The 119,214-nt window shown below is 32.5% G+C and overlaps 5 protein-coding genes across 5 annotated transcripts; all 5 read right to left on the reverse strand.

Annotated features, from left to right (window-relative positions):
- Positions 1-6,865: 6,865 nt before the first annotated feature.
- On the reverse strand, positions 6,866-22,296 carry LOC134681586 (peroxidase-like protein). Its single transcript, XM_063541234.1, has 11 exons — positions 22,152-22,296; positions 20,207-20,394; positions 19,691-19,879; positions 17,836-17,881; positions 16,789-16,889; positions 15,395-15,496; positions 14,084-14,173; positions 11,853-12,570; positions 11,228-11,397; positions 10,541-10,643; positions 6,866-6,978 (listed from the first exon to the last, which is right to left on the reverse strand). Exons 1-11 carry the CDS (start codon positions 22,271-22,273, stop codon positions 6,891-6,893), a joined length of 1,917 nt encoding a protein of 638 aa, XP_063397304.1. The 5' UTR covers positions 22,274-22,296; the 3' UTR covers positions 6,866-6,890.
- A 24,434-nt stretch (positions 22,297-46,730) lies between these two features.
- Positions 46,731-49,423, reverse strand: LOC134681587 (endoglucanase). Its single transcript, XM_063541235.1, has 3 exons — positions 49,280-49,423; positions 48,188-48,439; positions 46,731-47,111 (listed from the first exon to the last, which is right to left on the reverse strand). The coding sequence occupies exons 1-3, from the start codon at positions 49,311-49,313 to the stop codon at positions 46,762-46,764; spliced, it is 636 nt and encodes a 211-aa protein (XP_063397305.1). The 5' UTR covers positions 49,314-49,423; the 3' UTR covers positions 46,731-46,761.
- A 15,742-nt stretch (positions 49,424-65,165) lies between these two features.
- On the reverse strand, positions 65,166-75,337 carry LOC134728132 (uncharacterized protein C1orf50 homolog). The gene is made up of 5 exons (XM_063592573.1): positions 75,196-75,337; positions 73,106-73,221; positions 66,928-67,014; positions 65,953-66,084; positions 65,166-65,514 (listed from the first exon to the last, which is right to left on the reverse strand). Exons 1-5 carry the CDS (start codon positions 75,227-75,229, stop codon positions 65,287-65,289), a joined length of 597 nt encoding a protein of 198 aa, XP_063448643.1. The 5' UTR covers positions 75,230-75,337; the 3' UTR covers positions 65,166-65,286.
- Positions 75,338-84,413: 9,076 nt separating this feature from the next.
- LOC134728131 (twinkle mtDNA helicase-like) lies at positions 84,414-103,524 on the reverse strand. The gene is made up of 13 exons (XM_063592571.1): positions 102,701-103,524; positions 102,010-102,100; positions 100,960-101,116; positions 100,116-100,288; positions 97,984-98,140; positions 95,400-95,521; positions 94,392-94,563; positions 93,390-93,524; positions 91,884-91,957; positions 90,795-90,912; positions 89,580-89,765; positions 87,266-87,391; positions 84,414-86,848 (listed from the first exon to the last, which is right to left on the reverse strand). The coding sequence occupies exons 1-13, from the start codon at positions 103,353-103,355 to the stop codon at positions 86,648-86,650; spliced, it is 2,367 nt and encodes a 788-aa protein (XP_063448641.1). The 5' UTR covers positions 103,356-103,524; the 3' UTR covers positions 84,414-86,647.
- A 6,234-nt stretch (positions 103,525-109,758) lies between these two features.
- Positions 109,759-110,727, reverse strand: LOC134681524 (uncharacterized). The gene has a single exon (XM_063541164.1). The coding sequence runs from the start codon at positions 110,725-110,727 to the stop codon at positions 109,759-109,761; it is 969 nt and encodes a 322-aa protein (XP_063397234.1).
- Positions 110,728-119,214: the final 8,487 nt, after the last annotated feature.

A 119,214-nucleotide genomic window follows, 5' to 3' on the forward strand; every position in this document is an offset into this window, starting at 1 on the left:
TGTTATTGCATATGTTTTTATAAAGCTCATCAAGGCCTTTATTTTAAATGAGTATCAAAATAAAATTTCACTGACGTATTTAGATTTTACAGGCAACTAAACATGAATTTGTGCGACAATAATTTCTTTACCTGTTAATTATATGTACATTGGCGTCATTGCATTGCAAACAGCCCTCAGAACGTAGGAGTAGCATCTGAGTCATTTAAACATTTACAGCTCTTCTATAAAAGCATGCAAAGCAAACCTGCTTTCTATTTTTGTTTGGATGTTTGTAAACAACATGTAGATAGTTGGTTTATCATATACTGGAATCGGATTTATTAATAATCAATAATCAATAATCATTATCTTCAATTCAAGTTCAATTAAATCCCAGTATATATTGAAACTCCGCCTATCGATTGTTTGAAAACATCCAAGCAAACATAGCAAGCAAGTTGATAAAAGTTTTGTTTTGTATGCTTTTATAGAAGAGATGTAACCGAGTCTGGAATACTGACAAACAAGCACGTACTTTACTACCCCATGTTATATCAATGTTTATATGGCACACACAGCAAACTCACTTTACTATATTGAGTTTGAGTTGAGACTGTCAAAAAGAGAACAAAGATATGGAAAGAAAAAAAAACAGAAATCGAAGAGAAATCGACATAGCCTCGGTTAAAAGTAAAATACGCCATAGGAACAATCAAGTCTACAAAACTAAAGCATGAACAACACGAAGCGCATCAACAAACTGGAGCACTTGATCGTGTGCTCAGGATGATTGAGCAGGTGTCGGTGACATAAGTATTTCAGAAGGATCAACCAACGCATGATTGGGTCCGTATCTTTCGAATAGAAGACCCAACCTTTACCACAGTATAATCTAGTCTACGTCATATTTCAACAGAAATGTCGATTAAACAAATCAATTGTGAAATGGAAACAGCATTATACCTATAACTTACTAGACAGTCTTAAAAGATATATGATCGTCCTGAATATGCATGAAATATTTGCCACTGGACGTTAAGCAACCAACAATCAATCAATAAAAGATATATGATGAATTAGTTCTAAGATCCATGAAACACGTTTCTGATTTCAAACATTACCAAGAAGCAGCCCAAAGTCAGATTTTGTTATTCGGAATTTTGTCACGATATAGTTCAATACATCGTATCATTCGTAAGGTTTAAAAGGCAAGACCGGTCTTCGAACAAAAACTTGACCACGTATCAACCGGTCGATAAAAAAAACCAGTTAGGTAGGTTAAATGGTCAGGATGACATCACTACAACGAACCCTCGGCACAACAGCTTCCTTGTTAGCACCTCTATTCTTTTCAGGAAGACGGAGAACATGTGCTATAGAATATCATATCAGTTACGATAATAGGTGAACAATATATCACACAGAGTGCTAACTAGTTTTTTTCTCAATAAAGTGCTATACAAATAGGTGTCGAATTTCCCTACAAGTAGCTAAACTATGAAAACGAATGCTGTTAAATACCTACGCAACGTATCTTTGCAAAACACAGAGAAGAATTGTTATTTCCAAATATGATGATTGTCAGATTGATTGAAATCTTATACAAAGAATATTTGACAGTCAGTTTCTCGATTAGAAAAGCAAATACAGCAGACGAGTTTTATGATGCTTTTTGAAAACAGGAAACAAAAAAATGGGATAGATGTTAATCAGACATTAAGTAACACAAAAAAACTAGTACGTGAAATGTGCACAACATGTCTGGTTTGTTGAACTTGAAATATCAAACATAACGCTTTTGACAAATTTCAAGCTGAAACAAATTTCATCCCCATCCCCACCCCCTGACTTGGGATAGTGGTATGACAGTACAACAAAAGAACGAACTATACAAATCAGTTGAACAAGGCTTAACTCATAAGTTGGACAAAAATACAAGTGGGCGTGGTCGGATACTTGTACATCCCAACAACAAAAAGACACTAGTTACAGATCTGAGAGTATGGATAGTAAGCTGACAGCTAGTTCCAAGCCACTAACAACTTATGAAAAAATATGCATGTAAGACTAAATTGTCAATCCGTACACATCCAACATCCAATGGAGTTAGCGTAAAGACGCCATAAACAGCCAGAGAAAAACACGACCTTGTGCAATTCCAAGATACAGGTATCGTCAGATTGTAGATCCATGAATGTGTATATGAATATAACATACTGGTATATTTAGTTTGCTTTTAATTTAGTGATAATAAAATCAATATTTATACCAATAAACACAATATTCAATGATCTCATTAAAGTGTTGAATTGGTAACCTTTTAGAATACATGGTACATAGTACACGTGTTGTCAAGGAGCCTGCTGAAGCCCGCCATCGGGTGCAGGATTTTTTCGCGAGGTATCATGAGTATCGGAAGTTAAAAATAACTTATGCATATTTGACTATCAAATCTTACATAATATAAAGTACTTTAAAGTTGTTTTTATAATCAAATCATATTAATTATAAATTCATATATTGATTCAATATCCGACAAATGTAAATGCTATAGTCCATCAGCTGGTAGGGCAAAATTTCAATTCTGTGTTACACCCCAGGGTACCGCAATTTTTTGGTATAAATTTAAAGAGTAATGTATGAAGAATATTTTAAGAGGTGTTAGACTTTGAAAAAGTGTCCAAAAGGGGTTAAAAGTGAACGTATTTAAGGGTATATCAAAAATTTTGTTTTGCACATATTTACAGAAAAATGTAAAAATAACCAATAATCAATTACTATTCTTTTTATTAAATGGAACAAATCGTATCTTATTAAAACACAGGCTAATTTACAATTAATTTTTAAATCGTAGAGGACCAAGAAAAAAGGGGGAGGGTAATTTCCAAAATTCATGATTTTGAATGAAAAGAAGCAAAAGTACTAATTTTCTTGACAAAAATGGTATATTTTTTTATATTGAAACATAGAGCATAATGTAACTACAATTTAAAGGCTGTTGACAAAAACGTTTAAAGGTAAGAAACAAAAACATAGACTCAACGACAGACACAAACATAGGCAACTAGAAATGCACGATTCTGTCATAAATTTTTACATCATATTCATGAACTAACTTACATATTAAAACACACAAAACTGTAAGGATTTCTAGATCTCTATCTTTTTATTTTTTTTTAACAACCGAATCACTACATTTTAAGGTCACGCAGAAGGTCAATCCATAGAATCATCATCTACCGAATTATCATTATAATCATTTCCATCATATTCGTCGTCATCGTTAGCAATATCAACGTTTTGATAGTCCTAATATCTACAAGCTTTCGAGCATTTACATACAGGTATCTGTTCAGGATAAACCTTGTTGAACACATTAACATCTGTTGTTGGCACAACCAGCTTCAAATGAACAGCACTTCAGAATTATTAATGCATCTAACGCTGGTGGTTGGTCTAGCCAATTGATACTGATCAAATCGTTCTAAACAATCCAACTGTAGTTGTTTAGCAACAGACCAGTGTTGTGTTTAAGAGCAGATTTCCAAATCTTCGTCTAAAAGTTGGATGGTTTAATGTGCTTTAACATTGCATCTTTTGTTGGGGGCAGTAGATGACAATAATTTTTTTTTTAGTTGCATTTCAAAACGTTCTGATCTTTATTCATCGGTATTTTTAATTTAGTAGCCATATATAGAACACGAAAACCTCTCGAGTGTTTTGCCAACTCTTCGTCAACCTCTTCAAAGGTTTAACAACGATGGAATAGACCTTCCGAAAACACATAACGTGTCAAAAAGTCGAATACTTTGCTTTTTTTCCTTTACCAGACAAAACACTTACTGAATCACAACCTGTACTGCTGTGAAATCCTGGCAGTTTTCTACAAATATTCTCACCAATCTAACGATGTTAGAATTGATATGCAACTGGGAAAATAGTAAGCCAATACTTCCACATCAATGTCAGAAGGTTTTGTAACAATGGAGTCGTAACTTTTGTCAGCTGCATATTTTTGCATTAAGAAACATTTTGTAATCGGCTTCTTCATGTTTGATTATAAGATAAAACCATTCTACGCTGTTTCATTTCCAACATTTATTTTGTGGCACATACTTCCATGTGATACAAATGAATCAATACATTTAAGTGTAAATCTATAGGATTATTTACTCTTTTCGAAACAAAGAATTCAACAAGAGCAACTTTGTTTTCCTCAACTAACAAACATTTCTTCCATTCCCAAGAACACAATTGTGATGGTCTAAAACTTATCGTAATGCTTTGCCCTCCCAAGGACCTGCTGTTTTAATTTTTTTATGGATATTGTGGGATACTAATCAGTGACAAAATAATGCGGGACCTCTTTTCGAAACTAAAAGGATGGTTTTTAAAATAACAATTGCCAAATAAAAAAGTGCTTGGTATCCTAGTAATGGGTTGAATAACTGCCATGTCATCAAATATCCACATGCTCTCCTTAGGAATGACCATTTTTATAAAATACCATCCAGGACAGATTTTAATTTTCATTACATGTGTACCATCAAAGTTTGCAAGATACATTGGAAGAGGACCTAATTCAAACTGGAGAGCCTTTTGCGCAACCAACTATCTTGTCTGGGCTATGACAAGCAGGCGACATTTTTTTTATCTGCTCTCAATGTTTTGTTGTTCTTATCAGCCATTAACTGCTTGTCTTTTATTTCCTTTTTTTTAAATGTAAGCAATGATAATCTTTTAATTGTTTTGAAGATATCGGTTGACTTTTGTATAAGCCGTTCATTAATGAAAATTTTTGAAGCAAACTTTCCCTTTTCATACGAGTTTAGAAGGTTGCACATTAATTCCGAAGAAGCAACAGAACCGAGAACAAGCCATATAACTGCTCAGATGTTTCAAATGGATTTGGCCAGCTTTGCAGTGTCTGAAACAATTTCATAACATCAGTTTTGTCTCGCTTCATTCGATTTTTTTTATAGTTCTTTTTGTGCGGATGTTTCAGGGTTACCCATTCCTAACAAATCTCGAATATTAAGGATATTGAAGCTCTTTCCACTGCTGGTGGACGTTTCGTCCCCGAGGGTATCACCAGCCCAGTAGTCAACAATCTGTGTTGACATGAATATCGATAATGTGGTCATTTATATAAATTTCCTGTTTATAAAACTTTGATTTATTCGAAAAACTAAGGATGTTCTTATCTCAGACAAAGACTACCTTAGCCGTATTTGGCACAACTTTTTTGGAATTTTGGATTCTCAAAGCTCTTCAACTTTGGACTTGTTTGGCTTTACAAATATTTTCATATGAGCGTCACTGATGAGTCTAATGTAGACGAAACGCGCGTCTGGCACACTAAATTATAATGTTGGTACCTTTGATAACAATTTCATGTACATTTAACAACCAAAAAACGCTTAACAGAATCTTTATTTAAACTGAAAACAACAAAGCCAATTTTTTTGTTTCTCTTAGAAACCTAAGAACGTAAAAAGTATGGCCAATTCTCATAACTCACTATTTGACGTTCATTCAAAGCGATGTTTGTCGATTGAATGACTTAATAATCTTAAGTCAATCACTACATAGCCAAAACACAAAATGTAATCAAGCACACTTTTATTGAGTTCAATAGAGTGCACCTTTTCTGAACGCAAAAAAAACAACCCTTATTTGTACTTTTTCAGTAATATTTTGTTACACATTCACTTTATAAAATAATTTGTCTCACCAAAACATCATAAATCGACATTTACATGTGTGTTTTTAGTTGCAAATTGATAATGCTTATGTGTGAATGCATTGTACATGTTGTATACTGAATCAAAGACGGTACTATGATGATTTCCGTAATTTAACTAGTATTTGCACGTACATATATTTTATCAAATATTTCATATTTTAGACGATATATAAATACTGCAAATGGTTGAAACATTGTATAATGATTAATTCTAAAGCTTAATTAACTAAAGTGGGTAAATTTATAACGAATTTCTTTATGAAAGGAAAAAATATGCCTTAGTTTTAACCCAAAAAATCGGATTGTTTGTAATGTAAAAAAACTTTTTTTTAAAACAAAAAATCTTCAGGCTAACATTAAATATGATAGTTTTGTATCTGTTTTAGTTGTTTACACCTTTACTTTATTTTTTTTTGTCGCTTTATATCAAAAAATTTAATTAAAAATTACTTAGTCGTGATTGCTAAATGAGGGGACCATTGAAAGGGACGTTTTTAAACCTCTTTTGGACACTTTTTTGTTAGTCTAACACCTTGAATTTTATCAATAAGATAATGAAGTTGAATTCTATCAAAAAAAATCGCGGTACCCTGGGGTGTAACACAAACTCCTTAACTAGAGCGCTTTTGAGAACTAGCTGATGGACTACTAAGGAGTCAGACAACATGGGATGGGGAAGTAGTTGAAATACAAGGATTTTAAATTTAAAAGATCCAATATTGGCGAGTTAAAATCAGAACGGACAGGAAAATTACTGCACATTTCAGAATCCTTCGGAGTGCAGTATTTTTGTTATTTTCTTTTTACTGTTTTGTTTGTTGTTTAACCGAACGAATCGGTAATGAACTCAAGTATTCATGAAAGATAACCTGTTTCTATTTCTCTTATAACACCCGCTATGTTATTCTTGTAAATCCGATAAAAAGTCTCATCCGGCGATGTCATAATCGAGGAATAGTGGAAGAGATTGAGTAACACGACAACAGGAATATATATGGTGTCATTAAATTATGTAAATGGCAGATACCAACTAAATTATTTCCGATTAAACCGTAAATCAAATCATGGCAATAACAAAAATGGAAAAATTCTGTAATTTTTACCCATTTTATTTTATTAAGACTAAATAAACTGTAGCCCCACTATATAACAATGCCAGTCGTTAATGCTTGAAAGGAATCTCCTTCCAAGCTGACAGCTCAAGTGGACCCAGCTGGGGTAGTTTTTCACATGGAACTGCTGGTTGACGTCTGAAATAAAAACAAATGTGAACAAGTACTTATTGTAGTCATAGTTTATTTAAAGACCAAGTGATTATTACAGTCATAGTTTATAAAAAAAGAAGCATGCTGTTTCATGTTTGTCCATGCGCAAGGTCATGTTATGGCTTTACAATGGTTTATATAAATTTATGAACTCCATATTCTTCTGTCACCTCAGTATAATATACACCCAATAAATAATGGCTTATTTTCATAGGAATATTTTGCGCGTTTCAACTAAATTGATTGAATGTTAATTAATGATTTTTTATACGTGTAGTAACACTGTAACACTCAGCAATCAAATCGGTTAATAAGATCAGCAACAACGTCTTTGAACATCTAGACAGTCTTGTATACTCGCAAATAGGGGTTTAAGATACCAAACTTATGAGAGCTATTTACTCATAAAAAGGTATATATTGAACGTAAAAGGTAAAAGTTCTCTATTTTTAGTGATTTGTATACTGTTGTCATTGTCATTTTATTTTCGACTTTGAGTATTAATATCCATTTGATATTTATTTTTCAAAAATGTGTTGACTTCCATTAAAATATTACGAATACTAGTAACTTAAAATATTGTGGTAACAAAATATGTACAAAAATGAAATAAAAACTAACGCCACGGAAAGAGAATATTCTGTACCATTTCACCTTTGATTTAATTTACTACTATATCCCATATTTGTCTTTATTTTCAGTTTATTCACATTCAATTTGCCTTGGTGTTAATATAACTTTTTTAGCCAATCGTATTTGTCTGAGTTGTTTTAAACAATAATATGTATGCTCAAAATATACTTTGCACCTTTATTTATATTGGAATTTATGATATTGTTTTGGTCTGACTTGTTATAAACAATAATATTTATGCTGAAAATAACTTTTCACTTCTATTTATATTGGAATATGATTATAATGGTGTTAGTCTGGTTCAGGGACGTATATAGAGGGATAGGTAACTTCTTTACAATCCTTGTTGCAATAAAAAAAAAAATATGTAGAGAATTATTGGAGAAACCACACTGTACACCTTAAAACTTTAAAAGTTGTTGATGGATTTTAATGAAATTAAGATTTTCTTAAACTTAAATGATTCCTACATTGATAGAGTTAATTTGGTTAATATTGTTCATGTCCTTCGTGTAATTTTAATTATTTAAGAAAGGAGGGTAATTATTTTTGAGACATTATTCTACATTTTGGGTAAAAAACACAATAAAACGTAGTTCAACTGTTCAGCTAAAAAAGTTCTTAATTGATTTTGATGAAATTTATTTTGTCTGAAGTCTTAATGTTTTTACATGTACAGAAGAATTTTCATGGTTATCAATAAGGTATAAGATTAAATATAAGCAATTTAAAAATGTATAGAAGCTATGTTCAAATCCAACGATTCTCTACATATTTTCCAAAAATTATGAGATTCATATATATAAGTCCTTGGTCTGGTTATAAATCAATAATATTTACGACCAAAATAAACTTTCTTATACGTATTGGATTTTATTATCATATTGGCCTAACTTTTATAAACAGTATTCAGAATGTGTCTGTAAATAAACTTTGTACTTTATGTGCGATAACGTGTACATAGTATGGTAATGTGTACATAGTATGATCATAATGTGTACATAGTATGATAATGTGTACAGAGTATGGTAATGTGTACATAGTATGATAATGTGTACATAGTAAGATAATGTTACAATATTATACGTTGAACCATTTGCGACAATGTGTACATAGTAAGATAATGTTACAATATTATACGTTGAACCATTTGCGACAATGTGTAAAAAGTATAACACAATAACAGTATTCATTGAACTTCAATGGGGTCCAGAATTCTACTTGCATATCTCAGAATTCCAAATATACCAGAACAAATTTGACCGCGTCCCCTTTAGGATCCTATGCCTTTTTGTTGTTATAATATTGCATTGTCACTTCGTAAATTTGAAGGAAGAGCGATATGGAAAAAATGAAATAAAATAATCCCTGGAAAATGACTTAAAGGTTATGAAATATTTCAAGATATTAAAACTAATCTTCAGCTCACCATGATTTTACCTTTACATAGGCATTTGTACCTTCGTATTTAAATGGCGTTTAAATAAAGTCCGACGCTAAAATTAAGTGCAATAAATGTATTTTGAATCTTAGATTAAACTCAAAGCCTGTTGTTTTGTTTGAACATGTTTGTAAAAAATCGAACTCACTAAATGTCATTTTTAATCGAGCAGACTATTGTATCTTCTATATAAGACGTATGAGTGGCCAAATTACAGTCAATGTTGTCTACATAAGACTCACCAGTGGCCAAATTACAGTCAATGTTGTCTACATAAGACTCTTCAGTGGCCAAATTACAGTCAATGTTGTCTACATAAGACTCATCAGTGGTCAAATTACAGTCAATGTTGTCTACATAAGACTCATCAGTGGTCAAATTACAGTCAATGTTGTCTACATAAGACTCATCAGTGGTCAAATTACAGTCAATGTTGTCTACATAAGACGTATGAGTGGTCAAATTACAGTCAATGTTGTCTACATAAGACTCATCAGTGGCCAAATTACAGTCAATGTTGTCTACATAAGACTCTTCAGTGGCCAAATTACAGTCAATGTTGTCTACATAAGACTCATCAGTGGCCAAATTACAGTCAATGTTGTTTACATAAGACTCTTCAGTGGTCAAATTACAGTCAATGTTGTCTACATAAGACTCATCAGTGGTCAAATTACAGTCAATGTTGTCTACATAAGACTCATCAGTGGTCAAATTACAGTCAATGTTGTCTACATAAGACTCTTCAGTGGCCAAATTACAGTCAATGTTGTCTACATAAGACTCTTCAGTGGTCAAATTACAGTCAATGTTGTTTACATAAGACTCTTCAGTGGTCAAATTACAGTCAATGTTGTTTACATAAGACTCTTCAGTGGTCAAATTACAGTCAATGTTGTCTACATAAGACTCTTCAGTGGTCAAATTACAGTCAATGTTGTCTACATAAGACTCTTCAGTGGTCAAATTACAGTCAATGTTGTCTACATAAGACTCTTCAGTGGTCAAATTACAGTCAATGTTGTTTACATAAGACTCATCAGTGGTCAAATTACAGTCAATGTTGTCTACATAAGACGTATGAGTGGTCAAATTACAGTCAATGTTGTCTACATAAGACTCATCAGTGGTCAAATTACAGTCAATGTTGTCTACATAAGACTCTTCAGTGGCCAAATTACAGTCAATGTTGTCTACATAAGACTCATCAGTGGCCAAATTACAGTCAATGTTGTCTACATAAGACGTATGAGTGGTCAAATTACAGTCAATGTTGTCTACATAAGACTCTTCAGTGGTCAAATTACAGTCAATGTTGTCAACATAAGACTCATCAGTGGCCAAATTACAGTCAATGAACAGTTTCTCTCCGAATGGAATGCTTATTTATTATGAATACCCTGTTCGTAAATGCCAATGCCAATGCCATAAGAAATGAATGTTCTATCATGAAATATATGTTAAGCAACCTACCCTGCAAGTAATGATACAAAAGCATTTGGCTGCATCACACCCATCTTAAAGTTTCTACAAAACAACGATGACAATGTTTGCATCTTTATAACATCAAGCTGAGCTGAAAACAGAAAAAAACAAATTGTGTCTGTGGGTCGAAAATATGAAATATTACCTGCTTATATATTTACACATAATTTGACTTATACTATAAAAGATAAAACATGTACCCACTTGCTAAACATACAAATACAACATGGGTTAAATGAAAAATGAGGTTTTTAAGAAGCGTTTGGAGCTGTGATGAACAATAGAAGAAATTCTTCATTCTCTCCGTTTGCTAAGAAGCTACATTGACGACGAAACTAAGACAAAGATGAATTTATATGGATTTAGCTATTACTATTTTTCGATCTTTGTAGTCGTATAGCTTCTATATTGTTTCGATACTTAAACACACTTCACTTCAAATAGTCGGCTCTAAGCGTTCCTGATTAAGGTACTCCAGAAAAGCGCTAGTGGTTTATGAAGTGGTGTGTTCATTTTTGAACAGTAATGAATATTTTTGCTAATTTAAAGGCAAACGGTGTTCTTATTTAAATATTACACACACACATGTTATATACAAAAGCAAAATGATAAATAGCTTTGAAGCGCAACATTTTTTTACGATTTTTTTTAAAGTTGAATTATTTGGTGACTAACCTGGAGTAAATCCTGTAGGTGAGAACTCGTTTTCATAGAAAAATCTATCTCCTACTCTGGAGTTTACAAATTGTAGTCCCATCAAACAACCAAAAGTTGGTCCAACCAAAGCACCTTTCATATTCACCTCCGATATACCACCAGCCATTAAATCTATATCGTCTGGATGTCTGTAAGTAAAACAAACGTTATAAAAAGAGGAACCATAACAAGTACTTTGATTCAAAGTTAGAACACATAAATTGACATAAGAAAATGTCTGTACAAAGTCTGGAATATGACAGTTTTTATCCATTTGTTTGATATGTTTGAGCTTTTGATTTGGCATTTTGATTAGATACATTCCGTTTTGAATTTTCCTCGGAATGCGGTATTTTTGTGATTTTAGTTTTGACAATATAAAAATAAATTTCAGTCTTTTCACAACCAGTAATGCATGACTTTTATAACATTTTTTTTCACTTAGTTGTTAGCTGCAGATAAAAAAAAAATGCGAGCATCAATTGACAATTTAATTAATCTGTTTGAGATTGACAATCAGAGACAGTAAAGATATACATGTGTTTTGACATTATTTCCGTATACCTTCGATGTTCTCAATTTATTTATTTTTGAATATACATACTTGTAAATGGTAGAAAGTAATTTTGCTGCTTGTGGGTCGTGATCAGGCAGTCCAAAAGGTCCAGATTTAATTAAGCCGGCTGGTTTTAGACCACAGAATTTTCTAAAAGCATTATATGATGGAATTCCGTGATCTCTACCACGTTGAATGTCAATTGATGCCAAATCAAATCCATTTCCTGGTCTTGTTTCAAATAATTTGTTTCTAATTGCATCTCCCATAAACCTGTCTGCACGATTACCTAATTCGGTTGTCATCCATCTGCTAATCCCATCAACCCCAAATACCTTTTCGTCCCGAGTAGCTGTTGTTATGAAAAAAGTTTGTTCGAGTGGAATTTTGGCTCTTAAACTGCGGTCTTTGTTAGCAGATCCGACATGATTAATAATCTGCGCATGTCCAAAACGTAGAGGTGCTACAGCAAACGAATTACGAATGGTTGCATCAATATTTTTTTCATAACGTGTATTATAGCCTCTAACTGTTGGGAGTATGCCAAGCTTCTTCATTCTGTCTCTTCCTAATACAATTGGTAGATATTCACTGTAGACGATGTCTTGATATATTCCTATTAATATTTTCCTGGTTTCTTGGAATAGGCGATCGGGTGTCCAATGAGGATTTAGTTTACAAAGAATGTCTACTATTCTGTTATGTTCTCGATGAAAAAGGATATGATATGTGGTAAGCTCTGGAATTTCTGAATGTCTTGTATCCCCTGAAATAAAAATTACCTTCAACTTTTATAACTGCTTTTTTTCTTCTTCTTTAGTTTCATGAAAACATATTGGTAATCTGGTACAAAGTCTTTTCATGAAATAATTTATCGTTATGCATTTACAGACATTTCGATTCATGTCAATGTTATCAGTTGAAAACCATTGGACATACCGATGTGATTTAAATATAACCTGAGTAATGGAATACTCAATTGAAATTCAATTATTTGCAGTTAGAAAACATATAAAAAAGATTGCTTGATTATTAGTTTAGTTTAAACATATTTATTTATAGTGGATTGGGAAACAAGTTTTGCAACTTATATTAATCCCTTTCCACTTTGCAGGTGCGACTGCTGCCTTGTAGCGGCATTAACCTGCTCTTTTTTCGAAATCTACAAGGGTGTCTTTAACGTGCAAGAAATATGGCTCTCTCTTAACACGTGTCAGCCATTTATCGTCCCCTTCCGATGAACTACGATGAGCTAAGTTACCCGTGTTATAAGAGATTTGATAACAACATTTCAAAGACATCAAGTTGAGAAGGGAAGTGGGGAATGTGGCAAAGAGACAAAACCCGACCAAAGGACATACAACATAACATCTTGGAACGATTAACCGATTTTCGTCGCGAAACTTTATGCAAGGTTTTATCTGTTATTATCAAGTGTTAATGGAAGCACAATTTGTATGAAAGAAGTACGAACGATACCAGAGAGACAGTAAACTCCTATATCGAAAATAAACTGACAACGCCATGGCGAAAAAAGGAACAAACAGACAAACAGACAAACAAACAATAGTGTGTATTAATCTGTCTCATGATATTGCGTTATTTTTAATTGGGGACTATGAACAACCGACAATAAGAAATAATGTCCTCTATCCAATAAAATATAACATTGACCTCTGTGTTATGTTTATTTCGTAGTGCATTTCTTTTAGACAGTCCACCAGAATAAAAACAAAATCATACCTTTCTCAATAAATTTACAGTGTAATGTTGCACTCTTTGGACAAAATATGTCAAAACGGTAGAAACGTCATCCTGTCATATTGCTATAATTTAATGTTTTAGTTTATTAAAATAATTTTTATCTGTATATTATTTTATTGTATATGAATAACTCTCGACGCGATATAGTCTTTTTGAGCTATTGTGGTGTATTCACCAAACAAAAAATCAATCCCCCTCATAGTAGGAAAATTATACTTTTTTGTAATTGTACAAAGATAGACTTTTATCGGTACGTGTTTAATTTAACTCTTCATAGATAACAGGAATGCAATTTTACATTTGCGTCAGAGACGCTCGTTTTATCTACAAACGATTCATCAGTGACACTCGAGTAAAAAAAAGTTAGAAATGCCAAATTAAGAACAAGGTGAAGAGCACTGAGGTGCAAAACTGCCTAAACGTTTTGCCAAATACAGCTAAGGAAATCTATTCAACTACTTTTGTAATACTTGTAGTAATGAACTTACGTCCTTAGTTTGGAAATATTTACTCACCTGAAAAGAAACATCCGGAATTACCCATACAATTTTCGGAAGGTCCGTCAGGAAGGAGACAGCCCTTTGGACCACCACTGATAAGTTTTCCTAAAACGTAGAAAAGTATTGTTAAACAAGCAGCCACTAGATGTGTCCTAAAATGTTGATACAAAATAATTGTCTTTTCCATTACTTATTTTAATTAAAGTAAATAAAAACGTATCGTTTTGGCGAATGTTAACACCTTTTCTGACAAACGTGATGGTTTCAAATTTCCAATCGTCAACTTTCCATTTCTTGGCAATTACCCTTTGTTCCATTGTTTGACGTTTACATGTCTCAGTTAATAAATTTTCCCCGTGCATGTACACTATATAGACTTTTTTAACAGGGATGTGGTTCTTCAACTGCTCTAACAAAGAAATGAGAAAGAACGACATAAATACACCGTATATAAGTTTTACTATTGTTTGTCTGTTTGTCTTTTTCATTTTTAGCCATGGCGTTGTCAAGTTTTTTTTAGATTTATGAGTTTGAATGTCCCTTTGGTATCTTTCGTCCCTCTTTTACGGTCACCATCACGAATGGCTCGGGGTCTCAACTAACTAGTGACATATGTTCCCAGTCTATTTTCTGAAAATACCAGTAAAGTTGATTGTTTTGTTCCTATTGTGACCCTTTGATCAATTATGAATTCCCATGTCGGGTAATCAATTGAATTTCCACGTCGGGTAATCGATGATGAGCAGGAGAAGCGTATTATGGTTACGCATTTGTTCTCCCTACTGTTGGGGTTCATTCGATTTCTTTAATGTCTGTTTGTTACTTTGATCAGTTTCTTTCTCATGCATTAACAAACATTTTGAAAACATCGGTAAACTACAGTAGCTTTATTTCACCTTTTTTCAAACACCCAAGGGCTAAAGGGAGAAGTTAAAAAATTTCTAACTTGTAATCATGGTTGGTCGAATGAGTTCACAAATACAATTATTTCGTATTCAAATATATATGTGAAATGTTTTGGAAATGATGACAAAACATATTCGTTTATGAATGTTTTGAACACATAAATAAAAGAGGGGCGAAAGATACCAAAAAATAAACTTCTTTTGCTTATACACTGTTTTTGTCTGTTTATAACCGAATCAATAACCTGTGTTTTGTCTCTGAACCGAGACCCTTTGACGACTGTTTATAACCGGATTACTAACCTGTTCTTTTGTCTCTGAACCGAGAACCTTTGACGACTGTTTATAACCGGATTGCTAACTTGTTCTTTTGTCTCTGAACCGAGAACCTTTGACGACTTTTTATAACCGGATTACTAACCTGTTCTTTTGTCTACCACCCGGGACGTATCTTCTTCAGTACTTCCATATGCAACAGATAAATCTACATAGGATGTGGCCTGGTTCATCTGATTTCTTGTACCTACAAAGTATAAATGTCTTAACTGAATTAAAATAGGGACGAAAGATACCATAGGAACAGTCAAACTCATAGATCGAAAATAAACTGACTACGCCATTGCTGAAAATGAAAAAAAAAACAGACAAATATTAGTACACATAACACAACGTAGAAGACTAAAGACTAAGCAACACGAATTCCACAAAAGACTGGGAATTATCTCAGGTGCTCCGGAAGGGTAAGCAGATCTTTCTCCAACTAAGAGTTTCACGGAATCCATATCATTATCTGATTGACTTTTGTGAATTTGTTATTAAAGATCAGACAATATAATATCAAATGTTGGTTTTGGTTTGTCATCTATTGTTTCTATGCTTCATACAAATTCATCAATTGCAGCTTACGAAGTTAGTTTGTCACATGTTTTCAAGAAATTGCTAATTTATACTACATTTATATGCAATGAGGTTTTTTTAAAACTGTTAATGACATGTATGTTCGAAATATAAATGAGGAAAGACCTAATTAGAATAATACTTTTTGACTATGATAGAAATGCAAATTGATAACGTGATCAAAAACGATATCTGTAGTCTCATGCATATTTTTTTATAAAACTGTTTACATATTTATTTCTTGCAAACACTTATATTTACATGTCCAAATGATTAACATATTTTTTTTTCGATTTGACTATTCAAGCACTATTTAAGTTTCCATAAAAAAAATCGAATGCAGCGAATAGGGATTGAATAACATACTATTCAAGCATGTTTGTTGTCTGATCAAACTAAAGATGGCGTTTATATCGCTCTCAAAATATAGTGTATGCAATAAATCAACAAAATTTGATGCTTTGTTTTTGTTCTATAGAATAAAATTAACGGTACCAATTTTCTTGCACCAGATACGCATTTCGACAATACATGTCTCTTCAGTGATGCTCGTGGCAAAAATATTTGAAATCCAAAGCTTATATAAAAGATTAAGAGCTATAATCCAAAAGGTCCAACAAGTATAGTCAAATCAGTGAAAGGAATCAGAGCTTTGCATGAGGGAGGTACATTCCTTAATTTAAAATAATTTTATCACAAAAAATCCGTATTTTCATGCCAGTACCGAAGTACTGGCTACTGGGCTGGTGATACCCTCGGGGACTAATAGTCCACCAGCATCGTTTACCTTTTGAGGAGTAATTTAAGGCTTGATACATAAAACATAATCATTCAGCAATAAATAGACAATAAATTTTCTAAAATATAACTTAAACCTCAAGTGTTCTTATCTTTTTCTCATTATGCAAATAATAATACCTGGTCCACATTGTTTGTAAGGCGCTGATTCTGATCTAGTAAAACTCATACACGTTGTTTCGAATTCACCTTTTGGAACTTTGAATGAAAAACATTCAGGTCTAAAAATAAATATCAATCATGGTAATGAAATAATATTCTTTCTGAAATAGTAGGTAGTAATTTGACGAATAACATCGTTTTGACTGCAGTTATCTTCACAAGAATTGTTGATAAGAAATCATTTTATACATTTTAAGTTGTTGTATTAAAGATTGCAACAACCTAGCTGACAAAGGTGACTTTCGATCTATTTTTGTGTTCTAGTGAAGTCTTATTTTATTATTAAGGAATTAAAATTAATAAGGAGTTCGAGGCGCAAGTAAATTTGTCTCAACTCGGTCATTTTTTTTAGTGGGTATCAAGTCGGGCTTTATTGTCTATTGTTGATCGTTGTTATTTGTTGGTCTATTTTGTCGGAGAAGTGTAAATGTTTGTTGTGGAAAGTAAAAACACAAACATATGGAACTCCGGGAGGATTCAAAACGGAAAGTCCCTAATTAAATGAAAAATTCAAAAGCTGAAAACATTAAAAGAAAGGACAGCAACTGTCATATTCCTCACTAAGTACAGGCATTTTCTTCAAAGTAAATGAATAGTCGATTAAACGAGGGTTTTTTTGTTGACATTTTACCTTTCATGTCTGTTTGTTTTGCTCACTAAATGTTGTTAATATAATAGAAGTCCATCCGGCTGTCATTTATGTGAGAATTTTCGGTAGCCATAAAATCAGGTTAAGTTCCCCATTTTGAACATAAAGATATGTTTCTTTTTTAAGTCGGGAATATGACAATTGTTTCCATTAGTTTGATGTACTATTTCTTTTGATTTTGCCATTTGATAGGGGCTTTCCATTTTGAATTGTCATTTGGGTTCGGTATTTTTTAATTTTACTTTTTAGACACGTCACAAGATATAAAGTATCCACGAAACTAAGTCGGTTTACAGTATTGTTTTGCATTATGAATATCTTATTGTCCATATTTCAAGTGTAAGAGATTAACCTACCTGGAGATTGGATTATTTCCATCACAGCATTCTATATCCGGGTTACCTGAATAAAAAAGAACATTCATCTCTGTAACGAAAGAGAGGCGAAAGATTCCAAAGGGATATTGATGCTCATACGTCGGTGAAAACCGACAAAGCAAAAAAAAAATACAAACAAAACAAAAAAAAAACAGAATACAATTCAAAACATAGAAAAATAAAAACTGAGCAACATGAACCCAACCAAAAAACATTGATATATCAGGTGATCTGAAAATTAAAGGGGATCATGTTCCAATTGAGGCACCCGCCTTGCTACTCGGTTAGATGCAAGTCTAATATTGAAAATTGTCGGGACTGGGATTACGATAATTGAAACATTTTCGTTGTCATCTATTAAACAGATAGTTAATAAAGGTCAACGAAATAATGATAGCGTCGGTAAAATGACTTCATCTTTACCACTTTTAATTCTTGGTTTAATCGCTTATAAGTGAACAGCAGCCATCTGTTGCGAAAATCATTATTGCTACCACAAGCTATATAATATCGTAATAAATTGGCGAAATATACTTTAACACTGCTTGAGAACCCATAAATCAGGAACTTGATTATGTCAGTTTCAGGAGCCGGAAGCACGGCTCTGATTACCGATTACAATTTAGAAAGAGGCTTCGTTCAGCTCTAGGAAGATCAAGCAATTTAACGTGTCTTCTAAGAACACATATGTTATGTTGGTATCCAAAAGAACTATATGTGTCAGCGATTGAGGAAAGGTGATGAGCAATTTTTTTGTCTTTAAAGATGGATGTAGCATTTGTATTCATATTCATAAAAACCCATTCAGTATACACTTTGTCACTGCAGCCATATGATGTCACAGTTCTTTAACTCCGTATCAGGAAGTCTTTCTTATGTGTACAAATACGTGTTGCAAGACGAAGATTATTAGTCATGTGGTATATATTTTCGATTAAGCGAACTCACATATGATTGATTGATTGATTGTTGGTGTTTAAATGCCACTTTTAAGCACTACTTTTTTTTGTGGCTATCAGTTTGCATAGGTGGAAGAAGCCGGACTGCCCTTAGAAAACCACAGCCCTGTGATATGAAAACTGACAACCCTAGTCAATTAAGATTGGAGGCGAGTCAAACCGTACGAGCGTTGTTAGAACTCACAACCTCTATATAATATAAACTATGAAATTATGAAATTTTCCTCACTAGTTATTTTTGTATTCCGTAATAATATGTGTTTGTGTGTGTCATAATATTGTATAATACTACTGAATATTTTACTATCAATTACAAAAACGATTGTGTTTACGTCTTTGTTACATTTGTATGCGGTCCTCGACAGTTTTTTTTTATTATTTTATATAATTATGTTATATATCTATAATGCATGCTAACACATTTTTGGATGATGGATTCCAATTAGTGTCACCTTAATCAATAATGTCTATTTTTTTTGTCAATTTAACAGCGTTATAGTCATGTGCCATTGAAATTGGTGGTTAAGCTATGTTAATTTTCTTCCAAAACGTTAAAAGTTATTTTGGCTTTCATAGTTCCCCCTTTTGAATTAGCGTCGACGTATTTTTGTTATAACATTCCTTTCCTTTCTTCCATTGTTTACCAATGTGAAGATAATGCCAAATTAATATATGTTAAGAGACGAATAAAATTTAAAAAAAACATAAAATAAAATCTATAGACTGAACAACATAAACCTCATCAAAAGATTGGATTGAACTGGGGTGCTTCTCGTTCATACGGAGCTTTAAGATATTCTCAACAATACGCCGATAGAAGTTTTGGTTAAAATAAGATGCAGTATTTTTCTAATTAGAATGCCATCAGTTCTTACCTCTGCTCAATGGAACTGAAGAAACATCATGTGTCAAAAACTGTCCAAATGTGGTCAAGGCAACATTATACAATGGACTTTTTGGTAAACTGTATCCCTTAGTGTAAAGTACATTGGAAATAAACCTAGGATTTGGCAGTGGACAGCCAAGCTTACTGTGGACTCTTGGAACATATCCTAGATTAAATTCTGAAAGTAAATTGTGTAATGAATAGAATGAACTACAGATTGGTTAACAACAGTCAAACAATGAAAGTGTGTCCAATCATCTACGATTATTTTCATATAAGTGGGCTGAAAATGCCATTACTTTTATGATTTTGAAACGGCAAATTACCAATAATTCTACTGATTTTTTAAATGAAAAATTACCAATGATTTTTATGATTTGAAATGGCCACTTGCCTTAACAATAACATGCATAACTCTTTGGATTTTGAAACGGAAAAGATTCTTCAATTGAAAAGCAAAAATAACATCTTCACACAGGAGGACCCCCCATATAATTAAACTTACTGTCGCCATACTCTGGGGGCAGAAATCTCTCTTGTGCTGTATGAGATCTGCCTCGTAGTGGGAAATTAAGATTGTTGCAACCACCATCAATAGTACGGAATCTCATTGAAGGATTGCATCGTAATTTTGGCATAGAACAAAATGGTGCCATTTTTTGTTGAAACGCTCCATCATTGGGTACATCACCTCTGTGAACAGAAATTGACACATTTAAGGAGGTAGACCTAGGTTAAGGGAAATATTTCTTAAAATCATCAGTTCGTTTGTGTCAACCATTTTCATAAATATGTTCTAAGCTTCTATGTTACATAGATTATTTTCAATCTGTTTTAGGTAAATGCTTAAAATACATTGATGAAACGTGACTTTTACAAACACGTAACTGATTTAAAGAGTTATCTCCCTAAACCAAGGTCTAACACCTTAAATGTGGGAGTTTTGCTGACTTCGTTTCGCAGATACCAGACCTAAAGCGGTTACTTAACATCTGGTTTAATGTATCATCGTTTCATTATTGCATGTGTATTATAGCTACACGTCCCGCTATTGTTCATACAGTTGATGAAGGTAGGATATTTATAAAATATGAATAAATGTAAGTGTTTGAGTCAATTCATAAGGTACTTTTACCTATTGACTGCATTTCATATCATTTTAAAGCTTGCGGTTAATGCGTGAAGCATGCACCATTGCTCATTTGGGAAGACAATTTGTGCATGGATCTTATATATTATTTTTCTTCATGAAAGTAGTTTCAGCTACTTTTTCATAGTACATGATATATATATTCAATGTTTATTTCGGAACTTAAACTAAGTTTTTGCATTATCTAACCCAAATGTATGCAATTCCTACTTTTTTTAATTATCTTGTCAATGTTATGGCTCTTAATTTTTTCTATAATTGAAAAGTATCGCATTCTTCATTTGATCCTTTCAAAACAATTTGACAGCATGTTTTGCCAAAAGTTACCATACAAACGTAGTATAAAGGGATTGCACTAAAAAAAGGAGCACCTTGATAACACTGTGTGTTCACTGGAATAATGTATGTCATAAAATATACGGTCATTTCAAGATATCAGTTGGTAGTATATGTAATTATAAGGTCTTACATGTATATAGTTATTCCTTTGTGGATTATAGTAATTTTTTGTTTTTTTCTTTGCGGATTATAGTTATTACTTAGTGTTATCTAAGTTATTTATTTGTGGATTATAGCTATTTCTTAGTTATATATAAGTTTTTTTTGTCGATTATAGTTTTTTGTTTGTTTTTTCTTAGTTATTTCTTTGTTATGCCTTTGCAGATTATATTTATTTCTTTGCGGATTATAGTTACTTCTTTGCATATGATAACAAAAATAATTGATGCAAGCTATACTTTATTGTAGTTTTAACATGTGAAGGCATTATATTCGTTATTATTTTCCCCGAGCCAAAGTGAGGACTACAATAGCACGAACATAATACCTACCCATGTTAAAACTACAATAAAGTATAGATTGCATCAATTATTTCTATTCTGATTAGGACAATTAAGGCATTTTTTATGTCTGATGTGTATAAGTGCAGAGGGTTTGTGTATGCTTTTCCATGGACTTTTTTTTTGTAATCAAGAAAACGACTGGCACTGTGATTTTCAGAGGGAGGAGTTTGAACAGCCAGCATGAACGGATGTCGTAAGTAGACCAAATAAGTCAATTTCCAATTGCAACACATTACAGTCATAATAAATGAACATGTGCATCGTTTAGAAGTTTGGAAGTGTTTTAAGTTAATGAAATATATTAAATGCATGTCAATTTGACAAAATTCATTATTCTACTGTAGTCAAGATACGAATGTGCAAACAAATTTTGTTGGATTTAGAGCATGGGTTAAACACAAAGCGAAAGAAGCACGTCATATAAGAATTACAATTCCGACATGTTTGATTTACTTTACCTTGTCAACATTATTTGGGTTGCCATACAAGAAATTTTAGCAGATCTCGTCATGGTGTCTGTATATTCTGGACCGGACATGTGTCTACTAAACAGATATAGATTGGTCGTTGCTTCATTCATTCTTTTACCGTTGATAATAGTCCCAGCCCCTGAAATAAAAAAAACTCATCTCAATTGTATCCGATCCGTGTAATATTAAAGTCAGGAATGTGAAAATTGTTATCCATTAATCTGCGTTTTGAATATCATTGATTTTTTTTATTGGATTCGCGATAATCATTTGAGGTAATAATTGTATGTGCATGAATTGGTTTACAAGTGAGAGGTTTGTCTAGTTTCACTAGGTTGAATCCACTATTTTCTACATTAAGAAATGCCTGTAACAAGTCAAAAAAATGACAGTGGCTTCCATTCAATTGATATATGTTTTAATTTTGCCACTTGATAAAGGAATATCTGTTTTGATTTTTCCTTGGGTTTCGGAAATATTATTTCTTTACATTATACAATATGATGCGTATGTGTCTCACATTATGAAAATTTAGTTTTCATGGTCTTAAATCATCAAGCAACAGTAAACTCGATTGATCTGTACCTTCCAATAGTGTCTTATAGATAATTGTTGTCATGCTTTTAATCCACCATTTTCTACATTTGAAAATGCCTGTACCAAAACGGGAATATGACATTTCTTGTCCATTCGTTTTTGATGCGTTTTGTTATTTGATTTTGCCATGTGATTATGGACTTTCCGAATTGATTTTCCTCTAAGTTCAGTATTTTGGTGATTTTACTTTTTTCTTTTGAGTCAAGATTTAGATATAGGTTTCCTAGAAAGACACCCATTCTTCCTACGTTTGGAGTTCATAACTGTTAAAAACTGCTCGCATTATGCAATATCATTTACACTTTGAATATTAAGATTTTAAATGCGTTTTGAATTGTATACTTGTTCGTGGCTGTCCAAATACCATCATCTGATGATGTTGACCATCAACCATATTTACTGCCTCCATTATGGCTGATGTTTCATAATCTCCTATCAGATTACTGGGTCCATGCCCACAAACAGTCGACACCAGGCATAATAACCACCACAGCAATGCCATCGTAAACAAACTGTTCTATGACCTACAATTGGTAAAAAATACATACTAAAATATCTGTATCACTATTTGTAATTTTAAAGTCAAGAATGTGATAATTGTTATCCTTATAGATTATCGTTGATCATCTCAACGAGATTGATTTTCTCGCTTGAGCTGATACAGCGAAAGTGAGAAAAGCAATCGAGTTGAGATGACCAATGATAATCTATTTATCGCTATTTTACCTATGACGACGTTGTCAATTTCATCATGTTCATGTCAATTTCGTTAGCAACGCCACGTGGCCTCCTTAGTTTCTACTGATAATTATTTTATCTCAAGCGAGTTGCATGATATGAAAATTATCACAAAAAAAGATCAAACGAAAAATGCACAAAATAGTGATAAATTCGTTTAATCAAGGATTTGTATAGTTAGACTAACTATACAAATCCTTGGTTTAATATTTTAAGGATTTTGATTTTGCCATTTGATTAAGGACGTTCCGTTTTGAACATTCGCTGAGTTCGGTATTTTTATGATTTTACCTTTTCGGCAATATTAAGCATTCTATTACGAGACATTTTGTTTAATTACAAAAATAAATCCCTATGGGTTTATGTAAACTCATTACATTATCCTGGCTGGTGTAAAATAATTCAATAAACATATTTATTTATATTAATCCCTTTCCACTTTGCGGGTGCGAGTGCTGTCTTGTAGCGACATTAGCCTACTCTTTTTCGAAATCTACAAGGGTGTCTTTAACGTACAAGAGATATGGCTCTCTCTTAACACGGGTCAGCCATTTATCGTCCCCTTCCGACGGACTATCATCGTTTCCTCAAGACCATACTCGCAAATGGTGTCAAGGGAGAGCCGAAAATTGAGTTCCTGAAATGTTCATCCCAGACGGGAATCGAACCAGGAACCTTTGTGCTAGAAGTCCGATGCACTAACCACTACACCACGACTCTCTTCAATATACCTTAATGGTTGAACATAAGACTCGTGGGTCCCTAGAAAATGAGAAGTACACAAACAGGAAAAATTGATCGCAGAAACGGGCAAAATATGCATATATATGTACTACAACAACGATTTTTCAGTGGTAAAGGTCACTGTCAGGGTATGTTTGTCCATGGGGGTAGCACCAGCCTAATAGTCAGCACTTTTGTGTTGACCTGAAATATAATTGATATGTTCATTGAATTTTCTGTAAATTAGCTATTAATGTATTGTTTTATTATTCGACAATCTTATAATATCTAACTTCAGACATATTACTTTTGTCGTATTTGGCTCAACTTTTTACATTTTTGTTTTGTTTTGCTCATAAAATTCATATTTGATTTGGCCTTCAAAATGGTTAAAGATGAGCGATACACTCTTCTGGCTTACCAAATTCTAGTCTTTAAACTTTATAGTTTCTTTGTAAATGTCGTTAGTTTTTCAAATTCAAAACTTCAAAAATTATACGTGTTGACTTTGGTCCCTCGCGCATCTTCAATAACCAATGAAAACATGGCTATTATCTTTTACTGTATTTTCGTTTAAAATTTGCCTCTGACCATCAGAATTATAATTTCCAGTGCTTTTCTCCCCTTTTTTTTTAGTATGAATAATATTTCATTTGAATAACGGAAAGTTTTGTAAAAAAAACAAACAATGCAAACAAAATCGAGAAAAGAGGTCGCATATAAAAAAAGTTAGTGATGTTTTTTTTTAATACGTTAACGATATTTTAATTTCACATGCAACAACTTTTTTTGTTATTGCAATGTTAATGAAATAACTAAACAAATGCATTCATATATATACTAAACTTAAGTTCTGTATGCACGTTTCAATTGTTTATTATGGATCTATTAAGGCAATGACTGATAGTGTTTTGTTGAAACAATTTTGTGTAGCGGCTTATTTTTAAAGTGTGCACCACATGTTTGATGTTATTTCGAATAGACAGAAAAACAAATATCACAGTAATCAGTGGCGGATCCAGAACTTTTCCTAAAGGGGTCCGCTGACTGACCTAAAGGGGAGCTGCTCTAATCATGCTTCGATGATTCCCAATATAATCAACCAATTTTTTCCCACGAAAAGGGGGGGGGGGCGGGCTCCCCTGGATCCGCCTATGGTAATTCCTTCTAATTTAATTCTAAATTCCATTGAGAGCAAAGAGCAAATCATGAAAAATGTTGACTAATGACAAAGTAATGTCGACAAAATGCTGTCAGCCAATCAGAAGACGCGTTACACCCCAAATTACATTATTACGTATTATCGACAAATAATATGTCATTTGGCGATTGTTGATAGCATACTTTTTTTCATCGAAGTAACTGGGTTGTGACATTAATAACAAGAGAATGTATTCAATTCAATTCTTTAAGAATTATGTATTCCCTTATTGCATATTTTTTACAATTTTTCCTCACATATTTTCCCTCGCACCTGTGCTGTGCGATAACGGAAATTCTAACCAGAAGCCTCGTATTTAAAGTCACTGCATACAGAATTATATCGGCGAATTATGGTACGGGAAAACAATAATTCAATACAAGAAGATTAGATAAAGATTTATATACGATAAAGGATTTTCTATTACAAAAGTCCAAATACACTTACTTTACAGCAAATCTTAGGCATTCTAGTAAATATTCTACTTTTTTGTAAATTAAAGTTATCGTTAGAATTTCAATCAAACATGAAAAGATGTTACAATTAAAATCTGACTTTTTAACTACTATCTCCATAAAATTGTTTTGTACTATATTTTTAGACAATGTTTGTTTTCTACATTTGCATTTAAACTGTATACTGTCATAATGAAATGTTGATAATGATGCATATGCAAGGCGTTATAATTAAACGAACAAAAACTCGGTTTATTTTAAGGAGAAATGGTGTGATTAATGTTGACACTGAGTTCAAGGATTGTTTTAGTAAAATTATGTGGCCTAGAAATAACATCATAAAATATGAAAATCTAAGAACCAGGTTTTTTTTTATATCATACGAAAATTCTAAGAATTTGGAATTTTCAAAAATAATAAGAAAGAAGCGAAGTTTAGTGATCCAAGTGGGTTTTTTTTCAGATTTAAAAAGCAAGAGAAAACGTCTTAAAGAAAAAATGATAATTAGACAACATTTGATATTTTGGCGACGAAATGATTTTTGGAATGCACTATTCTGACCTAACCTGGTAAGAGTTTTTATTTTGCCAAGGACAAGATGACCATGAACATTCTGTCCCACATATGGCCGGAAATAATTGTGCATAATAGTATAATTAATAGTTTGGCCTAAGCAACAGGTTAAATTCGATACCTCCTCATCCAAACAGTCATATGGTAGTCATCCAGCAGACAACTACTGGATAAAAAAATGTATTGTTTAATCTAAGTAGGCTCGGTAAGACCCCTGTTTGACCCAAAAATATAGCATTTCCACAAATTTGTTAAAAAAGTTAAATGTTTGCTATTTTTTGGAAAGAAAAACACTTGTGTTATATAAATTTTGGGTGTTTTTATATTCAATGCACATGCACCAAGTGATGGCCAAGTACCTACCATCACTGATACATGCAAAATAACTGAAATATTCCCAATTTTATCATTTGAGCTCATTCGTTACCGGTTGCTGTTCGCACTCGTGTTAAGTCTTAGAGTTTAAATATATATTGTATTTGATGACAAAAAAAAGTAAAATCACAAAAATACTGAACTCAGAGGAAAATCAATTTCGAAAGTCCACAATCACATGGCAAAATCAAATAACAAAACGCATCAAAAACGAATGGACAAGAACTGTCATATTCCTGACTTGGTACAGGCATTTTCAAATGTAGAAAATGGTGGATTAAACCTGGTTATATAGCGCTAACCCTCTCACTTTAATAACATAAATTAACTATATCAAAGCTGACACTGTACACGAATGCGACAACTTACATTTAATATTTCAAAAAGTCACACTAATGGCATATATTATATTTTTTTCATTCCCAAGCTTGAACAGAAGCGTCGTTAATGACAAAATCAGTTTAAAACTTTTACATAAACTGATTGAATCGACTTAAGTAGACATTAAAACTTCAAATATCATTCACTAAATGCACTCCAAATTTTAGGTCAAAATTATACCTATTCGGAAATTCTCCTTTAACAGGTGCTTTTCATCAAATCATATATTTTCTTTCTTTTTCTGCAATTTCTTAACAACGACAAGTTATCTAGGTGTATTTTTATTGAAAATGATTGATATAGTCTGATTATGAATAACTTTAAAAATATATGATTATGGTTCATTGAACTTATTTGCTAATACAACTGATACATCAGTGACTATTTATAACTGGCAAAAAAATACAAGTAAGCAATCATCATTGTGGTTGGGTTTTTCTAGTGTTTCTTTCTTTAGATGACCCAAATTGAGGGTATGCTTTAACTTTAATGTGGAACACGTTGATACATAACATTTTGATATCTGGATCAGCGCTTGTTATTTATATGAATGAAGAGCTGTACAAAGTTTTCCATCTACCAACTTAATTACAAACATACTATATCATTATCTGTTTTTTCTATCTGTCTTGCTTCGAGAAACAATTTAACTCTCCCTCTGTTTGTTATCTATCACTAATTCTCGTTTCTGGTTTTAGACCTCGTCAGCTGCGTGGTCTAAATACTAATAGTTCAACGATAACATACCACTTGCCTGGCAAATCTCAAATTGGTTGTGAGTTCGTGACGTCACTCAAAAATGTGGGGGCACACTTTTAAATAACCCGCGTTCGACACTTATCTTACTTGACTACAATGATTTCCAGCGTTCCTGCAAAATGTCGGTGTCACTCTTGGCATATCAACTACCTCCGCCAATAAAAACTGGCTTCCACAAAAGAGTTAATCAATCAAGGAACTACTGTAAACATGTCCTGTCTATGAAAAATATCATAAAAATGCGATGCTCACTGAATAAACCGCGGGTTATTTAAAACTGTGTCCCACATTTTTGAAGTTGTTCCGAAAAGACAGACAAATAACCAGTCAGTCCCTTTAATCTAATTTTAAATTTAATTTTAAGGAGTAATTCATGAAAATCATGAGAAAACGTTAATGACATCACGGTCATATGTCAACATTATATCAATGAACTGATTTACAAAACAAATTCTGCCAATTAGAAGACTGGTTTCATCCAAAATAAAATCATACTAATATGAATATGCATATGAATATATATATATATGAATATGCATATGAATATATATATGATTATGCATATGAATATATATATGATTATGCATATGAATATATATATGATTATGCATATGAATATATATATGATTATGCATATGAATATATATATATATATATATGATTATGCATATGAATATATAAATGAATATTTATACGAATATTAATATATATGAATATGCATATGCATATTAATATATATGAATATGCATATTATATAAATGTATATACGAATATGCATATTAATCTATATATGAATATGCATATGATTATATATAAATATGCAGACTAGTTCATCGTGTTCATTTTGCTTTACTATCTATCATTTATTTTGAAAAAAAGGGAGTAATAATAATCGGGAGGGGGGCAAAAACAAGAAGTCAAAGAACAACACCCAACATCATAGATAAACGACCAATAACGAGTCTGACCCCCCTGCAAGCTCGTACAACATACCGATATCAATTTAAAAAAAAAACACTTTATAAATTTTATGCGTCTTAAGCGTCTTTATGAGTTTGACTGCCCCTCTGGTATCTTTCGTTCCTCTTTTGTAAGCGCTTTTCTATATCTAATTTGTGATAAACGTTCAAACTGCAGTCGAATAATTGAAAGCCAAGGTTGTATAAGAACAATTATAAAGCTAATTAACCACAAAGGACCTAAGGGAGCTACCATTTGATTTTTATTGGGGAGCTAGGATGAAAAATGTTGTCCTGCATTTTTTTTTATTTAGCTGTAATCTCTGTACTGCCTTTTTATTTTTACTCTGTTCGGTCCTGCCTTTTTATTTTAATTTATCCTGACTTTTTTTTACCTAAATTGTCGTCCTGACTTTTTTTTTGCAAGTGTCTCATCCTGCCTTTTTTTAAACTCAAAACTCCTGTCCTGCCTATTTTTTCAAATTTCATCCTAGCCCCCCTAGTTAGTGCAATGACTCTTCTTTTAATAACGTTTTTCTACATTTAAAAAGAAAAATCTGTCTTTAAAATGAGAACAAAATGTCAAAAAACATGTGGTTCCCATTTTTGAAATAAACTAAAAACTCATTAAGGAGACAATCTTATAATTAAACACGCAAGACATGCGTATAAAAAATCTTGGCATGTGTATCATATAAAAATACCTTGTAAATTACATCATAGCAGTAAAAATAATATTAATAAGTATTATGTATGCGCATACTCTCAACCTTTAACCAGTTTAGATAGATTGCTGTCATAATTAAGATAGAGAGTAATTGCCCAAAGAAGACTAGAAACCGGTGCATTTGTGGTTAAAAAAAAGTTGTGAAATGCACCAAATTCAAAAAGTATACAACTTTATACGAGTATACGATGTTAAGAAACAGGCTAAATTAAGAAAGATAAGTTACAAAAATAGTTTAATTCATCATTTCAGTCGTTATTATGTGTAATTTATTGATGAAAAAAAGCAGGACGATTTATCCTTGTGCCCTTCACCTGATTATAGAATGATATAACGTTAAAAAAATAATGAGATCCATTATTATATGTCACTGTAAATGTACATGTAGCTATAACTTTCTTTTAAGTTTCATTATGTTATTTTACATTACACCAAACATATTTTTAGTTAAGAAAAAATAGTTACAAAAACAGTTCAATTCATCATTTTATTCGTAATTATGATAATTTTATTGCTGAAAAAATGCAGGACAAATTATCCTTGTGTCCTTCACTTGCTTAAAGAATAATATAATGTTATGCATGAACAGAAAATAACTGTGAATTTCATTATGATATGTCACTATAAATTCAATATAAAAAAACCACAGGACAAATTATCCTTGAGCACTTCACATGCTTCTAGAATACTATAATATTAACCAAAAAATGAGATCCACTTTTATATGTCACTATAAATTCCTCGTCGTGCGTTATACAACAAAATGCTATTCTATTATAAAAAAAAAACGGAGATTGGGTATGCTTGTCTATGAAAAACACGTGACGTGACAGGGTATTTGTACATATCTTATTTCTAACAATAAAAACATACTCCGTACAGATCTAGAAGTGCTTGCAGTGTAGTCAGCTAGATAAAATCTAATAACCAATAAAAAGTCATGTATCTTAGACTAAATCTGTTTACTTTTTATTATATTTTATGACATTAAATCAAGGCAGATTTGGTAAGTTAAAAAAGTAAGTTTCAAACCAAGTTTGTTTGATTGTCCTAAAACTCATATATTGAATATTGCAATTTTCTCAGACAAAACGTTTTTCACATTTTCGCCTTTTCGTCTTGGTATTTTTTCCACTGGCAGTTGGAACTCTTAGATAAATCATACTAAATATGGTGTCTTTCGCCATCTTGGATTGTAAAAAAGAGAGAAACTAAGGTCCAGATTTTCTGTCAAGTTAGAAAATTTGTTGCAGGAATGATGATATTTAATGTGTTTTTTTTTTATTTTAAAGAACCAATTTATAAGAATGAAATTTATAAATATTATTCTAATATGACGTGTTTCTTTCAAACCACACCGTGTGAAAATTCTAGACATATCTATACTTAGCGCAGACTCAGAGATGTACATAATAATTGATGTTACGATATACCTCCCACGTAAATCCACATGTATTTGAACCTATTTGCCAACGCTAAAATGCCAATTTTATTTTATTAGAAATTGTAATAAAACAAAAATCAAAAGAACCTTTATTCGTATTCAGATGTATAATAAAAAGAAATTTTAATATGACGTCCTTATTACGCTTTGTTAACAAATCCGTGTTCTAATGAGTACAAAAAATATGTTTGACACATGCGCACAGTCTATCTGTTTATATTTACGTTATTTCCATCGTTATCCTTTACATATTTACATTTAAGCAGCTAACATAAACTTTTATTATATATTTTCATCAAACAACATATATTTGCCCTGCTCGTAGTTTTTAACTTATCAAATATGAAATGTAATATACAGACTGCTCGGGGAGGACACGGGAACAGCCAAACATTCTTCCGGTATTTTCGTACGCTTCGACCTATACATATATTGCATTTGTCATATTAGAATCGAAATGATTTCTTCAAGTTATGCTCTAGGCTCATTTTAACATGGGTAGGCATTATATTTGACCATATTTTACACCTCGCTATCACTCAGTGTAAAATATCGACAAATATAATGCCTACCCATGTTAAATGAGCATAGAGCATGACATGAAGGAATTATTTCTTAATTAATATACTACAACTAGTTGTGTTTATTTCCTAAATATAGTAGCACAGCTATATTTTGTGCAATGTCAATTTCATCATGGAACAATCAGGGATTCATTAAGGGATGAAAATAAGCTTGATATTTATGTTACGATTTTAAAAGCTAGCAATATACTAATTTAAGTTGCAGTATAAAAACAATATTAATTCAAAGTCACAAAAAAATAAACTTTTGTAATATTGTATTAAAACGGAATTCTGAGGTACTTTTTGTTTTGTTTTCTATTCTATTGCATTATTCCTGATTTCAGCGAGTCAAGATGGCAGCTCCTCCGTCCGTTACGAAATGTCAATTTTGAATTTGACGATAGCTTACGAAAAAACATGTAATTCAAAACTCGCAATTATTGGTTTTGAGAATTAAACATATTTTTTTCTGTATTATCCATACAAAATGAGTCATTTTGTCACAACCTGTAGCTTGAGAAAATGAGCGGTGACCTATCATTTTTATTATATTTTTGGACAAATATAAAAAGATACTACGTTTTGTCAAAGTATTAACGAATTCTAAAAAAAATTTATCTTAGACTCCCATACCACCTTAAATGATCGTACTTGTACTGTACCTACTGTACTAAGAATTGTGTTTAGGATGAATTTTTTTTTGTTAAGTTGCGATTTTGTGCAGTTTTTAGATACGATCTGGTGGTATTTTTTAAGATGTTCAACAATCTTGAATTACTTTCCTTTCCTTTCAAAATTATAAAAAAATCAAAAAATATCTGACAGGTTTTTTTTCTTTTAACTGATCTCATACAGTTATTCTAACTATAACTTTTGAATCTCGGTCTATTTCTGTAATTTATTCTGACATACTTAAGATTTTTTAAACCCTGTATGCTTACATAGCCTATGTAAATTGTAAAACTGTTTATATGCACATTGAAAGACAAATTTATGTGACGTATAAAAAATTTCTGACGTCAGACACTCAAATCAATTAATATGTTCGTAGATAGAAGATGTTTTTGTGTTCTGTTAAATTGTCCCCTTTTAAAATTGTTATACGATGATGACTGATGTACCAATATTTTGACTATTTTATTAATTGTGACTGTTTATTTAACGCATCATGTAAATATAACGGAATTTGATGAGACTGTTATTAAAGTGAGAGGGTTAGCGCTATAGAACCAGGTTTAATCCACCATTTTCTACATTTGAAAATGCCTGTACCAAGTCAGGAATATGACAGTTCTTGTCCATTCGTTTTTGATGCGTTTTGTTATTTGATTTTGCCATGTGATTATAGACTTTCCGAATTGATTTTCCTCTGAGTTCAGTATTTTTGTGATTTTACTTTTTTTATATACATTTACTTAGTATTCTGTAATGTTTGCTTTGTCCATTGACCACTTTACTTTCGATAAACGTTGAAATCTAAATATACGTAGTGTACCAAATATGAAATATAAAATAAATGTATGCAAAGTTTATCAAAATCTGTGCTACATCTCATTCAAGACGTAAAAAGAAATACGTATTAAAATGCGGTAATTATTTTGTGTAGTAATTGTTGACTAGTTCAAAGAAAATACTATAAACGTTTCATTGTGTTTTTATCATCCTTTTTAATGTAATGAATTGCGTCTGGTAATGTTGATTAATAACTCAATATAGGTATATAAATTTGTTATTAACCTTGTTTCAATTTACCACAAAATCTAGGTACAGTTCGATGAACTAATGCGTCAAAATGCAATAACTGGTGCTTTTTCTTGTCATTTATCAATGATTGTACGAAATCTGCGTAAAATTTTGAAATCTTACCTGTTTTGTTTAAGTGGACAATTATTACGAAACGAGACTTACATATATAAGGTTCATGCATGGAGTTAGAATTGTTCTAGGTCATGGAATGAAAACTGTTGACCGAAAGAACAAATTTTAGTATTGCAAATATTATTTATGAACTTTTTCTATGAGTTGAAATCAAATTCAGTCTTTGTGAAATTGAAACAGCTGAGTGGGTTGAAAAATTTATCAATAAAAGAAATGAAGGTAATCAACTAAATCCTATGGAGAGTATATAAATAAAGATAATGGCAGTATACCGCGCTGTTCAATAGTCATAAATCAATTTAACTGAAACAAATCCGGGTTACGAACTAAAACTGAGTGAAACACATCTATAAAAGGAAACAAAACGGAACAACAGAAACTGAAAATATTTAAGAATTTAGTAAATAAAACGAGTTCGTGATAGGCAGCATTCACCAATCCAATTGAAATATAGACATCTGATTTCTTTATACTACGTTATACTTCCTATGAGATCTAGATTTAGATTAAATTGCAGCATACACGTGTTTTGTCGAATTGTGTATCGGCAGTTTAGCATGCACTGACAGTTGAAAACAATAAGATACATCAGACAGAAAAAAAATACTTTAAATGAACGTATGTTGTACTGTTATACCACTGTCCCAGGTTAGGGGAGGATTGGGATCCCGCTTACATGTTTAACCCCGCCACATTATTTATGTATGTGCCTGACCCAAGTCAGGAGCCTGTAATTCAGTGGTTGTCGTTTCTTTATGTGTTACATATTTGTTTTTCGTTCATTTTTTTACATAAATAAGGCCGTTAGTTTTCTTGTTTGAATTGTTTTACATTGTCATATCGGGACCTTTTATAGCAGACTATGCGGTATGGCTTTGCTCTTTGTTGAAGGCAGTACGGTGACCTATAGTTGTCAATGTCTGTGTCATATTTGTGATATGATTTAATGAAAATAAAATTTGATATTTTTTAAAACTTTATAAAATAATTATTTTATTTATTTTTATAATTTCGTAGCTAATGCTCTTTTAAAGTCAAAATAATAAAAACTCAACCTTTTTTAGCAATAACTCACAATAACATGTTTCATCGAAAAAGGAATTGTGTAATAATATTTTCAATGTATAAATTTTAATTGTTTATAGAATGCGTTATTTGAAAAGTAATTTTATTTTTTCCCCGCATTTCTCTGCAGGCTTGACACCTAGGATAATAAGTATGAAGACAACAACTAGGTCTGGACCTACGTCACAGTATGAGGAAACCTGTACACTGAAGCTTTTATATATAAATCATCACCACCTTCCATACAAATATACTATGTAATAAACCATTCCGCTTGATATAGGCCAAGCAAAATTTAACGATATATAAACGCCCTTGTAAAATGAGTGCTGTGAACAATAAGTGGCTGCATGTAGAGTGTATTGCTTAATATAGCTACAACTTAACATTACCATGCGGCAAACCAAATATTAAATCATTCCCTATCATAGAAGCCAAGAAAACTTTGACGAAAAGTTTCCTTGAACTATGAGTGTTGTAAAATTTCCAAAAAAAGGAAAATAGAATATAGAAATTGCCGCTACTGGCTACAATTCAACAGTGTCGGTCGTCCCCATGTCTGTATCACTCTGCATTATCGAAGTCTTTATGACAGACGGTTGAGCGGTTACTAAGCCTGCTTTCGCGTTGAATGACGAATGTTCAAATAGGTAGACCTATCTCACGTCATATCTAACACAGCGACTAATCTCTTGGGTTGAGCTTGGTTCATGTTACTCCATTTTTCTTTTTTCTTTGTATATGTTTTTGTCATTTATCCTTTGAAGCTTGTTTCTTATATCTATCATCGGTTATCATTAAATGTTATACATTGTATACATGATATTCCATAAATTTTATGTACCTTAAAATAATTCTCCGCCAAATGTCAGCATGTTTTCCTTCTATGCGCATTTGTTCACCTAATTTTCAAAAATGAATTCATAATAGTTGCTTCTTGTGAAAATAGAATCTATGTTTTACAATGACTTGTAATATTTATGACAAATTAGCACGGAATCGAATGGAATTATGTAAATCGAATGCGTCATCAAGAATACTGGTAACCTGATATTTATATTTTCACACAGGGTTCTATGTATGTAACAGTTTGAAAATGAATCCAAAAAGGATATTCATACATCTTTAATTTTCAGTAAATTTTCTAAGACCCAAAAAGCACCTTCTCCTTTCACTCATGAAGTATTGACCATATAGGAACACTGTTAAAATCTATAAAATCGTATGACATTGAAAATAAATTAAATCACGTGATGTCAAAAATAATTACAAATGTAATCGGAAAATATTAGAAAAAGACATAAATGTGTTGCATCTAGTGACATTTAGAAGTACTTGTGCATTGTTGGGACGTTGCCGGTGTCAATATTTATCAATCAGTATGGAATTTTGACGAGATCAATACGTTATATATGGACCTGTGTATGGCACGCCGTTATTATATTTATTCAATTTCGAGATATCTTATTTAGTTAAATAAGATAAGATATCTTATAAACTAATTGAGATATCTTAATAACAAAATGAGATATCTTATATATTAATTAAGATATCTTATCAAAATGTTTATAAAGATATCTTATTAAATATATAAGATATCTAATTCAAAATATAAGATATCTCTATCAATTTATAAGATGTCTTATTAACTATATAAGATATCTTTGATATAGTTAATAATGGAGATATATTATTTACTTAATGAGATATCGCTATTAGTTTATAAGATATATCTATTAATTAATAAGATATCTTATAAAGTATGTATTTAAAAGATATCTTTATAAAGAAGTAAGATATCTTATATACTTTATAAGATATCTTATTAGTTAATAGAGATATCTTATTAACTTATAGAGATATCTTAAAAACTAATAGAGATATCTTATAAACTTATAGAGATATCTTATAAACTAATAGAGATATCTTATTTACTTTCAAAATAAATAAGATATCTTATAAAAATTAAAGATATCTTATAAAAATTAAAGATATCTTAATACTTAATAAGATATCTTGTTAAATAAATAAGATATCTTCAAATTTGAATAAATATAAAAACGGCGTGCCATGCCTGTTCAGATTATATTGACCAAGGACGAGGTCAATATTGAAGAATATTAGCTACTAGAGACGAGATAAAACTTTTTTGAACTCTTTGACGCATTCAATCAACAAAACACTCTATATTCTGACTCGCAGCTTATATTTTAAGGTATCAATATTTAGAAAACCTGTTACTTGGTTATTTTGCTGTATAATAAGTAAAAAGACTCAGACGTACTTATAAATATAAGTATTTTCTGTGACTGTCCTTTCCTATAGATAATTGAGCTGATCTGTAACAATAACATCTCCATGCCTTATATATCATGTACTGTAGTACGCCGCTAGATTAAAACTGACGAGGAAAGATAACACACGGCCACTGAAAGCTTTATTTTTGTAAAGCCCAGGTGGTCGTGTGGTCTAGCGGGACGGCTGCAGGCGATTTGGTGTCACGATATCACAGTAGCATGGGTTCGAATCCCGGCGAGGGAAGAACAAAAAATTTGCGAAAGCAAATTTACAGATCTAACATTGTTGGGTTGATGATTAGACGATATATATACTGCGCTAGACCGCGCGTGGAAGACACGGTGGCAAGAGGGGACACAGTGTTTTATTCAATGTCACAGGAAGAAGTACCCAACCAATCGAATATATAATACTCGCTATCCATATTAACATGCAATTGAATCATATATATTAAGCAGTTAGCGCAGTCGCGGATGTAATTATTTCATAGTCTTAAGTAGAAATTAAAATTTCTCTCTTGATACATTTTGGACAACTTAAGTCTTTATAGGTATGAACTTATCAAGACAATATTGCCAATTATTTCTCGATTAATTTTCGATGGATCTTTAAATAAAAGTGAGATCAGCAGTCGCATAAGCTTTTAAAAATAAATTACCAAATCAATTGATTTTATGCACACATCTTCAGCACACAAATAATTAATTTCCTATTAACAAAAACGATGTAAAATTAGTTAGAAAATGCGCAAAACTTACAATGATATATCGCAAATACGTTCAACTTACTTTTTATCGCCAAAACTAACTATTTTTTTGGCAGTTGTTAAAAACGTCTGTTTTCTATGTTAACCGATGTTAAAATTAAAAGTAGCTATTCAGCTTGGTCTGTTTTGCTTTCCAACAAAAATTAGAGTGAGACAGTGATAAAAATACATTGTTACCTGCTGGTTGTTTCGGTATATTTCCAAAATAACAGTAAAAAAGATAACTTTTAAATATATTTTATAGAAGGCGTGGCATTATATTTAAAATAAATGACGTTGCACATGCTCTATACAAGTGTTCCATTAAATATCAGAGAAAAACTGTGACTGATTGTTTAATCACAATAACAAGTAGTATTATAGATACTGATATACTAGGTAATGTTATCTTGACATTTAGGCGGTCTATGTTCATTTTAATTGATAAATATAAGATTACTACTTAGGTTGTTACTAGTCCCACATCCGAATTCGCCTTTTCAAATTCTAAAGGACTATGGGTAATCGCATTGTTTGACTGGAGTGGGTAGCTACTAAGGCAGTCAGTGGGCCCCCACAAGAAAAATTCTCGATCCGCCACTGGCACGAATTATTCACACAATTAGCAAACAGGTTTCAAGTAATGACGAATGTTGAAATAGGCAGAAAGTGTCGAATACGACTTTCCTGTGGTTTTGCTCACGTCATATCTAACACAGCGACTAATCTCTGGGGTTGAGTTCAGTTCATGTTTCGCCATCTTTTGTTTTCTCTGTATATTTTTTTGTCTTTCTTTCATTGAAGCTTGTTTCTTAATATTTTTCATCGGATATCATTAAATGTTATATTTTGTCTTTATGATATTCCATAACGGTACAAACACATGTCGCGGAAATTTATTAAACAACTTGGGCTTTATGTACCAAAAATAACTTCTCCACCAAATGTTAGCATGTCTTTCTTCTATGCGCATATGTTCACGTAGTTTTCAAATATGAATTTATAAAAATTGCTTCTTGTGAAAAAAGAAAAATATTTTTTGTAATGACTAGTAATGTTAATAACAAATTAGCATGAATAGCACGGTATCGAATAGATTTATGTAAATTGAATGCGTCATCAAGAATACTAGCCACCTCATATTCATATTTTAACACAGGGTTCTATGTCTGTAACAGGTTGAACATGAATCCAATAAGGTCCAAAGTCATATATTTCAAATTTTCAGTAAGTTTTTTTAAGATCCAAAAAGCACCTCCTCCTTTTACCCATGAAATATTTTTCCATATAGCAACACTGTAAAATTATATATATGTCATTTATGATAAAAGTGAAAATAAACAGAATCACGTGATACTATAAAATATTACAAATGTAATGGGGGAAATAGAAAAAGAGATTATGTGTTAAATCTAGCAATATTTGCCATTACCTGTGCAGTGTTGTGAATTTGTCGGCGTCAATGTTGAAGAATATTAGCTCCTAGAGACGAGATAAAACCTTTTTGAACTCGTTCACGCACTCACTCGACAAAACACTCCTGATTCGCAGATGATGATATTCTAAAGTATCAATATTCAGAAACCCTGTTACTTTGTTATTTTGCTGTATAAAAAGGAAAAAGGTATATATACTGCGCTAGACCGCGCGTGGAAGACACGATGTCAATAGGGGGGGGGGGGGACAAAGTATTTTATTCAATGCCACAGGAAGAAGTACCTAACCAATCGAATATATATCGTCATCTCGCTATCCATATTAACATGCAAGTGAATCATATATATAAAGCAGTGGGCGCAGTCGCAGATGTAATAATGTCATAGTCTTAAGAAGAAATTAAAATTTTCCTCTTGCTTAATTTGGACATCCTTATAGGTATGAACTTATTAGGACAATATTGCCAATTATTTCTAGATAAAGTTTGAAAATATCTTTAAATAAAAGTGAGACCAGCAGTCGCACATGCTTTTGAAAATAGATTATCAAGTCAATTGTATTTTAGCTCAAATCTACAGCAAACAAATTTTTCCTTCCCAATTGATAATTACGAGGTAAAAAAATAGAGAATGGGCAAATCATACAAGGAAATAGCGCAAATACGTTCAACTTACTTTTTAGCGCCAAAATTAACTATCTTTTGTGCATTGGTTAAAAAAAGGTCTATCGTCTCTGTTAACCGGATGTCAAAATTAATAGAGGATATTTAGCCTGGTCTGTAATGCTTTTCAACAAAAATCAGAGTGTGTAATAACAACTATATGTCAGCATACTAAGGGCCTAATTTATGAACAAAAAATGAACGAAAAACAAATAATAAGTATCACATACACAAATGACTTAGTTTGCTAATAGTCTCATATCTGAACTACCATTTGCTTGCATCAGAGCATGTACGAATATCATAAGTTACGATTATTATGTAGACGAAACGCGCGTCTGGCGAACTAAATTATAATCCTGATACCTTTGAAAACTAATTACCAGCGGTAGTATCACAACATAGAGGACGAGAAAATGGGTGAATAACATTTTTCGATTTTTCAGTAAAAATTGGTTTACCTATAAATGTATTTAGTTTGCTAGTCAACGTCCAAGTTTACACTACTAGTATGACGTTACGCATGATATTGGTGTCACTTTTGGTAACGTATGATATTGATATTGATGTCACTTTTGGTAACGTATGATAATGATATTGATGTCACTTTTGGTAACGTATGATAATGATATTGATATATTATATATATGTTCATGTGCAAATAAGAAAAATATGAAATTTAATATAAAAAACTATATATATATCAAAACCTGTGCAATTGTTATACTTGATTATTATTGAAGGTATAGTACTAACAAAAACTAACAACTGTATAAATATGTTTATTTACTTATATTAACGAGGCCGGGACAAGGTACCTGTACTTGATGTTTCAAACTAACAAATGTACAGATTTCAATAAAATATGATAAATTTAAAAAAAAAAAAAAAAAAAAAAAACATTATTCAGGGACTATTTCATGTTGGGGGATTTTAATCAAAATTGGTACCAATAGAAGCAGAACTCCCATAGGTTGGTTTGATGGTGTGTTTTTTGGGGTAATATATTTGTTGTGAAGTGTTAATTATCAATTTCTGATGATACGTACAAAATTGATTTTTATCCTAAACTTTGCTTTATATTCCAACTATTTAAATTAACTTAAAAAAAAACCTAAAGAATAATTATGACAAAAAAAAAAAAAAATATAGTCTGCGTCTTTCAACACATAGTTGGTAAATGCAGTCAAAACTTAATTTTTTTACCAATAATATTCTTTAAATGAAGAAGTTTTCTGTTCTTTTGAATACAATTTTATTATTGGTTATTAAAGAACAAATTATGTGATTTTATCGGGTTTTTTTCTCCAATTTGCTTGAAATTATAATAAATATGAAAATAACGACAACATCTCTTGTTTTAAAACTTAATAAACATTAAGTATAGGAACAATTACAGGTTTAGCTAGCTATAAAATCAGGTTTAATCCACAACTTTCTACATAAGAAAATGTCTGTACCATGTCAGAATATGTCAAATTGCTTAACCTTTATGTATTTGCGTCCAAGTTAACACGCCAATAAACTGAAGTGAAGACATTTGCATCTTTATAGTTCTCCAATCTAATTACAATGTAGATATACATCTCAATTACATTGTATAGTTTTCAACTCAAACAATTTTAGTTTTTATCATCAATGCATGTATCAATTCTCTTAGAACACTATGATTCCATCATGTTGGATCGCGCATAAATATATTACAGTCAAATCGACAAAATGTTTCACTATTTGAAAATTCCGCTCCACAGACCCTAACCAAAACTTCTAAGCTTATTTTGACAAAAGTTGAACCATATTGGCTGCTAAAAGCGAATACTTTTTTCACTATCTCACTTTCATTAATGATTGAACAAAAAAACATATTTTAGATTTTTATATATATCTCTCGTAACTAGTGCTCACTTAACACACAGATAAAATGCTACACCCAGAGGCAGTCTTCGGCTGAAGGTATGTTTGAATTTCTGCATACCAGAAATAGATTTTCTAATTTAAGAATAAAACTTAACCTGGTAGACAAACATATATTAAAAAACATTTACCCTTCAATAATTACATTAGATGTATGTTTCATTATACTACGTTATTCTAATTGGCTAACTGCAACTCACGTGCTATTCCTAATGCCCGCGTCACACTGTTCCGATTTTTATATACGATGGAAACCCGAATGCAAAAATTGTAAGTTCGTACGAAGTTGGTCCCGATCTCGTTAAAATACAAAAAAGTGACCGAAGCAAGTACGATGAATAACGAAGTCTATACGATGGTGCCGAAATTATATACGATAGCAAAAGATAGACATACGAAGGTTAATCGAAGACGGGAACTTAAGCTTCAGATCTCAGCCGAAGCCTACACGATGGATTATGAAGGCTACACGATGGATTACGAAGGCTATTCGATGGATTACGATGATGGCGCGATGGCAATACGATGTCTCAAATACGTTCTACCTGTTTTGAACTTTTTTATGATACGAACAGAATTGCGACAACATATCGTTTCTGTACAAGTCTGCCATGCATGGCGGTAAATCGATCTTTTTGTCTAATTCTTATAAACTTAGTTTATTATCCCCTCGCCACTTACATGTAAGTTCCGTGTAGATAAAATTGTTATGGACACTCGAGAGCCAAAATGCTCAAAACTTGGTATGGTGTTACTCGTTAAGAATATCATAAGCGCTATTGACTTTAAAGTTCAAAGGTCAAGGTCACAGTGGCAGTTGTAATACAAGGCAATATTACCCTTGTGGACACTCTAAAACCAATATGCTTCAAAAGATTTTAACCACATTTGGTATATTGTTCCTCCTTGTAATGATCTGACATTTTTTACGTTCAAGACTAAAGGTCAAGGTCATGCAGATGGACTTGTTTTTTCTCCTTGAAATATCATAATACACAGGAAATTGGTTGCTAATTTTTTTACCTGCTGGTTCTAAAGACAATATTAAAGGTATTTCCAGTTACTGAATGTTTTGGTTGATTTCTAAAAACATAGTTTATGTATCAAATATGCATATTCAATTTACCATTTTCGGCATGTGTCATATACAAATACAGTGTCCATATTTGTCCCCAATATGTTACATACGAGGGGATGCCACGCTCGGCATTGCCTTGTTTGAACTGTAAAATGTGTAGACTAGTCTGAATAAACACCCATAATTATGCCCATGTTTACTGATCTATCTTAAAGGTAAAGTAATGGGTTCGTTCATCCCTTTTATTCAAAAAGAGCTCTTTCCAGGAAAATATCATAATAATATAGACAAAAGGAAGAATATGGAGAAAGCAACAAATGCGGCAAAATATGACATATGGAAATTGGTTATTGAGTAAACATTTGTGTGAAACAACTCAGACGATACATATTTAAACAAATCAGAATAATGAAGAAAATGTTGGTTTCCCTATATACGTGTACCTGCAGTGTTGCGTTTATGATTTTCATTATGTTGCTTGATATGAAAAATAATATTTTACTTGTACAAGTAAATCCCGAGCCTGTAATAGCTGCTCTTCTTGTTCTTGATCCATTTGAATTAATAGAAACAACGCTGTCGCCTTTCTTGATCTCATAGAATCATATGATATGAGCTCCATGTTTTGTAAACGCCTTTCTTAACTCGTATTTGACTGATCAGTGCATATCGCGCATTGCACTTTAAATGATTTCAGCGCAAAAATTAACCTATATTAAGCTGGATTTATTGCCGTCGTAGTTTCATCTTGTCGCCTTCGTACTTTTATTCGATGGCAACACGACGGGATTACGAGGTCTTCACGTAGTCGTGTTGCCATCGTAAGACCTTCGGGTTGCTTCGTGATTCATTCGTGTAGACATCGTAATGTCAAAACTGCCCAATGGAAACGATGGAAACACGAATGCAATACGATGTTTAAAGATGTATTCCCGGTGACATTACGATGGTGAGGATGGTGATACGAAGTCAATACGAACCCTCAACGTCGGAAGCACCTTCGGGGATTTTTTAACATGTTAAAAAATGTAGAACCCTTCCCGAAGTTGTCCCCGAAGGCAAGAAAAAGTGGCCGATGGGTCTACGATGGTTAAAGATGGCACTTCGAATAGCCTGATATGATACGATCAGTCCCGATTTTGAAAATTTCCATAATCGTGTTGCCATCGTCGTAAAAATCGGGACAGTGTGACGCGGGCATAAACAATTGCATTAGACGAAAAAAAATATCGTTCATGATGACACGAGGACCCATAATAAAGTGCATAGGTGAATTAAATGAAAACTTGATAAAAATCGTGTTTTCATGATCCTAGCTAAATAAATGTAATTATAAGTATTGAATGCTTCTTTTTGTAACTTTATAGGGTTTTAAAAGCGTTGACCGTGCACACATTTTTAGAATGAAGCGCGGAAGCGCTTCATACAAAATGTACTTCGGTCAACGCTTTACAGCCAAATAAATTTACAAAAAGCAGCATTCAATTTCTTAAAGAACTAAAAGAAATTATACATATGATACATATCTTGATTCTCAAGAAAGGTGTATAGTCATTAAGATATCTCGACGGGGTGTACATATTGAGAATAATGAACAAAACATGAATGATAAAGGGCCAAAAAAGAATTTTCAAAAAGCAAAAAAAAAAAGCAAAAATTATTAAGAAAAAAAAAAATTGTGAGTACAAATAAAAGTGAAGAAGATAGTCTAATGGGGTCAAAATTTAAAAAAAAAACAAATAGAGAAAAACTACTTTACAATTTTAAGAAATTACATTTATTTACAAAAATAAGAATTGCTGATCATAAGTTTCAAACAGAAAAAGAAAAAAAAGATATTGTCAGCTTTTGTTAGTTCGACACATATTGCATGTACATGCATCTCTAAAATTGATTAAAAGCATAGTTTCTCTTTATAATTGATGTACGTTAGTGATCAATAAATCTTACTTTTAACAAGGACGTTTATTACGATGTAAGTTATATGTCCTTGGTTTTAATGATGCTATATAATAATAATAGGGTTTATGACATTATTGTTTACGCTACACATCAGTCAATTTAAGTGGTATTTTTGTGAAAAATACCACAAAATGTCATAAGTGTTACAAACCGTAAAACGCCGATGTAGGACGGTTTTCATCAACAACTAAAGGTAACAGATTGGTTAATTGGGATATGGTATTTAACTACTGTGTCATTTGGTCTATTGTGGAGAACTGCATGTCTCGTGGCATACCACATCTTCTTTTGATGAAAAAAAATAAAATTACCGCATGAAGATATATTTTTTTAATTTTAGTTCATTTTTTTATTTCTTAATTTATGTCATTTTCATTGATCTAGTAAACATTTATGTTAAGCACGCATCCCGGTGCAGGATTTTCTCGATGTGTTTGAGACCATGCAACTGGTGACCTTCGGCTATTTTCTGATCTTTGGACGGGATCCTCTGGCAATTGTTAGTCTGTTATGTATTTCAATTTTAGTTCATTTGTATGTTTTGGAATCAAGTGAGACGTCCATTTTCACAGAACACGTACACATTTGTGTTTAGGAGCCAGCTGAAACCGGCCTTCGGATGTCGATTTATCTTGCTGTGTTAAAGATCCATTGGTGGCATTAGGTTGTTTTCTGTCATTTTGGTCGGTTTGTTTTCACTTTGACACATTTCCCAGTCGGGTTGTTGTCATTTTGACACCTTCCCTGCTTCTATTCAAATTTTAACACTTATCTAGACTCTCTTATATTCAGACTGGTTTACAGTTGCATTCACGATTTGATCATTCAGTATCAGAAGTATTTCTAGAGTAGTTCTCGTTATTTTAGCGATTTTTATCCTTACCAAACATGCCTAAGTTGATATATTACCGGCATTGAAAAATAGACAACACAGCAGTTGTTCATTACTGGTAATATATTCACTTCGGTCTTTAATTAGATATAGGTAGATGTGGTATGAGTGCCAATGAGACAACTCTCCATCCCAGTCACAATTTATGACAGTAAACCATTATGGGTCAAGATACGGTCTTCAAGACGGAGCCTAGGCTCACACCGAATAGCAAGCTAGAAAGGGCCCCAAAAATTACTAGTGTAAAACCATTCAAACGGGAAAACCAACGGTCTAATCTATATGAAAAACGAGAATCAAGAAGCACTTATTAACCACGTAAACAGACGACAACCACTGAACATCAGATTCCTTAGATTCCATCAGAGTTAAACCTGATAACAATACGGTGTCGCTAGTCGAAGAGATATCATAGCTCTAATATAAACCTCTATTCATACTGATCGTTTTGGTCAATGTTTTGTTTTATGTGTATTATTTTGTTTAGCAGAGATGTTTTTGTCATCCTTCTAATTATTATTTTGTCTGCCTTTTTATCTTCTGTCCCTTTTTACAGTCTTGAGAGGATTATTCAAAATGTCTGCTACTTTAGATTGTGTCAATAATGGTGCACGTCTTTGTTTTGCTGTTCTGTATACCTCCCTTCTTGTTTTTCTTTTTTCTTTTTTGTATATCTATTTCCCCCCCCCCCCACCCACCCACCCCCACCCCAACCGGCCCAAAGGGTGACTTGGGAATCGATGTATGGTCACTTGGTCTTCTACTTAAAGCAACCAACAATCAATCAATCTATTTTCCTTTGGGTTTTTTTCCGTTGTTTTCATTTTTTTCTCACAAAACCGAATGAATTTGAAATGCAAAAAAGAGCCATTTTATTTTTTCTTCACAAATACCTTTCGGCATATATTATAACATTGAAAATGGAAATGCGGAATGGGTCAAAGAGACAACAACCCCATAATAGAACAGACAACAGCCTAAAGCCACCAATGGGTCTTCAGTGCAGCGAGAAACTCTCGCACCCGGAGTTTGGCTATCATTTGTTTATGCCATTACAATAGCACTACAAGCACCACTTCTTTGCATATGGTTTGATAGTTTGGGAACAACAAAAATATATTAATTATTTATTTTATTGATCAATTTTGATATTGTTATCAGTTGAAGCCTTTATAAAGATTCATTACTTGTTTCGTTCAGACCTCGTTTGCCTTGATGAGCACATTGGCATTGTCCATACATGCTATTACTTGGTGTCCTATGATCATGGTTGTGCTCAGAGTCACAGTTGACTACCTCCCATGTTGTTTCTGGATTGTTCCATCCCATTCCTGTTACTTGACTTCTACCATTTTCCAAATCCAAATGAAGTTCGTATCCATATTTGTTGTGACCACCGTATTGTGACCCTTGGTTGCACCAGTCTTGATTTGGGTATATGTTCGGACATAGATTTGTGATCATGAAGGTTTTAGAGAGTCCTTCACGAACTGGTCCTCCTTGGCCTGGAACGTAACCCCCTACAATACAAACATAATAACATACCGTCACAATTATCATAATCGTAACAAATGAACCAGCAACATTTATGAAATCTCAATTTGGCTGGGGGAGGCGTTGCACTTCTTATATACAAGGTGATAGGACGAAACACTGGTATAGTCACCTTTTCAAGCTTGACATTATGTGATAAGGTCGGGGAAATTACCAGAAATATATAATAAGTCAATAAAGTTCCCATAACGTCTTCGTCTGTCATCTTTCTTGGTGTTCCCGGCTGTTTTTTTATCAACCTATGTTTCTCTTTTTGCACTTTGGTATTTTAGATTACAGACCATTACACACCACATGAAACTCAAACAATATGAGAAAATGTTACATTTTACCTACGCAATATATGAAAAGGTATGAAAAGGTATAAATTTTTAAAGTCAAAATTATATGAAAAGGGTGGGGTTACAGAATCGAAGTGGCAATCCTATCAATTGAGTATTGAAGTAGCCCCCCCCCCCCCCCCCCGAACACAAACAATGAAATTGTGTCAAACCTCCCTTACATCTTATTCCTACCATTATATATTGTATAAACAATCTTGGGCAAGCACCGTTTTAGGTCTGACGTTTTGGATATATGCGTCCAAAACTCTCGATCGTACCTGTTGGAGCTTTCTTACAGACATTTCGCACGCTGAAAAATCGTATCATACGTCTAAGTTACAGCCACTCGAACGCACGCATGTATGCACGCACGTTGGTGGAATGTTTTCCCCTAAACAGTACATTTGCTGTTTTTTTCTACTTTCAAAAATCTATCAATGTTAAATATTTGATCCATACATAATCATCACTGGTTTGATATACCTTTTACAAGTTAATAAGTACACGAACACAGGATAAACTTGTTATCTTATCGATCATGTCTAGTACAATGTTTTGGTAAATGATGCAAGAAAATATATTACGTATATTAGGCCGTGATCTATAGTTGTTAGTTTATGTGTCATTTTGGTCTCTTGTGGAGAGTTGTCTCATTGGCAACCTTACCACATCTTCTTTCTATAGGTATTTATATATAACTGTATTGAACTTGATAATACCTGTTGTTGTCAGTTTTATACATTGGCCACAGTGCTGTCCACACCATCCTTTGTTTCCACTATCAAAGTACATCTGACTAGCAGCGGCAACAAAACTTCCAGCGTTCCAGCCAAATTGAGCGTCGCCACTTGCTGGTCCACAGCCACAAGCTCCCTTGTGCGAATCGTGGTAGTTGGTAGTTGAAGCGCATGATTTGCCATTATATCTTCTTGGGTTACCAGAACATTTCTGATTGGCCGAAACACTGTACACTGAAAATTTATATATTCTTTTGTTAAAATGATTTGATAATATATGCCTGTTGCTTTTACATGTTTTATAGTGCTATCAGAGTTATAACTTGAAATACTGAAGTGTTTCTTTAAGCTGGATACAACAGAGCAGGAATAAGGGCTCGCTCGCACTCCCTCTCTCGTTCTTTTCAATAATTAAAACGTGAAAAAATAAATTAAATACCAAACTGAGCCTTTATCCTACCTTCGGGAGCAGTCTATGGCAACATCAAAGAGAATAAGACAGTTTGAGTCATCCGCGTTTTAATTCATGAACAAATGATAACCGTTAAGACGAGCATAAATTAGCCGAGCGGATCTAGCAATCTTGTAAGGGAAGAGTATTCCATAAAAATATTTTTTACATTAAATTACCGGTAATTAAGCTTCATTTTAAAAATCTTTAAAAAAAAACTTGTACTAGATACTGACCATCCAGATTTTCAATTCAAATTCTAAAACGTTGAAAGCCAGAAAAAAAGACTTAAAAAACGTTACATTAATTTGAGACCATATGGCCCTAACACATTACTGAAATCTAAATCAGTAGCTGCAAAATTAATGCTCTTATGAATTCAGAAAACTGTTCATATGAAATCCAGGTTTGTTATTGCGTACGAATGTCAAATTGTGGTGTGCCACAATGTGAATGGTCTTAAACGATTGATAATTCATTTCTCAATATATTTTCCGCCGATATCATTTTTTCTATGTTGGGCAAATCGAAGTAGCAGTTTATAAGGAGACCCCCTAATTGACGTAACAGCTGGACTTCTGGCCGTTTAAAAAGCGATTGAAAGCAAGTTGCATTGTACTTACCAAGAACGAGAAGAGACAACACCAAGTAATTCATATTTTCCTGAGATCTGGCAACTTTTGATAAAGAAGAAATAGTTGACGACGGTTATATAAGTAGTACTCTTATCGTTTCAGATCAGGGCTATCTCTCTGATTGTCTTATAAAACCAAACAGGATAGTTCAGAGGTGAAATATTGTAACGTTAGACTATAATTTGGTCTATATTGAAAGCAAATATAATTGCACACATAAATGTGACATGATTCTTCTAAAGAAAACGTACAACACTAACAGAAATTCACCTTGATTGAGTTATTTCCATTAACAATAACAAATTTCAATTAAACAAAAAATGTACTGAGAGGTAGGGGATCTCCTCATTCTGTTCGAAACCACACAAACATCAAGTGTTTGCTTACATTCTTAATTTTCTAATGATGTTATACTCCTTAAACTTATAGCTATTCCTAATATGATACCATGCAAAAACCGATCTTAAAAAAACAGAACTCTGATTTCGTTGTACTCGAACTATATTTTAATTAGATTAATACACAAACATGCAATATAGATTAGACCGTTGGTGTTCCCGTTTGAATGGTTTTACACTAGTATTTTTTGAGGCCCTTTATAGCTTGTTGTTCAGTGTGATCAAATGCTCCATGGTGAAGGCCGTACCTCGACTAATAATGGTTTACTTTTATAAATTGTTATTTGGATGAGAGTTGTCTCATTGGCACTCACACCACATCTTACTATATCTTTAAAATAATTAATAGAAAAGAATAGCAGAAAAACGACGAGCACTTAATTACAGGCTCCTGCCTTGGGTCAGATATATACAGATTGTGTAGGGGTCAAATACATTTCCTTGGGTCAAAATCTCCACCTTACCTGTAATGGTTTACTGTTATAAACTGTTACTAGGGTGTAGAGTTGTCTCATTGGCACGTATACTAATACTTATATACTTATATATATATATATATAAAGTTTGATAGCATTTAAAATAAGATGTAGATGATTGTCAATGAGACAACTTTCCACTTTAGACTTGAAGGACGTGGATGTAAGTATAAATATATATGGCAATGTACAGATTTCAACTGTAACCAAAGCTATACCATAATTCAAATCCTGCATGTCATGACAAAATGTGAAACGATTACAACGAGCAAAACTAAGTCCTAACCTTCGTAAAAAAAATAACCTCAAACAAATATTGCAATCAATTAAAATGAACTGAATAACATATCGCTAGAACAGGCGCATAAAGACAGTCACTGGGTTTGACATGTTTATGTGTGCTAGGCTTTAAACTTAGACGATGGTGTCATAGTTGCAATATCAGCAAACACTTTACAGCAGAATGCATTGAGTGTGCAGGTAAAGGTTATATCTTAGGTAAGCTTGCTTGTTAGCTTAACCGTGAATTTATTATGAGGTAAGGTACACCACCCTCTTTTCGGAGTAGTATTATGCCTCGTTCACACGGACATTTAATTCGAATTGAATTCGAATCGAATTCGCTTTTCGCGTTCATACACTCTTCTTTTTCAATTCGAATTGGCTTATTCGAATTATCCAATTCGCATTAGAAATACGCTTTTCTGAATACGAATTAAAAGTTAGATTGGTTATCTGTCGGACTAGTTTATCCGTAAAGGAGGGTAGTACACCTATCGTAATTGTGACTTCTCTGTTCAGCTAAAAAGCCAGCTAACCAAAGATCTGAGCCAAAGATAATTTCTTTTACCTGCGCACTCAATGCATTCTGCTGTAACTTTGAGTCAATGGTCAGTCTATTTATATTCTTCATGTGAAGCACTGTAAGGCTTTAATTTTGATCAGACACTGTTATGGTCATTATTCTAAAAATATGGAGAGAAAATAGTTTGATAGTTATTTTTTCTTGCTCTAACTAGCATTTTGTTTAAATATTTTTACTATTTCATATTTCTAAAAAAAAAAATGCATTCATTTTAATATCCATTTTAAAAGCAATTTCGACTGTTCCAATACATTTTTTTTTAAATTAAACATAATTCAAAAATTTCTGGGTATGTAATTCGAAAATATTTCAAATATGCCTGAAGATCCCGCACACCTTCTAATTGTCGCATTACAATTTTCAAAGGTCAGACTACGTCTTATCACAAATTACAGAATACCGTCTTATCATGTATTATCATAATACAGGACGAAGTCTGTGATTTTGGCAGTAAGCGGTGTTTTGTTACTGGCATGATCTAAGGTATTCACAAATTTGATAAAAAAAAAATCAGTGTGTGAATTAAATATTTAAAAATAATTGCTGACTGTCTATTTCCAAAAGGATTATCCAATCGTGTGCTATTATTCCCGCGGATGCTGGATACAAATAGGGTATATGATATAAAGTCAACTCCAAGTCCCAGAAGAAGAAAAAAAAACGGGGAAATTCATTTACAAAAAAAACTAAAATTATCATCATAATAACGATACGCGATCGAATGAAAAAGTATTTCAACTGGCTAGGCAAAAACCACAGAGAAACTTAACAATCTGAGCAATATACAATAACAACGTATAATATTACGACAATTATGACAAATAATGAATTGTAATAAGTGTAGTGTGACCTTTGTGTTTATGAATTGTGTCATTCTGTCGTAGATGAACTACTTTCCTTTGTACCTTCAACCTTGTACGATTAACTCAACCTCAAGAAAGCATCAAGTGTTACCTTCTTTTCTGTGATAGATGTGTACAGAAACTGATGACGATGACGCAGATATGTTTTATATCGTTTCATCTCTAGATCATGTAGACAGACCATCACTCGATGTGCCTTATTAACTTCAACTGGTTTAAAGGGTCATTGTCCCACTTTGTCCCACTTTTTTTTAATGTTTAGAGTTCTGATTAGCTTTTTTACCCAACATTATTTTAAGGCTTTTCTACCTCAGGAATCTATTACCTTAGCTGTATTTGGCAACACTTTTAGGAATTTTGGATCTCAATGCTCTTCAACTTTGTACTTTATTTGGCTTTTTGAAACTTTTTTAGATTCGAGCGTCACTGATGAGTCTTTGTAGAAGAAACGCGCGTCTGGCGTTTATAAAATTTAGTCCTGGTATGATGAGTTGATTTATAATTGATAAGTAAAATGTCCTATATAGTAGTCTAAGTTTTAAATAAATGTTTCGGACCATATGAGTATTTGGACCATACGCGGTCATTTGAATTGCTTTTTTTTCCTAACTTAAAAGTTTTTTTAAAACTCCCTTTAAAAACAAAAAGAAATGTCCTTTTAAACTGACACTATAGTAGACAGTCTAAGTTTTAAATAAATGTTCCGGACCATATGAGTATTTGGACCATACGCGGTAATTTGATTTGCATTTTGTTTTCTTTCTAACTTAAAAGTTTTTTGAAACTCCCTTCAAAAAAAAATCCTTGAGTTTTTATACGCCCGTCAAAATTTTGACGGGACGTTTTATGGTATACAAATGTCCAGTGTCCGTCTGTCTGTCCGTCCGTCCCGTCCGTCTGTCCGTCTGTCCGGCGTAAACATGTCGCACCGTAACTTGAGAACGAGTTATCAAAATTTCATGAAACTTAATATAGTTGTTTCTTATGATTGTTTAATGATCTGTATACTTTTTGGTGAAAATAAGATTTAAACTTTTTGAGTTACGGCACTTTGTAACTAAAACAGGGGGGTGTTTTTTTCACACGTCGCACTGTATCTCAAAAACGATTCTTGATTATGACTTAAAACTTTAAACGCTTCTTAGTTATATTAATCTCAATATTTGTATACTTTTTGGTGATGATTCAAAATTTCATTTTTGAGTTATTGAGTATTTTGTAAAAAAGGGGGAGAGGGTTTTACATGTCGCGCCATATCTCAAAAACGGTTCATGATTATTGCTAAACACTTCACACACTTTTTTGTTATATTAATCTAAAGATCTGTATACTTTTTTTTGTTTGATTAAAAATTTCATTTTAGTGATATTTTTTTTTTCAAACAGGGTAAGGGTTTCACGTGTCCCGCCGTGTCTCAAAAACAGTATATGGTTATTGCTTAAAACTTTCTCAGAAACTATTTATGATAAATGCATAAAACTTCCACACAAGACGTCGGGCGTAACATAACCTCATGGCGCAGCTGTTTATCAAATGGATTTTAAAAAAAACTACATGCCATTTAAAAAAAGTATACTCTTAAGTATACGCTTAAGTATTTACAATCTATCTACAATCCTTGAAGTTTTTAAATGGATTTATAAAAAAACTACATGCCATTCAAAAAAAAGTATACACTTATTTACACTTTGCACTATACACAGGACCTGCTTGTTGATTGAGAAACGTTTTCACTTGTCTTTGCACTTTTACACGGGAAGTCAGTCGCCACATACGATTCTTTGTTACTGAATTAAGGCTGTGTACCACCAACAGTGTGATTCACATATCTGATTCACGTATCTGATTCACATGATATGTGATGATCGTGTCGTCTATATTAGTTTCATATATGGCCCCGGGAAATGCAAGTGGGGTAATAACCTCCAAAAAATATGTTCATTTAAAATGAAGTAAGTACATGATAGACTAATCTGACTAACAACCAGACTATTAGAATGTGATTTTCAGTATAGTTGTCGTTTGTTGATGTGGTTCATAAGTGTTTTTCGTTTTTTTTATGTAGATTAGACCGTTTGTTTCGCGTTTGAATGGTTTTACACTAGTAGTTGTTTGGGGCCCTTTATCGCTTGCTTTTCGGTGTGAGCCAAGACTCCATGTTTTAAAACCGTACTTTGACCTATGATGGTTTAATTTTAAAAATTGTTCGGCAGTACATTTAGAAAATTGGAAAACAGTTGGCATGTCAGTTATCTGCTTATCGTCGCTGGGCTTCTAAAATGTCGTATATATGTCGGACTTTTCTGGCTAAAATACTTTTTGACACCAATGGTCTGGGCGGGAGGAAATCTTTGATATTACAAAATAGCATACAGTTAGACCAATCAAAATATGTTAAATAAGATATATTACAAAATTGCCAATGTCAGTTGTTTGTATAGTTTGCTTCCAAAATGATGTATGAAAAAACTTGAAAATCGTTGTAGAATGGCTTTGTGGAAAAAATAATTGTACATTTCTTCATTTCTGTGAAAATAATTTAAGTTCTTGGATAGTCCAAAAATGTCAAAGTTTTTATTTCACTGCTATTTACAAAAATGTTCAAGTTTACATACGACATTTTGGAAGCATGCATTTTGACCAAATTTTCAAAGCCTGTTTGCGAGATATTTTTTTCTAGAAAAATTTGTAATTGACAACATTTTAGAAGCCCAGCGACGTTATGTATTATTGTCATTTTTTTTAATTTTCTTTGGTTACATCTTTTGACATAATTGTTTGGGGCCTTTTATCGCTTGCTTTTCGGTGTGAGCCAAGACTCCATGTTGAAAACCGTACTTTGATCTATGATGGTTTAATTTTAAAAATTGTTCGGCAGTACATTTAGAAAATTGGAAAACAGTTGGCATGTCAGTTATCTGCTTATCGTCGCTGGGCTTCTAAAATGTCGTATATGACTTTTTTTGGCTAAAATACTTTTTGACACCAATGGTCTGGGTGGGAGGAAATCTTTGATATTTATAGATTATCGTTGATCATCTCAACGAGATTGATTTTCTCGCTTGAGCTGGTACAGCGAAAGTGAGAAAAGCAATCGAGTTGAGATGACCAATGATAATCTATTTATCGCTATTTTACCTATGACGACGTTGTCAATTTCATCACGTTCATGTCAATTTCGTTAGCAAAGCCACATGGCCTCCTTAGTTTCTAGTGATAATTATTCCATCTCAAGCGAGTAGCATGATATGAAAATTATCACAAAAATAGATCAAACGAAAAATGCACAAAATAGCGATAATACAAAATAGCATACAGTTAGACCAATCAAAATATGTTAAATAAGATATTTTACAAAATTGCCAATGTCAGTTGTTTGTATAGTTTGCTTCCAAAATGATGTATGAAAAAACTTGAAAATCGTTGTAGAATGGCTTTGGGAAAAAAATAATTGTACATTTCTTCATTTCTGTGAAAATAATTTAAGTTCTTGGATAGTCCAAAAATGTCAAAGTTTTTATTTCACTGCTATTTACAAAAATGTTCAAGTTAACATACGACATTTTGGAAGCATGCATTTTGCCAAAATTTTCAAAGCCTGTTTGTGAGAAAAAAAATTCTGGAAAAATTTGTAATGTACAACATTTTAGAAGCCCAGGGACGTTATGTATTATTGTCATTTTTTTATTTTCTTTGGTTACATCTTTTGACATCAAACTCGGACTTCTCTTGAACTGCATATTAATGTGTGTATTATTATGAGTTTACTTTTCTACATTGGCTAGAGATATAGGGGGGTTAAGATCTCATAAACATGTTTAACCCCGCCGCATTTTTGCGCCTGTCCCAAGTCAGGAGCCTCTGGTCTTTGCTAGTCTTGTATTATTTTAATTTTGTTTCTTGTGTACAATTTGGAAATTAGTATGGCGTTCATTATCACTGAACTAGTATATATTTGTTTAGGGGCCAGCTGAAGGACGCCTCAGGGTTTGGAAATTTCTCGCTACATTGAAGACCTGTTGGTGACCTTCTGCTGTTGTTTTTTCTATGGTAGGGTTGTGTTGTCTCTTTGACACATATTCTCCATTTCCATTATCAATGTTTTACAGTGAGACTATACAATCACAGGCACTTGTTTCTATCCATGAGAAGGTCTGGATGGTTTACCTCCCCAAGGATAGAAACAAGTGCCTGTGACCACAACCCGTCTATAAACGGTATTGCCGAAACGAAATATCCATTAATGTTGTCATGAAGAAATTCTATAACTTCATCACACCTCCAAGTGTGTGTATCTTACATATTTACCTTTTACACACAGGCACTTGATTCTATCCATGAGGAGGTCGACTATCCACATGAATAGAAGAAGGTGGCTAATTTTGCAATCGAGTAGACTTTTTAAAAGATTGATTGTAGTTGAGAAATCAGTGTTCTGTGTGAAATCAGTGTACCAGTCGTGATGGTGGTAAACCTTAACTAAGTTTACCAAATATCGGTGGTTACAATAATGCTAGATCAACTAGATCAAGCCCGATCAAGACAAATTACGTGATCGGTAGACTGGTTTGATTCAATCGACAAGAATGTTCGGGATAGTCTATCTTACTTGTCATCGATCTGACTTTCTACCCGAGAGTTTTTGACTTGTCAAAAACAATCGAGTAAGGACCGAAAAGCAAGCCACTCGAGAAGAAATCGAGAATTCGTCGAGTAGCGGTCGAATTGATCGGGAAAGGATCGTATCGAGATCGAGTTCAGTCGGAATACACAAAATTTACCGATCAGTATTCGATCATTTCGACCTTTTCTGGACTAAAATCCGATAATTTCAAGATTAACTCGACCAATGTTCGATCTCTTCCAGATCACTACGACTTCTCTATTTATTTTATCCCAGACCAACTCAACCAATACCCAACCCCTTCGCGACCAAATTCAACCACTCTTCGATCTCCACTCGCCCATACACGATCACACATGACTGGTACTCGTATTGTGAACATTATCTACTGCTTACCTCCCCTGTGATACTAAACAAATATTTTGACGGATGTAAACTTATGCATGCGTACTTTAAATTTGAGTAGAAATAATTATAGTTTTTATTTCAAAAAGGCTTTGCTTTTTACTTATTTTACCAAAAATTTACAAGGGTTACGGGAAAAACAAAGTCTGCAAAATTAGCGATTTCTGCAACAAAAATGATACCAAGTATATCAAATCATTTACAGCTAATAAAACATATTGGTTATGTTAGGTGTCATGGACTTCTGTTTTGAATTTCCTTGGAGTTCAGTATTTACTTTCTATATCCACCCATCGGTGGAAAATTCGTAAAAAAAATAGGACTTGGATAAGACACATGTCCTGATTATGTAGTAATAGATATGGAGTGTTAACATAAAGAGTGGAAAAAGATATCAGAGGGACATTCAAACTAATTCACAGTCGGAAATAAACTGGATAGCACATCCTCACTTTTACGGAAATGTTGTTAACCCTGATCGTAAATTTAGAAATGATCCGTGTAGATCTACTAGTATAAAAAAAAAGATGTATGACAATTGCCAACGAGACAGCTCTTTACAGAACACCAAATGACATAGAAATGATTTATAACAACTATAGGTCACATTACTGTTTTCATTCGAACTTTTTTACGTAATTTCCAACAAAATGGAGACGAAAGACAAATATTTTTTTTTTATTTGGAGCGAATTTTTGTTAAGTTAGTGCATGTCTCTCATACTGCCCACATGTGGTCGGCGTGTCAGCCACTGCCTCACCTAGATTTCTCGGCGCCCGTTGCTGTCTACACCTTCTTGTTCGTCTTCTTTTCACTCCCCAAGCTCCGTTACAACTATTAATCGGTCTCTGATCACTTACCACCTTGCCCACAAATCCAATTGCTTTAATTCTATATCTTTAAATGTATGATTTTAATCGGATCTTCTGAACATAACCAATGCTGAGTTCACACGTAATTCGAATTCAATTCGCATTAAATAATTCGAATTAGTTTAATTCGCATTCAAACCGTTTTACGACATAACGTCATTCTAATTCGAATTACAATGCGCGTCAAATTCGCTTTAAATACTGTCCAAACGACGTTACCCTTTAGTTCGTATTAACAAAAGCGTATTTCTAATGCGAATTGGATAGTTCGAATTAAATTCGAATCAATTCGAATTAAAAAAAAGAGTGCGTAAACGCGATCAGCGAATTCAATTCGAATTAAATGTACGTGTAAACGAGGCATAAATATACGGAAAATGTGTCCATGGGACACTGATAATACCCAAGCTATTATATATAACATTATAAAGGGTAATTACTCAAGAATGGCCACTCAAATTTGCGTTTGAACTGTGTTTTATGGTAATACAGCATTAAGTAGCGAAGCGGCGGAGAATAAAAGTTTCCGACGTTTTTATACAGAAATTGTGCATACCCGATTATCCCTTCGACCCATATACGATCAGGTCGATCTGGTCTGGTCAAGATATCAGACTGAGATCGTGAAAACGTTGATTTGGTCTACCTACTGCTAGTCGAGTAAAGATCGTGTAAAGATCGTGAATGGATCGGAATTATCGAATAAGTATTTAGTTTGTTGTCAGGATGGAGTCCTAATGGGGTCGTGAACTGTCGAGTAAAGGTCGTGTACAGTCGGATGGCGGTCGGGTAGAAGTCGTGAACAGGCCCGATCAAGATTTTGGTTGAGCTTGGTCGTGAGAATTTGGACAATCAAATCCATCGAGTTAATCTGATCGGCAGTGTGACTTTTGATTTAAGCCTAAGTCCCAATAGACCACGATCGCATCACGCTCACTGCGATCTAATATAAATTCAGATCGTGGTGATCTCGATTTATGAGCGGCATGAAAATGTTATTTGTCGTTTCAATCATTTTGCTACCACTTCCTCATTACGCTTCTCTAACGATCCTGCTACGATTCTATCATGTTCTTACCACGCTTTTTCTGCGAACTCACGATTATCACGTTCTTTTTTCTCTCATCGCGTTCTCACTACAACCATATCACGAATTATCCGATCTTATCACACTTCGACTGCGATTAAAGCATACTCTTACCACGACCATACTACGATCATAACACGTTCATACCACGATCTTAAGTTACTTTCCACTCAATATCGTGTTTGATAAAAATATGGTTTCATTACTTCTATTTCTCATTGATGCGTAAAGTTTCTCGGACAGTCATGCTACCAAAATCTACGCAAGTGTAAGCGAAGAGTTAGAGGCAGGGGTAGATCTGATAGTAAAGAATCCAAAACACTATATGTGTCGGACCAACCAACCTGAATCACAACTTATTGCTAGTCCATCAAGATGCTTTAGTGAACGATAGTAGCGATGCCACAGATGTGTCAAGAACAATAAGCGATACAGGACAAGAGGTCCAAATAATTATAAACCGACAAAAAAAGCTTGAGAGATTTAATAATTTTATATGAAAATGACAATGAGCATCATGATCGTTTAGTATGAACGTTAGAACAGCGTGATGAGGACTGCATGGACGTACTAAAATCGCACTACGGTCTTGGACAGTGTGGTATAAGCGTGGTATAAACATCGTGCAAGGCAAGCGTGTTTGCCCGGGTTGTGGTAAGAACGAGATTGTCGTTGTAAAGTCGCTGTGTTCCGGTACCGGTAGCACAATCTCCCCGACTAGAATCGCTCTTTTGCAACGCTGTCGCTACGATGGTACCGCGACCTTTGCGACCTTCGCTACGATGCTATCGCGACCTTTGCGACCTTAACACGATCTTACTGCGCTCTCACTACGCTTCTACTAAGACCTGATTTTGCCACGACCGCACCGCGATTGTTTTGAACATGTTCAAAGTTGGCCACGCTAATCACGATCATTTTTTGTTTATTGAAAGAAGTTACAGGAGAGGACCACCAACTGGATCACCAGATAATTGTCAATCCTAGTCAATTAAGATTTGATTCTAAAACACCTACCACACCCCCAGGTTTTGAATTCTCGACCTCGGCTTTGACAGGCTAAACTGAGCTATTTTAGTTAGACCACTCTACCACCAAGACCCATGCATAGGTAAAAAACAGATTTTGCGTATGTTTTCTAGATTTGATTATACCTTCTGCTGTTGTGTTTTTTTATTTTGGTCGGGTTGTTGTCTCTTTGACACATTCCCCATTTCCATTCTCAATTTTATATTTTGAATTTTTGTTAAATAGATAAGAAGAATATGGAGTCTCAACCGGGCAAGGGGAGGTAATACCGTTGTTTAACTCCTCAAATTTCCTAAGTGTTTTTTTTTAAGGGAAAACAACTTTTTTTTTACTTGAATATACACTTGTTTTACAAGTCTTCTTTAAATATCAGATGTATACTACTAGTAGCTAAAATTGACTATTATTTAGGGTCCTGTTAATTAATAAAATGTAAGTCGAGCTCTAGATTTGGAGGGTTGACGAATGTGAAATTTCAAAAAAACTGTTATTTGTTAAAAGTGCATCTGATATTTATTTTTTTATATATATATAATATTATTTCTGAAAGCAAGACTGAAGTGGACAACTAAATAATGAGGACATGAACCTTCTTGGCAGTCGAGAATCAGGACAGCAGCTCTAAGTAAGATGGTCAATTAAATCTTCAACCAAGCCTGAGACTTGACCGGTGAGTTGAAATGGTTCACATATGATAAAATTATTTGTTTTTTTAAGTTTTTTTGTTTGATTTTGAGAATATCTACATCATTGGTTACTGTAGTTATTAGTATTACAGCCTATTGCATTGAGTGTGTAGGTAAATCTAATATCTTTGGTTAGCTTGCTTGCTATCTGAACCGTGTACTACAGTCATTATTAGTCAGGTCCTTTAAAAGTATTCTGTCTGTCTGTAGGACTAGTATACTTTGGAAAGTAGGGTAGTTTACCTTACATAATAATGACTTCACGGTTTAGCCAACAAGCTAGCTAATCAAGGAGTCTTCTACCTTTCCCTACACACTCAATGCAATAGGCTGTAAATGTGTTTGCTTGCTACCTTTGGTATCAATAAAATTGAGAATGGAAATCTTGAATGTGTCAAAGAGACAACAACCTGACCATAGAACAGACAACAGCGGAAGGTCGCCAATGGGTCTTCAATGCAGCGAGAAACTCCCGCACCCGGAGGCGTCATTCAACTGGTTCCTTACCAAATATCTATACTAGTACAGTGATAATGGACGCCATATTCAACTCCGAAGTATACGTTTAGATATTGAATATAACAAGTTCATAAGAAACGAAATAAGGCATATTTTTTCTTCTGATCTTAGGTGTAATTTGATTTAAAATAAAGATATATTTTCCTTCAGGTTTTTAAAATTACAATGTTTTCTTGTTCTTGAGGGTATGACATGGATATCTGATATTTTTAACATGTTTGGTAATAATCAAAGTCCATAATAATAGTTTTTGACATCAATCAATTTTTAGTTAGTTTTTTCCTTTGAATTCTTTTACATTTGTCATTTCGATGCCCTTTATAAAGGACTATGTAGTATTGGCTTTGTCCATTGTTGAATGACATACAGCGACTGATATAGCTGTTGATTTCTGTGTAATTTGATATCGTGTGAAGAGTTATCTCATTGTCACATCTTCTTATTTTCACAATTGGCGTCGTATCTCAAAAACGATTTATGATTATTGCTTAAAACTTTACACACTTCTTAGTTCTATTATTCTAAAAAATTGTATACTTTTTTGTGATGATTCAAAATTTTATTTTGGGGGATATTGAGTTTTTGTCGAGCCTGCGACTTTTGTCGCAGAAAGCGTAACATAGGGATAGTGATCCGGCGGCGGCGGCGTCAGCTAACTTCTTAAAAGTTGTATATTTTAGAAGGTGGAAGTCCTACATGCTTCAAACTTTGCATATGGATGCCTCATGTTACGAAATTTCCGTCAGTCACATGTCCAATGTCATTGAACTCATTTGCATGGTTCAGTGACTACTTGAAAAAAGTTTTTGTATTATTAATTTTACTCTTATTATAAGTAATAGGATAAGTTTACTATATTTGGTATGCGCGTACCTTGCAGGTCCCCATGCCCGTCATTCAGTTCGGTGTATGGAAGGACTGTCAGGCGTACATGTCCAACTGGCAGGTATCATCTAACCTTGACCCCATTTTCATTGTTCAGTGGTTATAATTATTTTTTGTGTTTTGGTCTGTTTTTCTTAAACTGTATGAAATAGGTCTACTATATTTGGTGTATGTAATTATTGTAAGGTGTACATGTCTTGCTGGCAGGTGTCATCTGACCTTGACCTCATTTTCATGGTTCAGTGGTCAAAGTTAAGATTGTGTCGAGTCTGGGACTTTTGTCGCTGAAAGCTCAACATAGCGATATTGATCCGGCGGCGGCGGCGTTAGCTTACTTCTTAAAAGTCTTATATTTAAGAAGGTGGAAGACCTGGATGCATCATGCTAAGTATAAAGATGCCTCTTGTTAAGAAGTTTTCGTCAGTCACATGCCCAATGTCCTTGACCTCATTTTCATGGTTAAGTGTCTACTTGGAAAAAAGCTAACATTTTGTAGTGTTAAATTATCTCTTATTATAAGTAATATGATACCTGTATTAGGAATGTGCGTACCTTGCAAGGTCATTATGCCTGTCAACCAGTTTTCACTTGACCTCGAACTCAGTTCATGACATTTCAGCGTGTGCACTCTTGTTGAGTTTTAGTCTTTTTTTTTCTAATACTATATGCAATGGGTGAACTACATTTGGTGTATGGAAATATTTTATGATCTTTGTCAGTCGCACAGATTTTATTTGACCTTGACCTCATTTTCACGGTTCAATGCTCAGTGTTTAGCTTTTGTGTTTTGGTTTTTCTTAAACTATAAGTATAGGTCAACTTTATTTGTTGAATGAAAGAACTGTAAGATGTTCATGTCCAACTGACAGGTGTCATCTGACCTGGACCTGATTTTCACAGTTCATTGCTCAGTGTTTAGTTTTCGTGTTTTTGATTGTTTTTCTTAAACTATAAGTATTAGGTCGCCTATATTTGTTGTATGGAAGACTTGTTAGCTGTACATGCCTGCCTGGCATGGTTTATCTGACCTTGACCTCATTTTCATGGTGCAAAAGTCAATGTTTGGCTTTCTTGGTTAATGTTTGTTTGTGTGACAGTTGTAATAAAGCTTTTTACGTCTCATCTTATCTCAAAAAACAACATTATTTGTTTAGGGGCCAGCTGAAGGACGCCTCTGGGTGCGGGAATTTCTTACTACATTGAAGACTTGTTGGGGACCTTCTGGTGTTGTTTTTTTATTTGGTCGGGTTGTTGTCTCTTTGACACATTCCCCATTTCCATTCTCGATTTTATTGATTATTGCATAAAACTTTACCAACTTCTTTAATAGTTATATTCTTCTTAAGATCTGTATATATTTCTTGGTGATGATTAAAAATTTATTTTAGAGTTATTGCGTTTTTTGTTAGTTGATGAATCAAAATAGTATTCACAAACTATAGTTCAATCATGTGACATTCCGTGTAAATTAGTTCAATCATGTGACATTCCGTGTAAATTAGTTCAATTTAAATATGTTAGTATAATATGTCAGATATATCATAACCCTGCCGCATTTTTGCGCCTGTCCCAAGTCAGGAGCCTCTGGCCTTTGTTAGTCTTGTATTATTTTAATTTTAGTTTCTTGTGTACAATTTGGAAATTAGTATGGCATTCATTAACACGGAACTAGTATATATTTGTTTAGGGGCCAGCTGAAGGACGCCTCCAGGTGCGGGAATTTCTCGCTACATTGAAGACCTGTTGTTGACCAGTCACCTTCTGCTGTTGTTTTTTCTATGGTCGGGTTGGTGTGTCTTTGACACATTCCCCATTTTCATTCCCAATTTTATGGACACTGAGCAGTCCCCCCTCACCCATTTTTTTACGTGTTGACAGAAAAAAAAAAGCTTTCATAAACTGTAATCACAGAGATGTGTCTTTGCAAATATTCAAAGTCAGTGAACCATGGCTGAAGGTACATGGCTAAACATCTCCATGGAAATGAGATGTGCCAATGTTAATACAACTACATACCAAATACCATATGAAAACTTTAAGGAGTTGGGGCAATAAGGCCCTTATTTGGCCCATATATTAAAGCAAATTAAAAATTTGTCATTCATATTTATAAATTTGTCCAAACTAGACTAAGTTTCAAGGTGTTCAGAAAATGAAAACGAATTTCACATTGAACAAGTGACAATGGCAACAAACCATGACTAAATTTATAAATTTTGAAAAAATTCTTGATTTTTCATTTTTTTTATCAAATTTTAATTATGTTGTAGTTTGGAAAAGTGTGTGCGAATCCAAGAAACAACTTTATATTTAATGAGATTATGTCAAGTTCAAAAAAAGCTTCTTTGAAATTTTTTGTTGTTTCTTGGCTGCGCAGGATGTTTCCACAATGGAAATAATGATGAAAAACTGCATAAATCCTGTATTTTTTAGTGTTTTTGAAAAAATGGTACTTATTATGACTTAATTGTGACATCATCAGGTAAACATCTATATGTTTTTCATTGATATTTCTTGACCCTGACCATTTCCCCAATATTATGTGCCAATTTGAAACAGTTATCAAACATTTTTTTCTTGGGGAAAACCTGACCTTAATGCACCTACTCCTTTGTCAAATTTACTCTGGTTCAACATAAGCTTGTTCCTATACATAATTTCCTTAGGATTAGGGCACTATTTTTCAAGTTTTCAAAGAAATATAACTTGGAAAGACAAAAAGAGAAATTTGTCTGTTTAATGCTCCTTTACAATATCCATAAATTTTGAAAGGATTTGATTGATGCTTTCTAAAATTATCCAACGGAAATCAAATATTTAATACTTTTTCTATAAATTTAAAAAAAAAATGTAAAACTAAACAGTTGATGCCACTACAGTGTCATTAATAATACAAACTTGACATATTTGTGCAACAGCACTATTTTGCATATAGTTTTAAGAGATAAAAGATATCAGCAAAGGCATTACCCATTTAATATCTTATACACATTACAATCCTGTAAAATATATCTTGTAGTAAAATATCTTTTTGGGTAAAACTTTCACTCATATAGTCATATTTTAATATGTAAGACAAGGTCATAAAATCAGGCTAATTTGACAGTTTAACACTATATGCAAGAAGTTTGAGTCTTAAAGTCTGGCATTATAAATATAATTCAATTTATTTTCCACTTTTTATTTTAAATAAAATATTTATAAAATAAATATTACATACATAATGATCAATTAAAATAATAAAATAATCACACCCGCATATTATCACATTAAAAAATTTCAACTATCAAGAACTCTCATTTGTAACTTCTTTTAAACTTGCTGATGAGGATTTCTTTGTGAGACCAAGGGAAAACTCTGAAGAGTCAGTGATTGCGTTTTGTGCATTTAATATTTTGTCTATAAGTGCAAATTCTTGACTTTTTTCTGCCACTTCTTCTATCGGTGTCCATGATAAATCATACTCCAGTTTGTATGCTCCGACAAATTCATGTGGACAACTTGCTCCCCACTCCTAAAAATAAAACATAACAGATTACTGTAAAATGTAAATTCAGAAATTATTGTGATTTTTTTCATTTTAGACTAAAATTCAATTGTAATTTTATTGTTTTATTAATAACCCCCCTTTTTAAAATGGCTGGATCCGCCCCTCTTAAAACCTGTCACTCTTTGGCAATTTAAAAACATCACAATTATATTTCTGAAATTACAGGAGTCAGCAAAATTAAATTTGAAAGTTTGAAATGCTTACCCTTCTGAAGCACCTAAGATCCCCCCCAAGTTTTTGACAGGGTTCATACTGCTTGGTCTTTGATTCTTTATGTTGTGTCTTTTGTACTGTTTGTCTTTTTTTTATTTTTAGCCATGACGATGTCAGTTAATTTTTTATCTAAAAGTTTGACTGTACCTCTGGTATCTTTCGTCCCTCTCTTAAATGACCTTAACCTACCTCCGGTGACAATATTGACATATATTTCTGTCCTGACTCTCTCTCATACATGTAGTACATAGTACCAGGTCGCTTAACTAAATTACAGGCTGCATGATGTATGATGTTGTCTCTTTTGGCATCTTCTAAATGCTGCAAGTGTGCATAAAAAAACATTAATGTCAGTAAACATATGTCAATACATGTACTTTAAATTCAAAAATTATTGCAATATTTTTTTTTATTATTTGAAAAAATACGACAGGGTTAATCACCATTATTTAATGAACTTTTTTTATATGAAATAAACAGGATTTTTCTCAGTATCGCAAAATAACAAATGACACAATAAACTTTTGAATTTGCAAATATTTAAATTGACTTATTTGGACACCCTGTCACCCTGCCAATTTCAAAAGCTTGCATAAAACATAGAAAGTATAAATATGCTGCCGGTAATCTTGTCAATGAGGTTTTGTTTTATTTTATAAAGGGTTAGAACCCCATGTCTTGTCTGCTATTGATGCTGTCAATGTAAAAATGTAATATTGAAAGCCAAAAAAAAACAATTCTTCATCTCCTTAGATGAAGGATTGCTGTCTAACTTCTGCAACAAAGTGTTCTTAAAATTGACAATCTTTTTTTTATCTTTTTAATTTCTGTTACAATGTTGCTATGCATCTCATCACAACTTTTATTAAAATCCAAGGATATGTATCCAAATGTCATGATTTTCATTTCTTTCTCTTACATACATTATCAGCCACTTGTGGAATTTTTGGAAGTTATTTTGTTCCGCTAAAGTTGAAATACTGTAACAATGTATTTCTTAAGCTTAGAACATCATTCTTCTTTTTTCTTCTAGAAATAACCATTGTTACCTATTAATTATGTGTACATGTACATCGTCATATAAAATGATAGATACAGTAAAAAAAATATTTGATTGCAACCAAACTAAAATTCAGAATTGTCTAGGGTTGTAAAAGTACTCACCTTTTTAGCTTGTTCCTGAAGGTATCTTATCTGGTCAGCTATTACTGTTAATTTACTTCCTACTCTGGCTTTTGTCATTTCATCTGCCTAAAAATATACAAGTCAATCTAATCATATTTATACAGCTTAAAATAACCACTTCAACAGTTTTTACTGAAACATTTCTGGAATCAAAAGCTTTTAAAAGGCATGCAGCATTAGACATGGTTAACTTTCATTTTGCTTATTTTGTTAGTATGCTTAGCCCTTTCTTTAACCTTAGCCAGTGCTAAACCTGGAAATGTGATTCCTGTTAATGTTTACAGGGGCGTATACAGCCATTTTTTTTTAAAAGAGGGATTAAAACTATATGTTCTAATTCAAATGCATTGATCCCCGTGCTTCAGGTTTATGCTCTTATAATATACTAGATTATGGAGTGTGTGTCCGAGCGAGAACTTCTCTAGTTCATTACTTTAGGAATGTTTATCAAAAAGTAGTATTTCAATATTCAGCCCCATTCTACTAATTGGTCAGCCATCAGTCATACCCTGATATACACTATCTTTTTCGGGTAATTAATACTGATAGCGTTCGACATTTTCAGCCGAACAAATTTATCACTTTTACTTAACTTAATTATTGTATGCTGGTTCATATTCTGGACGCCAATCTTTGCTCCTTTATTATGTAATTCACTAACAAAACAATTATGAAATTAAGAAACGGAAAAATACTAAATACTAAACTTGTTCAAAGGGTATCTACACGTCTCAATTTTCAAAATCGGTTATCTAAAAATACTACCATCGCTAACATTTTTAACAATAAAAATCGTGGTTACCCTTCTATCGATAAGTGTCATGCCAAAAAATGACTTACATGTCCCCGTCTTTCCACCAACAATACGGTAAGGTCCACGTTTAATGGTCGCACATTTTCTTTAAATTTTGAAACTGATATTACTTGAAAAACAAACAGTATTATTTATTTACTCACATGAAACAAACCGGGATGTGGTATTCAGTACGTAGGAGAAACTGGGAGATATTTATCAAAACGCACTCAAGAACATCTGTATCGTTTTAAAAGACCTAATAAATTCAAAAGTATCATTTACCAACACCTTAAGAAGCACAACCATCCTTTTAAATATTTAGCAGTTCAACCTTTAGAAGTAGTAAATAAGCAGCCTGGTGAATCGCATTCAAAGTTTGTACGATCACGGAAAATAATTGAATTAAATTGGATTAAAAAATTACAGACAGTTTACCCTCTCGGTCTAAATGATAATATCATGGGAATTGGTAATATATCTAGAACCAATTCCGTTAACATTTTGGATATTGTTTCTAAAACTGTTCATAAAAACCGTTCTCACGGTTGTAGAACAAATCGCAATCAAAGAAAATTTCGGGCCAATCATACCAATATTTCGGACCTTATTTCTATTTCAAAAAACAACGGCAGACATTATCTGTTAACAAAACTCTGTTCTTTACCGGTTAATAAGTTAAATAAAATTTTGGAGGATTGCAACACAATTTCATATAGCAGTCCTAAGTATGAAATTGTTCAAATTATTATGGCATATTGTTATTCTAAATTATTTCCCAAAATTGATCGCCCTGAAGATCATAAAAAACATTTTATTAAAATTAAGTATGTCAACAAAGGCTTTGATTTTGTAAATATTGCCGGTATATTTAACGACCATTCTGTTAAAGAACAAATTCCTGGATATTTTGACAATACTGAGCTACCTCTTATTTGTTATATTTACAAGAAATCTACCCGGAAATTTGTGTTTAATTATAGTCAATTGTGTAAAGATGTTAATATCAGTGAAAATACACCTACTTCATGTAATTGCAGTAATTCCGAATATATTTATGGACCCATTTCCCATGTTATAACAGGAGATCTTAACATCGTTCAAGACCGAGAGTTAAAATCATTTCTCAGTAAAGGACCTAAATATCGTCCCCCGTCAATTATTAATTGGAATGAGTGTCGTAATATCATCCACGACTCACTCCTTACTTACTGTATGAAATGGATAAAACGGGAAAAAGCTGACAAAAAATCTTTGGACTCTTTTTTTAATTCAGTAATGTAGATAGTTGATATACGTATTCAACATTTTAAAGAACATTTTACTATTAACAATAACCACAATAAACCTATTTCTCGTATCAAACATAAACTAAAAGAACTAGCCAAGGAATTTGTTTTTGTCCCGGCCGATAAAGCTGCTAATAATATTATTATTGTTTGACGTAAATTTTACATCGAGGTTCTGAAAAAGGAAATCACCAATTCACCAACATTCCAACTGACTCCATTTTCAGAAAACGAAATCTGTAACAAACATAAACTTTTAGCCACCGCTTTACAAGCAGAGCCAAATACAATGAAAGTTCCAACTATGTATTGGCTTCCGAAGCTACACAAAACCCCTTACAAATATAGATTTATTTCGTCTTCAAGCCATTGTTCAACTACTAAATTGTCTATTATTCTTACCAGCACACTTGGTACAATTAAAAACCTTATAATAAATTGTTCAAATAAGGCCTTCGAAAATAGTGGAATAAATTACTTTTGGAGTGTCAAGAACTCGTTGGAAGTACTTGATAAATTGCATGCTTATATTGGTGATTTTGAATCTGTTCAAAGTTTTGATTTTTCTACCCTGTATACCACATTGCCTCACATTCTCATTAAGAAAAAATTCACACATCTAATTAAATGGGCATTCAAAAAATCAGAATGTGAAAATATATATGTTCAAACTCTTTTAGGTCATTTTTTAGTTGCAATAAACAAAAAAACTATGTTAATTGGACATGCTTTGATACTATATATGCCCTTGAATTTTTACTAGATAACATTTTTGTTCGCTTTGGGGATTCCGTATATCGTCAGATTATCGGAATTCCAATGGGGACTAACTGTGCACCACTTATTGCGGACCTCTTTTTGTATTGTTACGAGTTACAATTTATGACAAAAATAAGCAAAGACCCATCAAAACAACATCTGATAAACAAATTTAATAATACTTTTAGATATTTGGATGATATTTTGGCTCTCAATAATGACGACTTCAGTATGTATATTAATGAAATTTATCCTGGTGAACTCACTTTAAATAAAGCTAATACTAACAACGACCACTGCCCTTTCCTCGATCTTGATATCTATATCACTAACGGAAAGCTGAATACTAAAATTTATGATAAAAGGGATGATTTTTCATTTCCTATCGTTAATTATCCGTTTTTAGATGGTGACGTTCCCTTGTCACCATCTTACGGTGTTTATATATCTCAACTTGTACGATTCGCTCGTGTATGTAACAATGTCTTAGATTTTAACGAGAGAAATTTATGTATTACTGAAAAATTATTACACCAGGGTTTTCGATATCACAAACTAGTCAAAACATTTACTAAATTTTATCATCGGTATAAAGACATCATTCGTAAATATAGCTCAACATGCAGACTTTTTATACGTTCAGGTATTTCACATCCAATTTTTTATGGAAATATTCTTTATAAAGCACAAAGGTGTCAGTATTCACCTCATAAACTTACAAAACCTTTGAATAGACTTATTAAGAAGGGATATAATTACGATACTGTTGTCAAGTCATTAAAGATTGCATATTTTGGCGTTAATATTGAGTCACTGATGAGGTCTTTGCGTCGGAACTAAACACATTTATTCTAAAAACAGTTGTTGGCATGACACGGGTTATGTTCTTCTCATATATGTTATGATGGTATGATACTAAACCCCTTACGGGAAGGATTGTGCCTGATGTTCATATGATGAAATCATAATCTTTCAGTCAGTTTAATTGAAGTCTGGAGCTGGCATGTCAGTTAACTGCTAGTAGTCTGTTGTTATTTATGTATTATTGTCATTTTGTTTATTTTCTTTGGTTACATCTTCTGACATCAGACTCGGACTTCTCTTGAACTGACTTTTAATGTGCGTATTGTTATGCTTTTACTTTTCTACACTGGTTAGAGGTATAGGGGGAGGGTTGAGATCTCACAAACATGTTTAACCCCGCCGCATTTTTGCGCCTGTCCCAAGTCAGGAGCCTCTGGCCTTTGTTAGTCTTGTATTATTTAAATTTTAGTTTCTTGTGTACAATTTGGAAATTAGTATGGCGTTCATTATCACTGAACTAGTATATATTTGTTTAGGGGCCAGCTGAAGGACGCCTCCAGGTGCGGGAATTTCTCGCTACATTGAAGACCTGTTGGTGACCTTCTGCTGTTGTGTTTTTTTATTTTGGTCGGGTTGTTGTCTCTTTGACACATTCCCCATTTCCATTCTCAATTTTATCTTCTAAACAAGAGGCTCTAAAGAGCCTGTGTCGCTCACCTTGGTCTACTGTGGATTCATTTATTTTCGTTGGTACCAATTTTCGTGGTTTGAGGAAAACTCACATATTCGTGGATATTTAATTTCGTTGTTTTGAAAAAGTCTACACTCATTCCTTTACAAAATTTGTATTTTGTTGAACATTCGAATTCGTGGTTCTCATGTACCCACGAAATCCACGAAAATTGGTATCCAACAAATATTAATGAATCCACAGTATGTGAATATTAAACAAAGGAAGCAGATGGATTCATGACAAAATTGTGTTTTGGTGATGGTGATGTGTTTGTAAATCTAACTTCACTAAAATTGCTGCTTACAATTATCTCCATCTATAATGAACTTGGCCCAGTAGTTTCAGTGGAAAATGTTAATAAAAATTTACAAATTTTATGAAAGTTGTTAAAAATTGAATATAAAGGACAATAACTCCTTAGGGGGTCAATTTACCATTTCGGTCATGTTAACTTATTATTTAATCTTACTTTGCTAAACATTATTGCTGTTTACAGTTTATCTTTATCTATAATAATATTCAAGATAATAACCAAAAACAGCAAAATTTCCTTAAGATTACTGATTCAGGGACAGCAACCCAACAACGGGTTGTCAGATTCATCGAAAAATTGTACAGCAGATAGTTATTGATCAGATAAACAATATAACCCCATGTCAGATTTGCTCTAAATGCATTGGTTTTTGAGTTATAAGCCCAAAACTGCATTTTACCTCTATCTTCTATTTTTTGCTGTGGCGGCCATTTTGATTTAATGGCCGGGTCAACGGACACATTTTTTTAACTTAATACCCCCAAGATGATTGTTGCCAAGTTTGGATTAATTTGGCCCAGTAGTTTCAGAGGAGAGGATTTTTGTAAAAGATAACTAAGATTTACGAAAAATGGTTAAAAATTTACTATAAAGGGCAATAACTTCTAAAGGGGTCAACTGACCATTTCGATCATGTTGACTTATATGTAAATCTTACTTTGCTAAACATTATTGCTGTTTACAGTTTATCTCTATCTATAATAATATTCAAGGTAATAACCAAAAACAGGAAAATTTCCTTAAAATTACCAATTCAGGGGCAGCAACCCAACAATGGGTTGTCCAATTCATCACATTTTTTTAACTAGATACACCAATGATGATTGTGGCTAAGTTTGGTTAAATTTGGCCCAGTAGTTTCAGAGGAGAAGATTCGGGCCAGGTGAGCTAAAAAGGACATATAAAAACATACACATCAAACATATATACTTTACAGACCAGGCTTATAAAGCTTGGTATACAAAAAACTCATTAGTGACCCGACTGCACCAAAACAAATCTTCAACATGTTTAAGCAACACGATAATGTAGGAAGTTGAAAAGCATAAAATATAAGGTTAAAAATTTGCCTAATGAACAAAGCGTTCATTATCATTATCACTGAAGTAGTTTATATTTGTTTAGGGGCCAGTTGAAGGATGCCTCCGGGTGGGTGAATTTCTCGCTTCATTGAAGACCTGTTGGTGACCTTCTGCTGTTGTTTTTTTCTATGGTCAGGTTGTTGTCTCTTTAACACATTCCCCATTTTCATTCTCAATTCTAAATGTATGTTAATTTATTTCCAAAAATTCAATATATGTGTAATAAAATTAATTTCTCAAAGCACACCTGGTAAAAGAACTACATGTATTGAATGTATGTTGTATAAAATCATTGTTATAAGATTACCTTTTGAATTGTCTGTGCTGGTTAAAGAACTACAGATATTGAATGTATGGTGAATAAAATCATTGTTATAAGATTACCTTTTGAATTGTCTGTGCTAATGCTACCAGGTCCATAGGATCGGCATGTTTGTTGGTTCTTTCTGTGTTTACTAACTGTACACCAGTAGGCCTCTGGTTGGCCTCCACTAGCTGAACTAATTAAAAAATAAGATTAATTAATTTAGCATAAAGTCACAACATTTATTTCTTTGTAAATAAGTTGTACACACAGAAACTGCCTATTGGCCTCTACCATCTGAACTAAAACAAAAAATGTCATCAATCAATATTGCTTGTAATCTCTACCCTTTCAAAACATATACACTATCACTGACAGTGGCTACAATAATTGGGGGAAAATAATTAAGTTGTACATTCACAATCTTGCCCTGTAGAGGAATTTACTGATGCCCTGGCAGTGTATAATGATTCGTTAGGACTATGGTACTGAACAGTACTGCCTTTAATTATCGCCTGGGATAAGGTGTATTCTAATTATGTCAGCACTTGTATTAAAACAAGCTGAGGAAAATTTGGTTTACAATGCTGCCATAAACAAAAAAGCTTTGTTAATTTTTTATACAAATTAGGCCGTAAGTTTTTTTAGTTTGAATTGTTTTACATTGTCATATCGGGGCCTTTTATAGCTGACTATGCAGTAATGGCTTTGCTCATTGTTGAAGGCCATACGGTGACCTCTAGTTATTAATGTCTGTGTCATTTTTGTCTCTTGTGGATGGTTGTCTCATTGGCAATCATACCACATCTTCTTTTTTAAAATAATTATAATTTGATGATTTACATGATTATTTCCCTTTTTAAAAATCTTTATAATAAAAGTTAATTTTAGGGCCTTTTCACAATCAAGAATGCAGGAATAAAGTGCAATTGTAGTTAGTCTTATGAAGGGCTTTTCCAATGACAACAAAAAACATCATATGATGTCTGCAACATAAAGATAATGTTGAAAAATGTCTTCGTCCTGAATTATACGAAACAGACTGTTTATCAAAACTTTTGGTAGATTGACAATGATATAATGTTCAGTTTTGGCTGCAACTGAAAGGAAATATAAACTGCTTTTTTCTTACTAATGGTGTAATAAACAAAATATACAATGAAAAATAAATACAAAACTTATTTATCCCATCCAAATTTTTAAATGTATATATACATGTAGTCCAAATAATTATGACGTCTGGCAAGGCTATTTTTATTTTTTTCTGGGGCGTCGTAGGAAGAGGTCCCAGAAAAAAAATTGACAGACCCGAATTTCCAGATAATGTAAATCGAACGTTCCAGAAATTAATAGCCATTAAAATTTACCGGATTTTAAATTTTATATTCACCGGAAGTCACGTGCCGTAGGTAATTGTGGGAAATCTTTTCCAAACAAAATAAATATTCCCCCACTTCAAATGGAATCGTATCTTGTTTTATCCTTTCTTTTGGATATTTCTGGAAATATTTCACATCAATAAGCACCAAAAAAGGTATGGCTTTGTAAAGACGTAAAATTTTCAACCGGCAATAATTTCTTGTCAAAATTAGGTTTCAAAGTTCCCCCCAAAATTTGCTCTCAAACTTCAGACCTTAAAAAATGGCTTTGACGTTATGACGTTGTAGGAAGGCGTCCCAGAAAAAAAATTAAAATAGCCTTGCCAGACGTCATAATTATTTGGACTAATATACATGTAGGTGCGCCAGATGCGTATATCATCAAAATAAGACTTGACAGTCGCAATCCAATCAAAACAGTTGCATGCCAAATAAAATAGTAAAAAGAATAAATAATTGAACAATTAAACAGGATGTTTTTACACCCTGTACAGACAAATTTAGTGTGTCCTGGATAAAGATTTATATAACTTTACAATTTATTTATGGAATGCAATTATTTCGAATTGTACAATATATATTTCAATGATATTGTAAGCATTTAACAGAATTTTCCCGCACAACGATTTAAGGAACAGTATTAGCAGTTACATGATGAAGTTAAACGTGTTTTTACATTACATAACTGTCAATAAATGATAATTTTAGTGTGCATTATTTTGTTGTTGTTTTTGTTTTTTCTTTCATTCGTTACTTATTTTTTGTGTGCAGATGATGTGTACAAAATTTACCAGCTTGAAGATTGGAATAAGTAGGATCTGTCATGTTTATCCGGCAAATATCAAGATTTCAGTGTTGTTCTTCGCATCGAAGATAAAGCGGAAATGAAAGAAATTCCGTGGCTGACGGGATATTTATAGGGATTCCCCGCAACGTCATATAATTGTCCAATCAAATCCTATATTTATGAAAAATCTATGATCGGATCCAACAACGACCCTAGAAAAGAAATAAAATGAAAAAGAATCGGATAACTACGAACTATTCGTTTTTATTTATATCTAAAAAGACTAAGATAAAAGATCGATATAACGGAATTGTGCGAATTTGCATGCAAATAGAGTATAGGGAACAGCAAATTATTGTTCCGAAAAAGAACAAATTAAGCGGATAAAAACTTGAAAAGGGGGGGGGGGGGGGGTGCCGCCACCTTATTGTGGGTAAAATTTTGTAAATTTCATAGAGAATCACTGAAGTATGGATTGAGTAGGCCCACTTTTAGTGCAATCAGTGCCCCCTTTTTCCTTAATAGAAAAATATAGATTCACCACTGCAGAATATATTGTAATTTAAATAGTCATTTAATTGCGATACCTGAATGTAATAACACCAGAGGTGTTATGAAAAGAATAAAATAAGATGTGTTGGTAACTGTACAACGATAAAACTCACATTTCATGTGAAATATATATGTAGTGTTTTTATGGCATTGGTCAGAGTCAGAGCTTAAACCCATATATATATATATATATAAGTTGTGAATAAAAGAATAAAATTACATTATATATTATATATGCAGTCATTCTCAAATCATTTACTTGACTTAGTGTCAATATGCATACCTGATCTCCTTAATTCAAAAGTCACCAGTATAAAAGCCCAGTGTTTCATGATAAGGCCGCTGAGTTACATTTTCTTGGGTCAAGAATCATAAACATTTAGATGATGTCAAGTGCAACGAACAAATATGCTATGATCTGTTATGAGCAAAATCATTATGAGTCGAAATTAAACTGATAACTCCATTTCAAAATAAGGAAAAAGACCAAAAAGACAGAACAACAATACAAAAAAAAACTTGTGTTTACAAACTTTCACATGACATCATTTAAAACAAAGAATCCGTCTCCACAGCAAAAATATAACTAAATAATCAGTAAGCCTGTATATATAGCTTGTGCCGATAATTCTGCTTTTAAAAGTTTAAAATTTATTCAAATTTGACCAAAAATATTCCCACAATTTGGTTTCAAAAAAAAATATAATGAAAAATCACAATTGACGAATACACCATGCCCTATACAATTGAAGAATACACCATGCTCTGTCACGGTAGCCTGTGCGTCTCAAAAATCTCTAAAAAATGATCTTTACTGCCATTGAATGTCTGTTTTACTGATGAAAACAAGACGGACAAAAAGATAAAAAAAAAAAAAAAAAAAAAAGTGCAAATGAGTTATTTTTAGTGACTGAGTTGAAAGTAGATTTATAAAGCATTATAGACCATGTCTAATTCTAAATATTTTGCTGATTTCTGTACGAGTGTGTTTATTTTTTTTTCTATAGTATATTGGTATACAAATTTATATTTAGAAATCGGGGTCCTTAATCTATACACCTGCGTTTCTTGTTTGTTTGTAGTTATTTATATATAACACAGAGGCGGATTTAGGGGAAGTCCAGGGGGCCCGGGCCCCCCTTTTTGGGGAAAAAATTGGTTGCTCATATAGGGAATCACTGAAGCGTGACTGTAGTGGGCCCCCTCTTAAGTCAGTCAGTGGGCCCCCACTTATTAAAATTTCTAGATCCGCCACTGTAACAGATCGGCAGCTGTCAGTTGAAAGATCCTTTTTGTTGAGATCAGAAATCCCATATGTTATATGACTGCATGGGGATTTAATTTACTTTTATAATATAATTCAGTATTGAGGAAAAATTTTGTATGTCTACAGGATATCCCGTTTATTAACATGCCAAATCCAAATTACTGGCCCTGTACTATCATTATCATAGTAGGAAGATCCTTGGTTTATATTTACTCAGTTTTAACGGCCAAAAAAACAAACTTAGTTAGACCTCTTGTCAGTAAAATTTAAGAAGAAAATATTATTTTGCTCTGAACAATCTATATTTGTCCGTTATATCGTTTTTTTCAATTGAAGTAACATTTCCATAAAGGTTTGGCAAGGTGATTGATGGTCTCTTTTGAGAGAATGTAAATGCAACTATAATAATACAAAGTTCATATACGGCAAATTGATAAAAGAAATAGTTTTAAAAGTTTTGCTCTGCGTTCTTTTTGTATATTATATATAAAAATATTTCCTACAAAAATTGTTTTATCAATGAATATTTTTTAGTACAAGAATTACTTTTTGAAATATGATTTAATTTATTTGTTATTATTTTTTTTTTAATTATTAAACAAACGGAATAAAATTCATCATGCACAAGAAGTTATATGAACATTGAAAATATTGAATTAATCTGCGAATATATCTCGTGAATTCCATTTTATCATAAAATATATTAGAAATTTCCCCATGAAAAGTCTCTTGACAAGCATTAAAAAAATAAATGTTATGCCTATTAAATGATTAATTCGATTTGTGGTACGACCCAGAGACATATATTCTCTGTACGACCTAAATTATTTATTATGAAAATATTAATTTACAACAAATTCAGACTCTTTTTGAAACATTTTGTTAGCTCTGAAAAGAGCTGTTATGTTTAGTGACTGAAAACGAAGTTCATCATCTGTTGTCATGCTCTACTCTCTAGAGGTCAGCATACTGTCATCTTCCATGTCGTCTTGGACCACATCATAGTAATCATCGTGCATTTCTTCTCTAATTCTGGTCAGAACTGCAGCTTTCTGTTTGGTAAACTCGTAGTACGCCAACCGGACCTCTTCTATAACCTGGATTCTGAGATAGAGGCTGTAAGAAGTGGACATCTGACGATCTAGGAGGGCTTTCTTGTACCTACTAACCAGTTCTAGGTATCTCTCGTTGAGGACTTCGACTTGCTGGAAACCCTTCTTATACTGCTGTTCCAATCGCTGGATAACATTTTTCAAGGAAACTTTCTGTCTGGTCAACATTTTCTTTAACATCTAATAGGCATAATGAAAATCAAGTTTGAAAATTATCCTTATATAGTTTTTCGATTTTTAAAATCATAAGTGACTTATGGCTTCGTATACCCTAAAAAACAAAAGTTATCCGGTAAACGATGTCATATGTCAACAATCTAAGGGGGAAGGTATGGCTTGATATTTATTTTACACTAATCGTTTATTGTTTGCAATTTCCTATTTGTATACAAAACAAATATACAAATAAATAAATGAAGTGACACTTATAGATATTGTTTGCACACCTATTTCCTATTTCCTCATGTGCTCGATGCCACATGTTTTTATAGGAACGGATATTAAATGATTAATAAAATAAAAAAAAATATAATGGTATCTTCATTTAAATCTCTTTAAAATGGAATTAAATTAACGTTAAGATTAATCCGGTATAACAACCAAATTATTTCGCTACAAAATATATTTTCTGTGCATTAGTGGTAATGAATTATATCAAAACAACGGTTATCTTAAAAAAAAAAACCAACATCAGTAACGTTACAATTTTTTTTAAATTTCAATATTTTCTTCTTGCTACTCATTTTTATTTATATTTGTAAAATTCATTTCAAATATAATTCATTCTTATTCTATATTTATTTTTTATGTTTGGGAATATAAAAAAAAACCCACTTATAATACGAATCTATGTATTTCCTTTAAATATATTTAAAATAACTGTTAAAAAAAAATCAATAAAATTCAAAGAATTATTTAGAAAACAAATTGTCAAAGTGTTTTGCACCTTTAAAATGGCTTCATTTTGTTAAAAAAAAAAACAAAAACAAAAAACGAAATTTGATTCATCATAATTGACCAGACATGATTATAAAAAAAAAAACACTGTAAAATGAAGAAATCATATAAAAAGAAATTATTTAAAAACATTTCTCTTTAAATATTCAAAAAATTATAAGCAAAGTATTTGTAACTTTTTGTTCGGTGACGCTAACATCCTGCTCCCTATATTCATTCAAGAAATAGATGACTTTCAAACAGAAATCTTAACCTTTTTTATTTTAAAGTATTTGTGTAGTCCTTGATTTGTATACAGAAAATTGTCACTTTGAAGTCCTCGCTTCATATCTATTTTTTTTTAAATTGTGTAATTTTAAGTTATAAAAAAAGTTACAAAATCATTTGGACCAAAAGTCACAATTTTGCAATTTTACGATTAAAAGTAAGTATAGTGGGGTGCTCATTTTCCCCATAACGTTCTGTAGCCCTTTTACAAAAAAGTGTAAATATAAAATCTTTAGTTGAATTTTTAAGAATATTTTAGACTTGTATGGTAAATTTTACACTAAAGATTTTTTTGTGAAAAGGGCTACAGTACAGGTCTTTATGTTTTTGAAGTATACTGATATTTCAATATGAAGATCACATCCAAATCAAAATATTCTTAGCTTGAAAATGTGTTTCTTTGAAAAAAAAATCAGCTGAAAAGTTAGATTAAAGGCTATTTGAAATTTCCGGATGGTTTGTCAAAGACGGACACATATTCTCCGTTTTTACACATCTATTTAAAACCAAATAACTGCAGCTTAAAACAATGCTTATCAAATCAATTTCATTATAGATGAAGACATTTCAAACGTGTAGAGAACTGCAGTCAAAGAATTTACTAAGAAATTCTTTTTTTCATTTAGGAAATTGGCCGAAATTCGTTGTCTGTTTTTCGGTCCCTTCGCGGTAAGTGCCGATATTTTGTCTTAGTTTAAAACGTAATCATATTTGTTATAATAATGTAATTTACCGGCATATTTCTTCCGTTTCACCCATCCTTTGAAGTTTTCACACCTCAAAATCACAAAACGGCGAAATTATGTCCCCGGCGAATATTATATAGTGGGGATGGGGCATCCGTGTACTTATGGACACATTCTTGTTTTCTATTGTTTCCCGGGTGATAAGAAATCTGTGTTCCTTATAAATTCTTAGTTTCATTTCGTCTTGGAATGGGATAACTTGCATAATCGGAGATGCCACTTTCTTTGCAATATTAAATATCTTTTGGAACATTTCTGCATTTGGTAGAAATCTTCAGATTTTCCGTCAAAGTATTTAAATGAAACCGAAAGAAAAATGACATTTGAATTTCATTTGAAAACAGAAAAATGACATTTGAATTTCATTTGAAAAAAGAAAAATTTGCAAATTAATATAAGATAAATAATTAATTGTACATTGGGATAACTTTTTGGCAATCTAGGTTGAAAAAATTCATTCATTTCAACTCTTACACTGCTGGTAGTTTTAACATATTTTATTGTTCCAAAAAGAAACAAATGGATATGACACAAGTTTTTCAACTCAGTAACGTCTTCTCCAAAAGATTGCCAAAAACTTATCCCATTGTACAATTAATTAATTATCTTATATTCATTTGCAATTTTTTTTCTTCAATGAAATTCAAATGTCATTTTTCTTTTTTGCATATATATGTACACTGTCTACATTATAGTTACAAACATTTGGACACTACCACTGCTGGTATATGTGCAGTCTACCTTAAAGATACAAACATTTGGACACTACCACTGCTGGTATATGTGCAGTCTACCTTAAAGATACAAACATTTGGACACTACCACTGCTGGTATATGTGCAGTCTACCTTAAAGATACAAACATTTGGACACTACCACTGCTGGTATATGTGCAGTCTACCTTAAAGATACAAACATTTGGACACTACCACTGCTGGTATATGTGCAGTCTACCTTAAAGATACAAACATTTGGACACTACCACTGCTGGTATATGTGCAGTCTACCTTAAAGATACAAACATTTGGACACTACCACTGCTGGTATATGTGCAGTCTACCTTAAAGATACAAACATTTGGACACTACCACTGCTGGTATATGTGCAGTCTACCTTAAAGATACAAACATTTGGACACTACCACTGCTGGTATATGTGCAGTCTACCTTAAAGATACAAACATTTGGACACTACCACTGCTGGTATATGTGCAGTCTACCTTAAAGATACAAACATTTGGACGCTACCACTGCTGGTATATGTGCAGTCTACCTTAAAGATACAAACATTTGGACGCTACCACTGCTGGTATATGTGCAGTCTACCTTAAAGATACAAACATTTGGACACTACCACTGCTGGTATATGTGCAGTCTACCTTAAAGATACAAACATTTGGACACTACCACTGCTGGTATATGTGCAGTCTACCTTAAAGATACAAACATTTGGACACTACCACTGCTGGTATATGTGCAGTCTACCTTAAAGATACAAACATTTGGACACTACCACTGCTGGTATATGTGCAGTCTACCTTAAAGATACAAACATTTGGACGCTACCACTGCTGGTATATGTGCAGTCTACCTTAAAGATACAAACATTTGGACGCTACCACTGCTGGTATATGTGCAGTCTACCTTAAAGATACAAACATTTGGACACTACCACTGCTGGTATATGTGCATTGTCTACACTAAGAATACAAATATTTTAACACTACCACTGCTTGTATATGTGTACTGTCTACCCTAATGTAACAACCACTTAAATGCTACCATTGTTGGTATTTGTGCACTTGTAGTCCTTTATAAGATAAAATCCTTTGAACATTATAATCACTGCTTGTAATTTCTAAGGTTGGAATCATTTTAATACTAACAATGCTAGAATTTGTGCAGTCTACTTTAAGATACAATGATTTTAACACTTACACTATAGGCACTTGTGCACTGTCAGCCTGTATGATAAAATAATTTCAACACTAACATTGATGGAATAAGTGCACTTCCTACTCTACTGCCCTAAGGATGCATGTGTGCAAGTGAACCCTTGCCTTTAACAAAACACTATCTAAATCAAAATAAACCAAAGAATTCAGTTATAACAGATCTAACAGTTATAACATGTTCTACCTATGGAGTAATTAATAAATCTCAAAATATTTTAAAATACTTTTCAAGGAGAAGCACAACCCAAAATAAAATGTGTGTCAAATGCAAACAAAAGTTTAACAAGAGTGCACACATATAAATGTCCTACCTTCTTTACTAACCATTGATATTATGTTGATAGTCCTAAATATAAAGCTTTACTACAACTACCACATAAACATGATCCAAGAAAATGAGGTCAAGGTCATATAAACCAAATGAGAAGTACATATACATTCAAAACACCAAATACAGTTTAACGATTGCTCTCAGATTCTAAGAAACACACTTATGTCTAACTAAGCTATGGTGTTACACTATTGTTTCAGATAAGGGTGAAGGCTTGGTACCATTAAAATGTTTAAACCCATTGCAATTGTTTACACCTGTTCTTAGTAAGGAATCTGATGTTCAGTAGTTGTTGCTTGTTTTAAATAGTTCATAAAGGTTTCTTATTTCATGTTTTTTTATATGGATTAGACCATTGGTTTTCCTGTTTGAATGGTTTTCCACTAGTAATTTTTTGGGTCCTGTATAGCTTGCTGTTCGGTGTGAGTCAAGGCACCATACTCAAGACCCGTATTTTGACCTATAATTGTTTACTTTTATAAACTGTGACTTGAATGGAAAGTTGTCTCATTAGTGCTCATACCACATCTTCTTATATCTATTTTAACTAAGAAAACTAAACACTGATCAATGAACCATGACAATGAGGCCAAGGTCAGATGAAACCTTCCAGACAGCATTTACAGCTTATAATCCTTCCATACAACAAATAAGTTGGCCTATGGCTTATAGTTTAAGAAAAACGTCAGACCAAAATACAAAAACTTAACACCGAGCAATGAAAAGGTGAAATAATACCATTGAGAATGACATGTACAGTAGATCATAAAATAATTCACATTCACCATAAAAAATGATGACTTTTTGCAAGAAAAAAACGTATAATCTCAAAAACAAACTTTGACATTCAAATGTCATTTTTCTTTCGGCTTCATTTAAATACTTCTTTGACGGAAAGTCTGAAGATTTCTACTAAATGCAGAAATGTTCCAAATGCAGTGGCGTAGCTTGCCTTCTGTTTATACTGAGGCAGGGGGTCAGGGTCAGGGTCAGCAAGAAAATGAGGTCAAGGTCAGATGACACCTGTCAGAAGAACATGTACACCTTACAATCCATCCATACGCCAAATATAGAAGACCTATTGCTTATAGTATCTGAGATATGGACTTGACCACCAAAACTTAACCTTGTTCGCAGATTCGTGAAATAAGCCGAGGTCAAGTGAAAACTGTCTGATGGGCATGAGGACCTTGCAAGGTACCCACATACCTGATATAGTTATCTTATTAGTTATAACAAGAGAGAATTTAACATTACAAAAAAATCTTAACTTTTTTTTCAAGTAGTCACTGAACCATGAAAATGAGGTCAAGGACAACTTTGTAAAATGAGGCATCCATATACAAAGTATGAAGCATACAGGTCTTTCATCTTTTAAAATATAAAGCTTTTTAAGAAGTTAGATAACTCACGTTAGAAAGTTGCAAAACTAGTATGCTTAAAGTATTCCTCACAACACCTTTTGTGTCAAACAATAACAAAATACCTTATACATAAAAATTTCATATTTATTTATAACAATAAATAATGCCATAAAAAATCTATAACAATTTTTAAACATCAATTACATATTCTTTAAAGCTGTAAGATCTTTCTAATATTAAAAAAAAATAGCAACATTTTTTTGTATGTTGCATAAGGTTGTGAAACAAAGTACCCACAAACTCTGTTAGGGGAAAATGGTACAAAGGAAGCATAACAAAACTAGCAATGCAACTTAGTCTAGCATTTTCACTAGAACAAAATAACAACTCTTGTTATAATATGACCAGATTTATAGACTATTTGAAAGATGGTAAAGGGCAGTGTATTATCCAGTGGCAAGTTAAATGCATATTCAGATCATGAACATATTAATGTAGTATCAATATAAACTCTATTTAGTGGTAAATTAACACACTGAGATAAATTGTTAACCTATTGGCTCACAAGTTCACAGAGGAAGACATGTCATCCTACATGAACACATTATTCAGTTTCTGTGCAAATCAGTATTTGCTAAATGCTTAGTGGAGAAGTAACATGCTAATAGAAAATTAAGACATGAATGTCTATTAAATAATGACTGTCATTGACATCGGTACCAAGGTTCCTGACTAATATAATTTCATCGGTCAAAAGTTCAACTAAAAAAAATGTAACAAAAAGTTTGATTCGCCCACAAGGAAAAGCTAAACAGTCAGTTATCACTTGCACAAAAAGATCATGCTGGTATTTCATAATATTTTTAAACATAAAAAAGTACAATAATCTTTCAGTGTAAAAAAGAAAGAAAGAAAGGAAGGATTATAATTTCATATTCATAACACCACAAGAAATCAAAGGCGCTGTAGGGAAACTTAAAAGAATGATACCCCTTGTCCCTTGTAACTTGCATGAGTTTTAGATAGCAAGGTATAATAAAATTTAAGTACATATAAAATAATAATGAAGTTTAAATTTTGCAAAAGCTTCAATAAGTTGTAATAATAGGTTTATGAGGTATCAAGGATACAAAATGAATACCCCCAAATAAAGCATTGGCAAGGTTCATGATTGGGAAGGTTCATGATTTGGCAAGGTAAAAACCCCAAAATAATTCAACCAGAAATCAAAATAAGTAAAGCATTAAATAATTAAATGGTGTTATTCTCAGAAATTCTTAATAATTTATAGTAAGGGGTTTAGGAGGGTTAGTAGATATAAATGTTTACAAAATAGTGCAGATATGAGAAAGTCCATGTTCCATGCATTAGGATGAATAATTGAAATAGATGTTGCTTAAGTGCATGCAAATATATCAAGGGAGTAGGGCTACATACCTGCCAACTTTTCAAAATGCCCATGGTGGTTTTACGTGCAAAATTGTTCTTACAGTCCTACAAAACCTTCAATGGGGCCTTCAAGTGCATTTTAATGTTGTTTTTTGGCTTCTTCATACTTTAAAAAGCCTATAGCCATTGTAAAATTAATTGTTTTGTTTAAAATTGTGGACTAAATTGTTCTTTCAAAATTTCCATTTTGGTATCTATCGCCATGGGGGAAATCCCCTGAAAATAATGACAGTTGGCAGGTATGAGTAAGATTCTGTAAAAAATTCAAAAAAATATCTTTGGTGGCTTAGGAACAGTAATGTATGCAAAAGTAAAACAGGACAAACAAATGAACAAGAAGACCAGTCACAGACTTTCCTGAACAATATTTCCCCTGCTTTAAAAGTGGGGAGCATAAAAAAGAGCTATGACAATATTGGTATTTTTGGAGATAAAAGATATATATCCAAAAATAAAACGAAAATTGTAACTCTTAAAAGAATTGTTACCGGAACACAAAATATCTATATGGAGATTACAATCTTGGCAGGTACAAGGTTAACCTTATAACATTTCAATCGAAAATTTACATAATTGACAGAAAAACTGTTTGAATACCATTAGTACAAAACATGCAAATTCTATATAAAATTATAATACACATCTGACCTTATGTACTATGCATCAGTAATATTCTTAAAAATTACAAATCAATAAACTTTCAATACATAATATATACAATTGTACCCTTGAACTGATCTGAACACAATGGCTTTAATAACAGATGGCAAGATATTGTAATCTGCTTCTCTATTCCTAAGTCACATGGACAATATTTTGCATCTGTAATAACATAAGGAGTAGACATGTATTTTCACCTGTAGCTTCTATAGATGTCACATATTCTCTGTACCTAAGTCAATTCGGCAACCATTTGATTGTATGGCTTTAATTAAAATATTCTTTATTTGCCCTTTCCCCACTGACCCTATAAATTCTTTCTGCCTGAAAATCTTTTATTTGTATTAACCAGGTAGTTTTTATTTTATTTTTTCTTTCCTACCATAAATCTTATACTTGTATTTCCTGCTAAAACTTTTTTACCAAATTCCTTGGGTTTTTATCTTTCCCGTATTATATAAAGTCTTAGTCCGTTTGGTATCATGTGAGTGTTTGACATGAACTTAGAGTTTCAAAGATTTTGTTTGAAATCGATGATGACGACCGTTACTTTTTGTCTTCATTATACAATATTTTAATTTAACCTTACAAAAAGCATGTAGTTGCCTTTTTTCACAGGTACTACAAAATTGTTTATAAATCCTAATACTTTTGCCTATTACTTTATCAACAAATAACAAAGCTTCAATGTGGACTAACTCCTTGACAGAATGAGACTGGTCCCTCTTTTTTTTTTCTTTTTATCCAAAACATCACTTTGACCATCTTAAGTTTTTCTGCTTAACAATATCACATTTATCACATGATAAATTCTTTCTGTTTTTCTTCCTCTTCATCTTCATATTCGTCACTAAAATCTTCATACTCTGTCTTTTTGTCAGATATTTGTTTTTCTGATGATTTTTTCTCCTTTTTTCCAGCATTTGACAATGTCAAGTCCTCTGGGTCAAATTTCAGTGATATGTTTCCCAATTCTCCATCAAATCTATTTTTAGTAACCTATAAAATGTTACATATCATAAAGAGTAGTTTGAGGAGAATTAAAATTTCTAAGAACTGTAAAGAACTTTTATTATCTTTTATTGTCAGAAGTGTTAGGATTTGTAGACTTTATAAGTGACTATAAAAAACATACAATATACATAATTAATTCAAAATATTATAAGTCTTTTCCATCAATCATATTCTCTAAGTCTCATCATTTATCGCCAAAATTTCCAACTTACTCTGAAAAGAGTTGTTTCCCATTTTTACACCTTGTGAGCATATTTCAACTGTCAAAAATTATAAAATAATGTCCAAATCCTCACAATGCCTAGTTGTTAAGTAGACATTTGTAATTTATTTTCACATGGCCTTATACAATAGCATACCTCTATATAATTTATTTTCACATGGCCTTATACAATAGTATACCTCTATATATTTTTTGCCTCCTCGTTTTGTTTTAGTGGTCTGTAAGAGGATGACATTGTCTGCCTCCTGGGTTGCCTTGGCACTCCCAAATATTGATGCTGTTGTTAATTCTGTATCTTCATTTTCCTGTTTAGAAATACATATGTCACCGTAGCTATTTATTAGAGTAAAGCTATATACTAGTACTACACTATATGTCGTGTGTACTGTATACACAAAGTCTATGTATTTCTTTAAGAACCCCAGAAGTCATTCTGATCAAAAAGTAAAATAGCACACAATGGCATTATGTAATGAAGAATCCATGAAAGTTTGACTGAAATATTTCACTGGTTAAGAAGGAATTGTGGATCAGTGATGTTACCCCCAAAGAATATGAAATTGAAAAGTATTTTTTTTTGTAAATGAAACTCCAAAAACTTTTCTGACCAAAAGTTTAAATAGGAGAACCACATGCACATTACATAATAAACATTTTGTGAAAGTTATATTAAAATTCGATCTTTGTTAAGAGTAAGAATGGTCTAGATAAAAAAAAAAAAAGAATGGTCCAAATGGACCATACATAAATAACCCATAGCTGAGAGGGTGATAGAGCCGATTGTTACCCCTGTCCAGATGGACCATACATAAAAAAACTCATAGCTGAGAGGGTGATAGAGCAGATTGTTACCCCAGGTCCAGATGGACCATACATTAAAAACTCATAGCTGAGAGGGTGATAGAGCAGATTGTTACCCCAGGTCCAGATGGACCATACATAAATAACCCATAGCTGAGAGGGTGATAGAGCCGATTGTTACCCCCTGTCCAGATGGACCATACATTAAAAACTCATAGCTGAGAGGGTGATAGAGCAGATTGTTACCCCAAGTCCAGATGGACCATACATAAATAACCCATAGCTGAGAGGGTGATAGAGCCGATTGTTACCCCCTGTCCAGATGGACCATACATAAAAAAAACTCATAGCTGAGAGGGTGATAGAGCAGATTGTTACCCCCTGTCCAGATGGACCATACATTAAAAACTCATAGCTGAGAGGGTGATAGAGCAGATTGTTACCCTAGGTCCAGATGGACCATACATAAATAACCCATAGCTGAGAGGGTGATAGAGCTGATTGTTACCCCCTGTCCAGATGGACCATACATTAAAAACTCATAGCTGAGAGGGTGATAGAGCAGATTGTTACCCCAGGTCCAGATGGACCATACATAAATAACCCATAGCTGAGAGGGTGATAGAGCCGATTGTTACCCCCTGTCCAGATGGACCATACATAAAAAAACTCATAGCTGAGAGGGTGATAGAGCAGATTGTTACCCCAGGTCCAGATGGACCATACATAAAAAAACTCATAGCTGAGAGGGTGATAGAGCAGATTGTTACCCCAGGTCCAGATGGACCATACATAAAAAGACTCATAGCTGAGAGGGTGATAGAGCAGATTGTTACCCCAGGTCCAGATGGACCATACATAAAAAAACTCATAGCTGAGAAGGTGATAGAGCAGATTGTTACCCCCTGTCCAGATGGACCATACATAAAAAAACTCATAGCTGAGAGGGTGATAGAGCCGATTGTTACCCCCTGTCCAGATGGACCATACATAAAAAAACTCATAGCTATGAGGGTGATAGAGCCGATTGTTACCCCCTGTCCAGATGGACCATACATAAAAAAACTCATAGCTGAGAGGGTGATAGAGCCGATTGTTACCCCCTGTCCAGATGGACCATACATAAAAAAAACTCATAGCTGAGAGGGTGATAGAGCCGATTGTTACCCCCTGTCCAGATGGACCATACATAAAAAAAACTCATAGCTGAGAGGGTGATAGAGCAGATTGTTACCCTAAGAAAACATTGTAAACTGGTACGAAGCCATGTGATATTTAATTGATTATACTGAATTATCTGTTAGTTCTGTCTTTTACAGTTGAATTTTAAATATTTATTTTTTTACTACGATGTCACGTACATAAGAACTTTACATGTATTAGACATAACAACTGAAGTGAAGCAAGATGTTTTATTCTTATTTTGACAGTCAATGAAAATGTTTTGAGCCAAAACATAGAACTCAAGCATTGTCTTAAATTATAATATTCCCGCAGCCAGGAAGTTCCGGGGGACAAACCCCCCTTTTGAAACCAAAAAAGCACTGCAAAATTCAATGTTCTGTTCAAATTATGACTGTTAAAGTCGAGTTCATGACTCCAAATACCCCCCTTGGTAATTCCTGGCTACGGGCCTGTTATTTGATGTAAATTCAATTTATTGTTCTTTAAATTCAAATATTTAATACTGACCTTCCTGGGATGAATGACTAATGTTAAGTGAACATTGTGTTCTGATGCAAATCTTCTGAAGGCAGCGTACACCAAGTTCTGTTTGGAAAACTTATCAGAAACATCCATGTCACTTCCCATCATAAACTGTAAATTGTCAACTATAATATGCTGGGTATCATGAATATACACAGCATGTGCCATGGTCTGGAAGAAAATACATATTCATTACACATTTATGTTTCAAATGACTTTTGTTCAGTTTTAAATAGAGTCAAATATGAAGAAAGAATCTTGGTTATTTTTTCATGTCAGCAAAAAACAAAGTAAACTTAACATGCATTCCTATTTCAAACTGTGCAGTCTATTACATATTTGTTCAAAGGGAGATTTTAGGCCATTAAAACTTGAAAAGTGAATTCTATATTGTTTGTAACTCAAAGCTGTTTACTATTTTTTAATTTCTTTATCTTATTCAAATTGTACACAGGCTTTTCATAAATGTTTATGTAGGAGGTACACTTCTATATATTTTATATACATTTTTAAGGGGTCAGCTGAAAGAGGCCTACAGGTGCGGGAGTTTCTCGCTACATTGAAGACACATTGGTGGCCTTTGGCTGTTGTCTGCTCTATGGTTGGGTAGTTGTCGCTTTGACACATTCCCCAATTTCTTTCTCAATTTTATTTATTACATATAAAACCATAGTGCTTGTGAGCCAAAAAGAGTAGAGATTGCTTCTATTTTTCAATATAGACATTAAAATTAAACATTGTAATGTATTGAGCAATGGAACTCATTTGTATTAAATTGAATCCATTATTGCAATTAAAATAATCATAGAATAGACACAGTTTTATAGTAACTTGAATATCTGAGTAGTTAAAATAATATTCAGCTCACTGCACTATACTGTATAGTGGGTCTCCCTTTTATAGCTTGCTATCAGGTACAGATTTAGTTGGACTGTACAGTGACTCATAGTTGTTTATACATGTATCTATATATAAAAAAAAAGATGTCGTATGATTGCCAATGAAAGAACTGTCCACAAGAGACCAAAATGACACAGACATTAACAAATATAGGTTTCTGTACGGACTTCAACAATGAGCAAAGCCCATACTGCATAGTATACCATTTAGTATCAGATGGAGAGTTGTCTCATTGGGTAATCATACCACATCTTCCTATTATCAAACTGATTAAGCTTGAATTTAACAGATATATCTTACATCTATAACTTTCTTGATTTCATTCTGACCAAAAAATGTCATAAAGTGCATTGGTAATTTTTGGAATTCATCTGCAAACTGATCAAATTCATTCAAATTTTCTGGAGAGAGTTTCTTCCTGAAAATATATAACAATGTATCTTGAATCAATAAGTAGTTGTTAGACCATCAAATTAAGATATCAAGATTTTTTAAGATGTTGTGCTTCAATTATTAACTTTTTAAGGCTATTTTTAAGTCATTTTTTTCACAATTTACTTCCTTCTTTATATTTTAGCACCCCAATCTTCACTTAAAAATAAATCAAGCCCATTATTCTCTATTCTGTATACAACACCCAGAACCTCTATGTTCGCTATTATAAAGGAGTAAGTTCGATAAGGGTCATAATTAGCGGCCGATTATAAAATTGAATTTTAAAAAGATAAATGTGTTTTAAGTTGTCCTAAAGATATGTGAGAAAGTAAAAAAAATATTATTTGTGACAAAGTTTTCTTCTAAAGTGTTGGGTTTCTACATCCAAAATATTTCAAAATAAGAGATTTTGACGAAATTTGGCAAAATTGGCCAGATTTCAACCAAATTTGTGACCAGGAAACATAGAGCGCAGCTGTAGACAAACAAAATATTCAAGTTAAACATGCAAAATGTCATTTCAAACATTGTGTTCAAAGATCTGTTTTGTCAACGTATGTGCTCTTTCTTTATTGTCCAATAATCAATGCAAAATTTACCATTGTTCATTTTTTTTTTCATGGAAATAAAAATTAGTACTATTTGTGACATCATCAGTAGAAAGCAGGAACTTAATTTTTTAACAAAAAGGCTTATTTCCTATCTAGTCAATTTATTAGCTGTGATTCATTGTGCTTTGGTCAATAAATTCTAATTTGAAATTTAAGGTAAAAAAGAAGGCCATTTTATTGCCTTAACGAACATACTCCTTTCCCTTAATTTTTTTTATTCAAATAATCACTGCCATGTCTTGTCTTGTCTTGCACGAATATCCTGCCTTTGAAAGGCACACCTCTGGTTTCAGAGCAGAATAAATGGGTGTAAATAACACCCACAAATGTTTGATATACTTACTTAGCATATTGAATTAACATTGTTTTAGCAAGTCTTGTATTATTCACCTCAAAGCTGCCCCAAAGTGTGCTAACCTAAAAGAAGAAATAAAATTAACTCACAGGGTAAGTTATGTAATGTGACAATTATTTTATGTGAATTTTGACCAAATTAGAGAAAAATGTGTCAATAAGACACAGATGTCTTGCTCATATATTAAAATACACTGCATAATCAGTATTTTTTCTATTGATAAAGGGACACATCCCTGAGAACAGTGAAAGTCTCACAACTTAAATTACTTGGGTTGATCTGTGCTTAGAGGTAATAATCATTGTGTATTAGTTTCATATAACATTTGGTTGAAGCAAAGTAAAGCTTGTCCAATTCTGTAATCTTTCAATTTATCAAGGGACATACCTCGAAAACAGTGTAAGTAAAATCTCAGTTGGCGCAAAAAAGCATATTTAATCAAAATCAAATGATTTGTATAAGAATTAATGTATTGGAGACAATGCAAATTTTTCAGAAAATCAAAAAGTACCCTTCAATCGTTGTTTGCTTCAAATTAACCAAGGGAAGATAATAATGTGTAAATTTAGTGATTCTTACGTGGTTCTTAAGTTTATTATAAACATGTCCTATGCACTGATTTAAATACGTTACTTTTATTCCTAAATATTTAAGGAGATAAGTTATGAAAATATGAGAATAGATTGATATCAAGTCTATTTTCTTGATCATCGATTGAAGGTGTTTGCTTTGGTTTACTCCTGGTTTGCCCATTTTTATTTTTACCAATTATCCATTAGCAAAAAAACAATAAAGACAAAAGGTTTAATGAGCATACACTTTTTGCTTCATGCATAATAAGGCACATAGTGGACTGGAGACAGCTAATCAAATATAATTGTTGTTAATTAGTTCCCCTGATCAAATATAATTGTTGTTAGTTAGTTCCCCTGAACAAATATAATTGTTGTTAGTTAGTTCCCCTGATCAAATATAATTGTTGTTAGTTAGTTCCCCTGGATAAAAGCCCTTCAATACTGGGAAATGTGTCAGAGACATTTTTACAATAGATCTGTATATCAGACAAAGGGTCATTCAATATACTATTCAAACATTAATTTAAAGTTAATAAATTATTTGTAAATTAATAATTATTTCCATATTTTATAGAATATTTTAAAATTCCAAAGCTTCCAAAACATATTTCTATAAAGCTATCACAAGTAAAAGCAATGGACGGATAATGAATCTAATGGTAATATAAAACATTTTATTTGTAAATAAGTGTACTGTGGATTCATTATTTTTGATACCAATTTCCGTGGCGTTCGTGGGTACATGTCAACCATGAAATTAAAGGTTCAACAAATATCAAATGTCCTATAGGTTTATCTGCAGGCTTCGACAAAACCACAAAATTAGACATTCACGAACATGCAAGTTTTTCGTAACCCAGGAAAATTGGTACCAATGAAAATAAATGAATCCACAGTATTTGGTCATCAATGTTCTCACCCCTTGCATACAGAGATCAAGTGAGTATTCACTCATGAACGTTGTTTTACCACTTCCAGTTCTCCCAGACATGACAGTTAGTTCCCCTGGACGCAAGCCTTTCAATATATTGTTAAACTGACCAAAACGCCTCCACTAAAAATAAACAAATTATTAATCAAATTAATAATAACTCAATGTCAATAAATTGTTCAGTTAAATTGAAAGCTTCTATTAACCTTTCTTGTTTTAATGTAAAAATAGAGAATAACTTGTTATTTAACTCCAAAACATTTGCAAATCTTTTTTTCTCAATATATTGAATAAAAAAAAATGTTTTATCCCATTAAAAATATTTAAAATATTTGAAATCTTTTTTTTTTTTTTTTTTGCTTTATTTGTTTTGTGTAGATCTGATAAATGAAGCCTTTTTAAACGGACATTTTAAAGTTTGTTCTTACGTTGTTCAGCTTGTGCTAATGCAACTGTCCTAGGTCAGGAAGGAGATTGAGCGCTAACAAACAATTTCAAACCAGTCCAATTCTAAATTTGCCTGTCCCAAGTCAGGAGTTTTTAATTCAATGGCTGTCTTTTGATTCTGTTTATTTGTGTTTTGGTCATATATCAGGCTGTTTGTTTTCACATGTAAATTGTTATACATTTTGCAAGTAAGACTTTTTAAAGTTGTTACGCAGTATGGATTTTGATCATTGTTGAAGGTTGACATATAGTTTCTCACTTCTATGTCATTTGGTCTCTAGTGGATATTTGTCTGGAAGTCATACCACATCTATATATTTTGATTAAATTTTGAAATATCTTGTAATTGACTTATATATATACACTTGTATGCAAATGTGTCCACCATTCTATTAAATCCGACAAGTTCCTGTAAACTTTGACATCATAATTATAAAGTGATTGTTATTTGACGTCAGAAGGTCCTTCAGAGAAGTTCTAAGGTCATTCAGAGACAAAACTTAGCTAAATACATTTATAAAGCTGAAATGTTTTCTTACTTACTTGAACACCAGATACTAGTTCTTGTTGAGCAATCTGAGCCTTGACCTCTGACCTCAAATCCTCAAAGGAAGTCAGGTGGTCATTTTTCATTGGTTTAGCTTTTGACAAAGTATGGGATATACTCAAATTATTTTTCAATATTTCATGAGGAGTGGAACATTCATCACCAGGTCTGAAATTAGAAATAGATTTCTCATTTTTAGATATACATTTAAATAAACTAAAAAATATGATACGTATGTAATAACGGCTTTTCCAGTATAAAATGTATAAAGGTTCTTTAAAAGCAAGGCTTCCAAAATGGTCATATATCCCTAACAATTATAAAATCACACATTGTCCAACTAGGTCAAGCTTGAAACAGTCATCTTTTTACGCTAAACAGATTTAGACTAGGAGAAAAATATAATTAAATGGTATGATCATTATTTACATGCAACATATAAATTATTTTGTACTGAACATTGATTGGTTAGTTTACCTACTGTGGATTCATTTATTTTTCGTGAATTGCTAAAAACTTGTCTTTTAGTGGATATTTGATTTCACTGTTTTGCCAAAGTCTGTGCACATCCTTTAATACAAAATTTGTTATTTGTTGAACATTTAAATTCGTGGTTCACCTGTACCCAAGAAAACCATTAAAATTGGTATCCAACGAATAAAAATGAATTCACAGTAACTGGGTTTTTTTTTGTTTGTTTTTTTAATTTCAGTGTTTTACATCTTTTTAAATGAAGGTAATTGTACATAAAGTTCCATGGGTTGACCAGGTCAGGTTCTTAATAAGGATTTGTGAAAGCAGTTCCAACAGTAAGAGGAAGATATTTTATTGCAATGTAATTCATCATTTTCAGTTTCCATGACCTTGAATCTTGATGCATCTTTGGACTCACTAGTTTAGAAAATTATGAGTCCAGACAGATTTTCAAGAGTCCAGGACTTTCTCTGACAGATAACCTTCTAATCTTTCAAAGATTTACTGATGGACCTTTACTCAAGTCTTACCTGAAAACCAAGCATCTGTTCTCCCCAAGTTTCCTGGCAAACTTGATTGTATATTCCCAGGAATGAATATCATCGCCAAACCACAGGATAATACTTTCAAATTTTTCTAAATATGGCAGTACCTACAAAAACAGACATTCATGACTTCCAAAATATTTTCTGCACTCATTGTCATATTTAGATAAGTTATAATTCATATCAATATGAACTGTAGACCAACTTATGTACACAAGCAACTTATTTTCATTCCAGAGTAAAGAAATATTGATAAACAAAAAATTCTCAGTAAAGTCAAACTTCTATCTTTCCCTTATAAAAGAACATTAAAAAAAGTAAGAAAAGACACCAGTGAAATCAAGTCAATACAAACTTGGCTAGACAGTGCTAAACATACATCTTGCTTATTTTAATACTTTCAATTCACTGAACACAAATAACAAGAATGTGTCCAAAGTACACGGATGCCCCACTCGCATTATCATTTTCCATGTTCAATGGACCATGAAATTGGGCAAAAAATCTAATTTGGCCTTAAAATTAAAAAAAGATCAACCAATAGGGAACATGTGTACTAGTGTTGGATAATCGGTTGAAATTACCAACCGATTATCTATTACAATCGGTTGACAGCAACCAACCGACTATCGGTTATAATCGGATCATAACACCTTGCCCTCTTTTTTTAAAGGAAATCATGCATTTAGTCTCATTGTACTTTTCTAATGTGTATATGCATATCATTGCAGTGTTTATATATTCATATTTGATCTTTTGTTTCCATTTCATATTCTGGCGTACTTACTAAATTATAATTCTGGTACCTTTGATAATTATCTATTTAGCAGTTAAAACAATGAATTACTAAGAATCAATATTCATATTGAACATATTTTATCTCATAATTACAACATTAATTACCAACAGTGACACTAACATTTCTAAATTTCAATGGTGAAACTCACAAAAAAAATTCAATAACATAGCTGTATGAACATTTGAATGCTTCAAATTAGGAAAAGAGAAATAAAGTTTTTTTTAACTTTTAGAAATTTAAAATTAACAGAAAAAAATAAAACAATGCATTTGCATTTTACAGTAAACATGGGTATAAGCCAATGTCTGTTAATTCGTGTAGAACGCTTTTATTACTTTTGTAATCATTATTTTCTTTCAATTGTGTCATTCGTGCCTCTGAACTTATAATTGCAAGAATGCGGAATTTTTACATAGTTGAACCGTATCCGATTCATGATTCTTATATTTATATAAATGGCGGACAAATTTCGGAAAATTTACAAAAGTAAACGATGTTTGGCAAGCAATCTGGAAAGGAATATGATGTTTTTGATGCTACAAATGGATAACACATTAATAAAAGGCAACTTGCAACACGTTTTAATGAAGCAACGGAATTATTTTGTCTAAAATCAGAATTGTTTGTACGCTCTCAAATAACAAGTACCGGTATAGAAAGAAAGTATTTCATTCAAAGTTATTAATCTTAAATACCATTCCATCAATCTGCAAATGCTTTTTGTCACATTTATAAAGAAGGAAATTAGTTATTTATTTAATTATAGGATGTTTGACATTGTTACTGTCATCGACTGATGTTTTTTGTTAATATTGTTTGACTGCGCATATGAAATGCAAACAGTAAACGGACCGGAAGTTGACAAGCTCAAAGTCTGGAAACTTTAACGACAATCGATTGAACAAAATCCCAATCGATTATCGACATCGCCAGTCCCAACCAACTGATTTCCGACTTATTCCGATCATCGGAACAACACTAATGTGTACTAAGTTTCAAGTTGATTGGACTTCAGCTTCATCAAAAACTACCTTGACCAAAAACTTTACCTGAAACTCTAACTTTTAATTTCTATGTTCAGTGGACCATGAAATGGGGTCAAAAGTCTAATTTGGTTAAAAAATAAGAAAGATCATATCATAAGGAACATGTGTACTAAGTTTCAAGTTGATTGGACTTCAGTTTCATCAAAAAATACCTTGACCAAAAACTTTACCTGAAACTCACACTTTTAATTTCTATGTTCAGTGGACCATGAAAATGGGGTCAAAAGTCTAATTTGGTTTTAAAATAAGAAAGATCATATCATAAACAACATGTGTACTAAGTTTCAAGTTGATTGGAATTCAGCTTCATCAAAAACTACCTTGACCAAAAACTTTAACCTGAAGTCGGACGATCGGACAGACAGACAAACAAACGTACGGAAGGACGCACATACCGGAAAACATAATGCCCCTCTACTATCCGAGGTGGGGCATAATAAAAACATATGACCAATATGAAGTTAATAGGAAGACCTGTTCCTTTTCCTGAAAATTTTTGTTTGCGAATACAGAAACAACCACTACAATATACAGTTATTGAAAAATTACTTCAATGGTACAAAATGTTTAAATATGAAAAACATCATACCGGTAGTTTGGTCTTTCATATGTGTTAAAAAAAAAATGATTAAGAAATAATTCATGGAAGCCATAGATTGTTGTAAATTTACACATGGCCTGGGCCGTGCTATTCGAATTTTACCCTGAGTGTAATTAAAATTACCTCCTGCGGTAGATTTGATTCCCTAGGGAGAGATAATACCGCATAGTCTGAGGTCGTCTGCTGCAACACAAGGGCATCCTTTTCTGTCTTTGTTAAAATCAACTGTTTCTTCTCCTCATCTTCTTTTCTCCATCCAAATAATGAACTCTGACCTGATCTGTAAAAAGTAAAAAACAAAGTTTACAAACTTAAATGTTTTGCCTGTGTTACTAGTCATGATTGATTTTTTTAAGAACAAAAAATTTTAAGATTAAATTCTACTGTATGTATCAAATTGACTCAACATTATCAATGATCTAACAATAAAAAGGTTAAGGTCAGATGTAATCCTCGAGATGGACACATTTTTAATTTCTGATATTTGTCAACTGTACCCAGCTTTCTCACCTTTGAAGCGCAATTTTGACTTAATTGCAAATTACATCTTTATTTGTAAAAAACAGTTATAACCATAAGATAAAATGGTATGATTTTTTTTTATCTCAACAACAAGAGTGCACACACTGAAATGTCTCGCCTTCTTTACTTATCCTTGATACTATCTTGATAGACCGAAATATAAAGCTTTATTTCAACTGTCACATAAACTCAACATTAACTAAGAAAATGAAAAATTGATCAATGAACCATGAAAATAAGGTCAAGGTCAGATGAACCATGCCAGGCAGACATGTACAGCTAACAATTCTTCAAAACAACAAATATAGTTGACTTATTGCTTATAAATAAAGAAAAACAGACCAAAACACAAACACTTAAAACTTAGCAATGGACCGTGAAAATGAGGTCACGGTCAAATAAAACCTGCGTAACCGACATTAAGATCATAAATTATTTCCATAAACCAAATATAGTTGACCTAATGCATAAAGTATTAGAAAAGTTGACTAAAACTAAAAAACTTAACTTTTTTTTTTTGACCACTGAACCATGAAAATGAGGTCAAGGTCAGATGACACCTGTCAGCTAGACATGTACACCTTACAATCATTCCATACATCAATTATAGTAGACCTATTGCATATAGTATAAGAAAAACAGACCAAAACACAAAAACTTAACTATAACCACTGAACCATGAAAATGAGGTCAAGGTCAGATGACACCTGCCAGTTGGACATGTACACCTTACAGTCCTCTATACACCGAATATACTAGACCTATTGCTTATAGTATCTGAGATATGGACTTGACCACGAAAACTTAACCTTGTTCACTGATCCATGAAATGAGGTCGAGGTCAAGTGAAAACTGTCTGACAGGCATGAGGACCTTGCAAGGTACGCACATACCAAATATAGTTATCCAATTACTTATTATAAGAGAGAATTTAACATTACAAAAAATCTTAACTTTTTTTTCAAGTAGTCACTGAACCATGAAAATGAGGTCAAGGACATTGGACATGTGACTGACAGAAAGTTCGTAACATGAGGCATCTATATACAAAGTATGAAGCATCCAGGTCTTCTACCTTCTAAAATATGAAGCTTTTAAGAAATGAACTAACTGCCGCCGCCGTAGCCGCCTCCGCCGGATCACTATCCCTATGTCGAGCTTTCTGCAACAAAAGTTGCAGGCTCGACAAAAACTCTATCATATTAATTTATTTCTGCATTCAAAGGGGGTCTCATTGGGGGTTCTGGAACCAGGTCCCACTTACAGTTTTGTCAGATTCCCGTATCCCACAATATGTATGTAAACAATTCTCATTTTTTGTTATTTCCTGTGTCCCGCTAGACTTCATTTCCCGTTTTCACGACACAGTAATTTGACTTCATGTGTCACGCTTACAAAAAATCAGCAATCCCGAGTCACACTTAGACCCCAATGAGACCCATTTCAAATATGCAATATATTTTAATTAAAATCTAAAACCATATATATTTTTATTACCTGTTCATGCAACAGAAGATTGTTTGGTGATTGCTTTAAGCTGCATCAGCACAAAAAGGCCAAAAAAACACAGTTGGTTTTCCTGTTTAAGCAAGGCTTCATGTGGAATGCTGTACTTTGACCTATAATTGTTAATTCTTTATACATTGTGAATTGGATTGAGAGTTGTCTCAGAGGCACTCATACCACATCTTCTTATTTATATATACATATATATTTAATAGTAAGCAAATTACCCATTAGTAAAGGAATAAGATAAACCATTAAATTCTCCATCTTCATCAAAGTATGGTGTCAAACATTTACAGTCCATTAGAACTCCATCAGGACTCAGGAACGGAATCAATAAACCATGTCTTTCTTTGTCATAGGTAATATTCTGCTTTTCCAGTGTGGACTTCTGGATATTCTACAGATAGAAAATTAAAATTGTATAAATTCACTATAAACTAATTGAAAAAATAATACTGTGGATTCATTATTATTCGTTGGATACCAATTTTTGTGGATTTCTTGGGTACAGGTGTACCACAAAATTTAAAGTTCAACTAATTACAAATTTTCTGTATGTATGTTTGTACATGTATGCAGGTTTTGGCAAAAGCACAAAATTAAATATCCACGAACATGCAAGTTTTCCTTCATCTACATGATCTATGAAAATTAGTACCCACTATAATAAATGAATCCACAGTATGTAAAAAAGGCTCTGAGATAACAATATTTCAAACATTTTTAACAAGAAAATAGATAGACTTATTTATGTACAAACAGACGGTGGCCACAAATAAACACTGAATTACAGGAATCTGACTCAGATAGGCACATACAGATTATGAGAAGTTGTTTGGCTTAAAAAATGGTTCCAAGTGAAGAGCTCAACCCTCAAAAGTTGTGTAACACCACAACATTTAAATATACAGTTTGAAAAGGCAGAGGGGACATTCTTTTGCTCTGGAGGGCAGAAGAGCAGGGGTAAGGCCACCAAGGGTGGGCCTCCCTTCTTTTTCGGGAAGAAAGGAACACCTAACTTTTAACTTGATATTAATCATTTGAAAAAAGTCAGAAAATATTTCTTACTTCAAATCCAAGTATTTCTACAATCTGTTTGAATTCCTCTATTTTGAATTTCTTCATTGGTTGACCTTTACTTAGAGCTTCCTCTGCTTGTTCATTGTGTATAGACCAATCATATATATTGTTTGTATCTTTGTCATTAAAACACACAAAGTTCTTCCTGAAAAAGGTACACATAAACAATTATCCAATTTATTCATCTGATTTAATAAATCATCATGGTTGGCTCCTATAGGAAAAAAATTATTATGCAAATTTAAGCATTCAATTTATATTACATCTATATATTTATGAGTATATAAGAAATGAAAGGGATTTTTCTACTTGTCCATTTGCTTCTAAATAGTATGTACATGAGGAAAATTACAAAAATGTAGTTTCAATAAAATTAAACTGGCATATTAATAATATGACTACACACAAAAATAATTTGCTTAAAAAAGCATCTGGTTGCTGAAAAAAATAAAATTTAAGTTTCAGATATACTTATAAAATTTTTCTCTGTTTACAGTCAACAATGGATACATACATCATTGTTGTATATTTTTTGCTATAAAATATTAATGGGAACATATATGATGCCCCTGCTTGCAAATAATGTTATAAAGGGATATAACTCAAGAACTGTAATGCTATCCTAATTTGAATTTGAGTTTTGTGGTAATAAGCATTGTGTTGGGTGTCATGAAATTTGTTTAGGCAACCTTGAAGTTAGATAACAGAAATGAAAAAATCGTGCAATTTTTCCATTTGTAAAGGAGCATAACTCTAGAAGGATAAAAGTGACTACACCAAAATTAAACATGATCTGTGTTTTGTCATTTTTGTGGTAATAAGCATTGTGTATAAGTTTCATAACCTTTGATCATGTTGATTGAAGCATGATTTAAAGTTAGAGAATGAAAACAAAAAAGTTAATATTTTTTCCATTTGTAAAGAGGCATCTATAACTCTAGAAGGATAAGTGATGCCACCAAAATCCAAACATGATCTGTGTTTTGTGATTATACGCATTGTGTAGTCTAGAAGTTTAAAAATATAAAAAGTACTTACTTTGCACCTTTTGTCTTTATCAAGGTTTCAAAGTTTTCCTGTAGTGAAGTCAAAGGACCATGCTTTTTACATGTAAAACATGAAAAATACCCTATAAAAAAAACAAATATATAAATTCTTGAAGTTTAAAATTTTTCCAATATGATAAAAGCTTAAATTTTAAATCTTTTCAAGTCTCAGCCACATAAAATCATTTTCATTGCATAAACTAATGTTTTTCTCTGTGAGTTTATATAAACATAAAAACTTAGATGAAGAATTGTGTCATTCTCTTTTTTTTATCCTAGGACTTCATTCACTTAACCTGTGAGACAATATACATGTACATGTATAATATTATAAAATCGATAAATCGTATTCTATTATTTTAATTATCTGAATATTCTTAATCTTGAAATAGCTCTCTTTTTTCGTTAAAAACTCAGTAGTCCTGTTAGTTTACTATTAGGCCAAATAAAATAATATGTGTGATTCCTTTTACATCTTTGAACAAAATAGGGTAGGAAGGATTTTTTTAATTTTACGATTTTTTTTTTACATTGAGTCTATGGGAAAGAAATGCTGACTTTAACAGTGCTTATTGAAAGATGACCAAAAAACTTTAAGATAGGCTATTTCGAAGCTTAAAATATAGACATGAAAGAGTAAATGGGGAAATAGGAAACACACATGTCTTTTTAATTGGTCTTACCTGTAGTTTTATTGACATATATGGCATCACTAACGACTGGTTTCATTATCACTGAACATTTTAGACAGTTAATGATAACACATGTATGTCCAGCTATACGCCTTAATTTGTGAGTTTCCAAAAGATTTTTTACATTTGTATCTATCCCTGAAAGATCTTCATTGTCAGTTAATGATTCCTTTTTCTTTCTCACTTTTTTCTCCTTCTTCTCTTCTTCTATACTGACTATAGTGTCAGCAGCACTTTTCTTTGAAGTTCTTGCCTTCTTTGTTTTTGTTGTTTCTGAATTGATAATACTCTCATCAGGCAAAGCTGTTTTCTCTGGCAATAATTTTGTAGTTTTAGACCTTTTTGTTGCTTGAGCAATGTCGTCTTTCACATTTTCTACAATTTCAGAACTGTTCTCGCTACCATCATTTGTTGTATCTTTAGATTTGTCTTGTGTATCCTTTCCTGATACAATTTGTTCATTTCCCCTGTCTGAGATTCCAGATGCCCTCCTACATGTATACTGTAACAAGTTTCTAAATGCAATGCTTTTATAACCTATTCCGATATATAATGTTGAATAAAGTTTCACTTTGGTATGTCGAACAATAAGTGGTAAATCAGTGTGTAAAAGTCTGCTAAATACCAGAGAACTAATTTTCATCATGTTTAATTTCTCACATGCTTTATCTTTGGTTGTGATATGATCATTTTCTTTTTGCAGTACATCTTTTTGGAAAATCGACTCTTGTTAAAATAAACTTCATTCCTTCCAATTAAACTTAATTAGTCTGTTATTTTTTACAGTTGTAGTGTTGAGCTATTTGTTGATTTTCTTCCTTCAAATATAAAAAGAAAATTCTGAATATCAAAATGGTTATCATATACATGATATAATATTTAGATTTTCCCATTTGATTAAGGACTTTTTGTTTTGAATTTACCTCATTTTTGTTATTTTCCTTTTTCCAAGGGAAAATGTATTCACCATGTTTACATAATAAACTACTGTAAATTCAAATATTATTGAAATGCTTTTATTAACGCGAAAAAAAATTGACAGATTCGTAATAATAACAAGAGAATCATAAGAGAGGGACGAAAGATACCAAAGGAACAGTCAAACTCGTAAATCTAAAACAAACTGACAACGCCATGGCTAAAAATGAAAAAGACAAACAGAAAAACAATAGTACACATGACACAACATAGAAAACTAGAAGCCTGTGTCACTCACTGAGGTCTATGTGCATGTTCAAATGACAATTTCCAGCATAAACCTAGAATAGATCTTATATTCTAATATGACGTGCTTCTTTAGCTTTGGGTACAAAGCCATGTTCTAATACGAATAGAACATGGGCTGCACGTGATTGACGTCCCAATTGAAATTGCAACGTCAGATGAATTTTTAAACAACACCAGAGATCCAAATGGACATTTTTGTTGGTGTTGCTCGCTAGGAAATTAAATAAAAACATTCTAAAAGTAAGTTACAATTTTTCTGTTCTTTTTTTTTATTAATAAACTGATTGATTTTTCTATAACGTTTTTGTTCATCAATCAAAATGGCGACGTTTCGAGCGTCTACTATAGGTCCGCTTCGAAGTACAAAGTTCAAAATATTCCTATTAGAATCGAAATAATTCTGTCATGCCATGCTCTATGCTCATTTTAACATGGGTAGGCATTATATTTGTAAACATTTAATACCTCGCTAACGCTCAGTATTAAGATATTAACAAATATAATGCCTACCCATGTTAAAATGAGCATAGAGCATGGCATGAAAGAATTATTTCTTAATTGCTAATCATTCTTTGAGTTAACCTCTATTTTTCTTTTCATTATTTTATTACATACAGTTAACAAAGCCGTTTTAAAATATTTTATACAGTTCTTGTTATGTTTTATAGTTTTTTGAAAAATGAAGGTCAATTGAGACTAATTTAGTTTAATTTAGTTCCATTATACATGTTTTATGTATTATATCAATTTTAAGGCTATTAAAAAGCTTTTTATTTTGAAACAAAGCAAATAAAAATTACTAAATGTTTTAAATTTCAGTTTATATATATCCTGTGCATGGCATTTTTACATGTTTTTTTTTTAATAAAAGAAAAAATACTACTGAATTAGAGAACGTACATGTAAAGATTGTAGGTATGATTTTGGGTACTGTTTTATGAAATAGGCTATTTGCCAATTCCCGTAATTGACCCTATAATTAGAGACCTTTATTTTAGTTGTCCCCCTTATGAGGGACATTAACTTTTATTTACAATGGAGAGCTAGCAGAAAGAGCAAACTTACCTGTGCATAGTGTGAGTAATCTATAAGCTTTTCAAATCTTTTAATTACATTTTTTTTTTTTTTTTTTTTTTTTATCCAACATATATATAATATACAACAGTACAGTTATCAAACAATAAGTTCATATATATATAAATGTAATATAATACAACCTATTAGAAAATGTATAGAACTTGAAAAATAACATTTTGTTTGGATTTTATAATTGTATCTTATTAAAAAGGACATACAAAAAAAATATAGAGAATTAATAAATAAAAGAATTAAAAGATGATTAAAGAAAAACAAAAAAAACAAAAAAAGCAAAAAAAAACAAAAAAAAACAAAAAACCAATAAAAAAAAAAAAAAATCATTTTGATGTCTGCCAATTTTTTCATAGTTGCTAATCCACCAAAGTATCCTGTAAAGCCTCTTGGTAAATGCACCAAGCTTGATTAAACTTTTCAAAACATTTATTTTTAACTGATGTCTTCTTCTCCAAAATATAATGATGCTTTATTTTTTCAATCAATGCTGTTAAACTTAATTCTCCTTTAAAATATCGTGTATTATATATATATTGTTTAATCCAGAGAAAAATATTGTTTTGAGGGTCACCTTTGTACATTTGTGTTAAATTTCCAAACAAAAAAATATCCTGTGTAAATGGTATACTAATACCGTTATGGAGAAACCACATTTCAGTTTGCTCAATAAATTGTTGTACATAATAACAATCCCACAGTATATGTTCAATTGATTCAAGTTCAGTCTTACAAAAAGTACAATATGGGTTTTGCACAATCCCAATTTTGTTTAAAAACGTATTTGTTGCCAGAATTTTATGATTAATTCTATACTGAAGCCATTGTAGCTTAGTATTTTTTGTAATAGCAAATGGTAGTTGAAAAATCTTTTTCCAGTTTTGATTTTCTAAAACTAAAATTGCTTCCCATCTTTTTACTCCTGTAGGAACAGTGTTGTTTTTGTTTAGCACCAAATACATATCTTTTGATCCCTTTTTGCTTTTGAGAATGGTCTTTATAACTGATGGTATGAAAGGAGATACTAATTTATAATCTCCCCTTTTAATTTTTTTGGAAGTCTTAGTTAGCATAGAAATTATGCTATTATATTTCATGATGTCTATATCCATCTGAAAACACTCCTGAAATTGATAAAAATTTAGAAAGGTACCATTCTCCCCCACAATATCATTTACATATAAAATACCCTTACTATGCCAGTCTTTGAAAAAAACTGGTTTGTTATCAATTTGGAATAGGTTATTCATCCAAATTGGACTGGAAAGAAAATATTCCCAGTCGTGCAAATTCATTTTTTTTTCAATTACCATTTGCCAAGCACCCAGTACATCTTTCCAAAATTTATTCTTAATACTTTGCTGTAGTTGCTTTACATAGCTATTACCACAACTAAATAATCTATCTTTATCAACACATGACAAAAATATATTTCGCCATTTACAATCATTTCTACAAATTCTTCTAATCCAAGTACATTTCAAAGCATTTATAAAAGCATGTAAATTAATCATTTTTAAGCCTCCATCACAATAATCTTTTTGTATTACATCTTTTTTCACTCTATGAACTGGTGAGTTCCAAATAAACTTATACATCAGTTCATTTATCTGTTTAATAATATCTTCACTTGGATTAGGTAGTGACAATATTAAATGATTTAAAATTGGCAACATAAGTGTCTTTACAACAGTAATTCGACCAATAACAGTAATGTTACGTCTAGACCATTGTTTGACTAGTCTTTTTATTTTTACAATATTTTCATCATAATTGATTTTAACTAGTTTTTCTAAATCAACATCAAAATTAACAACCAATAATTTAAAGGATGTGCTTCCCCAAGTAAGATTTTGATTTGTACAAAGTGTCTCTGTGCTGTACTTTTTACTTCCAATCCAAATGACATGAGTTTTGGAAAAATTTATATTCAAACCAGAAATTTTAGCAAACCAATCTAGTTCCAATAATGCCTCATTTAAAGATTCTTCACTACCATCTAAAAGTAGTGATGTATCGTCAGCAAACTGCGAGAGTTTGTGTTCAACATCAAGAACTTTGATTCCATTTATATTTTTGTTATCTCTTATTTTTAACGCTAAAATTTCAGCACAAAGAATGAAAAGATAAGGCGATAATGGATCACCTTGCCTACAACCCCGTTCAACAGTGAAAAAGTCTGAAAGATTCCCTCCCTGAATGACTGCTGAATTAATGTTTTGAAAGAGCACTTTCACCCAATTTATAATAGAATCGCCAAAATTAAAAAATTTCAATACATTTAAAAGAAATTCCCATGAAATGGAATCAAAGGCTTTTTCAAAATCTATCAGCAATAAAAGGCCTGGTATATCATTATCTTCAGTATATTCCATGATATCATAGATTAATCTTAGATTTTCCCCAATATATCTTCCACTCATAAAACCTGTCTGATCAGTATCAATAAGTTTAGTCAAAACTGTTCTAAATCTTCCTGCTATAACCCCAGAGCCAATTTTATATACAGTATTAAGCAAAGATATAGGGCGCCAGTTTTTAAAAAAATGTCTAGGTTTGTTACCCTTTGGAAGACATGTAATTATCCCCTGTTTTTGAGTAACAGAAAGTTCCCCTTTATCATACCCTGCATTCAAGGATCTTACAACAAAAATTTTTAAGTCAGGCCAGAAAAATTAAAAAAATTCACTTGAAAAAACATCTGATCCAGGCGTTTTATTGCTTTTCATTCTTTTTAAAGTTTCACCAGCTTCCTGAACTGATATTTCACCTTCTAGTTTATCTTGTTCATCCAAAGATAACTTTCTAACATTTACATTTTGTAGACTACTTTCAATATCTTTAGGTTTACAACATTCAACATCTCTGTTTTTGTACAAATTTTCATAAAATATTTTAACCTGTTTAAGTATTTCTTTTTGGTTAGTTACAATATCACCATTTTCTTTTTCAACCTTTGGAATAATCTTGCTGGTAAAATTCTTAGATTCAAGTCCACAAAAATAACTTGTGGGTTTTTCTCCCTCTTCTATCCACTGTATTCTAGATCGAACTATTTTACCATGCATTTTTTCCTTTCTGAATTTTTCTAGTTCATTTTTTTTGTCTTCCAATTGCTGTATAGAACCTGAGTTTACATTTTCTTCTAAAATATTAATGTCATCTTTTAAAGTTTTTTCCCTTCTCTCTCTTTCCTTCTTTTTGAAGCTAGAGTATGAGATAGTTTTGCCCCTCACCTCCATTAATAGAGTTTCCAAAAACAACTGACTGTTAATTGTAAAATGAAGATCATTATTATTCACTTCATTAATATTGTCAAAATTATATACCAAGGCTGCATACTGTTTTTTTACATCCAAAATTTTTTCCTTGGTAACATTAACATAGTCAGCATCATACAACAAAGAATTATTGAACTTCCATAAACCTTTCCCCCTAATGAATGGATTCAATTCAAGTTCTAGAATAATTCTAGAATGATCCGATCGGTAACTGGGTTCTACACAGCAATTTTTCAAAAACGACAAAATGTTTTCAGAAAATAAGAAAAAATCAAGCCTACCTTGTTTGAAAGGTGATTTTTTTCTCCAAGTGTATCTACACAGGTCAGGAAAAAGTTCCCTAAAGGGGTCAACTAGAGATCTATCGTCAATCAATTCTAATAGTTTGTCTCTAGCATTAGGATTATTTATGTGTAAATAATTATAACAATCTAAATTTGGATTTAACACAAGATTAAAATCTCCACAGATAATAAAACACTCATTTTCAAAATCATCAATAATTGACATAATATGCTCATAAAAAAATGGACTGTCAGTATTTGGGCCATATATAGTTATGAGAGTAAAACGGACTTTATCTACAACCAAATCCAAAGCTAAGTAGTTTCCATCAATGTCCCTTTTTTCTTTAAGTACTTTCCACTCAAAATTATTTTTAAACATAATAGCTACACCTCTTGAATTTGAAGAAAAGGATGAAAAGTAGCATTCATATCCCCATAACGTTCTTATACTATTTTCTTTATCCACTGTGAAATGAGTGTCTTGAAGACAATAAATGTTATGGTTTCCAGATTTTAGAAAACTAAATACATCCCTCCTTTTAGATAAATCACCCAGACCCTGGCAGTTAACAGACAGTATCTTTAAAGAGCCCATAATGGTTTGAAATATGTGTACATCATCATTTCATATAAGCATGCATTTTTACATATGATCATCCATATTATACATTCACATGAGACACAAAGACATATACGCAAAGGTTTGCTCAAAACATCTAGATATGGTGGTATAAAAATTCTCAACATACATGTATTACCAAGCCTCGTACATGGACCAACAGTGTTATTCAATACTTTACAGACATTCAATTCATAGAAAAAAATAAAATTAACAGACAAAAAAAGTGTTAAAAAAATTAAATATTTCAATATGTTTTGCCACATTTTAGTTGGGATTTGTCAGTTTATGCAGTTTGCCTTATATGACACCAACAAAATAATAGTTCAACAAAAATTAAGATTATCTGTACAAAAAAAAATTAACATCAATATGTATTGTAGAAAGAAAATCAATACTATACATGATCTATAGTTAAAAGAGAGATAACTCTGATTTTTTTATACAAAGAAAGGGAGATAAGCACAAATATTAAGTCAAATATCAACAATGAACTATAGAATTCTCAAAACTGTCCGTGAGGTCTAAGTTCTAATTACGTAACATCTATTTCCCTTGCTGTACTCTGTAATGAATGTCATCATAAAGTCCAAATTTCAGCTGAAGTCCTGCAGGTGTTCTACCATAAATTCCACAATTAAAGTACCAGACAGACTCAAACTCGTCAGTTTTTCTAAGTCTCTCAATTAAACTCATGTTTCTTTGAGTAATGTCATCCACAAATCTAATTTTACTGGTCAATTCTTTCCTACATCTCATATTTTGGCGCTTAACATCACTACTGAATAGCTTGACAATAACTGGATAGGGCCCAGCCTTTTGGGATGGTATACGATGGATTGCAACCACATCTCTGTTTTCTAATTGCACATTTAGTTCTTTTTTCACAGTTTCCATAAAGTCCTTTCTAAGATCTTGTTTATCCTTTCTTGGAAAGTTTATTATTTTAATGTTATTTTTTCTCGAGTACTGCTCGTTATAATTGCTGCTTATATCAGCCTGTCTTGAAAGTCGACTTGTTTCGTTTAAGTCTCTTCTAATTGTTGTATTGGAATACTGTATAGCTTGTATCTTATTTTTCAGGTCTTCATTTTCTATAGTTAAAGCATCAAATTTTTCCTGCATTTCATTTTTAACTTCTTCCACTTTTTCATCAATCTTCTTTTGTACAGTTATTTCAAATTCATTCATCAGCTTTTTGACAATTAAAGTAACCACTTGCTCAAGATCACTAGTTTTAATCAGATCTTTTGTTACTCTATCAAGGTCCTCTCTCCTTGTCACACCTTCAAGTTTGATTTTAATTTCATCAATATCCTTTTGAAAGTTCATTATGCCAGATAAGTCTAAACTATTGTTTGATTCATTAGATACGTCTGAATGAGTTCGTTTACTAGGTGGTGGTTTATTCTTATCTACTTTTGCTGCAAGCAATGTCTGAACAGTATTCACAGGTTTAGTAGTAGGTCTTTTGTTTGTTGATTTTAAACCAGCTAAATTTTGCCCTGAAGACATACTGTACATATATTGTCACCTCTAGTAGTAGAAATCAATAATCATATATCAAAATAGATCCTTCTGGAAAAAATCTTTCACAAGTCACAAAATTATTTCATTCTAATCTCCATTGAATTAGCTATCACATAGTACTAAATTCACAGACAGTGTCTTCCTAAATTTGTCATAAAGCTGCAAAAACTGGGAGCTAACTTTCTAAGGTGTTAACTGCTCGGCAGCCATATTGAATTACATTTATTTGTTGTTTAGCTTAATACTTTTCAAATCAGAAATTATTTGTCATGAAAAGTTAGTTAAATTACCGATACATCACTTTCAATTCATCATGCTTTACATTGGCAAAAGCCAATTATGTCCGGTGTGGAACCAGTCTACGATTGATAAAGGGAAGTTATTTGTTTTAAAAAGTGTGTAATAACAGAATCAAATCGGTAATTGGAAAATGGACTATTGTATAGTGTTATCAACTGGCAATTTCTGTATTGGCCCTGTTATAGATTTAAGGTTATCTGTAGTTGAGGGCCAGTACAGCTGATCTAGAATCTATGACAAGGCCATTATACAAAAACAGCCAGTTCATAACGCTTTTATCATTTTATGGAATGATTCAGATTGTAATTATGCAATTAAACATGAGATTAAACTAAAAAAAACTGTGAAGAAGATACATCATTACCATAATTACAGATCTGAATTTGTCTTTTCGCATTGAAGAATAAATATTTTTTTGTCAACATTGTCGGATGTTATTTAAAATTTCTGTGTTCTGGTCCAAAGACTTAATCTTATGCTATTACCATGATTACATTTAGAAGATAACTGTATTTTATTTTGAGCTCATACGGCATCAATTGGTGATTTGATGGTCTGAATTTAAGTTTACTGGCTACACATTAACAGATGGATAGTAATCACAGCAAATTGTAACAAACTCATGTGGTACCTCAGGCACTTGTTTCTATCCATGGGAAGATCGTCTATCTATATACATGTATGTGATGAATTATGGGAAGTCAACCTTCTCATCAAAACAAGAGCCTGTGTTGTACATATAACGTCACAGTACCCAAATTGCACAGAGACTGACAGAGTACCTAAATTGCACCTTTTTAGCAAAAATGGCAGTGGAAATCTTGCAAGTTTTCCTAGAGACTAAAGAATTTATATTTTTATGATTTTATCTTTCAACATAGGTAAATATATTTAAATGTACACAAGACATTCACAGTATTTATCTACAGATGAAGTGTTTATTGAAAAAGTAAAATGTGGGAAACGTCACCATGCGACATCATCAATTTTTTAAAATGAGTAAATAAAATATGTTACAACAATACTTTTCATAAAAAATGAAGAGTAAGCATGAACAAATATCCAATTGTTCAAAATACTTGATGAAATTAAACAAATTTTTGCTATTTGACTTTAGATAGTGTGAATGTAAGCATGAATGAAATTTGGGTACTTCTCAATATTTACAGAATCATTGATCGTTTGGAGGTCAGCTCAGACCAATTTTTCTATGGATTCAAAATTGGTGAAACCATAAAGTAAATAATGACACACCTACAAAATAAACACATAATGAAAACTTTTGCCTGAAGCATATATAAACGTAGGTTAAAAATCGGTCAAAATAGGTATAATTTGGGTACCATCACGTTAGAGAAATTATATTCCGTTTGGCGTATCTTAATATTAAGAAACTTTATGTTATCATCGGGTCTACACCCTGTTATTTAAAGAATGTCAACATGTGACCTTTCTGTTTTTTGTATTAATAATAAACTTGTTACAAAAAGTTGAAAACGCACATTTTTTTCAGGGTAATAGAAGTAAAGGGGAAGGAAACCAATGTTGATGTATGTTTATATGTACTGGTAGATTCCTCCGTTATTTGGAGCACCTCTTGATAGCTGCTATTGCTGTGAAGAGAATTTTACCCACCAAAAAATAAGAAATCTACTAAATACATGTCGACACTTCAGACCTACTTTTAATCTTGAAAATGTATTAATAGTTAAAACCAGAAATACTGTATTATATGTCTCTGTTAACTTACATCTTACTAAGGCCAGATTTTACCACGGACTTTCCGCGATACTTTTTTAAATAGTATAGAACGGCCTGACCTTACATTTAAAAAAATCCATAGTATGTGACTTCTTGTAATCTTCAACATATTGAAGTTAAGAAGAATTATGTAGATTTCTACTGCATGGATGTAGAGTACATCTACTTCTTGGAAGCAGGACAAATCACCCACACCAAATCACCACACTTTTTCACATAGTCTCCTCACTTTTAAAAATACAAGTAATAATTTTCTGTGAATTAATGACTATCAGTTACTGAGGCCATGAGACACGGAGCATACATCAATGCTACATCAATCCAAATGCTGTCAACGAATGCCATGCGACATGGATTCGATGAGACATCAATCCAAATGACGTTATTAAATAGGCAGTGGCTATTAGACCGGCACCGGCAAAACAGCAAATTTGCTATTTGACCGGCACCGGCAAAATAGCAAATTTGCTATTTAGCCGGCTCTGGTTAAATTATATCTAACTGGAATTAAAATTTAAGAATAATAATTTAAAAATATCAAAATTGTCTATTTAAAAACTGTTGTTACTGTTGCTCATATAAACACGTAAACTTCTTCTCTAATTTAAAAAAAAAAAACAACTGTGTACACATCTAAAACTTGACAAAAATAAAAAAAATATGGTGAATCTATTATGAATAGAAGTGAAGTAATAAGATAAATTAAAAAGTAAAATACAAATATGATAATAGTCACTTTGTAGCTATACTACATTCCGGAAACTAGTATACTCTTTTCATTTACGAAACCAGCATTGTGGTTGTGTTGCGGATGCAATCGCAAGAATAGTCTTTCAGTACCATGAGAAGACTTGAAAAATACAATTATCATCATTGGCAAGCAACTATCTGGCTTAGTCTTTTAAACAAAAACTGTGAGAAAATAAAAATTTCAACAGACACATTTTTTTTCAATATAAGAAGGAAATGTTCCTTGATTTTTAAATTTTTATTTGAGAATGAAAAGGTGAAAAAAAACTAAAACAAAGAAAAATGTAATTGTATTTATTTATGTATTTTCTCATTTGAAAAATAGCATGTAAGTTGCACAGACGCTGCTCCTTGTTATCCAATCTAGCTCAACCCAATACACATTAGAAGTTTGCTTTTCTCTAATTATTTTTATCTTCAAATTATTATATGATTTTTATGAGGTCAGTTAAGTTCCAGGAAATTGCGAGAATGCAGAATGTTCACTATTGACACCTGAGAGCTTTCAGGGGCCTTGAGGGGCCTAAGACCCCTCGCCATACAATTTAACGGCTTTGAGTACACATCATTTTGGCCTAGCTTCACCCCTGGCTGTTAAGAGCGTATATAAAGAGGAGAAAAAGAACCCTCTCTACATATATATGTAATATATGCACACAAGATGTAGATTCAAAGGAAGCCAGTGTAATGTGTAGTTCCTGTTTTGAGTGGCAACATTTATCTTGTGCTAGACTAAACAACTTCCAAAGGCAAATAATTGGTTTTGTAACAATTGCAAATGTTAAATCATGTGTCCACTTGAAATTCATAGCAAACAACTAATTACATTGTCTGTCATATTTATTTTATGGTGTAGTTTTGCATAACATTATTTTTATCACTGGCAGAATATTTTTAACATACAGTGACGCATATACTACACGAAAGTTCTTCAAAACGAAATAATAAATTCCTCTACATTCAGGTCAGTGCGCACCACAGAGAGTCAAATCGTTAACAAGCATGCCACTGCCACTGCCCAGCTTAAAGCATCTTCCGAACATTTGAAAGTCCCTACCATGTACTGGTTACCGAAATTACACAAAAAACCATTTAAATTCCGTTTCATCTCCGCTTCGAGTAAGTGTTCTACTACTAATCTATCAGTGCTTCTAACCGCCTCCCTTACTACTATCAAAGAACTGGTTATAAACTTTTGTAATAAAGCTTATGAAAATAATGGTATTAATTATTTTTGGAGTGTTAAAAATTCTTTAGAGGTTTTAGATAAAATACATGCTTTCAATGGTCCTTACAATTCTGTTGACAGTTATGATTTTTCTACTCTGTACACTACACTTCCACACAATCTTATAAAGAAAAAGTTTTTGTATTTGATAAAATGGTCTTTCGAAAAATCTCATTGTAATTTTATTTGCTGTAACTCGTTTAAGGCCTTTTTCTGTAACGAAAAAGGAAAGTATGCTAGATACACTTACTGGAAATGTGAGGAGATGATTGAAGCTTTAAACTTTCTGCTTGATAACATTTATGTACGTTTCGGCGATAAAGTGTATCGTCAGGTAGTAGGTATTCCTATGGGCACCAACTGTGCCCCTTTAATAGCAGATTTATTTCTATATTGCTATGAATCTGAGTTTATGACCAAACTCAGTAAAGACCCATCATTGTTACATTTGGTTGATACATTCAAAAATACCTACCGTTATCTGGATGATATTTTTTCGTTGAATAATCCAGAGTTCTCTAAATATACTTCAGAAATTTACCCAAACGAACTTACTTTAACTAAATCTAACATAAACAGCAGCAGTTGTCCTTTTCTAGATTTAGACATTTCAATTTCAAACGGGAAACTTCACACTAAAATTTACGACAAAAGAGACGATTTTTCATTTCCTATTGTTAATTTTCCTTTTTTAGACGGCGATGTGCCTTTGGCTCCATCATACGGTGTTTATATATCGCAACTCGTTCGGTTTGCCCGTGTGTGTTCTGATGTCATAGATTTTAACGAACGTAATCAATGCATCACTGGTAAATTGTTGTGTCAGGGATTTCGATACCATAAATTACTTAAAACTTTTACTAAATTCTTTCATAGATACAAAGATTTGATTAGTAAATTTGGCTATACCTGTAGAAAGCTTATTAAAGATGGTATTTCTCATCCTAAATTTTATGGTAATATTGTACTTAAAGCGAGGAAATCACTATGTGATCCTTGTAAACTCATCGAACCTTTAAACAAACTTATAAGTAAGGGTTATCGTACCAATATTGTAATTAGATCTCTGAATATAGTTCACATTGGCACTAATATTGATTTTGTCATTAGCAAATTAAAACATAACTAAATTTCATTACCTTTTGAGGCGAGATGTATAGGGGACACAGCCACGTTAACTTTTATTTCTATAGAAGTCGCTCTTCACTATACTACTACCTGTCGATACATTTATTTTTGGCATTGCACAAGTCATGTCTTCTTTGACTATTAATGACGTTAAAATACTAAATCCCTGTGATGTGTTTTAGTCGATTTTAGTCTCTGATGCATGATTTTTTACTATTAATTGGTTTTGGCTTTTAACTAGCTGTCAGTAACTGCGAGTACTCTCAAATCGTATTTTCTTGTTAATTCGACCTGCTGATACTGTTTATAATGCTTTTTTGTCATTTTTTATTTATATGGATCTTTGCTGTATACCAGCTTTGATTATTTGTAATATCTTCAATTTTTCACTTATTCTTACAAAATTTGTATAAACTTCAAGATTATAAAAAACCGGTTTTTTTCTAAAGTGAACATTGATTGGTTAAATATTTCTCAGTGTGTTTGAATTTGTTTGATAGCCTTTTGGTAATGACTGTTTGTCTCTAATATTTAATTAACTGTGCATTTGTATTCAGATATCGCAGATCAAATTTATTCGTTCTTTGTGTAATCATACGTTTTTTGATTGAGTTAAGTCTGCTAATTGATATTTTATCGTATGTTTTTATATGTTGTGATGTTATGCTATTGTTTCAGAAAAAGGGAGAAGGTTTGGGCCCATTAAAACGTTTAATCCCGCTGCAAATGTTTGCACCTGTCCTAAGTCAGGAATCTGATGTACAGTAGTTGTCGTTTGTTTATGTAATATATACGTGTTTCTCGTTTCTCGTTTTGTTTATATAGATTAGACCGTTGGTTTTCCCGTTGGAATGGTTTTACACTAGTAATTTTGGGGCCCTTTATAGCTTGTTGTTCGGTGTGAGCCAAGGCTCCGTGTTGAAGGCCGTACTTTAACCTATAATGGTTTAATTTTTAAATTGTTATTTGGATGGAGAGTTGTCTCATTGGCACTCACACCACATCTTCCTATATCTATAGATTTTACACAGATTTGAAAATCAACATTTTGTTATAAATATTCTTAGAAAAAATATATTTTAAATTGTGTATTTACAAATGTGTTTTCATACTTTTGATTAATATTATAAAGTTATAAATTATAAATTACGAAGAAGTTCAACGACACATTGTCAGAATGGGTCAAAACAATCAGGTCTCTGATAAAACGTCGCATTCATAAGTTGAAGAACTGTGTGAATGATCGACCCAAGTCCATTTTTGGTGACAAAGAGGCTGTAAAATGTCTATCATCTCTTCAAGATAAGTATGTTGTTGTTCCTGCGGACAAAGCTACAAATAATATTGTCTTTATATGTAAATCGTATTACTACGAGTGTCTTATAAAAGAATTAGGAATAAATGAGCACTCAGGTAATCCCACATACAAAAACATATCATTTGACAAGGATGAGATTTTAGCGAATCTTAAGTCCTTCATGGACTCTATGAACATTACATTGAACAACAAATCCGGCGGAGGACTTACCTTGTTTGTATTGGATACCTAAACTTCACAAAATTCCGTACAAACAAGGGTACATTGCTGGCTCATCTGCTTGTTCTACTAAAGAATTGTCCATTAGATTGACTAAAATTCTGTCCGCAGTTAAAGAAGGTCTTCAGATATACTGTGAAACTGTTTACTCACGTAGTGGTATTAATCATATGTGGATTCTTAAAAACTCTAAAGAACTTCTGGATAATTTTAAATCTCGATCTTTTTCTGAAATTAGTTCTATTAAAACTTTTGATTTTTCAACCTTGTATACAACCATTCCCCATGTGAAATTGAAAAACCGTCTAAAAGAAATAATCCACAATGCTTTTCATCATAAAAATGGTAGCATACGCTATAAATTTATCACGTTGGGATACCATAAGGCATATTTTGTTAATAAGGAACAAAAGGGTAAAACATACTACACAGAGGAACAAGTGATCAGTATGTTAGAGTTTCTTATTGACAATATATTTGTTGAATTTGGAGGTAGACTTTTTCAACAAATTGTCGGCATTCCAATGGGAACGAACTGTGCGCCTCTCCTTGCCGACCTCTTCTTATTTTCATATGAATCGGAGTTCCTTCAGACACTTGTTAAAAACAAGAAGATCAAAGAAGCCAGGTTATTTAATTTCACTTTCAGATATATTGATGATGTTCTTTCCATTAACAATCCGAACTTTTCTGATTGGGTTCCATTAATATACCCACCAGAACTAGAAATTAAAGAGATCACAGACACGGCTTCCTCCGCCTCATTTTTAGACTTATACCTCGAATTTGACATACACAGTCATCTCAGTACCAGAATCTATGACAAACGAGACTACTTTAATTTTGAAATTATCAATTTCCCCCACCTTAGTAGTAATATACCAACTTCACCTGCATATGGAATATACATTTCCCAACTTATTAGGTATTCAAGAGCTTGCATCTCCTATTCAGACTTTGTAAAACGTCACCAGTGTCTGAGCAGAAAGTTGATGAACCAGTGGTATGTCAAAGAACATGGAGCATACATCACGTAGACATCAATCCAAATGATTTTATAAAATAACTATCGGGGTGTGAGGCCAAGAGACATGGAGCATACATCACTGAGACATCAATCCAAACGATGTTATTAAATAACTATCGGTGTGTGAGGCCAAGAGACATGGAGCATACATCACTGAGACATCAATCCAAATGATGTCATTAAATAACTATTGATGTGTGAGGCCAAGAAACATGGAGCATACATCACTGAGACATCAATCCAAATGATGTCATTAAATGACTATTGGTCAATGAGACCATGATACATTGACCATATATCAATGAGACATCAATACAAATCATGTCATTAACTAAGGCCATGAGACATGGAGCATGCTACATTGAGACATCAATCTAAATGCTGTAAATAAGTGACAATCAGTCACAGTGACCATGATACATCAATCCAAATGCCGTAATGGGGCATACATCAATGATGCATCAATCCAAATCATGTGGTCAAATGACTAGCAGTCACTAAGACCGTTAGACATGGGGCATACATCAATCTGAATCATGTAATTTAAGGACTATCAGTCACTGAGACCATGAGACATGGAGCATACATCAATGATACATCAATTAAAATCATGTGATTAAATGACTAGCAGTCACTGAGACCGTGAGACATGGAGTTTACATCAATGACACATCAATCCAAATCATGTGATTAAATGCCTATCAGTCACTGAGACCATGAGACATGGACCATATATCACTG

This window comes from Mytilus trossulus, chromosome 8 (genome assembly GCF_036588685.1).
Source record: "Mytilus trossulus isolate FHL-02 chromosome 8, PNRI_Mtr1.1.1.hap1, whole genome shotgun sequence".
Lineage (NCBI taxonomy): Eukaryota > Metazoa > Mollusca > Bivalvia > Mytilida > Mytilidae > Mytilus > Mytilus trossulus.

Excerpts from the sequence above, each read along its gene's own strand:
- LOC134681586 (XM_063541234.1), bottom strand. The coding sequence starts at position 22,273 with ATGAATGAAGCAACGACCAATCTATATCTGTTTAGTAGACACATGTCC. Across the intron at positions 20,395-22,151 it reads ACCCAAATAATGTTGACAAG|AGGTGATGTACCCAATGATG; the intron begins GTAAAGTAAATC and ends TTCTGTTCACAG. Across the intron at positions 15,497-16,788 it reads TTACAAACAATGTGGACCAG|GTACAAGAAATCAGATGAAC; the intron begins GTATTATTATTT and ends TATACTTTGTAG.
- LOC134681587 (XM_063541235.1), bottom strand. The coding sequence starts at position 49,313 with ATGAATTACTTGGTGTTGTCTCTTCTCGTTCTTG. Across the intron at positions 48,440-49,279 it reads GTTGTCTCTTCTCGTTCTTG|TGTACAGTGTTTCGGCCAAT; the intron begins GTAAGTACAATG and ends ATAAATTTTCAG. Across the intron at positions 47,112-48,187 it reads TATAAAACTGACAACAACAG|GGGGTTACGTTCCAGGCCAA; the intron begins GTATTATCAAGT and ends TTTGTATTGTAG.
- LOC134728132 (XM_063592573.1), bottom strand. The coding sequence starts at position 75,229 with ATGACAGATCCTACTTATTCCAATCTTCAAGCTG. Across the intron at positions 73,222-75,195 it reads TTATTCCAATCTTCAAGCTG|TTCAGCTAGTGGAGGCCAAC; the intron begins GTAAATTTTGTA and ends TTTTTTAATTAG. Across the intron at positions 65,515-65,952 it reads TGTCAATATTGTCACCGGAG|GAGTGGGGAGCAAGTTGTCC; the intron begins GTAGGTTAAGGT and ends TTTTATTTTTAG.
- LOC134728131 (XM_063592571.1), bottom strand. The coding sequence starts at position 103,355 with ATGATGAAAATTAGTTCTCTGGTATTTAGCAGACTTTTACACACTGAT. Across the intron at positions 94,564-95,399 it reads AACAGATGCTTGGTTTTCAG|ACCTGGTGATGAATGTTCCA; the intron begins GTAAGACTTGAG and ends TTCTAATTTCAG. Across the intron at positions 91,958-93,389 it reads TTGATCTCTGTATGCAAGGG|GTTAGCACACTTTGGGGCAG; the intron begins GTGAGAACATTG and ends TTCTTCTTTTAG.
- LOC134681524 (XM_063541164.1), bottom strand. The coding sequence starts at position 110,727 with ATGTCTTCAGGGCAAAATTTAGCTGGTTTAAAATCAACAAACAAAAGA.